We start from the raw sequence: 144179 nt of genomic DNA, 5'->3' as shown, positions 1-144179 counted from the left end.
TTGGGGGGGGGGGGGGAAATGCTTAAAAACTACACAGTGGGGTCTCTTTTTATACTTCAAGCAGAACAGTCCTTCGTTGTAGTGGAAAATAATTTTGTGTCTTTACACAGAATTATGTTTACAGAAGAGAAGGAATGATTTTTATCAGTAAGTGCATAGTGTGGGACAACCCAATCAGGTGGAGGCTGGTGGTAGGAACAGTAAAAGAATTCACCTAAGGCAGAACAAAGGAGATAGTTTATGGAAAACACTGCAAGAGAGTGGAGGCTAGGACAGCAAAGGAGAGACTGTCTGCCAGGAAGCAGTGCTGGGGCTGTAGTTAAGGGAGAAAGTGAAGAGGTATGGATGGGAATGTATGGAATTTTCCTTTTTTGGTACCTGTGTCTGGGTCAGCTAGGGCTTATGGATATTTTGAGGTAGGTCACCTAATGGGCCTGTTTGTATTCAGCCAGGGGGTCACTGTGGGCCTTTCTCCTTACTTGGGTTTCCATTGCTCGAGTTGGCTGCCTAAAAGTGGCCTCCACACATGGCAGTGCAATGGCAATAGTACAGGCTAACAGTCCTTCAATCTGCCTCCTTTGAAAAATATCCCACTGATCTGTAAACCATGGGGCATTGATGTCTCACCCCTTCTTGGTGTCCTGGTTTCTCAGCTGCAAAAATGCATGCAGTCTTACTAGGAAGCTCCACCCTCCACATTTCATCCAGCCCCATAAAGTCTATAGAAGTGAAGATTCCAGCAGTTACCCTTTCTAGTAATAGTGATAAGGAGGAGAACAAAGGCAAAAGAAATGTAAATAAAATTTTAAATTAAATTTTCTTACAACTTGCAGCCCATTGACAAATACTTGAGATAAGCAGAATATGACATTTCTCAGGAACTCACAACTGCCTTAATGCTAATGCTTTGCTAGAGGCAAAAAAACACTCTTAGCTGGACAATAGCCAGACCTCCAGGATACTGTAAGTCATCTTTTTTTTTTTTTTTTTTTTTTTTGAGAGAGGGAGAGAGAAACAGAGTATGAGCAGAGGAAGGGCTGAGGGAGAGAGAGAGACACAGAATCTGAAGAAGGCTCCAGGCTCTAAGCTGTCAGCAAAGGGCCCGATGCGGGGCTTGAACTCATGAACTGTGAGATCATGACCTGAGCAGAAGTCAGATGCTTAACCGACTGAGCCACCCAGGCACCCCTATAAATCATCTTTAATATATGAAAATCCCTTTAGAAACTTCCTTTATCTTTCCCCCACCCCAACTTAAAAGTATATAATCAATCTCTCCTCACAATCATAGTGCAACTCTTTCTGCCTATGGGTCCCGTCCCTGTGCTTTAATAAAAACACCTTTATGCACTGAAAAAAAAAAAGGGGGAGTAATTACATGAGGTAATGAGAGTGTTAACTAACCTTATTGTGGTAATCATTTTTCAATATATATGTGTATCAAATCATCAAAACATCACATATGTCTTAAACTTAATGTTATATGTCAATTATGTCTCAATAAAGCTGAAAAATATATACCTAAAAGAACCTGAGGCCATAGAAATCATCTGAGACTCAGTGATAGCCCAATTTATCCTGATAATCATCATCATCCTCATAGTATAACTTTCTCATCAGGTCTTCTCAAATTAGATTCTCAAAACTTACCAGGCCACATGTTTTTAACTTTTGTTTTTCAGACCACATGTTTTTAAAGATCCAGCACCTAATAAGGAAATCATGTCTAATAGTTGTTTACATGAAATGATTTTTGATAAATACTATTTATAATATGAGAATTGTTGGCAGTGTCTACTGAAAATTACCTAAGTTGTAACAGATATCCAAAAATTATGAAAATATATTAGTATTTCAATTATTCTTCACTTTCCATTTTTTCACAGCAATACTGAAGCAAGTAAAATGATATATAATTAATAAGCATGACATGCTGTCTTGAACTTGCAAGTTTCTTAATTAATACATATATTCCACAAACCAATACAATATTGAGACTTTCAAATATTTCAAAGAAACCAGAAGTTGTGTTTAGGTAAACTATGCGACAGATGGAAAATTAAGTAGAAGTCAGTTAGGGTAAAATATGCATTTTCTAAAAGACTGTTTTTTACCATATATTTAACTAAAACCAGACATTCTTCTGATAATAGTGTTCTAACAAGGAAAAAATAACATTGTTATTGCAGACAAGATTTAATCTCTGTAAACTATGAAGAATGAAATATATGTTTTCTCTCTGCAATGACATTATGACATAGCCAAATATAGGAAAAAAATTTAAACTTTTCAAAATAAATGCCAGACTTATGCTTTCACGGTTTTATTATTTCTAGTATTATGTTTATAGAAATTTTAATGAGTCACTAAGAGTATAACGAATTTGTGTGTCTATCCTTTCTGCAGCCATAGAGAAAGTGGATGAGACATCATGTACTATCTCTAAATCTGTCAAATCAGCAGTATTGAAAGCCAATGATAATATCCATTACAGGCTGCTAAATAGGTTCATAAAAGAGAGGAGCAAGGGAACCAGGGAACCCTAAAACCATTTTTACTTATAAAATCAACAAATATCAGTTATAAACTGAGTGAATTTCAATTGATAAGTGCTATTGAGAATATAAAAACTTCATGTGATACACAATCTCTGTACTCAATAACTTAATTTTTAACTTAGAGAAATTTTTTTAATGCATAAAAATGAGTAAGCAATATGAGTGAGCAATTCTATTAAATGTAAATATTGTGTTAGTGACTCTAAACTAAGGTCAACAAACAAAACAGACTACTTGAAGAGAATTATCTTAAGACTATATTTCAGTTTGGGAGTGTCTCAGTCGGTTCAATGTCCTACTCTTGGTTTTGGCTCAGGTCTGATCTCATGGTTCATGGGTTCAAGCTCCACATCAGGCTCCACACTGATAGGGATTCTCTCTCTCTCCCTATCTCTCTCTCTCTCTCTGCCCCTCCCCTTCTTGCACTCTCTCTCTCTCAAAATAAATAAATACACTTTTAAAAAAAAAGGACTACATTTCAGTTTTATGATGCACAAAAGATGAAAGAATTCTGAAACATAAAGAAGTATAAATCTGTGAGGAACAACTTCAACAGAAGATAGAATAAAGTCAGAGGACTTATTACTACCCACAGGTAGTAGCCAGTAAGAGATACAGAAGCATTTACTCTAAGCTGACTGAGTCCAGACTGCTAAGTATATCCAAGGACTTCCAACTTCAAGTACCACAAACGTAGTACTAAACACATGCAAATTAAAGTCTGTGGATGAAGGGAAATTTGTTTATCCTGTTAAAAACACTGTAAGAAATATTTCTCTCACTATTTAATTTTGTTATTTACCATGGCATTTTATATTTTTAAATAAAAGTAAAGATTAACCTATATAAAGCACTAGATGAATGAGACTACAATACCAACCACCCACTCAAGACAACATACTTTACTCAAGACAAACCTTAAAAACTTTAAATACTATGAACCAAATACTATGGGAATACTATGAACCAAAAAGCTAAAATGTAACCACATGTACTATAGACACAAAAATATTTGAGTATAGACATCAAATAAAAAAGCAGCTGACCTATATTTTATTTTTGTTGATGTTTATCACCACAATTTAATCCAACAGAGATTTATTGAGCACCCATTATGAACCAGCCACTGTGACAGATGCTGGGGATAGAGATGAATGAACTGATTAAATGGTGGTTCTGAATGTAGCATCGGTTTTCTCCCCACAATTTTAACACTCTCCTCTTCCCATTCATCTCATTCCCCCCCCACCAAGCTGAATTTTAAACCAATAAAAATTAATCTGATAAAAACTATTTGGAGACATTCATATCATTTTAGATGGGATCCGTATATTTTCCAATTTCAGTGAATAAGCAAAGTAACTCAATTATAAAAGTCAAACTAGACTTGCATAGTTTTACTTCCATTTTGCATTTTACAGGAATAGTCATCCTTTTCAAGGTTCTTTTAATCTCTTTCTCTCTCACACTTTCTCTCTCTCTGTCTCTCTCGGTCTCTCTCTCTCTCTGTCTCTCTCTCTCTCTCTCTCTCTCTCTCTCTCTCACACACACACACACACACACACACACACACACACACACACTTGCAACCCTAATCTACATTAAATCTTTTAGACATCAATCATTCTGAGCTAACTAGCTGGCTTCTTGAATGACTGCAATTTCAACATTTTCAATGGTCATGTATATTACTTAAAACCTAAAATCATAATACATAAAACAGAGCCATAGGAATCACTTGGGACAATCCATTTACTTTATAAGTAAAATAAGTCACACATATGCACACATTCAATAGCCAGCTGTCGTCAAAGTCAGTACTTGTACCCAATTCTTGTTATTCTTAATCCAATTTTGTTTCCATTACCTGTGATGCCTCTGTTTCTCCCTCAGTGTATTCTCATCATGAGTTCTTCATTCTTAGAATCATTTCTGAGTAGTAGTGGCACATTTTCTATAAGCCATCAAATATTAAGTAATGGTATAGCTTAAGATGTATTAGTAAGTCACACTACTGGTTAAGTTCTACAGCCAGAATTTTTGACACATTTTTTTAACGTTTATTTATTTTTGAGAGACTGAGAGGCAGAGCATGAGTGGGGGAGGGGCAGAGAGAGAGGAAGACAGAATCCCAAGCAGGCTCCAGGGTCTGATCCGCCAGCACAGAGCCGAACGTGGGGCTCGAACTCACGAGCCATGAGATCATGACCTGAGCTGAAGTCGGACAACCAACCGACTGAGCTACCCAGGTGTCCCTTGACACATATTTTTGTTTCCTTCTTTTGTGGGGGGAGAGGGGTCTATTAAAATATGCTGTCTCTCTATAACAGTATATGGAATGAAGGCTATTAAAATTTTTAAATCAACTCAAAATTTTGACACAAGGAATTAAATGATCCCAATTAGTTAGATCACTGAAATATTACAGAATAAGATTCATGGTGGAGATATAATAATTATTTCTAAAAATTAAATAGAGAAGTAATAGCTCTAAAGTGAGTCAAGCAAAATATAAAACCCATATTGGAAGTGAACTCATTTCTGCTGATTCACTGTGAGAAACAACATTATCAGAAGGTAGAGGAATTTAACCTGAGCAACCCTGAAACCCCACTTAGGAAACAAAAGGGGCACAGGTGGTGCTTCGTCTGCTTCTATTGAATGAAGATCATGATTTTGGAAATGAAAACTGAACAGCAGCTACCTAGATGTCATACAGGACTAGGGTTTGTTCATTCATAAGCCCTACTGTGCCAGTTTAGTGGAGAGCATTTAGATGAGGGAAAAAGAGAATAATGATATCATTACAGATCCCCTCAGAGAAGAAAGGACTGACTTCCCTCACAAAGGTTGTAAATCAAGCACAAAGGCAAGAGATCGTAGCACCAATTAATCCAGATATCTGCTAAAAGTCAAATTCTTCTTCACAAAAAAACACTCTGCTTCAGAAATATTCTCTCTCTCTCTCTCTCCTTCTCTCTCTCTCTCTCCCTTCTTGTCTCTCTGACAATATCCTCATGCACAAAACTGAAAAAATACTAATATCCTATTTTGGACTCATTTGGGATATAGATATGATAGAAACTGATATAGGGAATGGCCTCTTAATTTTGAAATAAATAATAGCAGAAGAAGGAAATATGGGAAATGGTCCAATATAGTCAAACTGCAGATATAAAATGTATTGACGAGAGAATAGTAGAGAAAAACATGATGATCTCAAAGTTTTAAACACAAATATCACAGAAGTGACATAAAGCCTTAAAATAGCCCTGGAAAGGTTTAAGCCCCAGGATGTGCTGAGATTGTGGGAAACATGAAAACAAGTGAATGTTTTCAACTAATTCCAGGGAAGCAATAATCAAGGAATGTCTATTTCCTGCTGGAGGTAGATAATGGAATGTTAATGAATAATAAAGGAAAGGCAGAAAGATCCATTAAGCAATTTCATTTTCATCTTCTCCAACGAGTACAATCTTTACCAATATGTTGCCTCTTAAGCTTGCCTGAGCTGTTAAGAGACCAACAGCAAATTCTAAACAAATTCTGGAAAGCCAATGAGGCAGGACTAAGTAACCCCTTCCAATGGGGGCAAATATCAGACATTTCATTTCACCCATAAATGTTTTAGAATATTGTCTACAAGAAAAGGATTCTTTTTTTAATTAAAAAAAATACCATTACCACTCTTCTTAAAATTAACAAGTTTTTAATATTATCAAATACCTAGTCAATGTTCAAATGTAATTGTTTCATCAACGCTTTATTTAGAGTTGATTTGATTCAATCAAGAACCAAACCATGCCCATATGTTGCATTTGGTTAACATGCTTCTTAAATACTTAATTTTCAATGTTTGTTTACTTTTGAGAGAAAGAGAGAGACCATGAGCAGGGGAGGGGCAGAGAGAGAGAGACAAAGAGAATCCCAAGCAGCCTATGCACTGTCAGTGCAAAGCCCGACATGGGGCTCAAACCCACAAACCATGAGATCATGACCTGAGCTGAAATCAGGAGTCAGAAGCTTAACAGACTGAGCCATCCAGGTGCCCTGGTTAACATGTTCTTAAATCTCTTTAGTTCACACATTTTGCCTTGAGATTTTTTTTTCTAAATTTAAGAAACAAGTCTGTTGTTCCTACAGAGTTTTCCACATTCTAGATTTTGCTGACACCCAGAGTGTCAACATATTATTCAGTCTCCTATGGATAATTAGATATAGAGGTCTGATCAGATTCAGTTTGATATTCTGTCCAGGGACACCCTGGTGGGTGTCAGTTAAGCGTCTGCCTGCATCTAAGGTCTTGATCTCGAAGTTCGTGGATTCGAGCCTAGTGACGGGCTCTGTGCTGACAGCCTGGAGCCTGCTTCAGATTCTGTGACTCCCTGTCTCTCTCTGCCACTCCCCCACTCATGCTCTTTCTCTCTCAAAAATATATAAACATTAAAAATTTTTTTTAAAGAGTAAGGCATAGTTGATGTTGTGTACTTCTACTAGGAAGTATGCAACATTCGATTGTCCCTCTTTTTGTGAGGGAGTTTTTTTTATGTTTATCTAGTTTTTTTGTTTGTTTGTTTGTTTGTTTGTTTGAGAGAGAGAGAGCTCAAACAGAGCTCAAACCCACAAACTGTGAGATTATGATCTGAGCCGAAGGTGGACACATAACCAACTGAGCTACCCTGATTTCCATTAAAATGTTTTTAGCAGCTATTATTGACCTTTGCCTAGGTCTATTACTTTTTAGAAATCAGAAAGTGGTAATGTTCTCATTATTTGATTTCTTCATTTATTAGCTGGAATGCTTCAATAAAGATCCCCTTATCACCTATATGGCTACCCTAAAGTTCTTCATACAAGAAAGACATATTTGATACATTCCCTTCTTTACCAGGATTCAGAATAATGAGTTGGTTCTGTAACCTTCAAAGGTAACCAATGAGGCTTTTTTTTAAGTTTTTATTTAAATTCCAGTTAGTAACAGTGTAATATTAGTTTCAAGTGTACAATATAGCGATTCAACACTTCCACACAACACTTGGTGCTCATCACAAGTGTCCTCCTTAATCCCCATCTCCTATTTCACCCATCCCCCCCCCCCCCACATCCCCCCTGGTAACCATCAGATTATTCTCTATGGTCAAAAGAGTCTGGTTCTTGGTTTTGCCCCTCTCTCTTATTTCCTCCTTTGCTAGTTTGTTTTATTTCTTAAATTCCACATGAATGAAATCATATGGTGTCTTTCTTTTTTTTTTTTTTAATTTTTTTTAACGTTTATTTTATTTTTGAGACAGAGAGAGACAGAGCATGAACGGGGGAGGGGCAGAGAGAGAGGGAGACACAGAATCGGAAGCAGGCTCCAGGCTCTGAGCCATCAGCCCAGAGCCCGACGCGGGGCTAGAACTCACAGACCGTGAGATCGTGACCTGAGCTGAAGTCGGAGGCTTAACCGACTGAGCCACCCAGGCGCCCCCGGTATTTGTCTTTCTATGACTTATTTCATGTAGAATAATACTCTGTAGCTCCATCCATGTCATTGCAAATGGCAGGATTTCATTCTTTTTTATGGCTGAGTAAATTCCATTCTACATATATACCACATCTTCTTTATCCATTTATTTGAGTATCATTATTAAGTCATGAAATTTATCTTATTTGATGTCCTGTATTCGAATACAGTCCTTAATCCTTATATGAGGAAGCCTTTTTAATTTGGCTCCTGTGCCATTTCTGTCATAACCCATAATAGTAGGTGGTAGCTTCCTCATTTTCTGGTATAACAGGATCTTTCTGACTCCTCTTGTATATCTTCTGCTCTGGACCTGGAAACACTTATTTTTGCAAAAACTCTGTTTTCTTTTTATGGAAAAAAAATTAAAGAATCAGCTTGGGTATTATAAAGTGTTGCCTCAGGACTTTTTTAGCAGACAGAGCTAGGAAACACCTTGTTTGAAGAGAAAATATATCATCATGAATTCGTATTAATATTTCCAATCCAAGTTTAGGTTAAGATGTTTTCAGTTAATTTTTTGTTTGTACTTTTATATGTCTCTTCTCTTATGCTAAAAATATTGGTTCCTAACAGCATTAACATAATTACTTATTAATTAGTTTTGAACAATATCATCACTGATTACTGAAAAAACAATTTAATATTTCTTTGCATATCTTTTTCTCCTTAGCCCATGTTCACTAGAGTCGTATAAACTACTATGTTTTAAAGTCACTTGAAGTATCTACTCTCTGTGTCATTACCCTACTAATTCAATTTGTTTCATTTTGCTCCCAATTTTTAGGAACTCCTTTTAATTTTAGATTAATTTATTATATAGTTATGTAAAACATACTCATGTTTCCAAAGTCAAATCTAAAAACTAAAATTAAAAAGATATATTCTGAGAACTCCAGCTTCCATTTCTACCCCTCCTCTCTGTCCCTTCCACAATCATTGCAGTTCCCAGAATAGTGCCCCCTAGGAACATTTAGCAATGTCTGGTTGCACAACTAAGTAGGTACATCTGTAGGTATAGGCCAGGGATGCTGTTAACCATCCTACAATGCAGGAGAGAGATAGTCCTACAACAAAGAATTATTCAGTTTAAACTTTCAATATTGTTGCTGTTGAGAAACGCTTCTCTATAAATAACACTTGTTCCTTTTGTTTGAGTTACTCTTTTTCTAATACACACCAAAGAAAAAATTACTTCCTTAGATAACAGTAGACATAATACCTAGTTTTCTCCTTGATTTTTTTAATGTAATGATGTACCCTGGAGCTCATTTCAAAGCAGTATATAGATGTATTCTTCATTCTTTTTCACAAGGGCATAGTACTTTATTATATGGATGCATAGTAGTTTATTCAACTATTTCTTATTCATAGATATTAGACTCGAGTATTTTTCTATTGAAAATAGCTCTGCAATGAATAGTGTTGTGCATATGTCCTTTTGTACTTTTGCAATGCCCATATATTTGGATGATCTTCTAGAAGTGAGGTCACTAGGTAAAAGAGAAAATGCAATTATAACTTTGCTAGCTATTGTCAATCCCCCTCCATACAGGTTTCTTCATTTCCATCAGCCAGTGGAATACTTTTTCAGATTCTTTATCACTGTTTTTACAAAGATTGAAAAATTATATGTCAGTGTAATTTTTAATTTGCATTTCTCATTATATGTGAGTTGAATATCTTTTCATTTCATTTAGGACCATTAGAATTTATTATTACTTTTATTAGTTAACTTCTGCCATTTTTTTGTCAGTGTTACTAGTCTCATTCTGCTATATCTTTAGGAGCTCTTTTTGTATTAGAGATAGTAACCCTCTGTAATATAATTCACAAATACTTTTCCCAGTTTATGTTTTTATATGTTAATTTTCTTATAGCTTTTTTCCATGCAAAACTTTTTTTTATTTTAGCACAGTCAAATGTATCTGTCATTACCCTATGTCTTCTAGATTTCTGAATTTTTATCAAGTTTTCCCACTTACAAATTATGAAGGGATTCCTGAATTTTTTTTTCTGGTAGTTGCATGACCTCTCTGATACATTTGGAATTCATCCTGGTAAATGGTTCAAGGAAGGATCAACTTTCATCATTTTCCATGTAGCTATTCAGTTATGCCACTATCATTTCTTAAAGTATTCATCTTTGGATATGCTATCTTTATCTTGTATCAATTTCTATACGCACTTGGGACTATTTCTGGATTTTTTTATTCTATTAGTCTAATTACATTAATTTGTCTATTACATTACTCTGCCGAATTAATGCATTAATTACATTTGTTAAAAACAGCATCCCAATCACTTTTCTTCCTTTTTTAGGATTTCCCTGGCTATTCTTGCTTGGCATTCTTTCACATAAAAATTTGAATAAACTAGTATATCTCCAGTTTTCATTTAAATAATGACAAATATATAAACTAACTCATGAAGAGTTGTCATCTTTATATCATTCAGTCTTTCCGGCTAAGAATATGGTGTCTCCTTCCATTTGTTCAAATCTAATTTTTGTGAATCCGAGGGAAGATGGCAGCGTAGGAGGACGCTGGGCTCACCGCACGTCCTGCTAATCACTTAGATTCCACCTACACCTGCCTAACTAACCCAGAAAACCGCCAGAGGATTAGCAGAACGGAGTCTCTGGAGCCAAGCGCAGACGAGAGGCCCACGGAAGAGGGTAGGAAGGGCAGCAAGGCGGTGCGCGCTCCACGGACTGGCGGGAGGGAGCCGGGGCAGAGGGGCAGCCTGCCGGCCAAGGAGAGCCCCCGAGTCTGGCTGGCAAAAGCGGAGGGGCCTGACGGACTGTGTTCCGACAGCAAGGGTGACTTAGCGTCTGGGAGGTCATAAGTTAACAGCTCTGCTCAGAAAGCGGGAAGGCTGGAGGACAAAGGGAGGGAGAGCTGCTGAGCCCACGGACGACAGTGCTCAGTTTGGTGGGGAACAAAGGCGCTCGCCAGCGCCATCTCCCTCACCCATCCCCCAGCCAAAATCCCAAAGGGAACCAGTTCCTGACAGGGAACTTGCTCGCTCCGCGCAAACACCCAACTCTGTGCTTCTGCGGAGCCAAACCTCCGGCAGCAGATCTGACTCCCTCCCGCTGCCACAGGGCCCCTCCTGAAGTGGATCACCTAAGGAGAAGCGAGCTAAGCCTGCCCCTCCTGCCCCCGTGCACCTTGCCTACCCACCCCAGCTAATACGCCAGATCCCCAGCAACACAAGCCTGGCAGTGTGCAAGTAGCCCAGACGGCCACGCCACCCCACAGTGAATCCCGCCCCTAGGAGAGGGGAAGAGAAGGCACACACCAGTCTGACTGTGGCCCCAGCGGTGGGCTGGGGGCAGACATCAGGACTGACTGCGGCCCCGCCCACCAACTCCAGTTATACACCACAGCACAGGGGAAGTGCCCTGCAGGTCCTCACCACGCCAGGGACTCTCCAAAATGACCAAACGGAAGAATTCCCCTCAGAAGAATCTCCAGGAAATAACAACAGCTAACGAACTGATCAAAAAGGATTTAAATAATATAACAGAAAGTGAATTTAGAATAATAGTCATAAAATTAATCGCTGGGCTTGAAAACAGTATAGAGGACAGCAGAGAATCTCTTGCTACAGAGATCAAGGGACTAAGAAACAGTCACGAGGAGCTGAAAAGCACTTTAAACGAAATGCAAAACAAAATGGAAACGACGACAGCTCAGATTGAAGAGGCAGAGGAGAGAATAGGTGAACTAGAAGATAAAGTTATGGAAAAAGAGGAAGCTGAGAGAAAGAGAGATAAAAAATCCAGGAGTATGAGGGGAAAATTAGAGAACTAAGTGATACACTAAAAAGAAATAATATACACATAATTGGTATCCCAGAGGAGGAAGAGAGAGGGAAAGGGGCTGAAGGGGTACTTGAAGAAATTATAGCTGAGAACTTCCCTGAACTGGGGAAGGAAAAAGGCATTGAAATCCAAGAGGCACAGAGAACCCCCTTCAGACGTAACTTGAATCGATGTTCTGCACGACATATCACAGTGAAACTGGCAAAATACAAGGATAAAGAGAAAATTCTGAAAGCAGCAAGGGATAAACGTGCCCTCACATAGAAAGGGAGACCTATAAGACTCGTGACTGATCTCTCTTTTGAAACTTGGCAGGCCAGAAAGGATTGGCATGATATCTTCAGTGTGCTAAACAGAAAAAATATGCAGCCGAGAATCCTTTATCCAGCAAGTCTGTCATTTAGAATAGAAGGAGAGATAAAGGTCTTCCCAAACAAACAAAAACTGAAGGAATTTGTCACCACTAAACCAGCCCTACAAGAGATCCTAAGGGGGATCCTGTGAGACAAAGTACCAGAGACATCACTACAAGCATAAAACATACAGACATCACAATGACTCTAAATCCATATCTTTCTATAATAACACTGAATGTAAATGGATTAAATGCGCCAACCAAAAGACATAGGGTATCAGAATGGATAAAAAATCTAATTTTTGTGCATTTTGGAGATGTCTCATAGTTTTCCTCATATAGGCTTGAATATTTCTTAAGTTCATGCCTAGATATTCTATTTCAGTTGATTTTCTATCATTAACAGGATCCTCTATTCCTATTGTATCCTAATATATTATTATGGGTTGATATGAATGCTATTGATTTTGTCTATTGATTACTTAACATACTATTTTACTAGACATCAGATGTATTTGAGTGGGTTTAGCATTCCCTTATAATAGCTGGAAGAGCCCCAAAGAAATACTGCTTTATTATGTTTGAGAGTTCCTATTTTTAGCGTAGGTTGATGTGGCCAAGGGAAACAGATTGCCATGAATCAGAAGAGTAAAACAAGTACCACTGAGAAAATAATGGAAGCCCCATCAGAAAAGAAGATAGTAAAAGAATACTTAGGGGAGGCAATTTTCGAAAATGATGGAAATGCTTCGTATCTTGATAGGTTTGTGTTTATACAAATGACATGTATCTGCCAAGATTCATGAAATTGTACAACTAAGATTTCTACATGTCACTACATAGAAATTTCACTTCAATAACCTGTAAATAAAAAGAGTACCTAGGGTTTTTTTTATTTCTTACTTTTCTAATCTAAATAAATACCCACTGAAAAGCATCAAACCAACAGCTATAGATGGTTAAAATTTTCCACCTCCTCCCCAAGCCTACTCTTCAGAGGAAATCACTGTTAACACTTCAGTGTCAATACTCCCAGACTTTCTATAACATATAAATTCTCTCTCCCTTCCTCCTTCCCTCCCTTCCTCTCTCCATCCATTTCCTCCCTCCCTCCTGTCTCCTCTCCCCTCCTCCTCCTCCTCATCCTTTTTCTTCTTTCTCCTTCCTCTCCCTCACCCTCTCTTTGTTCAAGCCAAAAACCCACACAATCCAAATTCAAGGAAGAAACAAATTTCAGCAACCAAAAGCTAGTATCAAGTTCTTTTATTTCTCAAATATATTGAACAGGACACATGCTTCATAGCAGTATTTCTTAAAATTCCCCCTTTCTCTTCCATCAACGTCTAGTACAAATGAAGGGGTTTCATCCAACTTCTGAGAACAATCCTCTGAAATATCTCTTCCCTCATTCCTAGATTGGACTGTTTCTCTATTTTACCTCATTCCTTTTCCCACTTCTGCATCACTATCGGGAAGTACCTGACAGCTTAGACCCCTGTTGGATTATTAGGGAGAAGAAAAAAATGTGAGAAAGCAGAAGCCACCAAAGGGTGGGAAGGAAGCTGAGAACAATATTTGTCATACTAAAATGATAAGCATATATATACACAAACACAAATTATAATCCTATGATACAAACATCCTGCAATATGATTTTCAATTTACTCAACTATAAACTCAAAGTACTTATCCATACCATGAACAGATAGATACTGTAATTATTTCAAGTCACTAGATAGGTCAAAAGACTCATAGGTGTGAACTGGATAAAATAGCTAGTAGGGTTACTGCTATTAAGAATAGTAACTAGATTGCTGATTAATAAGTATTGTTACGGAAACTGGTCTAGATCACCTGGCAGAAGAACCAAGTGGCACTCAGAGATCTGGAGATCTTGGAAGTCAGGAGGTTTATTTTACACCAGTAGGCTCAGAGAAGATCACTCTCCAGAGGTCTGACCCTGGAGCATAAGCAGAGGGAACAATTTATAATCTGTTACTTCCGCATTCCTCATGAGTAGTAACTTGGCAGAGACAAGCAGGGTGGGAAGAAGAACCCGGAAGGGGAGTCTTAGGTCAGGGACTGGAATTACCCTGTCAGTCCTGTTGGCCATCTTATAACAGATTTTTCCCTATCGATATCAACCTGGAGAGTGGTCTCTAGTGGCTTGCTATAGAACTCTATCCTTGCCTCTGCCCTGTTCAACATTCCTATTGGTAATTTAGATAATGACATAAAAATCATGCTTCTGAAAATTGTTTGACATAAGTGTAAGAGGAATGGCTAATGCAATAAGTGATGTAATCAGGATTCAAACTGTTCTTCTTAAGTCTTATTAAACTAAAATCCAACAAGAAAAAATGCAAAAGTAAAATATAAAGTTTGAAACATAGGAACATAACCACAATAACTTAAGTGTAAGATATAAAAGACTAATGGGGGCCTGGGTCACTCGGTCGATTAAGAATCCAACTACTGGTTTTGGCTCAGGTCATGATCTTGCTGTTTGTGAGTTCGAGCCCTACATTGGGTTCCATGCTATCAGCTGATAGCAAGGAGCCTGCTTGGGATTCTCTCTCTCCCTTTCTCTCTCTCCCCTTCCCTGCTTGTGCCCTCCCTCTCTCTTTCAAAGTAAAATAAACTTTAAAAATAAATAAATAAATACTAACAACAATTCCAGCAAAATAACCAAAAAAGTTTTACATGCCAAAAAGTACAATATTAAGTAATAATTACTCATGAAATCTAAAATAGACAATAGACTTCTTCATTTGCATTAACAGGAAGTTAACATCCAAATCAAAGGAGGTCATAGTACTCAATACCCACTGTAACCTGACAGTGGACAGCAACATTAATTGATTTAGTTCTGGGCACCATACCTTACAAAGGACATGGATAACACTGTGTTGAAAGGACAACAAAAACAATGAGGCATACACAGTCTACTTTACATGTGAACTAAATAACTAAAAGCAATTTACATATAGAGGCCATAATTAAATATCTGAAGTGCTGGCATGTGAAACAGAGGACAAATGCAATATGTATCATCCAAATGGAAAAAGTAAGATTGATGTATTGAAATTAGTGAAAATCTGTGCTTATTAGAAATAGCCATACACAAATTTTAACCGTATCAGCCTTGTATATAAAGAAAGAACAAAGAATAATGTACATTAATTTTAGGAAGAGCACATATTTTATTGAATATGTCTTTCTTGTTTTGTTATCTGAAAGGCAAAAGAAATATTTCTTATCTTTATTTAATATTGCCAAGATGTCTATTTTTGCAAACTCTGGTTGTGTGGAAACCCTCTATCCAACAAAAAATCTAACAAAGGTCCAGAATGAGTAAGGTTGGTGACATAGAAGAATTGTATCATTTAAACCAGTGTTTGGAGCCAGGAGTGATGATACCATACCACACTGGGAAGAATGTGACGATGTTCTGGTTGTCACAATAATTAACAATGCTATTGTTACAAGTGGGTGGGACCATGAATGATAAACATCCTGCAAAGCATGTGAGGCTATCCTTACCAAAAACAAACAAAAAAAATTTACTCTTCCCAAACTCCCAATAGTTGCCATGTTGAGAAACACATGTTTAGATCATAATTGTGCTCATGGTGCACTTTGAATACTAGAATTTTTGGCTACATATTTAAAGAAATGCAGTTGTATCTACGTAGTTGTATCTACGTATTATTACAGTGTTCTCTTGGATGACCTTCAGCATTATTTTAACTGTTCGAGTTGATATGTTTATTGCCTTGATTTTCATTCCATAAACTCACTAGGTAATTTGTTCCAGTAACCATCAACTTTTCCTTGGTGCCAACTTGGTGATATACAGCACCTCTTCTATGTTCCTTGTGGCAAGTTGCACCCCACTCCTCACATCTTATGATGCTCACAGCTGCAGGTTCAATCTGTTAGACATTGCTAAAATAGTTTCTATTCTCAATGAGCAAAATCCAGGACCACATTTTGGGAGAATTTATAGCGTGCATGGCACAGGAAACTAGCTGAGAATCAATGACATACAGACAATCAAATTTTGTTTTCACAAATTTGCAAGTAACTTCCCCAAGCTCTTTCTTTTCATATGCCATCCTTGCTTTCATATTTTTCACCAAAACAAATATAAAAGCTCATAAGTATGATAATTTATCAAGAGTCTTCAAATTAATGCTTCTTTTGTTATCTACATCCTTTTCTAAAGGAGGGGCAGTCTGCTAGCAATAGTGATACCCATCATTGGTTAGGGAAGCTTTCTTTCCCCATTCTCCTGTACGTCCAGAGCTATAAAGGCTTTATTGCCCTAGGGTGCTAATCAAACTCTGTTTCAATAACAGATGGTTCAACAGCTGTTAACATTTGATAAATCCTTTTGTTCTTATCCCAGAACATTTTGTGTATTCTCATTAAATGCAAAGGGAAGAAATGAAAGAAAACACAAGAGAGAGACTGTGGACAAAACTATTCCTTAGAGAACTTTCTAGTTTAACCTATGAGCCATGAAATTAGTGATATGCTAAATAAGCTGGAAATTTTATAATTTAAAAGACCTCACAATATAGAGTGGTCTGCTTGCTTGATCATGTATATAAAAAAATACATAAATTATGGACATAAACTACAATTTATGTAAACACGCAAAGAGACCTCCTAGGACAGGAGCTGGAAAACTGAGGCCCACAGGCCAAATCCAGCCTGGCACCCACTTTGGTATGGCTCAGAACTAAGAATGTTTTTACACTTTTGAATGGTTGAAAAAAAAAAAACAGAAGAGACATGACATTTTATGATATGTAAAAATTACCTAAAATTTAAGTCTTATTGTCGATATTTATTAAAACACCACCACACCATTCATTTATGAATTGCATATACCTGTGTTCACACTGCAATGACAGAATTGAGTCATTGCTACAGAGACCATATGTCCTGCAAAGCTTAAAATATTTTCTATATGGCCATGGCCTTTTAGAGAAAAAGCAAAGAATGAAGAGTGTCAGAAAAACTCTAATCATGCAGATGGACGCTAAGTAAATACTTTTTGAAAGGAGTGGTGATGGAACAGAAATACTGGAGCTGCATTCCACTTCTCAATGGCAAATAACTCAACCTTTTAAGTTTAGATAGTTCAACTGTGAAATGGAAATTAGAATATTTAACTCACCTTATTAAAAATAAACTAGGTAAGTGAAGTATACCGTACATAATACACAAACAACAAGGGTCAGCTCAATGAACATTCACAAAGTGAACACACATTTGCAACCTCCATGAATATCAAGAAATAGAATATTACCAGGACTGTCAAAATCCCCCTTCCAAATTACAATGCACCTCTTCCCAGAAAGAAACCATTCTTCCTGATTTATACCACTATTAATTTGTTTAGCCTATTTCTTATCTTTATTTAAAGTAGATCAAACGGTATATATTTTTTAGTGTCCAGCTTATTCTGCTCAGTATTGTATTTGTGAGTTTCACCCATGTCACTGTAAGTAGTAGTATTTAACTCATTTTCATTTCTGTATTTTAGGTCCTTGTATGAAAATACCATAATTTATTCATTTTAATGTTGATGAGCATTTGGTTATTTCCATGTTTGGGCCATTGCAAATAATGCTGCAATGAACATTTCATGAGTCTTTCATGCACATATGTGTGTATGTCTGTGTGGTATATACACAACTTTCTTTTTTGTATTTACTTATTTCCCAAACTGTTCCAAAAAGTATTAAAGACAGCTTTAACAATTGCTACAGTTAGGTTGAAAGCATTATTAATGGCTAGTGCTTAAACCCCACTTAAGGAAGAATGGTCTGTTAGGAATGAAAGGTGGACTCCGGAAGTATAAGTTGGAGAGAAAGAATGAAACCAGAAAAACAGTCAGCATTTTTTTTTAAATGAAGAAATGTATTGGCAAGAAAAAGTATAAAAGAGAGAAGAGGAAAGAATGTATGGAAAGAAAAGGATAAGACAACATGGCAGAAGGCTACAGCCTACAAAAATAACTGGTCTATGAGAAGTCACCAAAGAACTTTAAGGAAGAGGTATTTTAAACATTTAATATCAAGTTGCATGAACTGTGTCCTGTCAACCATCTCAATTTACCCCCACCTAAAAAATCAGCTGCCCACACAAATGCCTTTCTGAGTAAATTGGTCCAATTGTTGTTTCATGAACAGCAAAGAAAGAGGGAGCTACTATACATCTAGAGTAATACAGCACAGCAAATTTAGGAACATAGCTAGAATATAGCCCAGCAAAATTAAGAAATCAGCAAACATGTATTGAGTGTTCAAAATGATTACTGTGTCTCATTTGTTATGGGCCATGGAAGCAAACAAAGATAAATAAGACACAGTCCCACATTAAAGTCCTACATAATTGGCAATCCACAAAAATTAAGTTAATTACTTTTTGTAGGTTATATGGCTTTCTTTAAACAAACAAAAACAAACTCCCCTTTTCTAAACAAAACATTTACAACTGTGTTACCTAGAGCATGAAGAGTCCACCTTCCAGGTTCATAGAAAAACTATCTCATTAAATATTAATTCAGGGCTTTCAAATTTTAACACATAGATTAGGATAATCATTATGAAACTGCTAAACATTAAGTAGACCTCTTTTTTAACTTTTAATTTTGAAATGCTTGTAGATTCACAGGAAATTAACAAAATGTAGAAGAAGGTACCATGTGCCCTTCATCTAGATTCCCCCAAGTATAATATCTTTCATCTTTACAGTACAATACCAAAGCCAGGAAAATTACATCAGTACAATCTACAGAACTGACTCAGATTTCACTAGTTTTAGATGTACTCATAGGTATGTGCAGTTCTATGCAATTTTATCACCTGTGTAGATTTCTGTGACTACCACCACCAAGATACAGAACTGTTCTATCACCATTAAGATTAATTAAAATCAAAATTAAATTTTAAATTAAATTAAAATTAATTTAATTACTTTTTAATTAAAAAATTAAAACTTTTTTTTAATGTTTTCATTTTTTTTTTTTTTGAGACAGAGCGCATGCGTGTGCAAGTGGGGAGGGGCAGAGAGAGAAGGAGACACAGAATCTGAATCAGCACAGAGCCCAACATGGGGCTCTGGCCCACAAACTGTGAGATCATGACCTGAGCTGAAGTCAGACACCCAACCAACTGAGCCACCCAGGCACCACTCCCCCAGACCTCTTTATAGCACCTCCCAGTCCACTCCCACCTCCCATCCCTAACACCTGGGAGCCACCAATCTGTCTTCCACTCTTCCATTCTTATTTCAAGAATGTTATATGAATGGAATCAAATGGTATGTAGCCTATGAGACTGGCTTTTTTCCCCACTTAGCATTATTACCTTGAAACTCATCCAAATTATTGAATATGGTTCATTTTTATTGCTGACTAGTATTGAATGGCATAGAGATACCACAGTTTGTTTAACCATTCCCCTGTTGAAAAGACATTTGAGTTGCTTCCAGTTTTTGCCTACTACGAATAAAGCTGCTAAGAACATTCATGTACAAGATTTTGTGTGAACTTTTCTTTGATAAATGCCCAAAAGTGCAATTGCTGAGTTGTATTTTTTAAGAAACTGCTGAACTATTTTCCAGAGTGCCTATGCCGTTTACATTCCCAATGGCCATGCATGAATGATCCAATTTCCCTGCATCCTCACCAATATTTGGTGGTATCACTAGTTGTAATTCTAGCCATTCTGATAGGTGTATAGTGATGTCTTTTTGAGGCAGACAGCTTTTTAAAAAGTACCACTATCCCTGGTAGCTTAAACATTAAAAATGATAGTCTTTATAACTTTAATAATAAAAAATATTTTGTCAGCATTGATTTTCCTTGTCCTTCGAATTAGAAAATATGCACATATAAAACATTGTCCTCTTTTTCTAAAGGAGGAAATGTATATTAGGCACATGCTTTACATACAGTAATCACATGCTGAATTAATATGAGTTGTTAGCAGCAGTACAAAGTGCAGTAGTAGCAGGACAGAACTGTTAAACCTTGTATAATACAGAGGTTCTGCAGAATAAAAATAAGTAGTTTTTATAGAGGTTCTATGCATGCTGAAAAATAAATATATTCTTTATTCTAAGGAACAAAGCCCTATAATAAACCAAACCATGTCCTTTAACTCTTGTTTAGCCTTACTAATTTTTTTTTATTTAAGTATGAATTAATTCATCAGTTTCTCAAGCTTCCCTCAATGTTTAATTTCTGTATTGAAAGGCTATGTGGTCACCACTTACAAATAAATGATTAGTATATCATTTTTGTAACATTTCTTTTATAACCATATGGTACCTTACTTTAATACTTTCACCTTAAACTCTATTCCGTTGGATATTAATATTGTTCCACCATTCCCTGTTGGTCATTATTAGCTTGATATATCCTCTCCCCTCTCTCTACTATCAATCCTCCTGTGTCATTTTGTCAAATCAGTCATTTATAGGCAACATTTAGCTGTTTTTGCTTTGTATCCAAAGTGATAATCTTTTTTTATGAGTGAATTTTTTTTCCAGTAATTTTTTTATATATCAGACCTTATTTCTATTCTTGGTATGTTCTATCTCATTCTATTTTTCCTCTTTATCCCTGATTTCTGTTGGATTAATAAAATTTTTCTATACTCTCCCATCTCTCTCTCTCTCTCTCTCTCTCTCTCTCTCTCTCTCTCTCTCACACACACACACACACACACACACACACACACAGTATTTTCTTTCTGGTTTGGTAGTTACAGATTTCCTTTGCTGGTTGGAAACTAGTCATTAGTGATATCGAATTGGCAGAAATCTCAGACCACAGACACTACCTGGGTAAAGCAAATAGGGTTTAATAATCCAAAGTCAGCAAAAATAGCATTTGTAGAAAAAAGATCACTAACATTTTCTAGAAGAGACAACAGATCTAACTTGGAGACCCCAAAAGCTTCACCAGTGGGCAAACTTGTATGGGTAATAATCTCTTTTTAATTAAGGGGCATATCAGAAATTCAGTTGGTCCAAATGGCCTCCTGCTGGTCCAGACTTATGTCCTTAGGCCAGGCAGGATTTGTGCCAAGAACTACTTCACCTGGACTGGGTGCAATTCACCAATGTGGAGTTAGAAATATGCCATATGCCAGAGTAGGGCTGGCACAGTACATGATATGACCCTAGCCCTCACTTATCACCTTCGACCTCTCCAAAGCCTTGTCCAAGCACATTTCTGAATTCAGGCAGTAGAATTTTAAAAAGGATTTTTAGATGTCACAATAAAGGAGATTATTAGCTCATTTGTATGGCTTAAGTTACACATTCTTAACTCTGATTTTTTTTTAATCTAAAGTTATTAAGGATCTTCAGTCTCTTCCCAAAACAAAAATGTGAACATGTTTCAACTACGCTGTGAACACTATTTCTCCCTCATATCCCTTGTTACTTGCTAGAGTTTTGTCTTTTCTAAAAAATTCACCCTAAAAAACAAGTTCTTTTTTACTATCAGTAGTTAAATTTATCAGAATATTTACCACTTCCTAAATTTGTCACAATTTCTTCCATTCCATTTCTTCCCCCTCCAACACATGCTTTGGTAGTTTTCTCAATGAACATCTAAGTTCTCTTATTATTTCTATGTCTGCAAATGCCAATATATTCCACCCTCACTCTTGTAATAGGTTAGCTAAACATAAAAATCTAGATGACAGTTATTTTACCCCAGCATTTTGAAGATAATTAGTATCTTGCCTTCTGTCATATGCTAATTTGCTAAGTTGCTAATGGTCAATCGTCTTAGGTAATTTCTTTTCCTTTTATGGAGGCTTTAAAATTTTTTCTTTGTATTCTTAATGTTCCCCAATTTCACAAATCTGTGACTAGGTATGGAATTACTTTAATTATTCTACTTGCTCTTTGCTGTTCACTTTCAGTCTTGAGAATTTTCAAAATTCCTCAGTCACTTTCTCTTTGAACATTGCTTCTTATTTTCTCTATTCACTTTTCTGGAATTCCTGTTCGATTTAAGTGCAAATATTAGAGCCTCTCTAGCTTTCCTTCATTTCTTTTAATTAATCAAAATCGCTTTGTCTATCTGGGCTGAATTCTGAGCAAATTCATGAGTATTGCCTTGCAATTCATTAATTCTTTCTTTGATTTTGACCTGTCTAGGATGAATTCATCTTCCATTGACTGCTTTTGTTGGATGTGTTTCCTAAAATGAATTTTCCACATTTTGGAACTTGGATTTTTGGGGGTTTTTTCTGTACTTTCTGTACTTTTGGTTTTTTCTCTACTTTTCTCTACTTGAAGGTTCTTGTTGACTCTCTTTTTAATCTGCTCACCTCTCTTTCATCCAATATTTTGACAGTCCAGAACCGAATCTCCCATTGGTTGCTCCAAGTTCCCCCCCACCCGCAGTAAAAATTCAGCATACTGCAAAACAATTAGCTACACCAGAGGGAAGCTTGGCCTCAAGACCTGGTCAAACACTATATCCAGAAATCTACACAGACTCAAGCTTTGCATAGGCCACAACCCCAGGCAGTCATTGGTAGTAAACCTTCAGTCTCCTCTGCCTAATACAGAAATCCTGATGTAGCCCCTGGATTCAAACCAAACCTGGCTTGGGTTCTTTTTTTCTTCCCCTCACCCCATTACGTCACAGGAGCCAAATACCCAGCAGATCCTTGGCTTCAACTTTTCACCTCTTTATACTGCTGTACCATTTGTGGTTTATAGAAATTCTAACTTTATTTTAATTTTCTCCTCTTATGTATGTAGCGTTAACAGTAGGTTTGGACACAGAGAGTAGAGTGAGATAATGAAATACTCAAAAGAGTGAATTTATAAACCTGTTCTTTCTATTTTGTATTTATTAAATAATATTTCTGATAGAAAAGGGAACTATTTTCATTACTATATAAGAAAAAACCAATTTAATTAATTTAATTAACACATAAAGAAATAAAACAGTGGGGGCGCCTGGGTGGTATAGTTAAGCGTCTAACTCTTGATCTTGGCTCAAGTCATGATCACACAGTTCATGAGTTTGAGCCCTGCATCGGGCTCCGCATTGATGCACAGTGCCTGCTTGGGACTTCTCTCTCTGTCCTCTCTCCTTCTCTCTGCCCCTCCCATATTTGTGCACATGCTCGCTCTCTCTCTCTCTCTCAAAATATATAAATAAACTTAAAAATTGTCCTCAAAAGCACAACCCTTTTGGTTGAAAGACATAAAATCAAAAGCATGTAGATGATCATTTAACTTTTGTGATCTGGTGGTTAAAAACAACTCCTAAAATACAATAGCTTAGATAAAATAAAAATGATAAGCAAACATAATAAAGATTCAGAAAGATATATTTGATGGTCTGCATCAGAAAAAAAGCAGTAGTGGGGCGTCTGGGTGGCTTGGTCGGGTAAGCGTCTGACTTCAGCTCAGGTCATGATCTCACGGTCCGTGAGTTCAAGCCCCGCATCGGGCTCTGTGCTGACAGCTCAGAGCCTGGAGCCTGTTTCAGATTCTGTGTCTCCCCCTCTCTCTGCCCCTCCCCTGTTCATGCTCTGTCTCTCTCGGTCTCAAAAATAAATAAACGTTAAAAAAAATTAAAAAAAAAAAACTAGAGAGAAAAAAAGCAGTAGTGAAAGGAAATCTACTAAAACTACATTTGTATTTCAACACTCATCACTAAATACTACAAATTTTAGAGAGGTGAGTGAGTAAGTGAGTGTATGTGTCTGTATGTCTGTGTGGAGAGGAAAAATAGGTCTAAGGGAATGGAAATATAGTTGGAATTTCAAAGCTTTTGGTCGAAGCTATTACTAAATTAAGTAAAACAACAAACGCAAAAATAAAGCAAAATATTTTTATCTGTTTTGTTCAAAGATGCATCCTAAATTCCTAGTTCCTGACACAAAGATACCCTCAGTTACTAACTGGCCATCAATCACGAGTATATGGTTGACATACACTATCTCGATTTCATCAACATAATTAAGGTTTTTGTTATTTAAGGAACTATTAAAGAAATAAGACTGAATAACAAATAAAATTAGGTAAACTAATTAGTTCATGACCTTTCTCAATGTTCATTTATTAGTGAATTGAAGTCCTCTAAACTGAAATGAAAATAAAATAACAGTTTCAGACAATCTAATTCCAGGATAGACAGGAAGAAAGCCAACAACAGTCACCCATCTGGAAAAGCTGATATGATCCATCTAGTGGCACCTTCTCTAACAGGGAGTCATTACCTACATGAGTTGCCTTCTATTTTAACAACCTGCTCCCTAGATAATCCAGGGAAACCAGCCAAAATTCTATTTTCCCTTTCCCTTTTACTCCACTTGGACAGCTCCTCTGGGTGGTCTGGCAATCCAAATGGATTTCACTGATGAAAACCCAGAACTCAATGCCTCCAAAAGCAATGGGTTCACAGTAAGCCATGCCCAGAGGTATGGGCAGAGGAAGGGGAATTACATCCTTGTCTCTATCCTTCTCAACTCTCCCCATAAACCATGAAGTCATTCTGGCCAATTTTCTCTCTAGTATCAATCATGCTTGGTCAAATTACATAATCTGATCAAGGGACAGTTTGGTAAGATTGGTAAGACAAAGACTGGTAAGAATTATAATTTGGGTAAGCTAGAGATATTTTCATTTTATTTTACTATTTCTTCAATTAGCAAGCAAAGGAGACCAAGCACATTTGAAGATGCAAGCAAATTCTGCTTTGATGCTTCTCAGAGTCAAGACCAGATTTAGTGAAGGATCCATATCCTCCACATACCCATGGATCCCAAACTACTAATTTTCTGTTTTCATTCTCTTTTAGACAGGAAACATCAGTCTTCCATACTAGTTTTTGAAAGCAGGGTGAAGAGAACAACATTGGAAAGTAACTTGTTCTCTTTGGGAGTGTTTGAGGAATCTCTTACCTGTGGCTCATTTCACATAAGTAATGATTCCCCCCTGTTATTTGGTCATAAATGACTCCTGCCTCAGCCACTGATGCCCTGTGTTTCACTCTCTTTTGGGGTTCCCTTACTCCAAGAGGGTCTTTGAAAGAAGCCCCACTCAGGGAGGACCAATTAAGCTTCCTTTCAGTTGGTGTACATCTAGCCTATAGGAAATAACACAAGAATAGCCAGTTTAGGTTGATAATTTCTTTCTCTAAGTTTTCTTTTTATAAGTTGTTTTATTTTTATTAAAATAGCATGTGCACATATTTTACAAATCAAGTAGTGCTAAAAAGCTTAAAACAAAAATAGCAGGTTCCCCACCTTATGCCCTCTACCCTTTATCTACTACCCACTCCCACTCTTCCTTTGAAAGAAGCAACCACTTTCAAATCTCTTAGCTATGTAATGTGGGCACTGAACATGTCTCCAGTTAATAGATGCATACATGTCTACAAGATTAAATTGTTATCATTGGGTTATTTGTTTCAGTCTGAAGAAGCAAAAGTTGGCAGTAAGGGATTAGTTATTTTTTAGGAGTTCCTTGGGATTTGCTTCTACTTTCAGAACTCTCCAACAGCTGCTTATAAGATGACAAATTATCTCACAAAGAGATCTAATTACAAACCTAGTTAGAAAACACTAAAAAACCAGGGCACCTGGATGGCTTAGTCAGTAAAGCCTACTACTCTTGATTTCAGTTCAGGTCATGATCTCACGGTTCATGAGATCGAGCCCCACATCAGGCTCTTAATTAACAGCCTGCTTGTAATTCTCTCTCCCTCCCTCTCTCTCTGCCCCTCCCCCATTTCCGCGCGCGCGTGCACGCGCACTCTCTCTCTCTCAAAATAAATAATCTTAAAAAAAAAAAAGAAATTGAGAAACAGACAATTAAGAGTACATTCCAGCAAAAAGCTCAATGTTTTACTGTGGTAAGTGCTACTATCAGGTTTTCAAATAACCCCATTACATGATTATTCTGTGTATCAAGAATTTTCATGCCACTCTCATGCATACATTTGCAAAAATATTTGGAAATAACTTTCAAAAAATAAAGCAAACAGTCATGCTTACAATACTTAAGAGAAACATATGTAGCAATAAGGTTAAACCAGGGTGTTTTTCTGGTGAGCAGATCTTACATTTAACCGAAATCACTACATCCGCTTGTACTAAGATATATATATATTAAAGATTGTAAAAGTCAAAGAAGCAAAAACCAAATACATGGAAATCATAATCAAGACAATAATTCTTACCCACAATGCAAATGTAAAAGTATGTGCCCCACATGGTAATTTGTTCTGCTAATTACATATGCAATGCCCTTCATGGATCCTGGAATGAAATGATGTGGTTCTAGATATTACTGGTATACACATATTCCAAATATTACATTTTAGAGGCAGCTCTAGGCCTGAAAAAATTATGTTATTAGAGTCTATTTTAGTATAATATATCAATTAACATTTTCAAGAAGAGTTACTTCATGGGTATTTTCAGCTACTTCTCTTAGTACAAAACTAACTTCTCGGAGAACAGTCATTTTTCACAGTTATTAAAGTACCTGTTTTTCATTTCTTAAAATATTGTCAAGATGTTGAGCGCATGATAACTATCACCAATTGATATTTCAAAGGGATATACATCAAGTATTCAATAATTTAGCAAAGCAGAATGTAAGAAAATTGAGATACAGCCCTACTCTCAAAGAGCTTACAGCCTAGTTGGGAAGTCATATGACGCTCCAAGATGTAAATACTACATATGGTGCTACAGGAACACAGAGAACCAAATAGAGGCCTCTTAGAAAATGACATTTGAACTAATTCTGGGGAAAAAATAGCAGTTAGTCATAAAAGGAAGGGGAAGCTGAAATACATCAGTGGTATTAGTGATGCACAAGAAGGCAAGGATTCAAAAACACTTAAGAGAAAAAAACCTATAGGATCGCTGATTGGTTAGCTGTGGGCTGTGAGCAAGAGCAGGAGTTAAAACTAACTTCCAATTATTTTTCTTAAATAACTGGGTTGTTGTTGAATCTATTGAAAATTATAACAAAAGAGGCAGAGCTGAACATGAAACATATGTGACTAGTTTGGAAAATTTTGAGATTCCCTTGGGATATTCATGTGATATCCAGTAAAGAGTTAGATGTTCATGTCTAAGCTAAGGAGGAATTTTGAATTAGAGATATAGATTAAGAGTTAGCCTACAAACGGCAGCTAAAACAATGACAGGGGACAGAGAATAAAAAGAGCAGAGGACTGAATAAAACCACTGGGAATCATAACATCTATGAGTAAGTCAATGATGAGCTTACCAAGGAGATCAGAAAATGGTGGTCATGGAGTAAGAAGGGAATCAAGGAAGGGATGTATATTAGAATCTGAAGGAGCAGAGCTACACTTTCCAATATACTATCCACTAGTCCCACGTGGGTTGTTGAGGACTTGAAATGTGGCTAGTGGACCTGAGGAACTAAATGTTTAATTTTAATTCTAATTTAAAACCTTATAATTGATTCAGTTTGTGAAAAAATTTAAGTAAATTTGGGACAACTAGGCTATGTTAATCTATTTTTTCAATGGTAAATTGTATAACCTCTAAATAAGATCTGTATTTCTGATCGAAATTTACATCAAATTGAGACATGCTGCAAGTATAAAACATGTTCTGAATTTCGAGGATTTCATATGAAGAAAAGAACATACAACATCTCAATGATGGGAAGGGGAAGATGGTGGCAGAGTAGGAGGATGGTAGGCTCACCTCATCCCATGAATACAACTAGATAACCATCGGATCATCCTAAATGCCCCAGAAATCAATCTGAACACTGGAAGAACAAACTCCACAACTAAGAGAAGAGGCCACACTGAAGAAGGTAGGAAGTACAGAGATGTGGCTTGGGAGAGAAATGGATCAAGGCTGCTGCAGTGGGGAGGGAGCTGTGGTGGCAGAGAAGGGTGAGAGACAGACTAGCACACTGAGGAGTGCAAAGAGAAAATGAATTCCCATAGTAATTGGCTTGGAAAGCAAGATGCCTGAATTTCATGAGTTCTTGCAACCAGCAAGGCTTAAAACCTGGAGTTTCAAAGGTCAGCATGCTTAGCTCGGGGAGAGCTCAGAGGACATTGGGGCTGTTCTTAGAGAAAAGCAGGGTAAACAGCCCTCAGACATACAGCTTGGAGAAAACAATCTGAAAAACAACTGGGGCACACAATAGGGAGGCTATTCACTCATCTCAGAGTGGTCCCAGAGAGATAGCATTCATGGAAAGACCCTTCCAGGAACAAAGGAACTGGTTGGCCACATTTCCCTCTCCCAACTCCTAAGCATAAGCACAGGGCCACCTGTAGAAAAGTAGCACAATGCCAACACTCCCTACCTACCTTTTTTTATTTTCTTTCCTGAGACAATGTTTTATTAAACCTTCTCCTTACATCAAATTTAGCCTCTAGTCACCACCACAGGGATCAGTCTAGGTGCACGGTCTGACAGGACACGGAGGCCTGTTGTCACAAGACAAGAGGACACCTGAGGCTAGGCTGGAGCTCCAGAAGGTGACTCTCCACTTGGGATTTGTCCTCACACAGCACATCTGCACCCATGGTGACTTGCCACCCCCTTTTGCTGCAAAGGCAGAACCAGAATGTGGAGAACACAGCTATCACAAAGGCAGATACTGCAACAATCCTGACATTTTCCACCTTGACTTCTGATGTGTTACACGATTAAAGACCTTACTTTGAGCTGTTACAAGAGCAGTAATTTCATATTTTAATAAAATGCCCTAAAACCCCACGTTCCAGTGGAACCACCATTCCAGCACAGTAGGCCCCTCCCCTAGAAGTCTGGCCCAAATCCCTGCCAACAGTGCATCACCCTACCCAGGAGTTTTGCAAGGACTCAGTTTAGGTGGCTGCAGCAGCAGGTCTCATTTCATAAGCAGACCAGAGCACACCTAGTTAAAATGCACCACATTCAGGCCAGGCACCAACACTGCCCACAAAACACAAAGAGATGTTCTTCAGACAACCAGCCTAAAAGATAAAGAATCCAGGACACAACAGCTGGGTGCACACAGCACACACTGGAGACACTCCCAGAAGTGCCAGGTCCAGGGGAACAGAGGACACTATGCTATAGGGCACTACAGAACCTCTTCTTCATAAAGCCATTACCTTCAAAAACAGGAGACAACGTAACTTTCCTAACACATAGAAATAGACACAGAGACTCAGACAAAATGAGAAGACAGAGGGATTTGTCCCAAATGAAAGAACAGGACAAGGCAATGGCCAGAGATCTAAGTGAAACAGATATAAGTCACATGCCTGATGGAGAATTTAAAGCATGGATCATAAGGATATTTCCCTGGACTTGAGAAAAGAGTGGAGGACATCAGTGAGACCATCAACACAGAGATAAGGATAACATAACAGAGATAAAGAGTTCAATAAATGAAATGAGAAACATGCTTATTGAAATGAAGAGCAGGCTGGAAAAAGCAGAGGAACGAATTAATGACCTAGAAGACAGCGTAACAGAAAGTAATCAAGCTGAACAAGAGAGGAAAGAAAAAAGAATTATGCAAAATAAGAATAGATTTAGGGAACTCAAAGACTCTATCAAATGTAATAACATTTGTATTATAGGAGTCCTAGAAGAAAAAGAGAGAAAAAAGAGGGCAGGGAATTTATTTGAAGAAATAGTAGCTGAAAACTTCCCTAATCTGAGGGAGGAAAAAAATATCCAGATCCAGGAGGCACAGAGAACCCCCAATAAAATCAACAAAAACAGATCCAAATCAAGACATTGTAATTAAAATGGCAAAAAGTAGTGATAAAGAAAAATTTTAAAAACATCAAGACAAACAAGAGAGTTACATACAAAGGAAACCCTATAAGGCTATCAGTGGATTGTTCAGCAGAAACTCTCCAAACCAGAAGGCAGTGGCATGATAAAATTCAAACTGCTGAATGGGAAAAATCTGCAGCCAAGAATATTCTATCCATCAAGGCTGTCATTCAGAATAGAAGGAAAAATAATTTCTGAGACAGATAAAAACTAAAGGAATTCATGACCACTAAACCAGTCCTGCAAGAAATATTAAAGAGACTCTTTGACTAGAAAATAAAGACAAAATATGACAGTATGAAAATAAGAAACACAAAGGCAGTACAAATGAATATTTCTGCAAAAAATCAGTCAAGGAACTCACAAATTAAAAGGATATAAAATATAACAGCTTATACTTAAAATCTGGAAAGGAAAGGAGTAAAAATGGATTGAAATTTAAACTACCATCAACTTAATACAGAATTCTATATGCAGAAAAGCTTATATACAAATGTAATACTAACCACAAATCAAAAGCCACTAATATACAAAGAATAAAGAGAAAGAAACCCAAATATATCACTAAAGAAAATCAGCAAACCATGAAAGAGAGAAAGGCAAGAAAGGATCAGAGAAACTCTTCAGAAATGACCACAACACAAGTAATGAAATGGCAATAAGTATATATGTATCAATAATTACTTTGAATGTAAATGGAGTAAACACTCCAGTCAGGATATAGGGTGACAGAATGGATTAAAAAACAAGACTTATTTATATGCTTCCTACAAGAGACTCATTTTAGATGTAAAGACACCTGCAGATTGAAAGCAAGGGGATGGAGAAACATTTATCATGCAAATGGATATCAGAAGAAAGCTGGAGTAGCAATATTTATTTTAGACAAAACATACTTGAAAACAAAGACTATAACAAGAGACAAAGGAGGAAACTATTTAATACTAAAGGGGACAACCCAACAATAACAATTGTAAATATTTAAGCACCCAACAAAGAATAACCCAAATACCTGAAAGAGTTAACATACAGAAATTAATCGATAATAATACAATAATGGTAGAAGACTTTAACACCCCACTTACATCAATGTACAAATCATCTAAAGAAAAATCAAGACGGAAACAATGGCTTTGAACAACACACTGGAACAGATGGATTTAACCGATATATTCAGAACATTCCATCCTAAAGTAGCAGAACACACATTTTTTTCAAGTGCACATGGAACATTCTCCAGAACAGATCACATATTAGGTCACAAAACAAGCCTCAACGAATTCAAAAAGATTGAAGTCATGCAATGCATCTTTTCTGACGACAACGCTATGAAACTAGAAGTAAACTACATGAAAAAATTTGGAAATAACATATATATGGAGGTTAAACAGCATGCTATTAAAAATTAATGGGTAAACCAGGAAATAAAAGAAGAAATTAAAAATACATGGAAAAAATAAAAAAGAAACACAACAGTGTTTCATTCTTTGGGATGTAGTAAAAGCTGTTCTAAGAGGGAAGTTTATAGCAATAAAGGCCTACCTCAGATGCAAGAAAAATCGCAAATAAACAACCTAACCTTACACCAAAAAGAGCTAGAAAACAACAACAACAACAAATAAAACCTAAAACCAGCAGAAGGAAGGAAATAATAAAGATTAGAGCAGAAATCAATGCTATAAAAACTATAACAAAACAAAACAAAATACGTGCACACACAATAGAATATATCAATGAAAGCAAAAACTGGTTCTTTGAAAATAATAAATAAAATTGATAAATCTCTAGCCAGACTATCAGGAAAAAAAGAGAAAGGACCCAAATAAATAAAATCACTGAAGAGAGAGGATAAAAAACAACAAACACCACAGATATACAAGTATAAACACAAACAATTGTGAAAAACTATATGTCAACAAATTAGACAACTTAGAAGAAATGGATAAATTCCTAGAAACATAACCTTCCAAAACTGAAACAGGAAGAAACAGAAAATTTGAACAGACCAATTACCAGCATATAAACTGAATCAGTAATCAAAAACCTCCCAACAAACAAAAGTCCAGGACAAGATGGCTTCATAGGCAAATTCTACCAAACATTTAAGAAAAGTTAATACTGGGGTTCCTGGGTGGCTCAGTCAGTTAAGCATCCAAATTTGGCTCAGGTCATGATCTTGCATTTCATGAGTTCGAGCCCCACATCAGGCTCTGTGCTTCAGATTCTGTGTCTCCCTCTCTTCCCCTCCCCAGCTCACATTCTCTCTCTCAAAAATAAGCAAACATTTAAAATAATTTTAATAAAATAAAGAAGAGTAAATACCTAATTTTCTCTAGCTATTCCAAAAAATAGAAATGGAAGAAAACTTCAAAATTCATTCTATGAGGCCAGCATTACCCTGGTTCCAAAACCAGCTAAAGACACCACAAAAAAAGAGAACTATAGGCCAGTATCTCTGATGAACATAGATGCAAAAATCCTGAACAAAATACTAGCAAACCATATCTAACAATATTTTTAAAACTACACCAAAACAGTATTTTTAAATATTTTAAAACTCACCATGATCAAGTGGGATTTATTCCTGGGTTGCAAACCTGGTTCAATATTTGCAAATCAATCAATGTGATACATCACATCAGTAAGAGAAAGGATAAGAACCTTATGATCATTTCAATAGATGCAGAAAAATATTTGACAAAGTACAACATCCATTCGTGATAAAAACAAAGTAGGTTTAGAGGGAACATACCTCAACATAATAAAGGACATATGTAAAAAAAAAACTCATAGCTAAAATGATCCTCAATAAGTAAACCTGAGATCCTTTCCCCTATGGTCAGGAATAAGACAAAGATGTCTACTCTCACTACTTTTATTCAACACAGTAAGGGAAGTCCTAGGCTCAACAATCCTACACAAAAAGAAACAAAAGGCATCCAAATAGGTAAGGAAGAATTAAATTTTCACTATTTGCAGATGACATGATACTACACATAGGAAACCCAAAAGATTCCACCAAAAAACTGTTAGAACTGGTAAACAAATTCAGTAAAATTGTAGGATACAAAATCAATCTACAAAATTTGCTGCATTCCTATACACTAATGATGAAGCAGCAGAAAGAGAAATTTAAAAGACAAGCCCATTTACAGTTGTACCAAAAATAATAAGATACCTAGGAATAAACTGAACCAAAGAGATGAAAGACCTGTACTCTGAAAATTAAAAAACATTGATGAAAGAAATTGAAAACGACACAGAGAAATGGAAGGACATTCCATACTCATGGATTGGAAGAGCAAATATTGTTAGAATGGCTATGCTACCTAAAAACAATCTCCACATTTAATGCAATCCTTCTCAAAATACCTGTAGCATTTTTCACAGAACTAGAACAAACAATTCTAAAATTTATATGGAACCACAGAAGACCCCAAATAGCCAAAGCAATCTTGAAAAAGAAAAGCAAAGCTGGAAGCACCACAATTCTGGACTTCAAGTTATATTACAAAGGTGTAGTGATCAAGACAGTATGGCACTGGCACAAAAATAAACACATAGGTTAATAGAACCAAATAGAGAAACCAGAAATAAACCCACAATTATACGGTCAATTAATCTTTGACAAAGCAGGGAAGAATATCCAATGGGAAAAAGATAGTCTCAACAAATAATGTTGGGAAAACTGGACAGCAACATGCAAAAGAACGAAAGTGGACCACTTTCTTACACCATACACAAAAATAATTCAAAATGGATTAAATACCTAAATGTGAGAACTGAAACCATAAATATCCTAGAAGAGAGCAAAGCCAGTAATTTCTCTGACATTAGCCATAGCAACATTTTTCTAGATAGGTTCACTGAGGCAAGGGAAACAAAAGCAAAAATAAATTATTAGGACTACATCAAAATAAAAAAATTCTGAACAGAGAAGAAAACAATCAACAGAACTACAAGGCAACCTAACCATATTCGATAAATGGTTAGTATCTAAAATATAAGAATAACTTATAAAACTCAACACTCAGGCCAATCATCCAACTTTAAAATGGGAAGGAGACATGAACACACATTTCCCTAAAGAAGACATACAGATGACCAAGAGACATATGAAAACATGTTCAACATCACTTATCATCAGGGTAATGCAAAATCAAAGCTTCAATGAAATATTCCCTCACGCCTGTCAGAATGGCTAAAATTAAAAACACAAGAAACAAGTGTTGGTGAGGATATGGAGAAAAAGAAACCCTCATGTACTGTTGGTGGGAATGCAAACTGGTAAAGCCACTCTGGAAAACAGTATGGAGTTTCCTTAAAAAGTTAAAAATAGAACTACTCTAAGATCCAGCATTGGCACTACTGGGTATTTATTCAAAGAATACAAAAACGTTAATTCAAAAGGATATATCTACCTCTATGTTTATAACAGCATTATTAATAGCCAAATAATGGAAGAAGCCCAAGTGTCCATTGATTAATGAATGGATAAGGAAGATATGAATACACATATAATGGAATATTACTCAGCTATAAAATATAATGAAATCTTGCCATTTGCAACAACCTGGATGGAGCTAGAGAGTATAATGCTAAGTGAAATCAGTCAGTCAAAGACAAATACCATATGATTTCACTTATATATGGAATTTAAGAAACAAAACAAACAAGCATAGGGGAAAAAAAGAGAGAGGCAAACCAAGAAACAGACTCTTAGCTATAGAGAGAAAACTGGATGGTTACCAAAGGGGAGATGGGTGTGGAATATGTGAAATAGGTGATGGGGATTAAAGAGTATACTTGTGATGAGCACCAGGTGATTAAAATAAAACTTAAAAAATTGTTTTTAAATCTCAGTAATGTTTTTGTACACTGATTACATGTTGAAATCATAACTTTTAGATATACTTGGTTAAATAAGATGTTATTAAATTTAATTTCACTTGTTTCTTTTTATACTATTTTTTGAAGTTTATTTATTTTGAGAGAGAGAGAGAGAGAAAGACATCAGGGGAGGGGCAGAGACAGAGGGAGAGAGAGAATCCCAAGTAGGCTCCATGCTGTCAGCACAAAGCCCAATGTGGGGCTCAACCCCATGAACCATGAGATCATGACCTGGGTCGAAATCAAGAGTCAGACACTCAACCAACTGAGCCACACAGTGCCCTCTTTTTTTTTTTTTTTTTTTTTTTTTTTTTTTTTTTCAACGTTTTTTATTTATTTTTGGGACAGAGAGAGACAGAGCATGAACGGGGGAGGGGCAGAGAGAGAGGGAGACACAGAATCGGAAACAGGCTCCAGGCTCCGAGCCATCAGCCCAGAGCCTGACGCGGGGCTCGAACTCACGGACCGCGAGATCGTGACCTGGCTGAAGTCGGACGCTTAACCGACTGCGCCACCCAGGCGCCCCAGTGCCCTCTTTTTAAACTTCTTAAATGTGGCTATTAGGTATCATGGCTTGCATGATATATCAATTAAACATAGAGTATTTCTGGAAAGGAGAAATCATGACTGTTGGAAGACCATTCTCCATGGGTCTTATGATTCTGTAGGTCTTGTAAGTGAAGCACTGTATGCCATTTGTTCCAAGGATATTTGTATAAGGAACAGCCTTGAAAAATGAAGATAACATCTCACTATGGACCGATATCAATTGTCCATTGTAAAATATTTAGATCTCCTAAATCAGGGTTCACATTCTTGTAATTTAATCCACTGTGTACAGATGTCTCTTGACCTTCACTGAACCATCTTTTAAGATTTGGCGTTCAGAAAACCAGCACAAAAATTCTCATACTCTGGCTATCACTATGACAGTAATAAGTAATAAACTTTTCATTTTTATGAGTAACAAATTTTTCTTCATCCTTGACCTCGAAGTCTTGTATCTTCTACTAGCATCCATGAAACTATGGCAGGCTAATTTATTAGCTTACAAGAAGACTAAAATGTTAGACCCTTCACAGTTCTTGATAGTGACTATGTCAGTTATACATATCAGCGTATAAGAAATAGCCATAGTAGCTTAGAACAATAACAATTAAAGACAGACACGTACATAAATGGAATTGAATAGTCTAGAAAAAGACCCATGCAAATAAGATCAAACAAGCTTTTTCCAAAAAGCTACAAAGACAATTCAGTGGAGTGAAAATAATCTTTTCAATGAATGGTACTGTAACAAAAAACTATGCTTATGCCAAAAAATAAACATAGACCAATACCTTATACCTTATATAAAAATTAACTCAAAATAAGACCTGAGACATAATTTAAAATGTAAACCTATTAAACTTTTAGAATTAAGTATAAAATAAAATCTTTGTGACTCTGGGTTAGTCCAACAGTTCTTAAATATGACATCAAAGCACAATCTGTAAAAAAAATAATAATAAATTGGGCTTCATAAAAATTACAAACATTTTTTTATGTGAAAGACACTACTAAAACAAATCATAAACTGGGAGTATGTATATGTAAATATCTCATAAAGGACTTGTATCCAGAATAAGGAACTCTCAAGACTCCAAAATTAGAAAAAAAAAAAAAAAAAAGTGAGCAAAATATTTGAACAGATTGTGGTGCCTAGGTGGCTTAGTTGGTTGGTTATCCAACTTTGGTTCAGGTCATGATCTTGTAGTTCATGAGTTCAAGTCCCCACCTCAGGCTCTGTGCTGACAGCTCAGATTCTGTGTCTCCCTCTCTCTCTTCCCCTCCCCAGTTCATGCTCTGTCTCTCTCTCTCAGAAATAAATAGACATTTAAAAAAATTTTTTTTAGTATTTAAACAGATCAAAAATCCACATGAAAAAAATGAGCAAAGAAGCAAAGGATTTTTTAATCCAAATGGACAATTTAAAACATAAGATGTAAATATTACATAATAATTTATCATGATGTTGGATTATTTATTACTCTGTAGTGTTTGCAACTTCATTTTTTTCTGATAGTGTCTTTGTAACCCCTTAATATTCATATAGCTTCCATTTGGTTGACTGGTAATGTAAAATTAGATATACTGATGTAATGGACTAGTATTCAACATTAAATACAATGTGTCTTGCAAGATAATAAATAAATACATACATACATACATACATAAAATATTACATAATAATGAAAGGATGGCCAATCCTTTGGCAAGCAGGAAACTACAGATTAAAATAATATTTTTTCCCTATAAGATTTTTAAATATAGAAATATTGATAACATCATGGATTGGTGAAGGATAAGGAAGTAGACACTCACATACTCTTGGCTGTAGTACGATTGGTACAACTTCTTTGGAAAGTAATTTGGTAGTACTTGTTATAATTCAAAACAAGCATATTGTTTGGGTCAACATTTTGACTTCTAGCAATCCGCTCTATGAAAATAAAGGCATGCACATGGAATGGTGTATATAGATGGATTTTTGTATTATAAGCTATATTAAAACAGTGACAACCATTGAAATGCCCATATAAAGGAATGATTGAATAAACCACAATATAACCATATAATTGAATATTAGGCATCCAGTAAGAAAAAAAAGGGGAGGAAGGCAGATCTACATATTGATTTGTTAGCATAAAAAGCAAATTGCATATCAATAAGTACAGAATGATTCCATTCTTGAAAACATTAATGTGGTTACTTCTCTAAACAGATTTTTTGCACATATTTTAGAAAAGGTCAGAAAGGTTTTTGAGAAGATTTCGGCGTAGGAGGACTCTGGGCTCACCTCATCCTGCTGATCACTTAGATTCTACCCACACCTGCCTAAATAACCCAGAAAACCACCAGAAGAGGAGCAGAACAGACTCTCTGGAGCCAAGCATAGAGAAGAGGCCCACGGAAAAGCGTAGGAAGGGCCAAGAGGTGGTGCACGCAACATGGACTGGCGGGAGGGAGCCGGGGCAGTAGAGGGGCAGCCCACCTGGCAAGGCAGAGCCCCTGAGTCTGACTTGCAAAAGCAGAGTGGCCGGAAGGACTGAGTTCTGACAACCAGCAGGACTTAACATCTGGAATGTTATAAGTCAACAGCTCTGCTCTCGGAGAGCGGGGAGGGTGAGAGGATGCCAGGACAGAGAGTTGTTGAGCCCCAGGAGACAGATCTCAGCTCGGCGGGGAACAAAGGCGCTGGCCAGCGCCATCTCCCTCTCCCATCCCCCAGCCGAAACCCCAAAGGGAACCAGTTCACCGAACTTGCTTGCACCGGGCAAATACTCAACACTGTGTTTCTATGGATCCATCCCTCCTACAGGTCTGCTTCCCTCCCGGTGCTGCAGGGCCCCTCCCACAGGGGACCACCGACAGGCAAAGTGAGCTAAGCCTGCTCCTCCCGCTCCTGTGCACCTTGCGGATCCACCCCAGCTAATACACCAGATCCCATCAAAGCAGCACCACAAGCCTGGCAGTGTGCAAGTAACCCAGACAGAGGCCACACCACTCCACAGTGAGTCCTGACCCTGAGAGAGGGGAAGATAAGGTACACACCACTCTGACTGTGGCCCCAGCGGTGGGCTGGGGACAGACATCAGGTATGACTGTGGCCACGCCCACCAACATAAGTTACTCCAGACAGCACAGGGGAGGTGCCCTGCAGTTCCGCGCCACCCCAGGGACTATCCAAAATGACGAAACGGAAGAATTCTCCTCAAAGGAACTCCAGGAAGTAGAGACAGCAACGAATTGATCAAAAATGATTTAAGCAATATAACGGAAAATGAATTTAGAATAATAGTCATAAAATTAATCGCTGGGCTTGAAAAAAGTATAGAGGACAGCAGAGAATCTATTGCTACAGACATCAAGGGACTAAGAAATAGTCATGAGGAGCTAAAAAATGCTATAAATGAGGTGCAAAATAAAATGGAGGCGACCACAGCTCGGATTGAAGAGGCAGAGGAGAGAATAGGTGAATTAGAAGATAAAACTATGGAAAAAAAAAAAAAAAAAAAAAAGAAGATAAAACTATGGAAAAAGAGGAAGCTGACAATAAGAGAGATAAAAAAATCCAGGAGTATGAGGAGAGAATTAGAGACCTAAGTGATGCAATCAAACGGAACAATATCTGTACAATAGGAATTCCAGAAGAGGAAGACAGAGAGAAAGGGGCTGAAGGTATACTTGAACAAATCATAGCTGAGAACTTCCCTGATGTGGAGAAGGAAAAAGGCATTGAAATCCAAGAGGCAGAGAGAACTCCCTTCAGATGTAACTTGAATTGACCTTCTGCATGGCATACCATAGTGAAACTGGCAAAATACAAGGATAAAGAGAAAATTCTGAAAGCAGCTAGGGATAAACACGCTCTAACATATAAAGGGAGACCCATAAGCCTCGTGACCCATCTCTCTACTGAAACTTGGCAGGCCAGAAAGGAATGGCAGGAAATCTTCAATGTGATGAACAGAAAAAAAAATATGCAGCCAAGAATCCTTTATCCAGCAAGTCTGTCATTCAGAATAGAAGGAGAGATAAAGGTCTTCCCAAACAAACAAAAACTGAAGGAATTCGTCACCACTAAACCAGCCCTACAAGAGACTCTAAGGGGGATTCTGTGAGTGAAATGTTGCAAGGACCACAAAGGACCAGAGACATCACTACAAGCATGAAACCTACAGACATCACAATGATTCTAAACCCATATCTTTCAATAATAACACTGAATGTAAATGGACTAAATGCTCCAACCAAAAGACACAGGGTATCAGAATGGATAAAAAAACAAGACCCATCTATTTTCTGTCTAAAAGAGACTCATTTTAGACTTCAGGACACCTTCAGATTGAAAGTGAGGGGATAGAGAACTATCTATCATGCTAATGGAAGTCAAAAGAAAGCTGCAGTAGCCATACTTATATCAGACACACTAAACTTTAAAGGTTGTAACAAGAGATGAAGAAGGGCATTATATAATAATTACAGGGTCTATCCATCAGGAAGACCTAACAATTATAAATGTCTCTGCACAGAATACGGGAGCCCCCAATTATATAAAACAATTAATCACAAACATAAGCAAACTTATTCATAAGAATGTGGTAATTGCAGGAGACTTTAATACTCCACTTACAACAATGAATAGATCATCTAGACAGAGAATCAGTAAAGAAACAATGGCCCTGAATGATACATTGGTCCAGATGGATTTGACAGATATATTTAGAACTCTGTATCCCAAAGCAACAGAATATACTTTCTTCCCAAGTGCACATGGAACCTTCTCCAACATAGATCACATACTGGGTCACAAAACAGCCCTTCATAAGTATAAAAAAATTGAGATCATACCTTGCACACTTTCAGACCACAATGCTATGAAGCTTGAAATCAACCACAGGAAAAAGTCTGGAAAACCTCCAAAAGCATGGAGGTTAAAGAACACCCTACTAAAGAATGAATGGGTCAACCAGGCAATTAGAGAAGAAATTAAAAAATATATGGAAACAAATGAAAATGAAAATACAACAATCCAAACGCTCTGGGATGCAGCGAAGGCAGTCCTGAGAGGAAAATACATTGTAATCCAGGCCTATCTCAAGAAACAAGAAAAATCCCAAATACAAAATCTAACAGCACACCTAAAGGAAATAGAAGCAGAACAGCAGACACCCCAAACCCAGAAGAAGAAGAGAAATAATAACGATCAGAGCAGAAATAAACAATATAGAATCTAAAAAAACAGTAGAGCAGATCAATGAAACCAAGAGATGGTTTTTTTTTTTAATTTTTTTTTAACGTTTATTTATTTTTGAGACAGAGAGAGACAGAGCATGAATGGGGGAGGGTCAGAGAGGAGGGAGACACAGAATCTGAAACAGGGCCCGGGCTCTGAGCTGTCAGCACAGAGCCTGACACAGGGCTCGAACTCACAGACTATGAGATCATGACCCGAGCTGAAGTCGGACGCTCAACCGACTGAGCCACCCAGGCGCCCCAAGAGTTGGTTTTTTCAAAAAATAAATGAAATTGATAAACCTCTAGCCAGCCTTCTCAAAAAGAAAAGGGAGATGACCCAAACAGAAAAAAATCATGAATGAAATTGGAATTATTACAACCAATCCTTCAGAAAAGGTCAGAAAGAAACAACATAATCATCTTAAGGAAAATGAAATTTGATGGGTAATAAGGAACATTCACTTGACAACTCTAGATGTATTTTTTTTAGAATAGTGGACTTACAGATGATCCTTCTTTTTGTAATTTGATAGCATTTTTCTGAACTAGAGAATAATTGCTGAAGCAAAGTCCGGGAAGAGACTGAAGAGGAAACAGTCAGGGTGTACACAGAAGAATCCACCTTGGACATGACAAAACCTCATCCTCCAGAAGCGTGTGGAAATAGATGGTGGGGATATGGATCAATTGGAGCACAGTCTATAAGGGTAGGAGAACTCAGAGATGAGACATCTTGCCTGGTAGCCTGGTTTGTCAATAAGGATGAGGATGGGACCCAGGCATGAGGAGAGTGAGGAAGGTTTGGAATCATCACTGAGGGAAAGAAGAAGGTTGATCACCAAGGACAAGGGAGGAAGTTTTTATTACCTAGGCCTAAAAGTAGCAGCATTAACTGTAAGGCTTGCTGTCTGTCCAGAAAGAAGAGAATGGATTCCGGTGGACTGCCATATCCGTCTCGTCTCTGCAGCACTGTGACTACCTGAGATATCTTCTGCAACCTGGATCACTTTTCCTGTCCCCTCACTCATTCCATATTCTGTTGGACACCCATCCAAACTCAATTTTAACAAGTTCCTCTTTTTTACAAAGATGTCATAGATTTATTGAAGCTGATGGAAATCTTAGAAATTCTCTTAGCCAATTTCCTCATTTTGTAGATGAGAAAAATGGTAAATCATAAAGGTAAATGATTTTCTGGTATTGTAGCATAGCTTATAAAGAGTGGAGTTGGACTGACGCAGGTCAGTGCTGTTTCCATGATGCCACAGAAATCCTGTGTAACCATGATTAAAATGAAAAGGATACTATGTCTGTGATCATTACAAATACTTACATAGCAAAATTAAAGGTAAGACTCCTGTTTTGGAAATTAAAGTACTCCTGTTGAAGGGAATGGCATGATGTAAATATATACTGTAATTAATTGTATATGAAATGCATAAAATAAATGAGGACAGGAGAATAATTTGAATTGATGCATATTTCTAATATCACAAGCTTCTCTGAATCCTAAAATTTGCACCACACTCTAGAACTACAAAACACTATTCAAGGCTATGCCATGCTTTAGAAGGATTACAGTGCCCTCTGCAGCTTCAGCAGAAATAAACACAGTTTGGGGGGCAAAACAGTAACTTAAGTATCAACATGGAACTGTGTGCAATTAACAGGCCTCAAAAATGTACTTTACCTTCTTAAACTGAATGCAAATATTTATGTAAAGATCACACTTTAAGCAAAGTGCACTACAGCATGTACAGCAAGTATTTTTGTAAAAAGATATACAATGTAGGAAAAAATACATATGTACATATGTATAGATTAATTTGGGAGAACACTCAGGAAATGCCAAAATTGCCCTTGGGATGACAATGGCACCCTGGGGATCAGATGTAGCAAGGTTTATTTTTCACTGTGATTTTTCATGTACTACTTAAACGTTTTCATCACGTGCATGTGTTAACTTTCCAGGTAAGAAAAAAATTAATCAATAAACCTTTTAAGTACCTTTCAGAGAAAGGATATGCATCCAAATCTGAAGCCTGTCTCTCCAGAAGTTCCATAATTTCAGACAAGTTGTTTAATCTGTTAAAAAAGAAAAAAAAAAAAGGCCCAAAATAAAGTCATTTATGTCAAGCCTCACATAACCAAACTGAGACTTAATTACTGTTTCAGCTCTCCCAGAAATGGAATCTTAAACCAATCAATCAGGAATCACCTAATGTGGTACTGATTAGGTAATTTGCCTGATAAACCCCTTCCATCCTCTGAAGGAAAGTAACTTTTCAATAACTACCCTGCTTTTTTTTTTTTTTTGCCTAGTATGACTTCTTTGTTCCCCTTCCTTCTGCCTATCAGTCTCATTTTGTATAGCTTCTTGGGGCTCCTTTCTATCTGCTAGATTGGATGCCTGGTTTTAATCAATTTTTGCTCAAATAAACTGTCAAAATTTTTAATATGTCTCAGTTTAACTTTTAACAAATCTCTTTGCCTTTCCTGACCAATTTAAAACATAGCTTTTCCTTAACTCTTTTTTATCTTATTTGATACAGCCTAGCATCTTCATAATTTAAAGTAGTCTATACTAGTTAAAACCAATCCTGAATGAGTAGACTATTTTACATACAGTTTTTATCTACTAGCTAATTTCTTAAAGTGAAAGAAATAATATTCATTAATTAAGATATTAATAATTATGAAATAGTATACAATGAAATGTATACTTTCTAACAGGCCTCTGCTCCAAAGGAGATTAGTTGTCCTCTGTGCAGCTTTCCCAGAAATTGTTAATAAGTACTTATAAAGTGATTGAATAAACAAGTTTTTAATTGAATGTTTACTATACTCTAATTCTCTCTTTTTTTTATTTATTTATTTTTTACAGAGAGTACGCAGCCATGTGTGCACGCATGAGCAGGGGTGGGGCAGAAAGAGAGGGAGATGGAGAATCCCAAGCAGGCTAGGTGTTGTCAGCCTGGAGCCCCATGTGGGGCTGGAACCCACTAACCTTGAGATCATGTCCTGAGTCAAAATCAAGAGTCAGACACTTAACCCACTGAGCCACCTGGGCACCCTTCTAAGTCTCTTTCTAGATGCACAGGTAAAGTATAAACAAAAATGTTGCTAACCACTAGTTAGAGCTGACACTCTAGTGAGAGGAAACAAATAATACATACATAAATCAATACTTATATTATTTCTGAAAGTTTTAAGTAACCTTTTAAAAGAAGAACAAAGAAAGAGAAGTAGCAGACAAGAGAGATGTTATTTTATACAGAGTTCTGAGAAGGTGACATCTGAGCAGATACCAAATCTAAATGAAGAAGGAAAACATAGATATCTAGGGTAAGAGCCTACCAGGCAGAGAACAGCCAGTGCAAAGGCCTTCAGAGAGAGGGAGCCTGGCTACTATTCAAGAAACTGTCAAGAGACCAGTGTGCCTGGAGTGGAAACAGCAAAAAAGAGAGTGGTAGGGGGTAAGGCCAGAGGGGTAGCAAGGGGCAGTATCATGTCAGGGAGATAGCTGAGACTGTAATCTCATTCTGAGAAAAATTGGGGTTGGGGGTGGCCCTGAGGGTCTTAAGAGAGAATTAATATGACCTAACTTATATTTGTAAAAGATCACTCAAATTGCTTTGTTGTGAATAGGCTGGTAGTGGGGGTGGGCAAAGCTAGAAACATGGAGATGAGTTCAGTAAGAGGTGATGGTATTTTGGACCAGATGGATAGCAGGAGTTGTAGTAAATGGCCATATTCTGGAATATTCTCAAAGTAGCCCCAACAGAATTTTCAGGAACACCAAATGTAGACTCTGAGAGAAAAGAAGTTGAGCATGGTAACTCCATAGTTTGTGGTCTGGGTAACCACAAAGGGTGGAGTTGCCATTAACTGAGTTGTGGAAAACTGCAGATTCACCAGGTTTTGAGGGGAAGATCATGAATTTGGTATTAGACATTTTAATTGTGCTGTCCAAGCAAAATTTTAATTTTGCTGTCCAATATTAGATGTCCAAGATGGGAGAAACTAAAGCAAATGTTTGCTAAAGACCAATTTATTAGAGAAGGGAAAATGACAACATCAGACAGAGAGAAATTAAGCCAGAAGGGGCAGGATCTAGAGGAAACATGGAGAGATTTTCAGAGTGGAAGACAGAGGATGTTCACATAGTTACAATCTGGAGGATGAGGTAAATGGCACAGACAAGCAGGTGGGTAACCAGGTTGGCAGGAGTCAACGCAAAGTGTCTTCTAGCTGCTTCTATTTTCATAGTGAAATAGAAAAAAAAAAATCTTGTTTGAATAAATTAGGGAATCCCTTTTTATTCCCTTCCTTAAAACCTTCCATTAGATTCCCCTCACCATTGGAATAAGAGCCTAACATTTTATCATGGCCCACAAGACTTCACAGGACCTGGCCCCACATACCTCTCTCCATTGCCCAAAATGTTTCAGCCACAGGGGCCTTCTTTTTATGCCTCAGACATGTACAAGACAAACTTGTACAAGCCTTGAGTTCTTTGACTCACTTGTCCCTCTATCTGAGACAAATAAAAGAGGTATCCTTACCCTCCCATGCATGGCTAATTCTTTTCATATAAGTCTCACCTCAAAAGTCCCCTCCCTAGGCCTTTCTTGAGCATCCCATCTAAAGTGACACCTCCTTGGGGCACCTGGGTAGCTCAGTGGGCTAAACGTCCCACTCTTGATTTTGGCTCAGGTCATGATCTCATGGTCTTGAGATCAAGCCCCGATGGGCATGGAGCCTTCTTAAGATTCTCTCTCTTCCTCTGCCCATCTCTCTTGAGCATGAGTGCTCTTTCGAGCATGAGTGCTCTTTCAAAAAAAAAGTGGCACCTCCTCTTATCATAAGATCCTAGAACTACATCTGACACATAGTAGATGTTCAATAAGTATTTCTTTATGAACATATTTGGAAAATTAAATGGAAAACTGCATGCAGAGCATACACCAGAGCACCTGACACATAGTAAATCTCATTAAATGTTAGCTGCTGTGATGATGGCAGCAAAGACTAGCGTGGCCACAATCACAAGCACAACTCTGAAAGGCAAATCCTCCTCTGTGCTCTTGAACCACCCCACTTTGTGTTGTCAGAGATTTTCTCTCATTAATTGCATGTCCCTTCTTCATCTTTATAGGCTCCTTCCCTTCAGCTAAATATGTGCAATATTTCACCACCATTTTTTAAAAGGCAATTAAAATATATTTTTCTTAACTCTGTCTTATTAGGTGCAGCCAAGTATCATCAGGGTTTAGCCCTTAAAAAAGAGTAATCTAGGGGCACCTGGGTGGCTCAGTCAGTTAAGTGTCCAAGTTCAGCTCAGGTCATGATCTCATGGTCCATGGGTTCGAGCCCCATGTCAGGTTCTGTGCTGACAGCTCAGAGCCTGGAGTCTGTTTCAGATTCTGTGTGTGTGTGTGTGTGTGTGTGTGTGCGCGCGCATCTGCCCCTCCCCCACTCACTCTCTCTCAAAAATAAACATTAAAAAAAAGATTTAAAAAAAATAAAAAATAAAAAAAAGAGTAACCTATACTAGCTCACAGCTGAATGTTCAAACTCATTCTTATTTACTGTTTTTTTCCATTAACTAGTTTTTCCAAGTTTAACAACTAGATATTTGCATGGTTAAAATATTATTAATTATAAAATATTATACAGTGGAAGGTAGATCTACTATCTAACTCATCCTCCCTCTCTAAGGAAATTAGGTATATTCTGTGTATCTTTCCAGAAATTATGTATGCATATCTAGACACATAAATATCCTTTGAAAATATCATAGAGGATCATATTGTGTACACAATTCCACACCTTGGGTTTCTATCAGTTAATGAAACACCTTGAACAGCTTTCTAAAGTACATATTAAGAGCTATATCATTCTTTTTACCAGCTACATAGCATTTCATTTTATTGATAATATTCCATCCATTTAACTAGTCTCAGATTTATTATTTATTGGCACTTAATGTGTTTTCAGCCATTTGCTATTGTAAGCAATCCTGCAACCCATATACATATATCCTTGCACAGTCCTTCAAATACATGTATAAATTAATTCTTAAAAGCAGAATTGCCTGTAAAAAGGGCATGAATATCTTCCACTTTTTATTGATATTGCCAAATTTACTCCCAAAACAGTTTTATTACATCACTAGAATTTTCTACTCCTCTAAATAATAAATTACTAGTAACTGCCGGTCATATTTTTGGTGAGGGAAAGGGAATAATTCCTGAAGCTCCTTAAACCAACCAAAGGGAATGAAATCACTCTTAAAGAAAATGTTAACACTTTACTATGATACATATTTTTTAAAAAGAAAATAGCACTATTTCCAGGAAAGAATTATTTAGAATTACTTTCCCACTCTTGCTAATAAATGTTCACCGTATTACTCAAAGAGTTTTTCCAGTGTTCAATAATTCTCTTTCCAAAACAGCTCCTCTTAGGAACTCACAGCCATTGGAAATAGGATTTTAAAGAAAAAGGAAAATGTAAAATGTAAAACTCAGAGTTTCTAAAGAGCACAATAAGATTCTTACGTTTCGGGGCAGCGAAGTAACTTTCAATTCTTGTCTTTTAAGGTATTTTTAATTTTAAAAAGCTGTTAGGGGATTCTTAATTCTGTTGGTGGATTTAAAGGTCTTAACTCTGTGAAAAAAAAAAATTATCTGCCTTATTTTCCTACACACGGCAAACTCTTTAGGGGTGAGGTTTGTAAACAGCTGCCTGCATTTCAGTGACTTTTAGCAGATAATAGTTCTCTCCGCTGCAGCCAAAACAGACGCTCGCCGCCTGCTTCCTGCATCTCCTCTCTGTGACTCCCTACCCTACTCTCTTCCAGATCCTTTATTCCCCCCTCCACCTTTTACCCGTGGACGCGCCGCCGGCCTCGCGCCCCCCGCGCCGAGCGCAGTGGAACAACCCATGACGTCACGAGGCCGCGGCTCAATCAGACGCGGAGTTTGGGAAATTTTAAACTCAAAGGCGGGGCGGCCGGTGCTCTCAGAAGAAGGGACGCTGAACAACTTTGCCAGTTCCCTGGGATCTAGCCTGGCAGGATGGCGGAGGAAGGGGCTGTCGCGGTGTGTGTGCGGGTCCGGCCGCTCAACAGCAGGTAGGTGGGCCAGACCGAGACCGGGTCCCAGCTGCGGCCTCTGGCGCGGGCCTGAGCCCCAGAGTGAGTCCTCGCTGCTCCTTCCTGCTGCCTGGTATCTCGGCCTCTTACCCGCTTTGTGCCACGGTGTCCTTATCTGGTAGTGACCAAGAGGAAGGATCGGAAGATCTATAAGACAATTTCCAGCTGTAGGAGTCTTTTAGATGTTAACTCAGGCTCGCCAACGTTAAAGACCTCAACGCCAGCCCTGCACTGCCTCTCCCCGTATGCTCTTCCCCACCCCACCCCACCCCACCCCACTCCTTAAAGGAAGTCGTATCGGAAAGGTTTTTATTTGTACTCATCTGTCATTTTGCACTTAACTGCCTCTCCCTTATTACTGTGTACTTCTTGAGAGCAAGGACTAGTCTGTCTTGTTGCATTGTATTCAAAGGCACTCAAGACTTCAGTCAATGACTGAATTCAACATTCAGAACGTTGAATGGCTGATATTTATCAATACTGATTTTTTTTTTTTTTTTTAGTACAGTGTACTCTACTACACAGACACTACCATCCTTGCCCCTGTGGATCTACATTCTAGTGGGCAGACAGAAAATAAAGTAAAAAATACAGAATGTTAAGTTGACATAATGTTACAGGAGTCATGCTACAGAGAAAAAAAGAAGGGGGGGAAATGAAGTCTTTGCTTCTCTCTGATCTGTGGCCCTCACTCCAGAATACTAACATATTTTGTGTTTGAGAAATATTTGTTAAATATCACTAGGTGTTAATAAATGAGGAATTTACTATTTTTAAATATCTCATTACTTAGTGCATTAGAAGACCATTATGTTACAATCAAAATATTTAATCTCTTATTTTTGAAAGGGACTGATATGCAGTCAGAACTGATATGCAGTTAGGCATGTATAGGAACTTAGAGCAAGATGACGTTGAAGAGAGAAATAAACATGTTCCAGATCTAGTATGCCATGTTAAGAATTTCAGATGTTTTTTAAAAGTTGTGAGCAAGAGTGACATAATCAGAGTTGCATTTTGAATGTATCTTTTCAGCAACCAGTACTAGGTAGGAGGGTAGAAATGAAGAACTTCACCAGGAAACTCCCATGAGAAGGCAGGAGTTAAAAGTCTTGGCCCACTTAAAAGTCTTGGCCCCTCAAAGGCAGATTTTCCATGTTTCTCATATATAGTATAAGTCAATACTACTATTTTTTTTTTAAGTTTACTTATTTTGAAAAAGAGAGAGAGAGCAGGAGGAGCAGAGACAGAGGGAAAGAGAAAGAATCCCAGGCAGGCTCCATATCAACAGCCCAGAGCCTAACATGGGGCTCAAACTCACAAAACATGAGATCATGGCCTGAGCCGAAACCAAGAGTCCGACACTTAACTGACTGAGCCACCCAGGTTCCCCAATACTATCTTTTAAAATATTCTTCAGAAGAGGCACCTGGGTGGCTCAGTCAGATAAGCGTCGGACTCCAGATCAGGTCATGATCTTACAGTTGGTGAGTTTGGGGCTCACGTCAAGCTTTGTGACAGCTCAGAGCCTGGAGCCTGCTTGGGATTCTGTCTCCTTCTCTCTCCACCCGTCCCCTGCTTACACTCTTGTCTCTCCCTCTCAAAAATAAACATTTAAAAATAAATAAATTTATTTATTAACTAAAATAAAATATTTTTCAGAAGACAGAATCTTTTAAATTATCTGTCATATGACATGAATTCCATGACCAGTTTTACTAAAATGCAGTGTTTTTATTCTTTCAGAGAAGAAGCTCTTGGAGGAGATACCCAAATTTACTGGAAAACTGACAATAATGCTATTTATCAAGTTGATGGCAGTAAATCCTTCAATTTTGGTAAGCTTATAATAGCATCAAAAGTTAATATATTATCCTTTTCCTATTAGGACTACAAAAGGCTTATCCATAATACTGGATTTGTCATTAAAGATCAGACGAGGCCTTGTGTAAACTGCGTTAGTAAAAACTCAAAAATTGTTCATCTATCATGAATGATAAATAAGATAATAAATTGTTATTTAAAATGCAGTTATGTGTGGAACCTGAGAAACTTAACAGAAGACCATGGGGGAACAGAAGCTGAAAAAAATAGTTACAGAGAAGGAGGGAGGCAAACCATAAGAGACTCTTAAATACAGAGAACAAACTGGGGTTGATGGGGGAAGGGAAAATGGGTGATGGGCATTGAGGAGGGCACTTGTTGGGATGAGCACTGGGTGTTGTATGTAAGCAGTGAACCACGGGAATCTACCCCAAAACCAAGAGCACACTATATGTTAGGCAATTTGACAATAAATTATATTTTTAAAAATGCAGTTATAGTCATAGTGCCTTAAGGTTGAAACTAACATTTTTTCCTCTTATTCATTAGTGTATTTGTGGCCTAAAACCCCATAAGCCTAAAATATGTTGCTTGATATCAAGTCATCTTTAAGATCGTTGATTTTAGTATATACTTTCCACAATTATTTTTAAGAAAATTCTTTAAAGAATAAGTAGTGAAGATATTCCTTCTTTGTCTGCTAAAATACAGCAAAGACCTACCCCTGCTTTTGTGGAACTTCTCATATGATGAGAGAGAGACTTTAAACAAGTAATTACATTTGTGACAGCATAAGCTTTGTGAGATTTATAGTGGGACATAACTAGTCTAGGTTTCTAAAATGGTACCACCAACACTGGGGCAGAGGGTCATGGAGGCCCTGAACGTTGACTCAGCTGATTTGTATATTGATTTAATATGGGTCTACTGCTGACACTGTGCCAGATACAGTTTTGAGCATGTCATATTTATTAACTCATTTAATCCTCATAACAAGCTTATGTGGTAGGTACTATACAGTAGGTGCCTTTCCATTTCAGAGTAACTGAAATAAGCCTAGAGTCCCACAGCTAGCAAATGGAAGAGTCAGACTCACTAGCATGCTGTCATTTAGGCACCTCAGAGCAACACTGAGGCCCTCTCAACAACTCTGGGAGTAAGAATGGTTAGGATGTTGAACTAGCATTAAGCTAGAAAGCCATCATAAAAGGTTTTGGAGCAAAGATGTAAAGAAGAGAAAACAATTTCTGGTAAAGGACTTGTTTTAGAGTATTCACATAATTTTTAAAAAGGTAGTACAATAAATGCCGGAGATTATAAAACCAAGAGAGAGGGATGCACAAGCATTCAGACTCATGATCTATGGGTTCTCTGTAGCCATGTATGCCCATCGTGGATTTGGACTTATCCACTTATCTAAAGCAAATGGCATTAAGATTTGAATTATCCTGCCATCTGTCCTTGCTCTGATATCATAACCCCTAAGCAGCCTTCAGATGGCACTTTGATTTTCCATAGAGCTCTGCCAACAGGGCAAATGTGTTGTCGTGATGCAAACCATGTGATCACTGAATTTCTCATTGCACGTGGATGCATTTCCCTCCTGATTTAGAAATGCATTTCTTGTGAGCTTTTTAATATGAGGCTACCATTGAAAGAGTAGTCCATTTTTAATGTGCTAATTATGCTAACAAAATTAGCAGAGAACCACATCCTAGACTAGTGAATTCATCAGTACAAATGTACTCTAAACCCAGCCTCCTTTAGCAGCCAGCCAACTGGTCATTCCTTGTAACATTTCAGCTTTGTTAGGTCTCTTCTTCCATATGTGTGCATTTCTTATTTTAGTTTGAGCTAGGTCTTCTTGCTAAATATGTTATAAACCTTAAAATTTCTCAGTAGTAATAGTTCATATTTCCTAAGTATTGACTATAGGTTCACAATAATTCTATGAGGAAGAGAATTCATATCCATTTTACAGATTGGGTAATTGAGGCACAAAGGCATCAACCGCCTTGCCCGAAGTCACGCAGCTTATAAATGGTGGAACCAGATTTGCAGAGTCTGATTCGATAACCCTGTATTCAGCCACTGTGCCCTGCTGACTCTCAAAAGCACATAGAATAGCTGAGAAGTCTGACTTGTATTTTTTCTGTGTGAGGTTCTGTGTGGTTTGTTTGATTTAACTTCTGTGTATCTGTTTTTTTCTTTTTAGATCGCGTCTTTCATAGTAATGAAACTACTAAAAATGTGTATGAAGAAATAGCAGTACCAATCATAGATTCTGCCATACAAGGCTACAATGGTTTGTATTCATTGTAGAAATATTTTGGTATTGGTTCTTTGTTCAAGTATTGATAGTTTCACATCTTACAGATTCATTTTTAATCTTTGCATGTGTGTGTGTGTTTTGTTTTTACAGGTACCATATTTGCCTATGGGCAGACTGCTTCAGGAAAAACATATACCATGATGGGTTCAGAGGATTATTTGGGAGTAATACCCAGGGCAATTCATGACATTTTCCAAAAAATTAAAAAGGTAAATAACTTAGGTAAATTTCTGGTACATAAAGGGAAAAGTAGTAATAATAGGATGAAAACCTTAATATATTTTCTTATAGTGATGAAAGGAAGTAGATTTACAGTTATCTCTTAATTAGCCATGGGTAAAGAAGGCATAACAGATTCATTTTTTTCCCCACAAACTTACTATGTAGAGCTTAAAGTTCTTTCATTCTTTTCCTTGAATCCTGAAACAGTAATAATCACACCAAAAAGTGGGTGTTGAGAAACAGGAAAATCTTACCAGAATGGTTAGCTCCTCGTTGTCTTTGTTTAACTACCAGTGATTTTTTTTTTTAATGTTTATTTATTTATTTTGAGACAGGGAATGAATGTGCGCAAGTGAGGGTAGGAGCAAAGAAAGAGAGAGAATCCCAAGCAGGCTCCACACTGTTAGGACAGAGCCTGACAAGGGGCTCGATCTCATGAACTGTGAGCCAAAATCAAGAGTCAGATGCCCACCGACTGAGCCACCCAGGCTCCCTGCTACCAGTGCTTATAAAGGAACAGAGAGGGGTGCCTGGGTGGCTCAGTCAGTTAAGCGTCCAAGTTTGCCTCAGGTCATGATCTCATGGTTGGTGGGTTCTACCCCTGCATCTGGCTATGTGCTGACAGCTCAGAGCCTGGAGCCTGCTTCATATTCTGTCTTCCTCTCACTCTCTGCCCCTCCCCTGCTCATGCTTTCTCTCAAAAATAAATAGACGTTAAAGAAAAAATTTTTTAATAAAAAAAAAAAAAACAAAACAGAAAAGTAGATGTAGAAAAAAGACAAGGAAAGCAGAAGGCCAGAATAAGCAACTTAGTTAATTAAGAGCTGGTTTTAGGTTTGTTTTTTCATTACTATTTTAATAATTTTTAATGTTCTTATTTGAACATCCATTGGTAGGTTTTATTTTGAGTTCAGAGAGTTGGACCAGGCACTCTCCTCTTCTAATTCTTTGATACTATACTTTTCATTATTACTGAAACATATTTTTATATTTTTGTGTTTATTGTGGATATGAAACGACATGAGGTTTTGTTTGTTGTTTGCTTTACAAAGATAATTTCTCAGAATGTTTTAATATTTAATATTAGCACATAAGTATTCAGTATTAGGTTTTCATAAATGGATGACCTCTGATGTTTTACATATTTTTTTCTGCTAGTTTCCTGACAGAGAATTTCTCTTACGCGTGTCTTACATGGAGATATACAATGAAACCATTACAGACTTACTCTGTGACACTCAAAAAATGAAGCCTTTAATAATTCGGGAAGACTTCAACGTGAGTAACAGAGTTAGTGTGGTTCTAAAAATAGTCTTGCTTATTGGGATTCATGTTCTTGAACATTTACCTTTAGTTTCTGTATTTTTTAAACTGTCTCCTATTTGTATGGTTTATTTTTTTGTTTCTTAAGTGTTTATAGAGATAGCATATGAGCAACATGTATTGTTTTTAAACACTGACAGCCGTGATATTTTGGTGTAAGTGCCCCCTAAAAAAGAGCAAAATGGAAGTATCAGGTTAGAATTTGGTACAGAAATAAATTGTACATATCATAGTTTACTTGTTATTTTCATCCATTTTCCATTTGTAACTTCTGCATGTGAATTCTATACTAGCTCACACCTTCTTGTGAGATGCAACTTTTTAGTGACTTCTCTATTCTTAACCTTGTTTCAGAGGAATGTATATGTGGCTGATCTCACAGAGGAAGTTGTTTATACATCAGAAATGGCTTTGAAGTGGATCACAAAAGGAGAGAGTAAGACTTTATACTGTATTTTTCCAAAACACTTGTAAAAACTATTCAGTTGAATAGGCTTTAAATCACACTTTTCACTCTAAAAGAAGTCAGTATTTTTCTTTGATTTTAATATACACACCTGAAACATGACTCCCGTTTTACAGAGAACAGACATTATGGAATTACGAAAATGAATCAAAGAAGCAGTCGTTCTCATACCATTTTTAGGATGGTAGGTAACTCTCTGTTTGGCCTTTCCAATTAGAAATGCACTGATTTTTTACAAGTTGTCTTTTCTGTCTAGATTTTGGAAAGTAGAGAGAAAGGGGAACCTTCCAATTGTGACGGATCCGTCAAGGTGTCCCATTTGGTGAGTATTGATGGACCATGATACCGTACCACATGGGCCAAACCATAATTTAGTTTGGCTGCTGGATGTTTGGTTTTATAAGAACTGTTAACTGAACTAAACAGGCAAAAACATCTATAAATTGGTAGTTTAGTCTCATCTATAAACATAAGATTACAAGCTGAAACATCGGACGAATTCAGAGGGCCTTTCTTCCTGTTATGTTATTGCTGTTGTCTCCTAAAATTTAGAGCAAAGCACTTTTCCTAACCAGAGTTCTTGGGGAAGAGTTTTTCCGTACACATTTAAGAGTATATTCTTGCAACGGGGGTGGGGGCGATTTGGTATTGTTGTTGCTGTTGTTTTGTCTCAGCCAAAAGAATTGAGACTCGTGAGATCAACAAAAACCTAACTGGGATAGTTAAAAAGTAAATCACATTATTCAAGTTCATTCTTAAATAAAATAAGGAAATGGTTTTTTTTTTTTATTTTTTTATTTTTTAAACGTTTATTTATTTTTGAGACAGAGCATGAACGGGGGAGGGTCAGAGAGAGAGGGAGACACAGAATCTGAAACAGGCTCCAGGCTCCGAGCTGTCAGCACAGAGCCCGACGCGGGGCTCGAACTCACAGACTGAGAGATCATGACCTGAGCCGAAGTCGGCCGCTTAACTGACTGAGCCACCCAGGCGCCCCAGAAAGTGTTTTATATTATAAACATTGTGTTTACGACTGTAAATCCCTTGAAGGGAAGAAAGACATTTATTCATCTTGATAGCCCCAACACAGTATACGTAGTTTATGTTGAGTACTTGTTTGCTGAATAGTGAATATAAGCATGATGTAAACATTTCTTTTTTCTACATAAGTAAGCCACCATTTCCTTCTTGTTGCACTGAAGAAGTTCTCTTTTTTTTGTGCTTGCTTCCTGTTCCTTGCCAATATTGCTTTATTTCTGTCTTCAGGGTCTAAATTTCTTAGCTTCATATAGGATATGATTTAAGATTATTCTTGAAAACTTCAGGGAAAAAAAAATAAAAAATCTCTATTCACTTACAGATTTGAAAAATCAGAGTCTTAATAAATTCTAATTCTTATTCACCTCAGTTATTTTACCGTACCAATATAAAATTTATTCTGGTAGATGGTTTTGCTTTAATTTAACAACAAAACACAAAACCTAACTTCTGTTTTGTTTTCTAAACCCAATCTGTGATATTTCACTACAATTTTAACCTTTAATAATTTCTTTAATACTCTTGACATGTTCAGTAATCAATTTGATGACTTTTTTGTATAATTTGACACTCTATCATCTAGGGAATATAGATACCATCTGGGGTGCCTGGGTGGCTCAGTCGGTTAAGTGGCCGACTTTCAGCTCAGGTCATGATCTCTCAGTCCGTGAGTTCGAGCCCCGTGTCAGGCTTTGTGCTGACAGTTCAGAGCCTGGAGCCTGTCTCAGATTCTGTGTCTCCCTCTCTCTGACCCTCCCCTGTTCATGCTCTGTATCTCACTGTCTCAAAAATAAATAAAATGTTAAAAAATATATATAGATACCATCTGGTCCAACCCTTCAGCCTTTCTACTTATTGTAAGTATCTTCTTGGAAAGAAGTCTTCCTCAAAAGATCATTTTCTGGCTCTGTTTTGTTTTGTTCTGTTTTGTTTTTTTAGCGTCTTCTGATCTTTCTGGTTCATAATATCCAGGTCCTTTTGGCTCTGCTTCTTCTCTGTTCCCTTTGTGGGAATTCTTTCTCCTGTCTAAATTCTTTCTACTGTCTAAAACATAGGAGTGTTCTGCTGTCACCTTTCTTGCTTCCTGCATCTGCCCTCAGACATTCTGTTATCGTTTCTGTGTTGATGACAGTCAAGTATTTTATCTAGAGTCTCTGAGCTCTAATTCATGTCTTTATAAAGATGATTATAATTATGTGTCTCACTGTTACTTCAAACTTCAGTGTGTCTAAAACAAAATTAATTTCTTTCTATCATAGTGAATATTCCTTTTTTCCAGTAGTACCAACATTATCCTAGTCACCTAGATTAGACCCGAATCAGTTCCGACTCATCTTTTTCAGCCTTCCCCTTTTTGTGTCCATTCATCAGCATTTCTTATTCAACATTCCCACGGGCATCACATTCATTTAGGTCCTCATCTCCTGACCTGGCCTCTATGACTCTGGTCTTCCTTTCTGTGGTCTGCTGGCAGATTTCTAATGTTACTAAGTACTGCTTTTGTTATGTTGCATCCTTTGGCAAATTCTGGCCACTCTCAACCAACCTAATTTGATTTCCCTCTACTCCACGTGAGCCCTCTCTCAGATAGATTGGTGCCTCTTGGTGTCTTTGAACACCGATATTTGTTCCCATTTTTATTCCTCAATTCATGCTGCCTTCATCACTACTTTGCCCCTTTATTATTTATCTAGGTCTTCTGTAATAGATGCTACACCAGAAAGGTTAGACTGAGTATTTTAGAGAAAGTAGTGTCTGAGATAGGACATAATTAAAGCAGGAGTGCATAATTACTGCCCATCCGTGAAAGTCTCTGACTTTGTTTTAATGCATTGAGAATATTTGCTGAGACTGCATCATGTTCTGAGCATAGTACCAGGCTCTGAGATTAGAAGAATAAGGAACACATCCTTCCATCACTTACTGTTTCCCATGCTACCTTACTAGTCCAAGCCGCCATTCACCTCTTGCTCAGATTCCTACAGGAGCCTAATGGGCTCCCTGCTGCCACTCTTGCCTCTCTCCAGTCCTTCCCCACCCACCCTTTTCACCCTTCTCTGCCAAAATGTCTGTCACTGTCTTGCTTAAACCGTTTCCCATCACATTTAGAAAATCCACAGTTCTTGCTCTTGCTTACCATGCCCCATTCCATCTGACCCCTACCCACTTCTCTGACCCAGTCTTGTCCCAACTCCACTTCACCAACTCTGTTGTCCTTCCTATTTTTTGAACACACCAAACTCATTTCTGCTTTGTGACTGGGTATACTAGCTGTTCTTTCTATCTGGAGTATGGCTCCCTTAGGCTTTGCATGGCTGGGCCCCTCTTCTTTGTCTTTCCAGATTCTAGCTTAATGGGAGGACTTCCCTGCCATCAAGTCCAAAGAACCTATTCTGTACCTTCCTCTTTCCCCTTCCAGCACTCTATTTAAATTATCTCTAATGAGGCACCTGGGTGGCTCAGTCCCTTGAGCATCCAACTCTTGATCTCAACTCAGGTCATAATCTCACAGTTCGTGGGTTCAAGCCCTACTTCGGGCTCTGTACTGACAGCACAGAGCCTGCTTGGGATCCTCTCTCTGTCCCTCTCTCGCTCTCTCTCAAAATAAATAAATAAAACAACAAAAAATTATCTGCCATGATGCATTTCTTATCTTTTTCTTGCTTCTCACCAACTTTCTCCTCTCCCCAGCCTGCCCCATGTAGAATAAAAGCTCAATGAGAGCAGAGAACTTACATGTCTGATTCACTGCCATATCCCTAGTACCTAACAAACTGCCTGGAGCATGACAGGCAGTCACTTGTTGTCAACAATATTTGTGAAATGAAGGAGAGGCCCATGCTTTTAAAGATGCTACAGTGTAGGCAGAAACACAAATGACTAGCTCAACACAGTAAGTGCTGAAGAGTAAGTTGTATCTTTGAAGACCCTTGGGTACACAATTGAAAGAGCAGATCAAGGTGTGGGAGAGGAAGGATAAAGATGGCAAAGTTTCCCTAAGAAGGTAACAGTTGTCTTTGGTCCTGAGTAAAGAATAGGGACAGTCTAGAAAATTAGAACTAACTAAACAATGGGAATGGCAAAAGATAGCTCTTGGAAGCATAGAAGTACATGAAGCATTTAGGGCATAGTGAGTAGGTCAGCTAGAATTCAGAGTGAGTAATGTGTGGATTTAAAGCTGGAGGAACACAAGTGCCAGATTGTAAAGAATTATATTCACCATGGTAAGGTTTTGAACTTTGTGTAGTAAATAGAGAAACTATTCTGACAACATTATGGAGGCTATATTATAAGGCCGGAACAAAGTATGCACATCAGTTTGACCCAAAAATGGGAAGGCCCTAACCGGTGGAGCGAGAGACCAGCATACGGATGGGGTATGCTGATAAACCATGTGTTAAAATTGTTCCTTCAGTCATTGGGATTTTATTTCAAGTTACCCTTCCTAAAGTTTCATTTTCATCTATCTTACAGAATTTGGTTGATCTTGCAGGCAGTGAAAGAGCTGCTCAAACAGGCGCTGAAGGTAATGGAAACTCGTAAATGTTTTGGCCTAAGTGTTATCTTGTTCTTTTACAGAATAAAGAAGTGCTACCTTGCATTTTAGAAACTAATCAAGATAGTAAGTTTGTGACAAGACTCTTTAATGTAAAAAGCAGCTTCCATATCTAGCAAATTATCTATTTGGGGCTACTATAGCATCAATTAAAAAGCTAAAACTATGCAGTTGGTAGGATTGTATAGCTACAAAGCTGAAAGTACCGTGAAAACCATCTAAATTTTCATAATTAGTAAGGAAATTCAGGAAGGTAGTCAGGTACAAAATTAATATACGATATTAATAACTCCTAATACAAACAACAACCAGTTAGAATATTTAGTGTACAAAAAGACTCCATTTACAATAATGACTTAAAAGATCTAATATCTAGGAAAAAAACTCAACGCAAATTACACAAGGCCAAAATAAAGAAAACTTTAAAACAGACCTAAAGGATGTAATCAAATACTTAAACAAATGGAAAAGCATACTTAGATAGGAAGTTTCAAGATCACGAAGATGTCAAACCTTTCTATGTTTATTTCCTACAGCCTGACACAGAGACACTCCTCTGAGCATGGTCTCTATTCACCAAACCAGTGGATCCTCCAATCTGTAAACAAGAAATAAATGCTTGTTGTTTTAGCTGGCTTGTTACAGCAATAGCTGAAAAATGCATCTGTAAAATAACAGCTGTTCAAAACTATTTGTTGTAGTACCTTTTATATATGTGGTATATTGAAAACGTACATGACCCTCAACAGGGTGCTGAGGAAATAAATTTCGATACGTCCATATAATGGAATTTTATGCTATAAAAGGATAAAAACACCAGTGTTTACTGATATGATATATTGCCAAGTGAAAAAAAAACAAAGTGCAAATTAGCATATATAGCGTGCTACTCTTTGTGTAAAAAAGAAGTAAACATATATGAACTTGAATTTCTAAAAATCTCTACAAGAGTCAACTAAGAAAAGTGATTTTCTGGTAGGGGGACAGGAACTGGTTGAATGGAGCATAGGAGAAAGAAAGAGCTTTTTCAGTGTACTTTTTTGGGGGGGTATATGACTCATGAGAGCATATTAGTTTAAAAGTAAGAACTTTGTTGTGCACCTAATAGGAATTAATTTGGTTGTAAGTCTATAGTTGCCTATATTTGGAGGTTTGGAAAAAATAGATTTGAACTGAGGAATTAGGCTCTTGGGGGAAATGAACTTTACTTCCCTCTGATTTTTTTTTCTTAGCCATCATTTTCTTTTTGCTCTTTCTCTGAGGTGATGACCTTTCTGATTCACTTACTAGGTAGGAGGAACAGGGAAAGAGCTCAACCAGTGGTATTAAAGGTGGACTCAGATCTAATCCAAAGCACAGACTTTATCATCTAACCCTTTAATTTCTAGTTTCTCTTATAATTTATTGATAAATGAGTTAATCATCTAATACAGAGGTTAGTTTTCATTTTTATGTTTGCTTAATAAATGCAGGTGTGCGACTCAAGGAAGGCTGTAATATAAATCGCAGTTTATTTATTTTGGGACAAGTGATCAAGAAACTTAGCGATGGACAAGTTGGGTAAGTTTATTCCATTGTACATTTACCTATTAATGCTTACATTTTTCATTAGGTTGAGAATTTTAATAATTCAGTGACACTCCAACGTACTGATTTCTTCAATATGTTCAAAAGCTTTTGCGATTCTGTGAGCATGCTTAGCTTCTTAAATATATGACTACAACTTCCTAAATTTGCTTTCTATTTTAAATATTTTTTACTGAGTAGTTTTGACCTGCCTTATGTAACCTATAAAGAATTAATTTTTAAATTGTAGCTAATTTAAGGTTCTGCATTAAAAACCAACCACTTTTGTTAAATAAAAATTCTTACTGTTTTTTTTTTTTTTCCCCCAAACTCCTTTCTCACTAAGTGGTTTCATAAATTACCGAGACAGTAAATTAACACGAATTCTCCAGAATTCTTTGGGAGGAAATGCAAAAACACGTATTATCTGCACAATTACTCCCGTGTCTTTTGATGAAACCCTTACTACTCTACAGGTAAATTTGATTTTTATTTCAATATTCAGGCCGGGGTGGGGCGGGGGGGAGTGTGGGAGTGGAGAATCATCTTTAAGAAGAAAAAATTACCCACTAACATTAGGGTTTTTTTTTTTTTTTAATGACACACTATATCTATTATGATAAAATTGGTATACTGTCTACTAAATAGTATTCCTTAATTTTCTCAAATTTCAATTATTCATATCCCACCGTCACAGTTTTGCTGTATCCAACACTATTATACTGATACATTTCTCTTTAAGAAAGTCACTTTTTCTACTTTATTTATTGTAGAAGGAAACTTTATCTCAATCCCATGAATGAAAAACTAGTATCACTTTCAACAAATAGGTACCCCCAAAAAACACATATCTGTATGTGTGTTTATAATAAAATAACTCTTAAATTCCTACTAGTTCATTGTTGATTGCCTTTGCTCTGAGCCTAAGGCTTACATTTTCTGTTAAAAAAAAAAAGGAAAAATGAGAAATGTCAATAGAATAGCCATCTCAGTCAAGGGTTCAGTGTTATTTAATGGTCACCTTCATGGACCCACTTAAAGTTACTTCTGATACACTCTAAGAAACATTGTTTTAAATAGCTATTGAGCACTGGCTCAAGGTACTATGAAAGAAACAAAGATAGAAAGTACAGTCCCTGACTTCACAATTTATAGTCATATAGGGAAGGGGCACCTGGGTGGCTCAGCCAGTTGTGTCTGACTTTGGCTCAGGTCATAATCTCACAGCTCGTGAGTTCGAGCCATGCATCGGACTCTGTGCTGACAGCTCAGAGCCTGGAGCCTGCTTTGGATTCTGTGTCTCCATGTCTCTCTGCGCCTCCCTTGCTCGTGCTCTGTCTCCCTCTCTTTCCAAAATAAGTAAACATTAAAAAAAAAAATCTTAAAGTACTATAAGGAAGATAAGACCTGTCTTCCAACGTGATTGGCTTGGATTAATTAACTGTTAATAAATGGAATAGAGTTCAGAGGAAGGAGAGGTACTTTCCACTGGAAGCAATGCTTCAGAGTAGAGGGAGCATTTGCTCTTGACTTTGAGAGGTGGGTGGGATTCTAGTAAGCCAGTATTTGTAGGTTATCTGTTGGCATATGTCTTCAAGATGTTTCCCTGACTCTTCTGAAGACTAGCAGCCAGGGTAAGTTACAAGGATAGAGAATACTCTCTGTGTTCAAAAGTATTAAGCCACCTGGGAAGAGGATTGATCTTTCTTTATAAAACGTAATTACAAGAAACCTAAATATTATTAATTAATTTTTTTGATGTTGAACACTTAACACTCTTGTATTTTTCCCAGTTTGCCAGCACTGCCAAATATATGAAGAATACTCCTTATGTTAATGAGGTATCAAGTGATGAAGCTCTCCTGAAAAGATACAGAAAAGAAATAATGGATCTTAAAAAACAGTTAGAGGAGGTATGTGTGAACCGACAGATTTAGGGGCGCCTGGGTGGCTCAGTCGGTTGAGCGTCCAACTCTTGATTTCAGCTCAGGTCATAATCTCACAATTCATGGAATCGAGCCCTGTGTCGGGCTCCATGCTGGCAGCACAGAGCCTGCTTGGGATTCTCTCTCTCTCCCTCTCTCTGTCCCTCCCCTGCTCCTGTACTCTCTCTCTCAAAAGAAATAAATAAAAATTAAAAGAAAAAAAAAGAATAGGGGCAGATTTAGAACTAAGAGCGGCCCAAATACCCAGAGATTCTTAACTCCTCAATAGCTGAGGTCTACAACCTAATTTTTTTTTTGGGGGGGGGGGGGGGGGTGCTGTGTCATAAGTTTTATGGTGCTAAAATAGAAACATAAAATTTTACCATTTTTTAAGTGTAAAATTCAGTGGTATTAGGTACATTAACAGTGTACTGATATAATCACTGCCACTATTACCCAAACTTCTTCATTGTCCCAAACAGAAACTCTGTACCCATTAAATAATTACTTCCTATTTCTCCCCCGTCCCTCCAGCCCCTGGTAACCTCTACTCTCATTTATGTCACTATGAATTTACCTATTCTAGATACCTCTTGGAAGTGGAATCATGCAGTATTTGCCCTTTTGTGTCTAGCTTATTTCACTTAGCAAAAGGCTTTCAAAGTTAATCCAAGTCATACTGTGTATTAGAACTTCAGTCTTTTTTTATCCATTGTCTGTATATAACACATTTTGTTCATCCATTCACCTGTTCATGGACAAGTGTGTTGATTCTACCTTTTGGCTATTATAAATAATGCTGCTGTGAACACTGGTGTACAAGTATCTATTTCAGTACCTCTTGTCAGTTCTTTTGCACACATACCTAGTCATAGAATTGCTGCGTCAGATGGTAATTCTATGTTTAACATTTTGAGGAACAATCATACTTTTCCACAAAGCTGTACCATTTTGCACAACCAACACATTGCATGAGGTTTCAAATTTCTCCACACTTTCACCAATATTTGTTATTTATTTTACTTTTTTTATATAATAGCCATCCTAGTGAGTATAAAATGATAAGTGTGTTTAGTTTTATAAGAAACTGGGGGCGCCTGGGTGGCTCAGTCGGTTAAGCATTCGACTTCGACTCAGGTCACGATCTCACCACTCTCTAGTTCCAGCCCCACGTCTGGCTCTGTGCTGACAGCTCAGAGCCTAGAGCCTGCTTCAGATTCTGTCTGTCTCTCTCTCTCTCTGCCCCTCCCCCACTCACATTCTCTCTCTCTCTCTCTCTCTCTCCCTCCCTCCCTCCCTCCTTCCTTCCCTCCCTTCTTCCCTCCCTCTCTCTTAAAAATAAATAAACGTTAAAATTTTTTTTTACAAATAAGAAACTGCCAAACTGTCTTCCAAAGTGGATGCATTCCCACCAACAATAAATAAGAGTTCCTGTTGCTCCACATTGTTCAGCATCTGGTATTATCAGTGTTTTGGATGTTAGCCATTCTAATAGGTGTGTAGTGGGTATCTCGTTGTTGTTTTAATTTGCAATTCCCTAGTGACCTATGACATTGTCTTTTCATGTGTTTATTTACCATCTATGTGTCATCTATGGTGAGATGTCTGTTCACATCTGTTGCCCATTTTTAAATTGCATTATTTTCTTATTGTTGGGTTTAAAAGTTCTTAGTGTTTTTTGGATACTAATCTCTTACCAAATATGTGTTTTGCAAATATTGTCTCCCAGTCTATGGCTTGTTTCTTCATTTTCTGAACAGTGACTTTCACAGTGTGGGGGTTTTTTGTTTTGTTTTGTTTTGTTTTTTTATACAAACATGATTCAACTTTATTTTTTTTTACAGGAGACTCTTTCTTTTTGGATTTTTAATTTTAGTTGAATCCAAGTTAGTTAACATATAGTGTAATAATGGTTTCAGGAGTAGAATGTAGTGATTCATCACTTACATATATCACACAGTGCTCAACAAGAGCCCTCCTTAATGCCCATTACCCAGTAGCCCCCTCCCACAACCACTCCATAAACCCTCAGTTTGTTCTCTGTATTTAAGAGTCTCTTATGGCTTGCCTTCATCTCTGTTTTTATCTTACTTTCCCTTCCCTCCCTTATGTTCATCTGTTTTGTTTCTTAAATTTAAGAAAAAGACGTATATGCTGCTGTAAACATTGGGGTGCATGTGCCCGTTCGAAATAGCACACTTGTATCCTTTGAATAAATTCCTAGTAGTGCAACTGCTGGGCCGTAGTGTAGCTGTATTTTTAATTTTTTGAGGAACCTCCATATTATTTTCCGTAATGGCTACACTAGTTTGCATTCCCATCAGCAGTGCATCCCCTTTCTCTACATCCTCACCAACATCTGTTGTTTCCTGAGTTAATTTTAGCCATTCTGACAGGTGTGAGGTGATCTCTGATTGTAGTTTTGATTTGTATTTCCTTGATGATGAGTGATGTTGAGCATCTTTTCATGTGTCTCTTAGCCATCTGAATGTCTTCTTTGGAAAAGTGTCTGTTCATGATTTTTGCCCATTTCTTCACTGGATTATTTGGTTTTTGGGTATTGAGTTTGTTAAGTTCTTTATACCTTTTACAAGCTAAATTTAAAACAGCTTTCAAGTAAGAAGAAATCAACTCATAAAAATTTTTCAATTTAATATAAACTGAAAAATTTGATTTCTTGAAATTATTTTAGATTGTTTTTCATTTCCAAAAAGCAAAATTTGAGATGTTCAGATGGGCCAAGTAGAGATAGTCTTTCTAAATTGTCACGAATGCATAGGGAGTTAGGTTAAAAAAAGAGAGACCATGTATAATTACTTAAAAGTGTCTTTTGTATGTTCACATTATCTTGAATTCTTCTTCTGACTGTAAGATAACAATCTAATAAGATAGCATAATCATTTGTCATTGTAACTTGTTTATTTTAACCATTGTGGTCCCATATTTTGTAAAAATTTTATATTTTAGTTATCTTTTTAATAATGAGCTAAAATATCAAATGGAAGTCTTATGAGAACATCTGTTCCCTTGCTGTAGGTATTCAAGTCTCTGCTGTTATAACTTCTCTGCCTAATTTTTAGGCAATTAATAGGATTGCTTTAACAGCCTTGTTATAATCTATATGGCATAGAATAGTCACATGGGAAGAAATGTTTATTTTACTTTATTATAAGTTAGAAAAATTACTCTTTGTGGCAACTGAGTATTAGTATTCTATAGGTAAGATATATTTTATTTCGGTAAAATGTAAATTCTCATAGTTCAAATACAAATTTAATATTCTGTTCTTTCAAGCTACTTTCAAGCCTTGAAAATCTAGCTATGTTTATTATTAATATAACTTAATATTATACTCTATAGGTTTCTTTAGAGACTCGAGCCCAGGCAATGGAAAAAGACCAATTGGCCCAACTTTTGGAAGAAAAAGATTTGCTTCAAAAAGTACAGATTGAGAAAATTCAGAACTTAACACGGATGCTGGTGACTTCTTCTTCCCTCACATCACAACAGGAATTAAAGGTAAAATTTAAAGGAATGACAACTCAGACTTAGTATATAGAGACTAGGATGGGTATTCCTATAGGTTTATAATATAGTTATGCATTTCTTATCCTTTGTTACAGTGTATTCAGGAAACCCAGAACATTTTGTGTGTTTGCCTATGTGTCAGCAAAACCTAAAAGGTTCATTAAAAATACTGATCTCTGATCCTACATGTAGAGATCCTAATTTGAGAAATCTAGAATAGGGGCACCTGGGTGGCTCAGTTGATCATCCAACTCTTGATTTCAGCCTAGGTCATGATCCCAAGGTCATGGGATTGAGCCCCATGTCAGGCTCCATACTGAGTATGAATGATTATGATTTTCTCTCTTTCTTCCTCTGCCCCTCTTCCCCCATCACGCTTGCTCTCTCTGTAAAATTAAAAAAAAAAAAATGCACAAGAAGTCTGGAATATTGACAAGGAATCTATATTCAATATGCTTCTTAAGAAATTCTGATGAAGTTGATCAAGTGATTGGGAACCACAGGTGTCTAGGGTATATGGGAATATTTTCTCTTTAAAGAAAAAGAATATCAATCTCAGGATAATTGATCTAGAATACAAATCAACATAGTGATCAAAATTCTGGTTTCCAGTATGTGTACTTTTTGTTTTTGGTAGAGTTAGGGTTTTTTTTTGGTCAAGTAAGTATGTTTTGGCTATATTGGTATCATGGTTAAAAGGATGGCCTCTGGAGCTTGACTGCCTGGATTTGAATCCTGATGCTGTCAGTTCCTAACTCTTTACCTTGGGCAATTTCTTAAATACATTTTGTTGCATTTTCTTATTTGTGAGATATCTAGATCTCCACCTCATAGGAATGCTGTGAGAATTAAGTTAAATAATACATAGACTGTGCCTAACACTACACTTTCTACAGGGCAAATCCTCAATATATGTATGCTCTTAATTAAGGTAATTATTAATAGACATCATGCTCAAGTCACCACAGTTCGTATAAAGAAGACATTCGAAGAGCTATTTGTTGACAGACTGACGAGAAGAAAATAGTCCAATGGAAGGTATAAGGGAGAATATTTTAGGAAGAGATCTACATGTACAAAAGCTCGGAGTTGTGAAAACAACATAATATATTTCTTGGGCTTAGAATGTTTTGGTGGCAAGGGAATTTTAAACCATAGTGAAGGATTTGAACATTGCGTTATGCTAAGGACAAGGAAAAGCCTTGTATGTGACACAGAACTGTATTTTAGAAAGGTGTGTCTGCTTGTGTGCATCAGATTGGTTGGGACTGTACAAGGACTGTGACTCTGGAGATGCCAAAGATGTGGATAAATTGGAGAGCTGTGTGAAAGGTAGACTCAACAGGACTCTATGATTGTTTAGATGTCAGGGACAGGGATAGGGAGGCATCCGGAATAATTTGCAAACATTGCTAGGCTTGCTGGGTAACTGGTAGCAGTATTCGTTGTTAAAGAACACTGGATGAAGCTTAGTGCAGCTGCTCAGTGTTTTATTTGGGCCATCTCCAGTTTAAGGTGTCACGCAGTTGAAAATCCGAATATATGAAATTCAAGTGAAATTTGTGAGGTGGAGATACCAATGTGGCCATTAGATACTGCAGATCCAAAGTAAAGTCATGGGAACGGATAGTCTTATTCTGGGAGCATGTTGAAAATGAAAAGAATAGAGAGCCAAAGACCCCAAGGACAACTTTTCAATAAAGGCAAAAGAATCCCAAAGGGAGCCCAGGATTAGCTGTAGAGTTAAGTAAACCTGGTGAATGTGGTCTCTAAGAGAAGAAAACATTTCAGAGAGGTAGTGATTAGCAATGTCACATTCTGCTAAGAACTTAATTAAGATAAATATAGACATGGGGTGCCTGGGTGGCTTAGTCGGTTAGGAGTCCGACTTCAGCTCAGGTCATGGTCTCGCAGTTCATGAGTTCGAGCCCCACATTGCTCACTGTGCTGACATCTCAGAGCCTGGAGCCTGCTTTGGATTCTGTCTCTCTCTCTCTCTCTGTCTCTCTCTCTCTCTCTGTCTCTCTCTCTCTCTCTCTCTGTCTCTCTCTCTGCTCCTCCCTTGCTCATGCTCTCTCTCACTCTCAAAAATAAATAAACATTAAAATAACTAAAAAATAAATAAAGGATAAATTTAGACAAAAACTTTTTGGATTTGGATATAAGAAGCTCATTTACAAAACAGTTTGAGTTATGTGGTAGGAGTGAAAGCCACTTTACAGAGGGTTAAGATGGCCCCAAGGGATTGGATCATGAACACAGTAGAGAGGACTGGCTTCAGAAGAAAGGATCATTTATAGATCTATAAAAAGGATCTATAAATCCTAGTAATAGGATTGTAGAGAGGATCAAATAAGACAATACTTGGACCTAGCAGAGGGACCACAGAAAAATGGTAACTGTGAAATATGGAAAAACACAAGCAGAGGAGGAGAAACCAGCAAAGCAGAGTGAGAGGTGAGGACAGCTAGCTGGGAGACAGAGGTATTCCTGGAAGGAGTAGATGGATGATGAGGAAGAGTACAATGGTAGATAGAGAGAAGTAAGGACTGAAGAGTTTGTTTTAAAAAAAATCAAAAGCAAATAGGGCACATGGATGGCTCAGTCGGTTGAGTGTTCGATTCTTGATTTTGACTCAGGTCGTGATCACAGAGTAGTGGGATCGAGCCCTGGGTCAGACTCCCTGCTAAGTGTGGAGCCTGCTTAAGAATCTCATTCTCTCTCTCTCAAAAAAAAAGATATTAAAATAAAATAAAAGTAAACAAAGAGGCTTGAGCATTTATCAGGCGAATAGGAGGGAACTGGTAAAGATGACATGAACAGATAACCCAGGGAGCAAGGTCTCAAGGGAGAAAGGAACAATGAGGTCAGGAGTGCTGGTGGAGGCATTAGCTTTTCTGAATTGGAAGAGAACTGGCATTGTGAAGGCCACGTGTGTGAGATTCATTCACTGCAGGAAATTCAAATGGACTGTCTGTCCCTTGTCGGTTAAAGCTGGAGACTCAGACGTGCTTTTGGTAGCTATGGTGTGGCAACAGCAACTTCCTTTCTAGAGAACACTGGATTACTTACTTAAAGGGTTGTGAGTCTGCCAAGTCCTTTCAATTAAGTCCCAGAAAAGTTTGTAAATAAACCTTCAAGTAAAACATGACATTTGTTTCATCAAAATTTTTTATGGGTTAAACACTGATTTTAAAAGTTTGTGTTCTCACAGGATGTCCTAAGCCCAGTATGATATTACATAGGCTTAATAAGAATTCTACCAAGTTAGTGCTTTCCAAAAATGAAAACTAATTCCCTTGTTTTATGATGTTTGAGCCCAGATCTGTGTGAGGTAATTTTTATTTCTTTCTCCTTAGGCTAAAAGAAAACGAAGAGTCACTTGGTGTCTTGGCAAAATTAACAAAATGAAGGACTCAAATTATTTAAATGAATTTAATATGTCAGCAAATATAACAAAAACACATAAGGCAGCTGTAACTATGATAGGAGAAATTGATGAATGTGAGTACTTTTTCAGCTGCTTTTAATTATAAAGACATCCTTGTAGGGGCACCTGGGTGACTCAGTTGGTTGACTTGATTTCGGCCCAGGTCATGATCCCAGGGTTGTGAGATCGAGTCCCATGTCAGGCTCCACAATCAGCATGGAGCTTGCTTAGGATTCTCTATCTCACTCCCTCTGTCCTCTCCCCAACTTGCACTCCCTCTCTCTAAAGTAAAAAAAAAAAAAAAAAAATCAAAAACTCAAAATCAAAACAAAAAATTATCCCTGTAAAGAAAGACTTCTTTATAATTCAGTTAATGTGGTAAACACATTTAATAAAATGTATGAATTTTAGGTATGATTACAGATGGAGATAATGATAAAAAATTAGTAATTTTAAGACAATGAACATTCTCTATTTTTTTCAAGACTCTTAAGAATAATGCACTGGTGGGGCGCCTGGGTGGCTCAGTCGGTTGAGCGTCCGACTTCAGCTCAGGTCACGATCTCACGGTTCGTGAGTTCGAGCCCCGCGTCGGGCTCTGGGCTGATGGCTCAGAGCCTGGAGCCTGCTTCCGATTCTATGTCTCCCTCTCTCTCTGCTCCTCCCCCGTTCATGCTCTGTCTCTCTCTGTCTCAAAAATAAATAAACGTTAAAAAAAAAAAACATTTAAAAAAAAAAAAATAATGCACTGTCGTTGAAACACATGAGACATGATTTTATTGTTTGGTTTTTGTTCTAATCATTATCCAATTAAATTAGTATCCATATAACATCTGCCTTAAACTTTGTTTAATCTTGGAAGGGGGACATTACACAGACATGTTTCAAAATAACGTCTCCAACATTATCAGTATTTTTAAAGGGCATTTTAAAACCTACTTACAATGATCAAATCTTAAATTCAGATTTTGTCCCTATAATGTAGGTAACTATATTTTATTAAGGATCTATATTATATTACTAATTCCAACCAGGGATCTTAATTCATACAATACTATAAATGATCATATCTGTTGTTAATATATTCTTGGCATTCATATTGTGAGCACATGTTACCTAATTGGATCTTATTATTACCTCTGATCAGATTTTCTTCTAGTCTTTGACTTTTGAGAAATTTTATTAACACATTTATGGATAAATTGCTTTTTCTCCTTATTATAGCTATCTCTTCAGAATCTGATATTTTCAGTAACACTCTTGATCCATTAACAGAGGTAGAGTGGAATCCAGCAACAAAGCTACTAAGTCAGGTAATTTAAGTGTACTTCATAGACATACTCTCTTTTTAAAATTCATTTTTATTGGTGTTCACTATTGTTGCTGCACATTATAAGCTCTGACTTAATTTCGGTAACAGTTTTGGTTCTAATTACTTGCAACACTGCTAGTTGCTAACTGGCACGCGGAGGAGGCGAAAAATTTCATAATGCAGGTGTATCGTATTAGGTGACCTTTGCTTCTGGTTCTTTACCAGCAGATCTTGGTATTCGTGATTTTTTGTTTGTTTGTTGTTGTTGTTTTTGGTTTTTGTTTTTACTTAGACCCCTAAGGGTAAAAAGGCTGATTTTTAAAGTGTCAAAATTCTCAAGCATATAGTAGAAAAATGACACATCAGGGGTAGGGGGTAATATTGCCAAATAAGACTGAAAAATAAAAGTAAATATATTATATATGACCTTGTCAAAACTGTAAACAAGGAATACTATAGTAAATACTTCAGTGGGTAGAGAGTCCATGTTTACTTTCTAGGCTACTAATGTCCAAAGAAATACAGTATAGTCTTATAAATGTATTTGTTAAGGAAATTTCATTTTAGTTTTAGAGTGAAATTGCCGTGATGCTTGGGAATTATTACCATTAGTTAACCATCATATTAGTTATAATTAGGTGAGTATTAGAGGTAAAGTGCTTTTATGTCCCTGAAACATCCTCTAGAAGTGTGTTATTGTTGAAAAATTCCTGGTGTTTATTTTTGTTTCTATAACTTACAGTTTATCTCTTTCTCATAATAGTATACAAAACAGGAACAGGCCTCTTTTGAGTACGGTAAAACATGGCACTAGAGGTCAATAAAGAATATTTCTGTTTCCCTTCCTAAATTCAGACCTGTCTGAGAAATAAAACAGGCATCAGATAGGTAGAGAATTAAATTATCAGCTTTATTACTAAGGAGCTTAAAAAACTGTGGTCAAATGGGGCACCTGGGTGGCTCAGTCGGTTAAGCAGCCGACTTCTGCTCAGGTCATGATCTTGTCTGTGAGTTCGAGCCCCGCATCGGCTCTGTGCTGATAGCTCAAAGCCTGGAGCCTGCTTTGGATCCTGTGTCTCCCTCTCTCTCTGACCCTCGCGCACTCATGCTCTGTATCACTCTGTCTCTCAAAAATAAATAAATGTTAAAAAAATTTAAAAAAAACAAACTGTGGTCAAATGGACTTCCCAGTATACACCCTACCTCCCCAAATTCCTCCTCCCGACAACTTTTCCAGTTAAATATTGGCAGAGCATTGTTTATAAGATGTTTTTTTCATACTCCTTTCAAAATTGCCTGCTCTTCTAAATTAGCTAGTTTACCAAAATTCACACCCTTTATTTTACCTGGGATCAAACTAGACCATTAGATATTGAAGAGGAATCTACTCCTGAAGCCAAGACTACACTGTATGCTAACTAACTTGAGAATAAATAAAGTAAAATAAAAAAGAAAGATATTGAAGAAGAGAATGAGCTAAGTTGCTACATGATATAAGGTTAAATTATTTGAGTAATCTAAAAGAAACAAAGAATATATGATTTGAATTCTGTCTGTCTTGAAAATCTGGTTTTGTTGCCAATAGGAAAACTTAGAAAGTGAGCTGAATTCACTTCGTGCCAACTATGATAATCTGATATTGGACTATGAACAACTGAGACGAGAAAATGAAGAAATGGAATTGAAATTAAAAGAAAAGAATGATTTGGATGAATTTGAGGCTCTAGAAAGAAAAGCGGAAAAAGATCAGGAGGTAAGAGATATGGAAACATGAAACTAAAACCACACTTTTCAAAGAAGTATCATTCTCTTAAAGATATTTCTAAGATTGATATAGGAAGAATCCATCCATTTTCCATATGTAGACACAATTTAAAGAATTTGAGAAATAATTCATTTGTGTCACTTTTAAAATATTTAAAGCATATTTGTTTCACTTGTGCTCACGCACAAAAAGAAGGAAAAATTACAAATGTCTTTGGGATGGTTTGGTGCATCTGCCTATTGATGGATTTGTCTTGAATAAGTTATTTCATTGTAACTTGTATATTATCAGTTAATTGGTTGAGCACACATAAATTCTGTCTATAGTATAACCATTTCCTACTGAGCCCAATATGAATTTTACTATCTGTTTTATGCATGGATACTACATATCCATGGACCCATGGATTTCATTTTCTTTAAAAAGTATATTCCTAAATATTTAGAACATTATTAGAATAGACGGGGAAGCTGATTATGCTCATGTCTTTTTCCATATGAGAGTTATTGTGAAAATTAGTGTAACTAAATACTAAATACTTGTAATGCAGTTTTTAGAAATGAAACAGATCACTTAAATTTTCTAAATATATATTACGCTATATGTTAAGAGAACCTAATTCAGAAACCCTCAAACTTCAGGTACTTAGAAATTGTCCAAGAGATTTAAGATTTCTTAGAGCACACAGTCCTTAACTTAGAGTTCACAGACAGTATAAAATTATTTTGCAGAATTTTTGAAGGATATTCATTTTTCTGGAACAAGAATCCATAGCTGTTGTCAGACTATGAATCTGTCCCTACCCCACTCCCCTCTCCTGCCCTGCCAAATAAGAGCCAGTACTGGTGTAGTTAAATGATGACTTAATTTATAGCTACTTCTAAGATTTCTGTGTGGATAGCCCAAAGGAACACAATGCTCTTTCCTCAGTATCATTGTTTCATTTCTCACCCTCTTTTTTTTTTTTTAATAAGGAAAAAAGAAATCTGTGCCAAAACTATTATTTCCATTCTATATACAAATTAAAGTTAATCCTACATTTATGGGTATATATCCTAAGAGGAAGTCTATATGTTCTCCACAGGGTTTCATTTAACTTGGTTTAAAATTTACATTTTAACAAAATACAAAATGTCATATATTGGCCCATGAATTTCAGTCTATAAAACACAGTTTTATAAGGAAGGGTGTGGTGTAGTGTCATGGTTAAGACCATGGTCTCTGGAGACAAACTGCTCAGATGCAAGGCTAACTGAGCATAAGTATAGCAATCATTTCTAAGTTTTTTACATGATTTCTATATCCAATCAATAAAAACTGAAGCTCACTAAATTGTCTCACACACAGAAAGATTACAAAATAGTATATGACTTGACTGTCACATCCCAATTTTTTTTTTCTTTTAACCAAGTCAAGGGGAGAAATAATCCTATTCTCTTCATCTTTACTTGGACACAATTAAAATTCTAGGTTCAATAAGGTAACCTAAAAGATTAAGTAATAAAAACTTAAATCTACTCAAAGCTCTTTTTGCAACGTCCATTCCATTTTAAACTAAGAATGTAAGTCTGAATATACAGTAAAATGTGTTCCCAAACCTCCATTTTGGGGAAAAGCTTAATGAAAAAGGAATGAAAAGTCAAATAATGGCCTTAAGACATGTGGGTATTGCCCTGGTTTGCCGATGGTCTTATAAATCACCAAGGCTATGGATAATTTTCAAATGGGAATATAGAAATACAGAATGTTTAGTGATTTTAGAAGGAGTAAGTATTATGCTCAGGGAACAAAGTAAATTCCAACCCCTACATGTTTTAACTTGATTAATTTTAGAATTTTAACAAGTTAGAGGTTTTTGTCTTAAGTTAAATATTTTATTTCAAATTACAGTTGCAAATTACAGTTGAAATCTATTTTTTTTTTTTTATGTAGCAACCACTTGACTTTTGATCGTATCATATATACTTTCTCTTTATGCTCAGCATCTTAATACATCTTTGGGAAGTTACACTCAGAGCTTTACAAAAGTTACTCCATCTTTTTTCTGTTAATGAGAACCAATAGTTAAAGTGGTATTTCAAATGAAAGTGGGACAATTTTTCTTTCCAAATGTTTATTTTCTAAAATGAAGGTAAATTTAGTTCTTCTTTGTTGGTAAATGTGATTTTCTTGCACAAAATTTAGAAACAGGAAAGAAAAGATAAAAGATGGAGCCAATTTAAGTTATAACCAATATAATGTCTAAAATTTTGCTGAACACTTGGTAGCCACTTAGCACATGTGGTGATTTTGAGCATTTGAAATGGGGCCAGTCTGAATTAAGTATGAAAAAAAAAGAATGTAAACTATTTCTTTAATTTTTTATATTGATTACATGAACAAATGATAGTATTTTGAATATTTTAGGTTAAAATACATTATCAAAATTAGTTCTACCTGTTTCTTTCTTTAATGCAGCCAGTAGAAAATTTTAAATTACAAATTTGGCTCACATAATATTGTGGAGGCAATGTTGGAGGACATTGACCTAAAATAAGAACATCAACACGAGCACTAGTCTGAGTCTAAATCTAGTTAGGACTGAATTAAACATTCATAAAATATTAAACAAGATGCTGTTTTCCTAAGTCCCTTACATTCTACTTGAATTTGCCTTTACTTTTAAAGGATTCATCGAATTATGAAGATTAAATAATTCTAAGGGAAAAAAACGTTTATCTGTGGTAAATTGTCATTTACTTGCTTTGACACAAGAATACCTGAAACTCAAATATTTAATGCTCCAGATATTTTGTGAAAAGGAAACTTTAATAGAAATACTTGTATCTTTAAGTATTCTTTGTACTTCTAGACAGTTAAAAAATGTAAACCAGTAACATCATCTTTTTAGTATTTTCTGTAGACTGAATTGACAAGGTAATAATTCATAATCCCATACCTATCTCTGTAGCTTGGTGAACAGTAATATTATTATAAAAACACCACATGAAGCTACCTTAATCTAAACCTAAATTCTAAACCACAAAGCCTTAAAAAGTATGCCAGTATAAAATCTAAATGGATAATTTACAGGAAGAAAAAAAATCTTATAGAATAAACACATGTCTGTACTTAACTTCCCCAAAACAAAAATCTATTAAAAATGTATTTTAAAAAAAAATGTATTTAAAAAAATTTTTTTTAATGTTTATTTATTTTTGAGAGAGAGAGAGAGAGAGAGAGTGAGCGTGAGTGAGGTAGGGGCAGAGAGAGGGAGACAGAATCTGAAGCAGGCTCCAAACTGTCAGCACAGAGCCTGATGTGAGGCTTGAACCCACAAGCTGTGAGATCACGACCTGAGCCAAAGTCAGACACTTAACCGACTGAGCCACCCAGGTGCCCCTAAAAGTGTATCTTTTAAAAGTTTATTTCCTCCAAGGAATGCATACTAATTTGCTTTTAACTTTATTATAGCATTATTAACAGATGACATAACTATTAGTTGGGCCATGCTGAGGTTTTTTTCTTGTTGGCTTGTTTTGTGGGGATTGGGAATTTTCTGTTGAGTTTGTCTCTGTTTAATGAGGTGCTCTGTACCAGTAGCTTGAACAATTGATTTCTCAGTCCCTTCTTACTGTTTGGTGATTCTGAAGTGGTGGATGAATGAATGCTATCTTTTGGGGTTGTTGGTTTTGTTTTTTTGGTTTTTTGGTGTTTTTTTTTTTTTTTTTGCTTTATTAACTATTGGTTTGCTCTGTTGCCTGTTCACATGCTCTTACAGATGCAACTAATTCATGAAATTTCCAACTTAAAGAATTTAGTTAAGCATGCAGAAGTATATAATCAGGATCTTGAGGTGAGCATTTATGTTGGTATTTCCACTGATAAAGAACTAGGCCTAAAATGTACATCATACATAATTGAACATGATTTCAGAAAATACAAGAATATATTTATTTTTTTCAATGTCAACTTTTTATATTTTACTAACAGTGTAAACTGTTCAATATAAGTTCTTTTTAACCCCCTAAAATATAAATCCAATTAAATATGTTTCTCTTTTTTGTTTCACACTTCTTTTAGAATGAGCTAAGTTCAAAAGTAGAGCTGCTTAGAGAAAAGGAAGAACAGATTAAGAAGCTACAGAAATACATAGACTGTCAGAAGTCAGAAGATACAAAAATGGACTTGTCATACTCATCGGTAAAAATCAGGTTTATTTTGTTGCGTTCTCATGTAGACATTTATAGCACATCATCATCATCGTTGTTATAGCAAATGCTTATATTGAGCCTGCTGTGTGCCAGGCACTGTTGTAGCTGTTTTACATATAGTATTTTATTTAATATTGTCAACCCTATGAAACTGGGACTACTGGTATCATTGCCATTTTATGGATAAAGAATCATTCATAGAGAGTTGAAGATACCATTCTTTGAGTGAATATAGGTAAGTTAGGGATGAGCTTCCATTAAAAATCAATAATTTAAGAATTATTTTATTTTTTTAATTATTGTATGCACATGTATGTAGAACTGTATAGTTAGTATCTTCACGTGAGCACTTATGTTGGTATTGATACATACCTGGAGCTATACGTATCACAAGTAATTGAGCATGGTTTTATAAATTTCATCAATTTGATTAATATTAATGCTTGCTCATCATAATTTAAATAAGTATTTTATCAGTTTGTTATTTTTCAGAAACTGTAGCTCTAGATGATTTTAGTTGGTAGAAGATATGGCATTAAATAACATTGAATTTCGTAGTGAAATTGTTAATTTTCACTGTTTGCTTTCTATTCTCCTTGCTTTCAGTCCTCCTGATTACTTCAAGAAAGTATCAGTTTGATTCTAGTTTTTAACACCGTTTTTAAGAAAGCGGCAGTTTCTAGCTGGAACTTTGGTTTCCATTGTTCTTTTGTTTCCATTTGAGTTTTTCAGAGTACTTTTTATTACCTTCTATTAGTACTCTTCTGTTACCTGTTACTAATGACAAATGATTTTTTATAAAAGTGATCTTACTGTTCTGAGGCCCTGGGAAGAAAGGCAGGTTTCATATAATCCTGGAGTGTCTGTTGATAGAGTATCAAGTAGAATTGGCCACTTTTTAATAATTATTATTTCTTTCTCTTTTTTCATCCAATTCATTCATTCATTCATTCATTCATGCATTAATATTCTGCCAAGACATGTGGTTGAATTTATGTAGGCTAAAGTCATGTTAAAATGCCACTTCTCTCTAAAAATGAGACCGTAGATCTTTTCATGTATTTATCATTCATTTGCATTTTCTCTTCTGGGAGTTGCCTGTTCATCTTTTCAGTTTTTCCATTGGATTTTTTTGTCTTTTTCTTTTCAATTTGTAATTTCATATCCTTAATTTTAACTACGAACTACTTTCATGTTTTAGAATAACTTAAAAATACATAGGAGATTTTAACAAGCTAGCTGAACAACAATTGTGTTAGCCTTTTTTAAACAATAACAATTTTTTTTTTAATGTTTATTTATTTTTGAGAGAGAGATAGAGAGACAGAGTGTGAGTGGGAAAGGGACAGAGAGAGAGGGAGACACAGAATCTGAAGGAGGCTCCAGGCTCTGAGCTGTCAGCCCAGTGCTGGATGGCGGGGCTCAAACCCATGAATCGTGAGTTCATGACCTGAGCCAAAGTAGACGCATAACTGACTGAGCCACCCAGGCGCCCAACAATAACAAATTCTTAAATCTATACAATGCTTCTGTAATTTAGAAAAAGAGATCCAGAATTTTAAAAATATTTTTATTATGGAAAATATTATTTTTTTCATCTTTCCTAAATACACATTTGGTAATTATCATATTTCCACCATTTTTTATCAATTCAGAATAACATCTATGTACATGTTCTCTAAAGTGCTTTCCAACTCTCACAAAGCTAGATTTCACTAAATTTTTTTGTCGTGTGTATAGGAAAGCACTGAAGACCTAAAACAAATGAAACAGACTCTGCTTGATGCTGAAGGTGTAGCTCTTGATGCCAAGAGAGAATCCGCCTTTCTCAGAAGTGAAAATCTAGAGCTGAAAGAGAAAATGGTAAGTGACTCCTATAATATTTATTTAAAAAGTTATTACGATCAATACGTTTGTGTGAATTTACAATGTTTCTCTCAATAGAAAGAACTTGCAAATGCATATAAGCAAATGGAAAATGATATTCAGTTATATCAAAGCCAGTTGGAGGCAAAAAAGAAAATGCAAGTTGATCTGGAGAAAGAATTACAATCTTCTTTTAATGAAATAACAAAACTCACCTCCCTTATAGATGGCAAAGTTCCAAAAGGTATTTTATAATTTCAGACTACCTCTTTTTAGATCTGACTTTCTCTAGAAACCTACCTAAAGAATTTTGTGGCTACATTCCAGTGATTAAAAATCTATTATTCTCTGCTCTGATTTTTTTAATAACCTAATAAGTTTCGGTGTCATTTGGTATCAATATTTATAAATGCTTCCCTGGACTTCATTCAGATTCATAAGGGTTTAGGAGTTATTTTTCAAATAAATTGGACCTAATTTTTAAGGAGTAATTGAAGAACTATTAACAATTAGATTACCTGTTAACCAACATTGGCTCTTTCTTTAATAAATTTTATATAGTCTGGTCCAATAATCTCATTTTGCGTGTAATTTAGGTTGTCCCAATAACTGTAAGCTGCTTTATTTAATTTACCCAAAATATCCTAGATTTGCTCTGTAATTTGGAACTGGAAAGAAAGATTACTGATCTGCAGAAAGAACTGAATAAAGAAGTTGAAGAAAATGAAGCTTTACGTAAAGAAGTTAATTTGCTCTCAGCATTGAAACCTTTACCCTCAGAATTAGAAATATTAAGGAAAGAGGTAAATACATTTTTAAGCAAATAACTCTTCTTCTGGAATAAAAACCTTTGTAATAGCACTTTAAATATTATGCCACAGTTTATTTTAAAGTAGCAGGCAAGAGACCATAAACGTTTAACTAACTTGTTAGGAACAGAAATGAATGTAGTTCCTCCTCTAATTTTTTTTATATTACTAGATGTAAAAATACATTTTCAGAGCATATTTAACAGTATACTTAGTATCATGAGCCATGTACAGCCATTTCTACAGCCCTCAAGTGTTGCATTTAAACAGAGTTCTGTGGGGGCACCTGGCTGGCTCAGTCGGTAGAGTGTGCAATTCTTGATCTCATGGGGGTTGTGAGTTCGATCCCTATGTAGGGTGTAGAGATTACTTAAAAATAAAATCTTTTAAACAGAGTTCTGTGGCCCCCCCCTTTTTCTAAATCTTTTTTTTTTCTTTTTTTTCTTTCTTTTTTTTTTTTTTACTAGTCACTATGTTGAATAAAAGAAAGTAATGAGATACAAGGGAGGGCTCTGATACAGTTGAGATCAGTGTAAATCTTGCAGGCTAGTGAACAATCCTATAAACTATCTTCCAGCCTTTCTTTTCTCTCTGCCTTTCTAAAAGAAATAAAAAGTGACAAGTGTTTGAACACTATATGGCAGACATCATGCTAAAAAGCTCTAGCAACATTATTTTATTCAGTCATCCTAAAAACTCTTTAAAGTAGGTGCTGGTTCTTAGCTCAAAAATAGTTATGGCACCAATAGTTGAGCTACATAGATGTGCCTCCTATCCTTAGTCTGTGATTGAAACAACTCTGCTGTGTTACCCCCATCCTTGGTCTCCAATTTAGCTCACCTCTCTTCTTCCCACCACTTCTACCTTACCTTTCACAGTGATTTTACTATTTATAAATTGGATATGGTTTATTTAAATAATAGTTCAAATAAAGCTTGATTATTTATTCTTGGATTACGTTTTTAGAAATAAGAGTTGCATTCAAAGGCTTTAGATGAAAATATGTCAAATTCTTAGAAAAACCATAAAATGTCTGCTACACCAAGAAGTTAGAAAATACTTTAGAATGATAGATGATGAAATAAAGGCATGTTCTAAAATAAAGTGTTTCTATTGAGTGTGCTCCAAACAATCCTTACTAGAGCCCAAAGAGATTAAAAAACAAAACTTTGAAGGTAAACAGGATAATACATTATTAAAGGAATGGTGACAATAAAAATGTTGCATTTCCTCAGTCAAATCTTTGCTTAATTTCAATGTCTTTTTTTTTTTTTTTTTTTGCATAGGAATTTTTTTCCTTGAAACTGCTTCAGTAGATCATACATTGCTAACATAACTAAATTTTATTTCCTCTCCGTAGATACATGATAAATCTGAAGAGCTCTATATAATAATATTGGAAAGAGACAAATTGTTTTCTGAAGTAGTTCAAAAGGAGAATAGAATTCAAGATTTACTTGAAGAAATAGAGAAAACTAAAAATGACCTAGCAACTACCCAGATGAATTATAAAAGCACTGATCAAGAAGTCCAAGATTTAAAAAATCATCTTGAATTTGAGCAAAAGTATAAGATGGTCCTTGAGGAGAATGCAAGAATGAATCAGGAAATAGGAAATCTCTCTAAACAAGCTCAAAAACTTGGTTTAAGTTCTGATGCTTTGAGCACAGAGGTTGGTACAAGACACCCTCTAGGGAAGCAATCTTTAGTATTCTGGGGTCTGGCCTCCATATATGTCCCATAGACTGTTCTGCTTTTCACATTTTATTTTTCTTATTTTAAAGCTTTGTCCGAAAACCAAAGAACTTCAGCAGAAAGCAACCGAGAGTCAAGAAGTGTTAAATGAAATGGAAGAGCTAAAGGAACAATTAGAAAGTAGAGATTCTAGGCTGCAAACTGTAGAAAAGGAAAAAGCACTGATTGCTGAGCAACTTCAGCAAACCTTGGTGGAAATAAGAACCTTAACCCAAGAAAGGGATGACCTAAAACAACTCCAGGAGAGCCTGCAAATTGAGAGGGACCAACTCAAAAGTGACATTCAGGATACTGTAAACATGGTGAGACTTTGACTGATTAGATGCTGAAAACCGAGAGCCTCTGTGAAAACATAGGAGCTGTCACTTACTATTCATGATCAAGTAGTTCCTGCAAAATCACTTCCATCGTTTCTTATTATTCTAACAGAAATTGTTCTCTGTTTCTCTGACAAAGAATATAGACACCCAGGAACAATTACGAAATGCTCTTGAGTCTTTGAAACAACACCAAGAAACAATCAACACACTAAAAATGAGAATTTCTGAGGAAACTTCCAGGAATTTGCATACGGAGGAAAACTTAGGAGAAACTAAAGATGAATTCCAGGAAAAGGTAAATGATATTTCTGTCCAAAGTTTTCATACTTGTGTAGAAGAGCTTTCTCTTTAACCTCAAACACATAAATACATAATGATAATCTCAATCTTGTCTATTCACAGAGCTAATAACTAACGATAATTTACAAGCATAACCCTAATGTGTTTGAAATAACTTCAGATATAACTGCTTACAGTCAATTTGGAAAAAAAAGGCAAAAATTAGTTCAGACTTTGAGGTGATATTTCCTGAGCCTTGATGTATTTTAAAATCTTTAAAAACCCCTCTGAATTCTAAGAATGTAAGAAAGATTGCTTATTATTATTATTATGTCTAAAATACTTGTTTTATGTCAGATTTTGTATATTAAACTTGCTTAGAGTTCTATAAAATCAATGTTTATGTTGTAGTTTTGCCCGTTTCTAGGGCTTGTGCTATAATTGTACTATTAGGTGCTTAAATCTCACCTTGATTTATTCTAGGTAGTATGGTTCATTTTGTCCTGATACCTTAGGAGTTAACTGGTTATTTAATTATATACAAGAAGGGCTAGGAGATGCTAATGATAATTTTTTTTTAAGGGGAGGTATATTAGTCTACTAGACTGCCACCACAGAATAGCATAGACTGGGTGGCTAAAACTTTTAACAGAAATTTACTTTCTCCCATTTGTGGAGGCTAAAAGTCCAAGACTAAGGTGCTAGAAACTTTGGTTTGTGGTAAGTCTTCTCTTCTCTGTATGCAGATGGCACCTTCCTTCTGTGTCTTCTCATGGCCTTTCTCCTATTCTTGAGCTGAGAAAGAGAGCACTAGTGTTTCTTTCTCTTCTTAAAAGGACACCAGTTCTATGGGATTAGGGCCTCAGTTGTTTGTTTGTTTTTTGTGTTTATTTATTTTGAGAGAGGGAGAGACAGAGCATGAGCAGGGGAGGGGCAGACAGAGAAGGAGACACAGAATCCAAAGCAGGCTCCAGGCTCTGAGCTGTTAGCACAGAGCCCTATGTGGGACTTGAACCCATGAGCTATGAGATCATGACCTGAGCTGAAGTTAGATGCTTAACTGACTGAGCCACCCAGGCGCCCCAGGGCCTAAGTTTTATAACCTCATTTAACCTTAATAAACCTCCTTAAAGGCTTTATCTTCATATACAGTCACATTGGAGGTTAGGGCTTCAACATAGGAATTTGGGGACAACACATTTGAATCCGTAACAGGGGATTGCTTATAGTTTTATACAATGGATTCATTTACTATACATTTCTACTCTCAGAAATGCCTTTGATATATATTATCAACAGAATTTTTTATACTGTCTTTCATTCTTATTGCACTACTATTTAAACCAGACTATTTACAACTAGGAATTGAAAACATTCATCAATAAGAGACTGGTGAAATAATCTTTCATACATTGATAGCTCAGAATAGTATACACATATATATGTACATATATACATAAAACTGGGTTTCGTACAGTTATATAATTTTTTAAACTACATTTTATATGCAAGAAAAATCACCAGATTGGACATATTACTAAATAAAAAAAAAATACCACTTCAGAATAATTCAGTAAGCCCCAACTTATGTAAATAAATCTTTGTATAGATTTATATACTATTACCCTATATAATGAGCTTTTTTTCCCATTTACCCCAGGGTACAGTATTCTTGCCTTGGAAAAGCTTTCCCACTCACTCTGTGTGCTTCAGTTCTTCTCTCCTAGGAAAGCAATTTTGTTTGTTTTGTATCTTATGTTCTCAGCTTCTCTATAGTTTGGATTAACCAAATGGGCCAAAGGCATTTGACCTTGATTTGAAATTTATAACTTTTATTTTCATTAGGGGAAGACTTTTTTGAAAAGATTTTTAAAAATAAGATAAAACAATCAATACCTGCTTTTAGACAAATGCAAATCTTTAATCATGTGGCCCCATGAGAAGGGGCAATAGCAGAGGAGTGAGGGAAAGGGAGAGTTGTATTTACTGGAGAGTTATATTTAGCTGCTCTGTGTTCCTAAGTTTATGCTGGAATCATCTATGTTGATAAAAAGGTCTGACTGGGGCTCTTTTGTTTCTTGGGGTTTCACAAATATGGGATGGAAGGCTAAGATAAGCTTCTTCTGTTATCGTGTTCATGTTAGAATCCCATGTGGACCCCTCTGTTCATCTGGACCCCAGAGGGCTGTATTAGTAGGTCTATAATGAATCCCCTTAGAGTGCCCACTTTCAATCTTGCTTCATATTTCTCTCTCTAGAAATGCAGCTTCTCTCATGTGTTCCAACAGAAATTTAAAACAATGATTAGTAAGCTTATCTCAAAGCACACAACTCTTTTTCTTTATTTAATAATAAGATCTGTGGTAGCTGAAATACTTGCTAGGTTGAATTCCATTCTGAAATGTACCTTGGGTATTATTACATAGTTTGTCTCAGCCTGCTCTGTTTTTGTGTACATTCCTATACTTAGGGTGTACAGATGCAAGATTCTGAATTAGGGTACCTGACAAGCTAGTCCCAATGACTATGTATTCCTTACCTTAATTTCTCATGTAGTTAGCTCTGTGGTTACCGTTGTCAGAAACTCATGCATGTTACCAACAATAAAAAAAATAGTTAAGTAAAATAGGTTCTGTCCATACCCACTCTAGAATATTGAGCAACTACTAAAAGTTATAGTTTGAAGATTGTGTGACAGCATGGGAAAAATGCCTGTGATCTAAGTGGGGAAAAGCAAAAGTAAAAATGAACAATTCTGTATGTGTGTGTGTGTGTATAGATGTGTGTGCATGTGTATATATATATATATATATATATATATATATATCATAATTACTATATTCAAATATATTTTTTCATGGACAAACTCTGAAAGGAAATATTCTAGAATTTTTTTTTTTGGACATATTCTGGAAATCTAGTAGTGGGTTCTGTGAAGCTGGTGACATGGGTAATTTTTTTCTCTTCATTTTTCAATTTTTTGTTAATTGTAGATTATTATAAAACTTTTTAAAACATATGTGGCCAATATGGAGCTGTATTTATTTCCTGGTCATATAAGGTTATATAGTGATACCCTCATTTCATACCAGTGATTGTAATGTCAGTCTTTGTCTCCCTTTATCAAGGGGTACACATATTAAGTTACGTTTGCTTAAGATCTATTTATGGATAAATGAATGTGTATAACATGCTTTTCTTAACCAATATATGAAAGTATATATTTTGAAAAGGTGGTTTATACTATTAGAATATGAAATCTGTTTCTTGCAAGATTAATTTGTCCTCTCATTTGATGAAACTCCAGCCTTTTGGGAGTATGACTGCTTCCAAAAATTATCATTTGTTGGGAGTGGAAGATATGGACTCATTTCCAGATTTTGATGGAAAGAAAGTGGTAGAGTTCAAGATGGCTTACTCTTTCATAAAATTAAGTTAACCTATCATCATACATGAAGATAATTATTAATTATCCATAACTGTCCAGGTAGTTCTTAGCCATGAACAAGAGTATGTACAAGGACACAGAGTCTGAAGCCAGACCTCTTAGATTCAAAACCTGAGTGACCTTGGGCAAGTGATCTGTCATCCTCTCTGGAACTCAAGTTTCTTGTCTGTCAAATGAAAATAATACCAGTACCTACCTTATAAGGTTATAGTTAAGATTAAATGTGTCAAAATACAAAAATAGTGCCTGGTAAGTAATAAGTAATACTAGCTTTGGCAATTTTTATTATTATTCAAATAGTTATTAACTGAGAAATTCTTCTTTAATCTATTCATATTTTAGTTGGCTGACACAGATAAAAAACAGAATTTGAAAGCCAAAAATACTCAAGCACTGATTGCAAATGTTGAAGATAATGAGCTAACTGAGCAACAGAGAAAGATATTTTCTTTAATACAGGAGAAAAATGAACTGCAACAAATGTTAGAGAGTATTACAGCAGAAAAGGAACAATTGAAGACTGACCTAAGGGAAAATATTGAAATGGTAAGATGTAGCACTGTACATTTAACAATATGTTTTTGTCTTTGCATGTTTTCGGTTTTTATAATTGTACTGAGGCATAATTTACATGCAGTAAATGTGTCTGATACAAGCGCACAGTCTGATGACTTTTGACAAATGTCTCTACCTATATACCCTCCACCCCAGTCAAGGTACAAGGTGTTTCCCTTACCCTGCAAGGTTCTGTCACATCTCATCCCAGTCAGTCCTACTCTTACTCTCTACCGCATATAGTCACCATCCTGATGTTTTTTCACCTCAGATCACTTTTTCTCTTCTAGAACTTCATACAAATAGAATCATATAGCATGTACTCTTTTGTGCCTTTTTTACACTCCTTTTTCAGTGCTGGATAATGTTCCATGTATGAATAGGCCACACAATTTGTTTAGCCTTTCTCCTATTGATGGAAATTTGAGTTATCTCTACTATTTAGCTATTGTGAGTGAAGCTGTTATAAACATTCTTACATAAATCTTTTTATGATCATTTTTTTTAATTTCTCTAGGGTAAGTATCTAAATGGAATAGCTGAGTCATAGGGAAGTATATATTTAACTTAATGAGAATTCACTAGACTGATTTCCAAAGTAGTGGTACCATTTCACATTCCCATCAGCGAATTGAGAGAAGTCTGATGGCTCCACATCTTCATCAGTGGTTCACATTATTGGTGTTTTTAATTTTAGCCATTCAATTGGCTATGTACTTCATTGTTTTAATTTGCCTTTCCCTAATGACTAAGAACATTGATCATCTTTTCATTTGCTTGTTGGCCATTGCATATCTTTCTATAAATTATGTTCTCTCAGTGATGTTATAGGTTTTAGTATACATGTCTTGTCCATATTTTGTTAAATCTTTTACCTAAATGTTTCTCTTTTATTAATTTTGTCTTAATTTTTAAACTTCATTTTTAATTATTTGTTAATGTTTGCTGTATTGTCGTATCTACTTTAGTTTTGTTTCTTCATTTAGGGGCAATATAATATATATGGATTGAAATTAACATTTTTAGAAGTTTGCTGTGGGTTGTAGGAGAACCTGAACTTTTGTGTAATTTTCCATATTTCTTGGGATTGTCTGGTCAAAAGAGCTGAGTATAAATAAGAATGCAGATAAAAATCATGGTCTCAAGCTTGTAATGTTTTTGTGGCCATGATACTTGAGAATGCCACGTTTAAGCTTATAACTAGGATTAGCCCAAGTCATGCTAGCAAAGGATGGCTGCCATTTTGAACTTGGCTGTTAACTGGTGCACCAAACCAAAGCCATTCATTCTAGCATTTGAAAAGCCTGTAACTGTAGTCTCAGAATCAGTCCATGAAAGCTTAGAAACAGTCTCCTTTGGTTTAAGGCTAGAAAATGAGCCAACCTCTCAAGATAGAATAATAAATCTAGTTCTAATTCTCATGATAAGAATATAAGTAGAGCAATAAAGAAAACGTGTAAAGGGTGCCTAACTGGCTGAGTCAGTGGAACCCAGATCCCAGGGTTGTGATTTCAACCCCCACTTTGGCATGGAGCCTACTTGAAAGAAAGAAAGAAAGAAAGAAAGAAAGAAAGAAAAGAAAAGAAAAAGAAACAGCATAAAAAAGCATATGCTTGACATCCTATATGATTAAATTAAAGACTGACTTTCTTTGTAAGATAGTTTTTTCCAATAGAGTTTGCATAATTTCTTCATTTTTAGGCTGAGGTAAATGCTGATTTTTACTTGATTTGATTTTATAAAAATAAGCTAATATTGTTTATTTTAATCTCAACTTTAAAAAAAAAAATCTAGATGATTGAAAATCAAGAAGAATTAAGAATTCTTGGAGGTGAACTTAAAAGGCAACAAGAGATAATTACACAAGAAAAGAACCATACCATGAAGAAAGAGGAAGAGCTTTCTAGGACCTGTGAGAAATTAGCAGAAGTTGAAGAAAAGCTAAAGGAAAAGGTGAATCTTTAAAGTTACCTTCCTGGCCATATTAGATTTCCGATTGAACTTTTTTTTTTTTAAGTTTATTTTTTTATTTTGAGAGACAGCACACAAGCAGAGAAGGGGCAGAAAGAGAGGGGAGAGAGAGAATCCCAAGAAGGCTCAGCACTGAATTCGATGCAGGGACTTGAACCCACAAACCGTGAGATCATGACCTGAGCTGAAATCAAGAGTAAGACCTTCAACCAGCTGAGCCACCCAGCCACCCCTAAACTTCTTCTTTTTTTTTTTTTTTTTAATAAATTTTGATGGCAGTAGAGCTGAATTCTAGAAATAACATGTATCTCCCAAATGAGCAGATTTTAATGCTAATATCGTGGACAGTTTCAACTCACACCTAGATCTTAACCAACATCCTTTGTGAGGATATATTATCCTGGAGTCTTCAGATGAGAGAGAAAGCCTTAATTCATCTAAACTAATCATGGAATATATTCATTCATAAGAAACTTATTGGGAAGTACCATAGGCCAGGTGTTGTTCTGGGTGCTTGAGATAAATTAATCAATAACACAAAGATTCTGCCTTTATAAAAATATGGTAGTCATTCTCTAAAATGTAAGATATGTGACTGTTACCATCTCTTAGATGTTTACAATTTCCTGAGTCACTTCTTTTATAGAAGTAAGGTGCTGTTGTACTATTTGTATAAGAGATGAGAATCTAATAATAATTCTACTGCCCAAGTAATTCTAAAATTCACCCACTGAGATCTTTCTGTTTTTCTAAGGCCTATGCCACATACATTATAAATAATATATTGTGATTTCCATTGTATTTTTGTGGAGTGTTTTTTTTTTCTATGTATTCTCTTAATTCTCCTCCTTTTCACAATAACCCAATTAATTTGCTAGAACCTGTTGTCTGTTTCATACTCACCCTAAAGAAGTGAAATTTATAGGCTTATGTAAAAGTTAATGCCTCAGTGTCTTTATGGGCCACCTGTAAGGACCTTTTTCGAAATAAAAATAGATGATCCAAAAAGGTTTTAAGGGATGAGGAATTATAGTTATTTGGCAGGTATACCTGCATATTTAATTAGTCTCTTTTCAAGTTTTTCTTATTTTCACTTTACCTCTTTGATTAACCTCGTGACAATATATTAGTTTCCTAGAACTTCTGTATCAAATTACCATAAACTTGGTGGCTAAAAAACAACAGAAATTTCTTGTCACATTTCTGGATCCTAGAAGTCCAAAATCAAGTTGCTGGTAATACCATGCTCCTCCTGAAGGCTCTAGGGAAGAATCTTTTCCTTCCTCTAACTATCCTTAGCTCCCAGCTGCCTTGGTGTCCAAGGCTTATAGCTGTATCAGTCTTATCTCTGCCTCCATCTTCACAGGAGTTTCTCTGTGTCTCTGTGTGTCCTTTTTTGCCTCTTATAAGGACACTGTCATTGCATTTAGGGCCCACCCTAATCCAGTAGAATTTCTTTTCATACTTTAATTATATCTGCAAAAACCGTATTTCCAAATAAGGTCATATTCTGAAGTTCTGAATATACTTGAATTTTGGGTAGGACACTATTCAACCCACTATAGACACTGTGCCTAGAAGGTTACTCTACTTTCAAAGCTGTTTACTATAATAATCATTTTGGTTTGGCAAAATATATTTTACATAAGAATTTTAAGGGAACATAAGCAAAATGATAATTAAAAATTTTATTTCTCAAGAGCCAACAACTACAAGAAAAACAGCTAAAGCTTCTTAGTGTACAAGAAGAGATGAGTGAGATGCAGAAAAAGATGAGTGAAATGGAGAATGTAAAGAATGGATTAAGAAGCCAAGAATTAACATTGGAACATATGGAAATGGAGAGGCTAGAGTTGGCTCAGAAGCTCCACGAAAATTATGAGGAACTGAAATCCATAACCAAGGAAAGAAATGATCTAAAAGAATTACAGGAATCATTTGACCTAGAGAGAGAGAAACTTCAAGATTACATAAGAGAACTCGAAGTTACGGTAAGTTATACCCTTTTCTTTCATCTAGTAAATGTTTCTTTAAAACCGAGCCAGTTGGAGAAGGGAGAGGCAATGTTGATGTTGTTATAATATTCTTTAAATTCCACTTGCTAATTAAGGGTCTAGAAACAAAAGAAGAACTAAAAATTGCTCACGTGCATCTCAAAGAACAACAAGAAACTATTGATGAACTAAGAAGAAACATTTCTGAGAAGACAGCTCAAATGATAAATATTCAGAATGACTTAGAAAAATCCAATACTGAATTACAAGAAAAGGTTTGTCTCTTCTTCTTTCTCTCTTTTGTCCCTTCTTTTTTGTTTTTTTTGGGGGGAGGGGTTGTTTTGTTTTGGTTTTTGGTTTTTTGGTTTCGTTTTTTTTTTTTTTTTTTTTTTGAAGGAAAAATGAGCAGTTAAGTAGTGACTGTTACAGCTCATTTATTGGGTAGTATTTGTTGAGTGTCTAATGTGTCAGGCAAGGTCTTGGGTTATAGAAATAAAATGGGAACAAGCTGAACAAAATTTCTGTGACCATAGAGCTTATTTTGTAGTGGAAAGAGTTAATTGGTAAATAAACAAACAAATGAAAAAGATAATTTGAGATAATGGCAAATGCTATAGAGAAAATGAAACCCTGGGATAACTGAACCAACATATGTTAAAGTCCACTATGTACCAGCCATTGAAACTGTGGATATGAATAAGACACTCTTCTCTCCCCCTAATTTGGGGATATACAATAATCCTTCAATTCCAGCAGGACAAATGCAGAAATATGATATGCAAAGTTAATGGAACCACTAATGACCATAGGAAATGGTCTGTACATATAAAAGAATATGAGAAGTGGCATGGGAGGTCATCTGAGAATTAAGGACCATTCATTTATTGAGATAAAATCTCAATAAAAACAATGTTTTTTCTCCTATAGCCTTTGAGAACTAGTATAAAAATGAAGACATGTGCAACTGGCTGAATTAACGGTGTTAGTTAGGTATAAGAATTGATTCACTTTGGATGTAAGCTGGAAACAAAGAAAGTTATGGCAGAATGTGACTAGCAGAAAGGCCATGGATAGCTTTAGTAGGAATCAAGAGAAAATGAATAAATTGTGAGTTTGTGATCCACGATAGGTCATGGGATCAAGATAACTTTTATTTCTAGGGACAGTATTCTCATCTTTAAAAAATTTGAAAAATTATGATAATGCTCTCCAGATAGTAACTTTGGTATTCCATGCATATTACAAGATCCCAGTGCTTCATGAGGAACAGGAACTACTGCCTAATGTGAAAGAAGTCAGTAGTACTCAGGAAACAGGGGATGAACTGGAACTATTAAGGAAACAATCTAAAACCAAGGATTCAATGACCCCTGCATGCATAGAAATGGAAAAGCTTGGGTTGACTGAAAAACTTCCAGAAAGTCATGATGAAATAAAATCTCTAACTGATGAAAGAGACAACCTTAGAATGAGAAAAGAAGCAGTTCGGGCTGGACAAGACCAGTTGAAAGAAGACATTAGAGAAACTTTGGCTAAAGTAAGTTTCATCCTTTCCTTCCATTGAACAAGTGTTTTGTAAGAATCAAGTCTTTGGGAAAGGAAGCACTTGTGTTATAGTTAAAATGTTACTACAGTGTTTTCTTTAAATGTCTCAATTATGAAGTGGTTAGAAACAGAACTAAAAATTGCTCATAAATACTAAAAAAGACTATTGAAATTGAGAGAAGATGTTTTAGAGAAGACAGCTGTCTTCTTAAATATTTAAAATGATTTAGAAAAAGCAATGCTAAATTGTAAGAAAGGATAAAGCCAGAAAAACTATTTTCTTTCCTTCTTTAAATCTATTCCTGTAGCATCTCATAAAGCACTTCCTCAATACCTGAGACAGAAATCTGAGAATCACCCTTCCCAATATCCTTTCCTCACACTCACCTTATAATCCAAGCACCAAACCTTGTTGATTTTAAGGTGTGTGTGTGTGTGTGTGTGTGTGTGTGTGTATGAGAGAGAGAGAAAGAAAGGGAGAGAGAAATCTTCCCTCTTTCTCTCATTGCCAACACTAATCCAAGCCACCATTATTTCTGTCCCTGGCTTTCTGTAGTAGCCTCTTACTGGTCTCCCAGTATTCATTTCTATACTTCTCTAATTCATTCCTCATTCTGAGCCCAAGCAATCCTTTGTTCTTAAAATCTTTTAATAGGGGCACCTGGATGGCACAGTCATTTAAGCATCCGACTCTTGATCTCAGCTCAGGTCATGATCTCACAGTTTGTGAGTTCAAGCCCTGCATCGGGCTCTGCACTGAGGGAGCAGAGCCTGCTTGGGATTCTGTCTCTCCTTCTCTCTGACCCAGCTCTCTCTCTCACTCTCTCTCTTTCAAAATAAATAAATAAAATAAAATAAAAATAAAATAATAAACTTTTAATAACCTATCTCTACTCTTGAACCAAAGACCAGAATCCTTCACGTGGCCCATGAGGCCTTGGATCCCAGACCTTGCTGGTCTCCAGCCTTATTTCTGCTCATCTTACCCCTGTTCATCATGCTCCAGCATTGTGCTTCCTCATCTCATGGCTTTTGGGTGTTCTGGTCTCCCTGCCTGCAGCATTTCCCTACTGCCTTGCCCACCTACTGCTGTCATCCTTCATGTCTCAACCAAAGCTTTCCATCCCCCAGGAAGCCCTTCCTAACCACTCAGGGTTGGTTAGGTTGCCACATAACCCTGCAAGAACCCAGCACCCCTGTTTGGTAAGATTTGGCATAATGTCTATCTTTCCCTCTGAAGTGTAAATCTCAAAAAGGCAAGGATCATATAAGTCTCATTTACCAATTTATCTCTAACCTCTGGTAGGATACTGACAGCACACTGAGCCCTCAGGAAAGAAGTGTTCAGTACCTGAGTAATGACAAGTAGGAGAGTGGAAAGAATGCTCTGTAATGAGCCACTGAGTCCTGACTTACTTGTTTTAGAAACTGTCCTGATTTCTTTTCTCTGAAAGTAAAATAAAGTATCTTTGGATGTCAATTCTCTTGTTGTTTTATTCTTTTAAGATCCGAGAGGCTCAAGACAAACAAGAACGGTCCTTCAATATGGAAGAAGAAGACGGCGCACCTGAGAAAATGATGAGCGAGATGGAGCAACTGAAGGAGCAGCTCAAAGCCACAGAGTCAGCCCTGCAAAGAATGGACGTGGAAAAGCTCGAGATGTCCGAGAGGCTTCAGGAAAGTCGTGATGAACTGAAATGTATAACTAAGGAGAGAGACAACATACAAAGGCTACAAGAAGTTCTTCAGTCCGAAAGCAACCAGCTCAAAGAAAACATGAGGGAAATCATAGCTAAGGTAAGTTTCATCCATCCCCCATGTGCTTTTTTTTTTTTTTTTACTTTTGTAAGCAGATATTTTTGTAAAAACTAAACCTTTGGAAAAAAGAGAGTATAATGGTTATAATGTTTCTGTAAATTTCTTAACATCTCCTCTAATAATGAAGCACCTGGAAACTGAAGAGGAACTGAAAGTTGCTCATCGTCACATGAAAGAACAGGAGGAAACTATTGAGAAGCTAAGAGTGAATCTTTCTGAGACGGAAAATGAGCTGTCCAGCCTTCAAAAAGAATTAGAAATAACTCATGATGAATTACAGAAAAAGGTAAATTGGGGGTGAAGGAAGTGTAGGAAAAAAACCTGAGGGAGCTAGCTAACTGAATTACAGAAACTGTTTTTGCATACTAAATTGTTATGGAGAACATTGTGAGTTCTTTTCATTCAAAAACTAAAACGTATTATATGTGTACACACACACACATATATAAGCATGATTTGTGTGTATGTATATTTTAGCTATTAACTTATTATTATTTTAAGATCCAAGAGCTTCATGCGAAACAGGAACAATTTATTACCACCAAAGAAATCAATGAGACTCCGGAGAAAATGAGTGCACTGGAGCAATTAAAGGAACAACTCAAAGTCAAAGATTCATCACTACAAAGTATAGAAAGCGAGAGGCTCCAGTTGACCGAGAAACTCAAGGAAAGTCAAGATAAAATAAAAATTATAATTAAGGAAAGAGATGAACTGAAAAGGATGCAGGAGGCCCTTCAAATGGAGAGAGACCAACTCAAAAAAAACATTAAAGAAATTGTAACTGAAGTAAGTTTCCTTATTCTAATGATTTTTTAGGTATGAAATAGTGGTAAAGTGGTTAACAGTGATATTCACTATTGCTTTATTAATTTCTATCCAATCATAAAGGGACTGAAAATCAAACAGGAACTAAAAAACTACTTATATTCTTTTGAAGGAGTACCAGGAAACCATTAGTACAAGGACTTTTTCAAAGAAGACAGATCAAGAAGCAAATATTCAGAAAGATTTAGAAAATTCAGATGCTGTATCACAAGAAAAGGTAGGTCTTATTAAGTTGGAAACTGACATCTGATTATTGTGTTCCTCATATCCCTGTGGAAGAAAATATTACATACATTAGATAAAATGTAAAGATGATTCACTTGACTCAGAAACAATTCCTCCCTTTCCTAAAAATTTCTGCCTATGTCCTAACTTGTTTTGTTGTTTTCTCAGATGCAAGAACTTCAGCAAAAAGAACATCAGCTTCTTAAGATGAAGCCTGTCAATGAGACTCAGGAAAAAATGTGTGAAATAGAATACTTGAAGAACCAATTTGAGGCCCAAAAGTCAACTCTGGAAAATATAGAAAAGGAGAATGTAAGGTTAACTCAGAGACTTCACGAAAACCTTGAAGAAATGAGATCTGTTACAAAAGAAAGAGATGATCTTAGGAGTGTAGAGGAGACTCTCAAAGTAGAGAGAGACCAGCTCCAGGAAAACCTGAGAGAAACCGTAATTAGAGTGAGTTACTATTTTTCTCCCATCCAGTAAATATGACACTGTGTCCTAAAAGAACCACGGGCGATAGGATTGGTATGAGTGTAAAATTGGTCCAACCTTATGCAAGGTTGGAGGAGGGGATATTTGATAATATCTTCCAAATATTTCAATACGTTTATTCATTGACTCAGAAAGCCCAGTTGTAGCCACTTATCCTGCACACAGTAATGCAATTGTGCAAAGATATCTGTAGAAGAATATTCATTGCAGAAAGTTGTAAGAACAAATCAAAGCAAACCACAAAAACCAGGGAAAATACCAACTGTCCATTAGCAGGAGACTGGTTAATGAGTGCAGCAAACTCAGACCATAGAGTACTAAGCCATGGATAAAGAATGAGGCAGTGCCATGGTGGTGATTTGGAAGTATCCTCTTAAGGAAAGGAGTAAGTTATGGATTAATGTATCTAACATGTATTGATGTTTAAGAGTAACTAGAGGATGAGGCCTAAGGGGGTGGGAGGCATATTTACCTCTTACCCTCTATCTTTCCACACATTGTTTGAACTTTGTCACTCTAAAAAATCATTTTCCTTTCTCTAATGACAAAGGACCTGGAAAAACAAGAGGAACTAAGAATTGCTCACATGCATGTGAAAGAGCACCAGGAGACTATTGATAAACTCCGGGACATTATTTCTGAGAAAACAGATGAAATATCAAATATGCAAACGGATTTAGAAAACACAGATACTGCCTTAAAAGTACAGGTATGGTTTTTATTTGAGAGTTTACATTAGGTCTTTTTTGTAATGAAACAGGATATGAATTAGCCTAAAATCATAGACAAAGATTTGCCTGCTTAATTTAGAAAGTATTATTTATCGGGTGCCTGGGTGGCTCAGTCGGTTAAGCATCCGACTTCAGTTCAGGTCATGATCTCACAGTTTGTGGGTTCAAGCCCTGCATCAGGCTCTGTGCTGACAGCCCAAAAGCCTGGAGCCTGCTTCAAATTCTATGTCTCCCTCTCTTTCTGCCCCTCCCTGCTTGCACTGGCTCTCTCTCTCTCTCTCAAAAATAAATAAACATTAAAAATTTTTAAAAAAAAGAAAGTATTATTTATTAATATCAATCTATATCTTAACTTATTATATGATTATCTTAAGATCCAAGAACTTCAGGAGAAAGAACGTCAACTTCTTAAGGTAAAAAATGATCTCAGAGAAAATATGTATCAAGCAGAGCAATTGAAGAAGCAATTAGAGACCCAGAATTCAACCCTGGAAAGTGTCGAAACTGAGAAGTTAAGGCTGAGTCAGAAACTTCATGAAAACCTTGAAGAAATAAAATGTGTTACTGAGGAGAGAGATGGCCTAAGAAGAGCAGAGGGAACCCTTAGGATGGAGCGAGACCAGCTCAGAGAAAGCCTCAGGGAAAAAGAGGCTAAAGTAAGTTACTCTTCCTCTGCTAGTGAGTAAATGTGTGTTTTTCTGACAGCAGGGAACCGTGCTTTGATGTGAGTGGCACTGTTGATGTGAGTGAACTGATGGAACCTTTTACAAAGGCGGGTAATTTGGTATTGTTCTTCAAAATTTTTAATTCTGTTAGCAGTATTTTCTTTGTGGACTTCATCCTACATGTATATTTATGTACATACACAAACACACACACACCACAAGGTGTCCATTGTAGCAATTTGTAATAAAAATTGGGAAACAATCTAAATATCCATCAGAAGGAAACTGGGTAAATATGAACAGTATGTCAGAATACTGTGCAACATAATTAAAAAAAAAAAAAATGAGATAGGTTTGGATGTTCTAATTTGGAAGCCCAAATAACTTAGAGGGAAAAGCAAGCTGTAGAATAGTATATGTATCATGTATTTGCCTCTGGAAAGTAGGAGTAGATTGTGGGGAGGTGAGGACAGGGAAAGGGATGAAGGGAAAGCTTGTAACTTTCTAACATCTAAGATGTAGCTTAAGAAGTAATAGTTTTATTATTTTTACTAAGAAAATATCACTTTTATAAAAAAAAAATACTAGTTAATGTTAAGCTATGTCACCATTCTTAAAATTTCTCTAATGACAAAGGACCTAGAAAAACAAGAGGAACTAAGAATTGCTCACATGCATGTGAAAGAGCACCAGGAGACTATTGATAAACTCCGGGGCATTGTTTCTGAGAAGACAGATGAAATAGCAAATATGCAAATGGATTTAGAAAATTCAAACGCTAAATTACAAGAAAAGGTATGAAGAAGGTGCTTGTTTGGGTATTTGATTTAATTTATATATTTTTTAACGTTTATTTATTTTTGAGAGAGAGAGAGAGACCGAGAACAAGCATGGGAGGGGCAGAGAAAGGGAGACACAGAACCCGAAGCAGGCTCCAGGCTCTGAGCTGTCAGCACAGAGCCCAATGCGGGGCTCGAACCCACGAACCGTGAGATCATGACCTGAGCCGAAGTTGGACACTTAACCGACTGAGCCACCCAGGTGCCCCTGGGTATTTGATTTATTCGTGCCTAAACTCATATGGGGATGTAAAATGGTTTAACCACATTGAAAACATCCTGACAGTTTTTACTAATGCTGAACATACACCTGCCTATGGCTCAGTATTTCTATTTCTTGGATATGTACCTGAGAGAAAAGAGTGCATACTTTCACATAAAGCTGTGTACAAGAATGTTCATAACAGTTCTAATCATAACAGCAAAAAATGGAAAACAAGTGAAATGCCTGTCAACAGGAAAATGGATAAATACATTGTGATTTTTTTTTAAAGACAGTTCTTTTTCTTAATTTTTTTTTTAACGTTTATTTATTTTTGAGACAGAGACAGAGCATGAATGGGGGAGGGTCAGAGAGAGGGAGACACAGAATCTGAAACAGGCTCCAGGCTCTGAGCGGTCAGCCCAGAGCCTGATGCGGGGCTCAAACTCACGGACCGCGAGATCATGGACTATGAGATTATGACCTGAGCCAAAGTCGGACGCTTAACCGACTGAGCCAACCAGGCGCCCCGTGATTTTTAACTTCAAAAGCAGGCAAAACTCATCTAGGATGAAAACAGTTCAGAATAGTGGTTAACTCTAGGAGGGGGCACACAGAACCTTAAGGGGTGCTAGAAATGTTTGATATTTTAATCTGGGTTGTAATTATATAGATGTATACATATGTGGAGAATAATTTAGCAATACACTTAAGATTAGTGTATTTATGTATATTATACTTCAAAAGAAAATAAGTTTTGTGTGGAATTATGCAAAATATTAATGAGTGACATGGGAAAACTGTCTTAATTTCGAAACTATTTTTTATCCTTCCCTTAAAAACTGTCTGTATCCTAACATGTTATATTATGCTTATCTTAAGATTCAGCAACTTAAGGCAAATGAACATCAACTTTTTAAGTTAAAGGAAGATGTCAGTGAGACACAGAAAAAAATGTCTGAAATAGAGCGATTAAAGAAACAATTCAAGGACCAAAGTTTAACTCTGGATAAAATAGAAATGGAGAACTTAAATTTGGCCCAGCAGCTTCATGAAAACCTGGAAGAAATGAAATCTATAGTGAAAGAAAGAGATAATCTGAAATTGGAGAGAGACCAGCTCAAGGAAGACCTACAGAAAACCATAGCTAGAGTGAGTTGGACTCTTTTTACCTGTCCAATAAACATGTTTTTAGTATAAGAAGCTTCCTTCTTTGGAAATAAATAATAACTGTTGGTGAAACTGTAAATGTTATAAACTTTCAGGGAGACAGTTTGACAATGCCTTATTAAAGATTTATCAGCGTATATATCTGCTACTGCGATTCCACTTTGTAGGAATTTATCCTACCAATATATTCACACATTTGGGCAGAAATACAACAGCGCTCACTGCAACGTTGTCTGTGCTGACAAGTCTGGAAGCAATCCAAGTGTCCACTAATAAGGCACTGGCTAAGTGGGGTTCATCTGTATGATGGAGTACTTAGCATGAGAAGAGGGCCCTCTTTCTGTGATAGTGATGTAGAATGATGTCCAAGTGGTATGAGAGAAAGGAGAGCAGTTGGCAGAGTTCACCAGGAAACCCAGCTACGATGGGTGAGGCTGGGGACAGGGACTTGACTTTATAGCCTTCTGTACTGCTCTCATTTGGGGGTGCTGTGCTGCTTGTTTTTAACTGGGAGCATGCATTTTTTAAGATTTTGTCTAACTAGTTCATCATTAAGAAAAGGTAATGTGCCTTTACATCATAATATTTCTTCATTTCTTCTAATAATGAAGGATCTAGAAACACAACAAGAACTAAAAGTTGCCCATATGCATTTGAAAGAATACCAAGAAACTATTGATAAATTCAGGCAGAGAGTTTCAGAAAAGACAACTCAGATTTCAAATATTCAAAAGAGTTTAAATAAATCTAAAGATGAATTACAGAAGAAGGTACATGTCATTTTGTTCTTTGGGGAGTAATTGTGTCCAAAATCACTTGGGGAATGAGAAAGAATATAAATACAGATATTTAGAGATAGAAATAGATGTACATATATAACAAATAGACACAGGAATTCTTTTTGCATTCTAACTTGTTTTATAATTATCTCAAGATACAAGAACTTCAGAAAAAAGAGCTTCAACTTCTTAAAATGAAAGAAGATGTCAATAAAACCCATAAAAATATAAACAGAATGGAACGATTGAAGCAGCAGTTTGAGGCCCAAACTTTATCTATGCAAAGTGTGGAAGCGGATAACTTACACTTGACTAAGAAACTTCATAAAAGACTTGAAGAACTCAGAATTGTAGCTGAGGAAAGAGATGAGCTAAGGAGGATAAAAGAGTCTCTGAAAATGGAAAGAGACCAATTCAGAGAAACGTTAAGAGAAATGATAGCTAGAGTGAGTTCAGAATCTTCCTTATCTAGCAACTGTAAGAATCAAGCTTTCTTGACAAGGGGAACAATTTGGGTTTTTTGTTGTGGGGCTTGGGGATTTGTTTTTTGTTGTTTTGGGTTTGTTTTTTTTTTTTTCTTTTCTTTTTGGAAACTTCTACATACAGGGAAGGATAATGGGAAAACTATTACTATAATTTTTCACACAAAAGAAAATACAGTTTTAAAAGAAGCCAAAATATTTTTCAGAAAATACCATTTTATTTATTTTTTTTATTTTAAATAGTTTTTTTTTAATTTTTTCTTTAATCTTTATTTATTTTTGAGAGAGAGAGAGACAGTGTGTGAGCAGGGGAGGAGTAGAGAGAGAGGGAGACACAGAATCTGAAACAGGTTCCAGGCTCTGAACAGTCAGAACAGAGCCTGACGCGGGAGAGACAGTGTGTGAGCAGGGGAGGAGTAGAGAGAGAGGAAGACACAGAATCTGAAGCAGGTTCCAGGCTCTGAACAGTCAGAACAGAGCCTGACGCGGGGCTTGAACTCACGAACAGTGAGATCATGACCTGAGCCAAAGTCGGACACTTAACCGACTGAGCCACCCAGGTGCCCCCCATTTTATTTATTTTTAAGAAAAGATTTGTTACATAAAGCAGACTATTTTCTTTAATGTAATTTTTAAAAGGGCTTTTTCACCAGGAAATGGCATTACCCTTAAGGAAGAAATATTTGAAGGACTAGATCTGTAGAAGAGTAAGTGCGCCATTTCTCTGCCTCTACGTGACAGAGTTTTAGGCATAGGCTCGTCTCGTCCCTCAGTTAGAGAAGTGGCCAGATACACAGAGGAAAGAAGTTCATCCAGTAGGACTGTAGGTATTTAGAATCACATGTCTTAAAAAGCCCAATTGAACCCTCAAGAAAATAACATAAAATTCAGACAAATAAGAAATCATATGAAATCTGTAAGAAATCTTTTTTATTCTCATAATTCAACAACAGAGCAGAAGATCATGTCATCTGCAACATTAATAGAAACATGAGACCCTTGGGAATCATTGTTTTGTAGGCCCTTTATAAAAAGATTTAATTCATTAAACAAATATTTATTAAACAATCATTCTTCTAAGTACTGTAGTAAATAAGTGGGAGAAAAGGTTTTAGGTCGTACTTCGAATCAGAAGTCCAAGATGTAACAGGATATGCATTTTCTATTCCAAGGAGTTGGGAAGAGTGAACAGAGATATTTCAGGTGGTTTTGGTAGCGTATTATTTGGCAGCAATTCAGAGACTAACTCTAATTCAGAGACTTGGAATAGTAGGAACCAGATATAAACCTAAAGTGTAACTTGCAGTTGTGATGGTTATGGGGATAAATCCTATCTCCAAAAAATATGTGGTTTTTCCACATTTTTTCTTAGTGAGTCAAGGCCACTTACTACTTAGTGGTACTGTTACTCATTTTCTGACCATTTTTCACTTTGTTTTTGAGTTACAAGTTTATAATTCCATTATTGAAATGATGTGAAAAAATGTAAGTGGAAAAGTATATAGACATTAAATGTGAATGTAGTTATAGTTGACGCCTTGTTTATTTCTTTGTATCAAAACAGGACCAACAGAACCATAAAGAGGTAGTAAAATATGAAAAAAAGTTACCATGTAATGGGAAACACCACCTCACAGAAAGCCTGAGAGACAAGTGCTCTAGGATAAAAGTAAGTGTCCCATGTTAAAATTACAAATAAATATTGGTACCCTTCCAGAGGCCTAGAATGGAGCCTCTGGGGAATGAGTAGATAGTGCTCAAAGTTTTTTTCAACTTTCTAATCTAGTATAGGTGTGCAAGTATGTGCATATGTATGTACATAAACACACAAAATGGGGGGAGGGGGTGATTTTAAGGCCCCACTGGAAAGATGATATTTGAGCAAATACCCGAAAGAGATAAAGGATTGAGCTACATAGCTATCTGGGGGAAGAACGGGATAAGAAGAGAAAATAGCAAGTAAAAGCTCCTGAGGCAAAAGCCTGCCTGGTGGGTTCCAGGAACATCCAACAAGGGAGAAAGCTAATAAGAAATGAGGTCCGAGAGTTCATGAGGAAGATGCAGGCTGTGTAGCCTTGAAAGATCTTTGGATTTTAGTCTGAGTGAGATGGAGATTTATTGACAAGTTCTGACCACGAGAGAGACATTATCTGACTTACATTTTAGAGGGATGACTCTGATTGTTGTGTTGGAAACAGAGTGGAAGCAGGAAGAGCATCTGAGAGAAAAATTTCAATAAGCCAGGCAAAGTTGATTGCGGCTCAGCCCAGGGAAGAATCAGTGGAGTAGTGAGAAATGTTTGGATTCTAAATGTATATTGAGGGGAAAAGCCAACAGGATTTACCGTCTCGTTCCAACTAGAATGCAAGATCCCTAAAGATGTTGTGTGTTTTCTGCGGCTATATCACTTAGCACATTCCTAATGGAACATGTATTTATTAAAAGTACAAATGAATGATTACACAGTGCTGCTTCATACTGTAACATGATTCATACTAGGACCAAAGGCAGGAAATGAATGTACAGCTAGCTTTTCCTTAAGTTATTAAAAAGGAAGCTCATTATTGTCAGAAGCCCCTTGTTTTATTATTTAGCACCCTGAATTAAACATGTTATTTGTTACATGACTGTAGCAATACGTACTACTGTGTTCTTCAACCTGCGCTTTGACCAGTGTGTCCCCTGCTTGGCCTCTAATCATTTGAACTTACAGACCAGGCTTGTTGGGTGTCTACCATATGCTAGGCACTATATCAGTTCTTTATCTCATGAGATACTTTTTATTGCTCCAATTACAAAGACACTGAGGCTTGGAGAGGAAGTTTAGTCGTTGCTCAAGGTCATATAGCTAGTAGGTTGGTAGAATCAGGACATGAAATCAAGTGTAAGTTTAGAATTTGAGTTTAGAAACATTTTTACAAATATAATTTTATTTCCCTTAAGCTATAATGTCTGTGTATATTTCATAGATTACATAGATATGGATATCATATTTACTTTCCCCTAGAAAAGTTTGTGGGACTCATTATAGTCTTTATTTTGTTTTTGGGAAAATGGCTCAATGATATCTGTATTCAGGAAGTAGCAGAGATAGAACCTGAACTCTAACTGATAAAAGGTTCGAAAACTCAGATTCTAGGCAGAGAAATAGAAATGTGTAGAGAGGCTGCACCAAGCTGACAAATAGTTCGATTTTTCGTCACTTGTTTTACCTGGAAACTCACACTGCCTGCTGTGAACATGAGCCAGCATTCAGTCTTAAACTATAATATAGACTAGATTGAATTCACTCAAATTTATCTTTAGACTTTGAGATGGTCATTTAAATCATGAATGCATAAAGAACTAAAAGAAAATGTATCAAAATGTTAATAGGGATTGTTTCTGGTTTTCTGTGTTATATTTAAAATTTTTAAATTTTCAAAATAATTAAATAGTATTTCTGTAATCCAGAATCAATAAGAGATCCTTCCCCCCCTTTTTTTTAACACAAACATCTTAATTTGTTTCTGCATTACAGAAAATATTAAGCATAAGTTTTGTTAAAATTCTAGGGCAAGGACTATTTTTGTTACATTAGAATGAATTGTTAAATGAATTCTAATTTTCCTTAGGAGCTTCTGAAGAGATACTCAGAGATGTATAATCATTATGAGTGCTTAGATAGACTATCCCTTGACTTGGAGAAGGAAGTTGAAACCCAAAAAGAGCTTTCAATTAGAGTGAGAGCAAACCTCTCACTTCCGTATCCACAAATCAAACAAATTCAAAAACTTCTTACTGCAAACCAGAGATGTTCAATGGAATTCCACAGAGTCATGAAGAAACTTCAGGTACCACATTTCTTAGTAATATCTTTGTAAATACTGCTATAATTGGTTTTAACATCAGTATATCTAAGTCCTACTTTGGGAGTTGGCATATTTGCTATTTAGTGTATTTACTACCAAATTAAGGGTTATATGGGTCTCAGCATAGTATGTGCAAAATCCAGTATGCATCTAGGACCTGTTCATTCAACAAAACTTGAGCTCTCCCTGTGAATCTGGATACTGCCAAGGTGCTCGGGAGACAGGTAGGAATAACATCTCAGTTATCTCCTGGTCTAGTGCATGAAGCAGATGTATAAGCAGGTAGTCTAAGTGTGGTGATAGAGGTACGTGCAGATTGTTGACATACCAGATAAAGAGTCACAGAAGGTGAGACTGCAGTAGAAGCTGGACTGAGCAACAGTGATTGCAGTCCATTTTGCAGATGATGGAGAGCCACTGGACAGTTATTTTAAGTAGTGGCAGTAGCACGATCATACCGTTTTAGCTACTTCACCATAGAAAAACAATGAGTTTGTGGCAGAGAGAAGAGACAAAAAGCAGTTACAGTGGTCAGATGAGATACTATAGGTGACTCTTTTACCAGAAAAAGATTCACAGGGATGGGGAGGACAAAAGAAATTAAAGAAGTATTCAGCAGCTTGGGATGCCTGTGTGGCTTAGTTGGTTAAGCGTCTGACTCTAGATTTTGGCTCAGTTCATGAGCTCACGGTTCATGAGATCGAGCCCCACTTTGGGCTCTGTGCTGATGGCATAGAGCCTGCTTGGGATTCTTTGTCTCCCTCTCTTTCTGCCCCTCCCCCACTCACGTGTGCTTGCTCACTCTCAAAATAAACTTAAAAAAAAAAAAAAAAAGTTTGGAATTCATCAGCTTATAGTTGCTAGATAATATAACATATGTGAGTAAGGTCACCCAGAAACCATAATAGAAGAATAAGAGCCATGGGATAAGAAGAGAGATCTAGAAAAGATAAATTTTCCAGTCAGTAGCAGTAAAGACAGCAACATGTGGGTTTGAGGCTGGAAACGTCAAAGGAACAGAAAAAAATCAAGCAAAAGTGCTGTTGCTCAAGTCAGTAGAGGACAACATGTCAAAGATAAAGTGGTCAAGAGTGTCAGATACTTCATGCAGCCAGAATATGAACTGAACAGATGCCCTCAAGTTGTTGATTGATAATGGAGCTCATTGGTGACTTTCTCAGAGCAGTTTTAGTTGAGTGCTTAGGAAGGGCCAGATTATAAGAGGTTACGAAGTAGTAGAAGACTGAGGAAGGAGGGAGGGAGTTGGTATTTGTCTTTCCTAGATAGTTTGCTTCTCAGGCCCTGATATTCCTTTTTTTTTTTTTTTTTTAAGTTTATTTATTTTGAAAGAGGCAGTGTGTGCATGCAGAGAAAGGGCAGAGAAAGAGAGGGAGAGAGAGAAAACCAAGCAGGCTCCACACTGTTAGCGCAAAGCCTGACACAGGGCTTGATCCCACTAACCATGAGAGCATGACCTGAGCCAAGATCAAGAGCTGGGTGCTCAACCAACAGAGCTACCCAGGTGCCCCAGGCCCTGAAATTTTTCCACAAATCCAGGCAATCAGATATCCAGAATTTATCCAAGAGGTCCATGGAACACATGGCATTCAGATTATTGTTACCTTGATGCCAAACATCTAACTACATGTAGAAAGTACATCTTGAGGCTGGCATACCCATTTTGGTTACCCAATCAAGGTATGCAGGACAGGATGTTGAAAATGAATCTCAAGCTTCTAGCTGGGAAACATGGGGGATTGGTAGAGAAAGGTGAGTTTCTAGGGAAAGAGATTATGTTACATTTTAACATTGAATGTAAGGTAATTGTTGAACATCTATGAGATGTATCCAGTAGGGAGTCCAAAGTAAGGAACTTGAAGTCTGGAAGTTCTTCTCCCAAGATACTGAGAGGAGAAAACTGGGGATAGAGAGAGAGGCTCTTTCCTTCTTCCTCACTTACCAGAGGATATAGATAAAGAAGAGATGCCATCCCACCTCTTAGTCTTGAGGGTCTAAAACTTCCTCTAAATGTGATAAAAAGTTCATTTCCCAATTTGTTTAATGTTTTTCTGTAAGTATGTGTTAAGCCATGTTACAAAGATAAAGGAAGAACACCATGAATCCATCAATAAATTTGAAGTGTTTTTTATTGACGAAGTGGAAAAGCAAAATGAACTGCTAATTAAAATACAACACCTTCAACAAGATTATGATGTGCCATCCAGAGAATTAACAGACCTTAAATTGAGCCAGAATATGGATCTACATATTGAGGTATCATTTATTTAAATGGTTTCATTAGATTTTAGGCCTTTATGTCACATAGAGAAGGTACCTTTCCATGTGCTTAGAGCCATTTTTCATTTTCCAGAAATTAAAACTAGGTTGCAGGGTGACAGGTGGCTAGATGTAAAGAGTGTCACATAATGGACTAATCTCCTTTTTCAGGACTCCACAGATACAGGAAATAGATTTAGTACCAACAAGTGGGAATTCATAGAACCCCAGAATAAGTTTGCAAATGCTTTCTAAACCTAGATCTGTGGCTGGGAGTCAGGAACATTTTTATTGCAGTAACTCCATATGGAGTGCCTTGCTCTCACCCAGCAGTGTGAGGCTGGCATCCAACTCCCAACACGTATGTGAGACCTGAGTGCACAGGAAAGCTACATGCAGAAGCACTTCGTATATTGTGATTATTGGTCACAGACAGTTTTGACAGTTAATTCTAACAGGCAGAATTCACAGACATTCCTCTTAGATGGCCTATACTGCCAAAAATTTATTATTCAAATCACTAGAATAAAGTTTTAAATTAGAATTACATTTCTAAGGGCGCCTGGGTGGCGCAGTCGGTTAAGCGTCCGACTTCAGCCAGGTCACGATCTCACGGTCCATGAGTTCGAGCCCCGCGTCAGGCTCTGGGCTGATGGCTCAGAGCCTGGAGCCTGTTTCTGATTCTGTGTCTCCCTCTCTCTCTGCCCCTCCCCCGTTCATGCTATGTCTCTCTCTGTCCCAAAAATAAATAAAAAAAAAAAAAAAAAAAAAAAAAAAGAATTACATTTCTAATGTAATTAGAATAAATTAGAATTATATTTATTTTAAAATATTAAGAATGAAAGTTCAGTAAGATATTTTCCCCTCTTTGATATCTATATGATATTTAGGTGAAAACTTTCCTAATGTCCAGGTGATTAAATACTTATTTTTCACACAGGAAATTCTCAAAGATCTTTCAGAAAATGACTTCCACTGCATAAAGGCTGAATTTCAACAAGTGCTAAGTAATAGGAAAGAAATGACCCAGTTTTTGGAAGAATGGTTGAATACTCATTTTGATACAGAAAAGCTTAAAAATGGCATCCAGAAAGAAAATGATAGGATTTGTCAAGTGAATAACTTCTATAATAACAAGATAATTGTAAGTAATGATTTTCTTTTGTGCTACCTCATTCTTTTTTGTTGTTTGCTCTGATTTTTCCACCTCTTTCTTAAAGACTTAGAACAACTTAATCTTAGGTATGCTTTCTGTAATTTACTTGTATATACTTCATTTTTTTTATTTGGAAAAAATTATGTAAAACATGTTCTTCCTCTTATATGTTATGTATGCTTCTTTAAGATAATTAAAGATAATCAACTGACACTTGTAAGGAAGATAAAATTAGGAGGCTTGGGAGACTTCGTTGGTTAAATATCCAACTCTTGGTTTCACTCAGGTCATGATCTCATGGTTTGTGAGTTCGAGTCCCACCTCGGACTCTGCACTGACAGCACGGAGCCTGCTTGGGAATCTGCACCCCACACCCCTGCCCTCCCCCCCACCCCCTCTGTTCCTTACCTGCTTGTGCTTGCTCTCCCTCTCAAAATAAACTTAAAAAAAAAAAGGATAAAATCTTGGGGTGTAATAATCAATTTCCACTTATGAAATCTTGAATCCTCTTTCCTTTCTCAGTTCTCACTGCTTCTGTAGGAATTGAGCCTTTTCCCCCCAGTAGCCTCAGACAGGGTAAGACATGAGCCTGATTCAGGGCTGCAGGCAGCACCTGTGGTCATGCCATAGACAAGCCTGGCCAACTCCTTGGCGGAGGCCTCATTTGCTTTTCATGTTGGTGGTATCACTACCATATGCACTGATCCTTCAACTCTGAGGTTCAGAGATATGGTTTATACCTCTGTTCCCGAGGTGACTGGCTCCAGTGTATAGATTCACAAGAACCAACATTGCTGAAGATCATTTTTGTTAATTTGTTGTACTTTCCATTGATGAGGATATCATTCTGCTTTCTTTTTTTTTTTTTTTTTTTTTTTAATTTTTGTAATGTTTATTTATTTTTGAGACAGAGCATGAACGGGGGAGGGTCAGAGAGAGAGGGAGACACAGAATCTGAAACAGGCTCCAGGCTCTGAGCTGTCAGCACGGAGCCCGACGCGGGGCTTGAACTCACAGACCATGAGATCATGACCTGAGCCGAAGTTGGCTCAACCGACTGAGCCACCCAGACGCCCCTCATTCTGCTTTCTGAAGTAATCCCTATCTCTATACCTGGTAAAATACACAGTAATCAGAAAGTTGCTTGTGTACATGGAACTGGAGCAAGGGGAGCTAGATTAACATCACAGCTTCTAAGATTAATTTCATATTTCATATGTTTGGGCAGTTCTTTTTTGACACTTTAATTTCATCTGGAAACTATACTTAAATCACACTGAAGTATAGGTAATATTTTCAAAAGCTGTTTTCCTATGGAGAGTCATTCCCATATGTTAAATACCTCAAGCTAGCAGAATAGTATGAGCTATTTCAGGGCGGGGGCGGGGGAAGAGTCCACAATCAACAGGGAAAAATATAAAACCAATATTTGGCTAAGATAATCCCCATATAATTCAGTGTTTTTCTTGTAATATTGAGGGCCTAGTTGGGAGTAGAAAGTAGGGATTCCTACTGTGTGGATGAGCATAGATATGTGGCTTCTTCCAGCACCCTGAGAATAGGAAATGATAACTTCGTATGGTGTGAGGCCAGTAGTCTAGAACCCAGGAAAGTCCAGGATGCCAGCCAAGAACACAACTAAGTTAGCATCCAAGTCTGATAGAAGTGCCTTAAAGCCACAAAGTTATAGATAAAACCAATAAGGCATTCATGATGAGAGCAAAAATACATCCCATAACAATTAGGAAGTAAAAAGATATGAGTAATTTCAGAGTTAGCGAAGGTATTGATTGACTATTATTTCCTGCACAGAAATATAAGATTTTCAGATTACCAAAAGTCAGTGAACTATTTTCCCTATAAACATTGAGATTTGAAATGAAACAGGAAAATAGGTTGCTGTTAAGTTTATTGAATATGCTCTGCTATTACATGTCAGTTAATGTTTATATAGGACATTATAAATATCATAATACAGGAGCACAGTCGGTTAAGCATCTGACTTTGGCTTAGGGTATGATCTCCCGGTTCATGAGTTTGAGCCCCTCATCAGGCTCTGTGCTGACAGATCCTTTGTCCCCCTTGCCCCTCTCGTGCATACATGCTTGCATACACTCTCTCTCTAGGATAAATAAACATTAAAAAAATTGAATAACAAATGTCATAATACATAATAACTTTAACCTGTACAGTTTTGCAGATTCTTCTCCATAATGTTAGCACTGATTTAATAAAGTGAGGTTTATCATCTTGCAAATCAATATGAATCCTCTCCAGTCCTTATTTTTTATTCTCATCAATATCCAGCATCTTCTGTAGTTTTAGAAACTGATGCAAACCACAAAGAATGTTCACATTCTTTGAAAGTACTGTTCTAGAGTGTTCTAAATAATGAATTTCAGCATATGCCTTGTTCTAGAATTCTAGTAGTTTTCATAGTATTTTTATATGTAATTCATTTTAGAGTTATAATAGTGTTTTACTATTCAATAGGCTATAATGAATGAATCTACAGAGTTTGAAGAAAGAAATGCTACCATAACTAAAGAATGGGAACATGACCTGAAATCAGTGAAAGAGAAAAATGAACAACTATTTAAAAACTACCAAACTTTGAAGATCTCCCTGACATCTGGTGTCCTTGTTAATGCTGTTACAGAAGACAATAAGAATCTTCATGTTACATCAAGAGCCACACAACTAACCACAGAGGTATGTGATTTCTTATGAGACATTTTTCAGTTTGCAGATTGATTAGAGTTAAAGATGCATTTTATGTAACACTTCAGAGCAAAATTATAGTATCAAATGTATTAGGGAATGTGGGCCATGTTTGTGTGTGATGGGCTTGTTTTTATTTATTTTTTTAATGTTTTATTTATTTTTGAGAGAGAGAATGAGCAGGGAAAGGGCAAAGAGAGGGGGAGAGAGGATCGGAAGCAGGCTCTGCACTGACAGCAGTGAGCCTGATGTGGGGCTCAAACTGACAAACCGTGAGATCATGACCTGAACTGAAGTCACATGCTCAACTTACTGAGCCACCCAGGTGCCCCAATGGGCTTGTTGTTTAAATATAGTCCTATTGTGGCTATCACTCAAATAACTACAGAACTATATATTACATGAGATCTTCCCTTTGAATTATAAAGCAGAAGTAACTCATAGCTTAATTTGATTAAAGATACATATACCTTCTCAGGTGCTATTACTATACATTATAAATTTCTTCAATTGTGTAATTTGTTTTTAAGTTTATTTATCTTGAGACAGAAAGAGAGAGGCATGAGCAGAGGAGGGACAGAGAAAAAGGAAGGGGGGAGGCAGAGAGAATCCCAAGCAGCTTCACACTGCCAGCACAGAGCCTGATGCAGGGCTCGAACTCACAAAATGCAAGATCATGACCTGAGCCAAAACCAAGAGTCAGCTGTTTAACCAACTGAGCCACCCTGGCACCCCACAATTGTGTAACTTTTTATTAAACTATAATCTGTGTCTGTATATAGTACTAGCTTAGAGGGTTAGTGCAATTCAGCTTTTCTCTAATTATCATTAGTCTTTAATACTGGTTTGTGTTATATCAAAATTAAAATGGAAAAGCCTAAAAAAATATAACAGATGTCTTATATAGATTAACCTGTATCCAAGAATCAATACATTACTTGAATGATTCAGTTATAGGGGTACATTGGGTGGCTCAGTCGGTTAGGCATGTGACTTCAGCTCGGGTCATGATTTCACAGCTTGTGGGTTCGAGCCCCATGTCGGGCTCTGTACCAACAGCTCAGAGCCTGGAGCCTGCTTGGGATTCTGTGTCTCCTTCTCTCTATACCCCTCCCCCACTCATGCTCTGTCTCTCTCTCAAAAATAAAGAATTAGTAAAAAAAAATTTTTTTGAATGATTCAGTTATTTTGTTACCTAGCCTTACTTGGGAATCTGCGAAGCAGGCATACTATTTTATGTTGTTAGCACACAAAATGACTTCGTGAAGAACCTAAGAGGAAATTATAATTTATCATCTTGAGCAAAATAAATACTCAGAATAAAACGTCAGCCACTAATTTAATAATCAGTTACCAGTGGAAACTAGAAGACCACTGGTACAGTTTATCGAATTGCTAATTACTACAGACCTCAGTCAGTTGGTGGAGACAAAAATAGCCGAAATATTAAGCCTATCTACCAAAGTAATAAAGAAACAGAAGAAATATCCATCTTCAGTGACCCCAGGAAATACCCTATCCGATAGTAAATGATATACTATTAATTTGGTAATCATGCCAAATTAGAGTAGCATAGAGTAGTTTGGTACGATATGGAAATAGACACATCAAGCAGTGGAACAGAGTAGAGTTCAGCAGTACACCCAAGTAAGGATGAGAATTCAGTGTTTGATAATGGTAACCACCAACTCGGTGGGGAAAAGATGGTTTACTGCATGTTTGATTCCAGACTACCAGCTAGCCACCTGGAAAAAAATAAATCTGGATTCCTACCTCACTCATTTAAACAAAAATAAATTCTAGATGGGCCAAAAACAAACATTTTCTAGGAAATCCTGCATGTGTGTGTAGGTGAATAATCTTACAAATATGAACAAACTCAGGTATTTAAATTCAGGTATTTTTGTATTTGAAAAAAACTGGAAATAACCTAGATGTTCACTAGTGGTTGATGGGTTAGCTAATTTACAATACCTCTATAAGACAAGATGTATGTATCCATGAAAACAAAAATGTGGAGAGATCTCTATGTGTTGTTAATGGAAATATCTGGAAAGTATATTATCAAGTTAAAAAGAAACAGAACTGGGGCACTGGGATGACTCAGTCATTAAATGTCTGACTTTTGATTTGGGCTCAGGTCATGCATGATCTCTCGGTTCATGGGACCGAGCCCTGAATTGGGCTCTCTCGCTGACAGCAAGGAGCCTGATTGAGACTCGCTCTTTCTCTCTCTCTCTCTGCCCCTCCCCCACTTGTGCACTTGCTGTCTCTCTCTCAAAAATAAATATTTTTTAAAAAACAACTATATATTCAGTATGTTCCTACTCTGTGTATGACTGACTCTTTTGTAACTGTGTACTCACAAGCACTTAAATAGGCATGGAAAATTTCTAGAAGGATACACTTGAAAGAGTTTAGTAGTCATTGTTACCAGGTCAGCTTGGGTTCTGAGATGGGGAAACTTCCCCTTCATTATATGCCTTTGAATTTTTCCACATGCTTGTATTTTTTAATTTTAAAATTAGGTAATAAAAATAAAGGGAAAGCTATGTTATATGCATTACTTAAAGAGTCAGTTAACAGGTGTACTTTCTTTAAGTGCTGTTAATTTAAAATGTGAGTGCCTTTTTAATATGCTTAGCACTGTACTAACCAGTAAATAAGATAGACACTAAACCTTGTAATATAAAATTTGGGCCTTTTTTAATCCAAAAATCATCAACTTCTAAATAAAGGAAATAATACATGTGTAAATTGAGTGACATTTGGTTTCTCTTCTATCTTTTCTTAATGCAATCTGAAAAATTAATACCTATGTATATGATCGTCTTTGTCTTAAACTTATATTCTGTGATTCTGCCTTCATGGCATACCTTATTTATGTGTGCTTTTTCTCACAGAAAATTCAGGAGTTGGAAACTTCACTGCGTGAAGCTAAAGAAAGTGCTATGCACAAGGAAAGCAAGATTATAAAGCTGCAGAAAGAACTTGAGATGACTAATGACCTAGTAGCAAAACTTCAAGCACAAGTTAATGAATCAAATAAATGCCTTGAAAAGACTAAAGAAATGATCCAAGTACTTCAGGTAACTTAACAAACTCATTTTACAATAAAAGGGGTTTTTTTTCTTCTACTGTTGAATTTGACGGTTTATTTGGGACTCTAATCTTTTACTTGAACTTCCTGCTACCTATGTATGTATGAAGTTCAATACTCAAGCTTTAAGAGAGCAGGTGAAGGGGCCCCCGGGTGGCTCAATCGGTTAAGCATCCGACTTCGGCTCAGGTCATGATTTCACAGTTCTTGAGTTCAAGCCCCGCATCGGGCTTTCTGCTGTCAGTATGGAGCCTGCTTTGGATCCTCTGTCCCCCTCTCTCTCTGCCTCTCTCAAAGATAAATAAATAAATAAATAAATAAATAAATAAATAAATAAATAAGCAAGCAAGCAAGCGGAAACTTAGAAATGAAATATAGGAATATATTTTCATGCAAAATAATGATTATTTTTGTATTCCTAGAAAAATTACTTTTAAAAGGCATATAAATACTATTCTAAAAGTCCTGGCTCATTCAATAAGACATGAAACAGAGGCAATAAAAAACAATCTCATTATAGTTTAATGTAAAACTAAAAACCAAGAAAATCAATTGTAAATCCTTAGAACTTTTTAGAATAATTATTTAATATTTCAAATCACATTTTTATTCAATCAAGAAATATTTGTTGAGTCTTCTATATGTTGGTCATTGCTCTAGATGTCATGTATACAGCAGTGGAAAGAAAAGTACCTCCCTTCTTTCTAGTTGCTTATATTCTTGTTCAAGAAGACAGAAAATAGCCAAGTATATATGTGTGTCAAATGGTGAAAAGTGCAATGGGAAAAAATTAAGCTAGACAAGGGGTGTATGGGTGCTGGGTGAAAGTGAGGGTGGGAAGGAAACCTCTTATCTTACAAAGCGTTGCTGAGCAGAGCCACACCATTAAGAGGACTTGAAGGGATGAGTGAGCTCTGTGGTAGCGGAAGGGCCTTCTAGGCAAAGGAAATCTCAGATAGCCTAGACATGTTTAAGAAACAAGCCGGTGTCTCCTGTGCAGAATGAGCAAGGGGACAGAGGTGGGAAAGAAGGTAAGAAGTAGCGGAAAGTCAACTCGTAAAGGGTCTCACAGGTTATCGTAAGAACTTTGGTTTTTATTTTAAGTGAGCTGAGAAGTCGTCGGGATTTTGGCAAAAGGATGTAATGATCTGACTTAATTTTAAAGGCTGCCCTTTGAAAATCAAATCCAAGAGGGTGTGTTTGTTGTAGCTGCTCCAACAAAGGGAAGCAGACTGTAACAACTCAAACAAGAGAGAATCTTGTTTCTCTATCTCATATAAAAGTATGAGTTCCAGGTTGGCAGGAGGGTCCATACTGCATGACCATTCAGAGGCTCACTTGTCTCCCATCCTGTTTCTCCGCCACCCCTCTGGTGCTGTTTTCATCTGTATGGTTAAAGCCAGGTTGTAAGCAGTTCATGCTCCGGCTCATAGGAAAGGGACAGATGGAGAAGCCAAAATTCATCTTAAAATCTCTATTCTTAAAGAAGGCTCTGGCCCAGACGTGGCACACATGCCTTCCTTTCATATTTCTTGGAGTTAAGACATGCCAGAGTTTTTGGCCCGGACAACTGGAAGGTTATAAACATATTCTATAAAATGCAACGTGTATTTAACTCAACATAAGAAAAAACTTTTAACCTATTCCCCACTATTTGAAAACATCTTGGATATAGCTGTCCAATATAATGTGGGGTTTATTAATTGAATAGAGAAGAAAGTAATTTGAACAAATGAATCATTAAAATTTTGTTTCAATCTTGATACATTTCCTCCCTTGTATCATTACAAATTGTTTATATCGAGTAGCAGTGAATTTATTAAAAATTTAAGTTACATTAAAACTTTAGGGGGGCGCCTGGGTGGCGCAGTCGGTTAAGCGTCCGACTTCAGCCAGGTCACGATCTCGCGGTCCGTGAGTTCGAGCCCCACGTCAGGCTCTGGGCTGATGGCTCGGAGCCTGGAGCCTGTTTCCGATTCTGTGTCTCCCTCTCTCTCTGCCCCTCCCCCGTTCATGCTCTGTCTCTCTCTGTCCCAAAAATAAATTAAAAACGTTGAAAAAAAAAAAATTAAAAAAAAAAAAAAAACAACTTTAGGGACATCCTGCATGATGGGAAAAAAAAGATTTTTTTTTTTAATGTTTATTTATTTTTGATAGAGAGACAGAACACAAGTGGGGAAGAGGCAGAGAGAGACACACACACACACACAGAATCTGAAGCAGGCTCTCAGCTGTCAGCACAGAGTGGGGCTCAGACTCACAATCATGACCTGAGCCACCCAGGCACCCCAGAAGAAAAAAGATCTTATTTATGATGGTCACAAAATCAAAAATAAAATGCTTGAATGACTAACCTTAACAAAAAATGAGGAAAACATATATGAAAAGAGCAAGAGAACTTAAAAAAGAAATACAGAGCGGTGGTTTATAAGAAACACACCATTTCCTAGGTTGGAACTTCAATACTGTACAAGCCTAAGTTGTTCCCAAGTTAATTCCTAACTTTCGTGTAATTCAAATCAGAATTTCAAAGGAATTCTTTCTCAGGTAGAGCCAGGAAACTTTCTTAACTGAATCCATCTAAAATGCAGCTGATAAATAGGTGATATTAACAAATTTATGTTTGCAGTCTTCTCAGTTTATTAGTGAAACTATTTAAGACTCAGTATTTCTTGAGTGCAGCATTGGTCGCATGCCATATGTTTGAAATATGGAATTCTGTTGTCTTTCATTTCTAATTCGGTATTTTCAATTTTGATTTCTCTTACATAAGAATGTTTTAAATAATGTTATATGTGACTAATTTATTTCATTATACCATGGCAAAAAAAACTGTAATCTCTGCATTTTCTTTTTAGTGTCATAAGTGGATACCTTTTTTTTTTAAAGTTCTTTGAACTTTTAAAACAGTATATAGACAAGTAGATCAGTGGAAGAGAATAGAAGGCTTAGAAGTAGACCCACACAAATGCAGTCAGCTGATCCTAGACAGAACAAAGGCAGTTGAGTAGACTCAACTTAGCAACTAGTGATGCTGGAGCATCTGGACTTCCATAGGCCAAAAAACAAATCTTGACAGAGACCCTCTATCTGCCACAAAAAGTAACTCAGTTGATCAAAAATCTAAATGTAAAACACAAAACTAGAAAACCCCCAGAAGAGAAGATAGAAGATCTAGGTGGCCATGGGCTTGGGAGTGACTTTATCTTAGATACAACACCAAAAGCACGATCCAGGAAAGAAAAAACTGGTAAGTTGAAATGAAAATATTTAAATGAAAAATATCTGCTCTGCGAAGGACAGTTAAGAAAATTAAAAGACAAGTCACAGATCGGAAGAAAAATTTTTGCAAAACACGTATCTGATAAAGAACTGTTGTCCAAAATAAACAAAGAATTCTTAAAAGTCCATGATAAAAACAACCTGATTAAGAAATGGGCAACAGATCTAAACAGACACCCAACCTAAGAAGATACTCATGGGACAAATAAGCAAATGAAAAGATTCTCAGCTTCATGTCATTAGAGTATTGCAAATTAAAACAAAATACACTACACTATAACACCTATGGTATCTCAAAATGCCATGCTCGCCAAAATCCAAAACATCACACTAAATGCTGGTGACGAGCTGGAGGAATAGGAACTTTCATTCATTGCTTGAAGGACTGCAAATGGGACAGCCAGTTTGAAAGAGAGTTTGGCAACTTCTTACAAAACTGACAACACTTCAGTCAGCCACATTCTCAGGGAGTCCCTGATATGAGCATCTGAATCAGAAGGTGGGGTATTGAACGGGTGCTGTGACTGAGCAAACAGTGGGCTTCTCCAAGAATGGGCTTATCTTACCCTGTCATCAGCCTCCTTAAGCTGAGCATCTATCATTTTGCATCTTTTTAGTCTTTGCTAGCCATGGTGTGCATGTGAATGTTTCTATGGGGTTTGGGGTGAGAAAGCCTAGAGGAATAAAGAGAGCTCTCTAGATCCCTATTTAGATGGGTTTTATTTTTTATTCAATATCTAATTCTCCATTGTATGGCTGTGGTACAATGATAAAAAGTGATTTATTCAGCAATAATAAGAAATGAGCTAACAAGCCACAAAAAGATGTGGACGAACCTTAAATACACACCACTAATTAAAAGAAGCCAATCTGAGGTGCCTGTGTGGCTCAGTTGGTTAAGTGTCTATCTTTGGCTCAGGTCATGATTTCATGGCTCATGAGTTCAAGACCTGCGCCGGGCTCTGTGCTGACAGCTCAGAGCCTGGAGACTGTTTTGGATTCTGTGTCTCCCTCTCTCTCTGCTCCTCCCTGGCTTGTGCTCAGTCCCTCCTTCCCTCCCTCCCTCCCTCTATCTCTCTCTCTCTCTCTCAAAAATAAATAAAACGCATTAAAAAAAAAAATTCAGAAGAAGCCAATCTGAAAAGACTACATACCCTATGATTCCAACTATATGACATTCTGGAAAAGGCAAAACCAGGGAGACAGTAAAAAAATCAATGGTTGCCAATGGTCCGGAAGGGGTTAGGGAGGGAAAGATGAATAGGTGAAACACAGGGGATTTTTAGGGCAGTGAAGCTATTCTGTATGATACAGTAATGATAGATATGTGCCATTTTACATCTGTCAAAATCCATAGAATGTACAGTACAAATAAAAAACCCTAATGCAACCTAAAATATATCAATATTGGCTCATAATTTGTAACAAATATACCACACTAATATGTGATGTTAATAATGGGGGAAATGGGCAGGGGTGGGGAGGGAGATGGAGTGCGACAAGGGTATATGGGAACTCTGTGTACTCTCTGCTCAGTTTTTCTATCAACCTAAAATTTCTCTAAAATATAAAAATCTGTTTATTAAAAAAAGATTTAAATATATACAAGTATGTATTTATGTATGGTTTTTTTTTTTCTGTGATGGGAAGTAGATACATTGACAGCACTGGATTGAACCATCCTTGAGTACACAATGTCCCAACAACACTTTATACTGTTTTGTGCCTTGGTTCAGTTCTAGTTTGCTGTTTGTATTGCCATTCTGGCATCTTTTTGTTTCATTTTACCCTCCCTGTCTCCCCCCCTCCCACCCCCCCATTATTCTCAACATTTGTTGTATTTTGTCTTAAGTATTTCATTTTTAATTGGAAAAAAATTTGTTTTAAGAAATGAAAGTCATATGTTCTTAATTACATATTAGCTTCCAGTAGTTTCAAATATACTTCACATCAAATATCTGCTTGTTCATTTTAGGATTAAATTTTGGGCCTTTTCCTGCTTTTCATATATTTGAAGTTTGCTGTTTTAAAATGTTCCTACCAAATCAAGGTAGTTAACAACTCTTTAAAACTGCTCTGAAATTATTTTATTTTTCTCTTCTCTAAAAAATTTAGGACAAAGTTGCTTTAGGAGCTAAGCCCTACAAAGAAGAAATTGAAGATCTCAAAACAAAGCTGGTAAAAATAGACCTAGAGAAGATGAAAACTGCCAAAGAGTTTGAAAAAGAGTACGTCTTTGCCTTAATTGAACATGACTTTAATAGCTCAAGTTTGCCTTCTAAATTATATAAATTTCTTTGCATTGGTTAACTTTTTAAAATATATGGAAATATTGTTATTGCTTTTTAAAATATCCACATCCACAGATTTTAAACTTGTTAAATTCTCATTACATATCCAAAGTTTTTTAAAAATGTGCATAGTTCTGGCCAATTACTAATACAATGTTTCTTTTGATGCTTCTTGCTCAGTCATATATAAACAGCTTAAAAACGGCCTTTTTATGCTTGAAAATGAATGTTAAGAACCTGTATGTGTGTGTTTGTGTCTAGCAGTTTGACCAAGGTTTCTGTTGGTTCTCTTCATTTAATTTGTTCCTCCTGCTGTGTTTTTGTGTAAAGGTTGTATTTCCTTTTAAATTATGGTACCTAGTACCCAAATGCATAACCTCTTTTTATTTGTTTATGTATAACGCCTAAAATTCTTTATGATATGGCGTAATGAAAAAACATGAAACAGAGTCAGAGACAGTGAATTAGAAATATAATATTGCCACATTATTATATCACCTTGCATAGGCTGTTTAATCTCTTCTGGGCGTTATGTTCATATTCAATAAATAAAACAATAAGTTTGCATTAGACGATTTCTTAAGATTCCTTCTGGCTCCTAATGCTTTTTGTTCTTCCTATAAATATTTAACAAGGATACCTAATTTGCCCAAAAAGTAGCATTCTGAAGCTTTTGCATCTGGACTAGCCTTCCATTGATAAGAGTATTGGTTTTAGTGAAACTTAAACCTATCAAGTTCTTCACTATAAAAAAAGCAATTTTACTTAGAGAATAGGATCTGCAGGTAACTTTCAGAGTCTCTAAAGGCAGAAAGTCTCATGATTTATCACTGCTGATTAATGCTTAAGCCAGGAGTTCATAAAATATCACTTTCTACTGGGAGACAGTGAGCAGAATTTGTTTGACCTTTGACTATCACACTGGACTGGACTGCAGCCGGGGTTTACTTCCCTGACAATGTAGACATAGGTAGAAGTTTTTTCTCACTTTCATGCTCTGGTAATTGTTGTATCCAATTAATAGCTATTGGGCTTCCAGATATTTAAAAAGAATTGTTTAAAAAAAAGTACTCCTGCAACCAAACAGAATGCTTCTGATTTGATGGTGTTGTACCTATAAAACACTTGGTACCAGGAGGGTATCTGCTACTACTTATGGGTTTCATGTCAATGTGATATATCTTATTAGAAAATTCTTGACAGCAGTTCTGTTTATTCTTCCATTAAAAATTAGTTGCTAGGCTTTTACATATTTCCATTGTTCTTTTTAGAATTACTTCTACAAAAGCCACTGTAGAATATCAAAAAGAAGTTATAAGGGTATTGAGAGAAAATCTTAGAAGAAATCAACAAGCTCAAGATACCTCACGTAAGTAGAAAATGCTGATATTTCCATAACTTTCCATTTTACTTCTCAATACACTTAGACATTTTGAATACTATTATATATGTGACAGTCAAGAATAAACATGTTAATCACTAATTTAGAAAGAACTGTTTTTGAAATGAACTTACTGGGATCATATTTATCCTGTACCCAATTTAGTTTGGTTTCCTATAATTTTAACTGTCCATTGGAGATTCTTAAAAAATACAGATTTTACCTTTGCATTATCAGATCATCAGATCTTTACATAGTAGTGAAGACATTCACATCTTAATAGATTTTAACCATAGGCACAGTAAAAATACAATCAGTACACAGTAGAAATAAGGAAATAAAATCCTATTTGTTCTTAGTACTGAAAATACAGAGTTGATGCTTATTTGCAAACTCTTTGAAATCGTGCAATCTTTTTGAAATTGATTTTAGACACAGTTGTCAAATCTAATGATCAAATTTTTCATATGATTTCCTCAACCTATATCTTTTTCCATATTTTTATCTCATGTTTCATTTGAAAAGAGAGGATGCTGAACAGTACTTGGGACAGCTTTGTGTAGTAAACACTGAACTAAGGACAGGTCACTCGCACTTCATGGCCCTATGAAATCATGGGGACAATAATACCTGACCTTCTAGCTTATATATATACTTATTGTAAGGATCAAACTGAAAGCTGTGTGTGAAAGCACACTGAAAGTTCTAAATGTCAAGCAAACATAAGGTAATACTTGTGTGTATTATTATCCACTCATTTAAAAAAAAAAAAATGAGAAAGTGTTAAAGATGTTGTCTAGTACATATGTAGACTGAACTTCTCTAGTGGCTATTGTGGGATAATTGCACCCCTACCTGGAAAACTTTAAGGGATAAAAATAGAAATGAGCAAGCTTTGTTGTTACAGAAGGGTCAGGATAATTAACTCTTGATTTGTGACTTTCAGTACATATTGTATCTGAATCCAAAGTAATTCAAAAGAAAATGGACATTAAGTGTCTTCCCCATACACACCTTACCACCCTTTTGTAAATTGTTGGTTACACAGTGGATTATTCTACGTAGAAGCACCTCACATTTTAATGCAGTTTTACCTGAAATTTAAAAAACAACTCCTTACATTACTTTTATAGTGCAGAATACTTAATAATATATGCTTTAGTATCTTTCTGAGGTTTATTCAGTTAACAAGTATGTGTTGAGAACTTACAGTGCACTGAGTAACTGGCAGTGGACCCCACACACACACATTCTGTATTGTAAGAAGCCCTCTGGGTGTTTCCACTGATGGAGAGGAGAGAGAGTGAAGGACCACACTCACTGGGGAGATTACTACTGCTGCCGTCATTGTGCAAGATTTCAGGGAGCACTGTTGTGGGAGTGGACTTGGTGGGTTGGAGAGAAGCAGGAGGACTCTAGAGATAATTAGAAGTGTTGATCACATAGGCACAGGAAGTGAGGTAGAAGGAGGAAGGCAAGGATGGCTTCTAGGGAGATGATTGAGATGGTCTGGTTTTTACAGTGACTTATTGCGCTCAGTAACATTCCCTTTATTTTGAACTTTGGAGATAATTAAAATTATCACTTTTGTGTGTATTTGCCCTCCTCACAGTTGTATCAGAATGTACGGACTCTCAGCCTTCGAATAAACCCTTAACCTGTGGAGGTGGCAGTGGCATCGTACAAAGCACAAAAGCTCTTATTTTTAAAAGTGAATATATACGGCTAGAAAAAGAAATCTCTAAGTTAAAGCAGCAAAATGAACAGCTAATAAAGCAAAAAAATGAACTATTAAGGTAAGATCTGCTTACACGATATTGAAATTATGCTTCTGGCTATTACATGTGGGGAGCATGGCATATACATATGCATATATATTTTTTGCAATTGGCAAGCCTTCACACGTATGGGGAAAGTCATTTTTAGAGTATATGTAATAAATTTTTTTTTAATTTTATTTAAATCCAAGCTAGTTAACATACAGTGTAATAATGATTTCAGGAGTAGAATTTAGTGATTCATCACTTACATACATTACCCAGTGCTCATCCCTACAAGTGTCCTCCCTACTGCCCATCACCCATTTAGCCCATGCCCCGACCCAACACCCCTCCAGCAACCCTCAGTTTGTTCTCTGTATTTAAGAGTCTCTTATGGTTTGCCTCCCTCTCTGTTTTTATCTTATTTTTCCTTCCCTCCCCCTATGTTCATCTGTTGCGTTTCTTAAATTCCACATGCATGAAATTATGATATTTATCCTCCTCTGACTGACTTACTTCGCTTAGCAGAATACATTCTAGTTATTTTTTTTTTTAACGTTTATTTATTTTTGAGACAGAGAGAGACAGAGCATGAACAGGGGAGGGGCAGAGAGAGAGGGAGACACAGAATCTGAAACGGACTCCAGGCTCTGAGCTGTCAGCACAGAGCCTGACGCGGGGCTCGAACTCACGGACCGTGAGATCATGACCTGAGCTGAAGTCGGACGCTTAACCGACTGAGCCACCCAGGCGCCCCAGAATACATTCTAGTTATATCCATGTTGTTGTAAATGGCAAGATTTCATTCTTTTTGATTGCTGAGCAATATTCTATATGTATATATACACACACATACCACATCTTCTTTAGCCATTCACTAGTCGATGGACATTTGGGCTCTTTCCATAATTTGGCTATTGCTGATAGTGCTGCTATAAACATTGGGGTGCGTGTGCCCCTTCGAATCAGCATTTTTGTAATAAATGTCTTTTAAGAGGACTAAGACTATGGGATACCATTCCAGATGTTTGCTATCTATCAATTGATCTATTTTTAACAAAGCCCAGAAGCAGGAAGTAAACAGATCTTTGAGGGGCAGCTCAAATATACCACAAGTCTGTATACCCAAGTCAAAGGAGAACTTAAGTCCATTATTGTAGCGTATTTCCTTTTACTTCATAAACAGTTCTAACAGATTTAATTATTTGGCTTCTATCAAGGATTAGAATCTTGTGCCAAGCACTTTACTAATGATACAATAGAAGAAAAATAGGCATTAAACAAATAGCTAAGCAACTAATTTTTGCAGTGAGTGCTATTAAACAGCAACAGAAAAAAACACATTATCTAGTTGTGGGGAGGGGTGATGGCGAAGAAACTGATAGAAGAGCAGTTATAGAAAAGGGTAGAGGTTAGGCCAGATGAAAGGAGAGACATATAAGCCTTCTAGGCAGGGGCCAGCATGTGCACAGTCTTCAATCAGAAAGAATAACCTGTTGGTGGAACTGAAAGACACCCAGTGTGACGGGGGTGTAGAGAATGAAACATTAAGGTACAAGAAGAGATGCCAGAGGTCACTGGTCTAGGTTACTTACACAGGCCTTTTTGGGTCACTCTGAGGAGGCATGGGTGATAATCTGCAATATAATGAGAAAGTGACCTCCAGTGGAGGGTTTTAAGCCAGGGCCTAATGAGATCAGATAGCATCTCTGGCTCTAGAGCAAATAGGGAAACCCAGTTTGGGAATCTATTTGCTATAGTCCAGGCAAAAGATAATTTTGGCATGGACTAGAATGGAGCCAATTGGGATAAATATAAGGAGATAAATTTGAAAGATTAAGTGTGAGGTTGGGTCCACAGACCTGGATGACCAAATAAAGGAGAGCAAGGCCTCTGGGATTGGTCCCCAGGCTTCTCTCTGCAGGAACTGGATAAATGCTGGTGACATTTCCTGCAACAAGCAAGACTATAACTAGTTCAGAAGCATGGTGTAGTATTTCTTTTAAAATAACAAAGGTACATTAAAGATTAGTCTATCCAGAAGATTAATTTGTCAAGTTATTGCTGCAAGGTATCAATAGGTAAACCACTCTGGATGATCTCACTGATTCATTTGAAAATCTGTCACACTCTAAGCTTTCTTTTCAGGACTCCATGATTACAATTGTTCAATTAATGCGACCTCATTTCATTTTCTGAACTGTGAAAATAATCGAAGCAGGAAGCATTAGGTGGGAATATAAGTATGATAAAATGGTAAATTATAACAAACAGGCAAAGGCGGGGGGGGAGAGAAAGAGAGTTGGGGTGCCTGGGTGGCTCAGTCGGTTAGGTGTCTGACTTCAGCTCAGGTCATGATCTCATGGTCCATGAGTTCGAGCCCCACATCGAACTCTGTGCTGACAGCTCAGAGCCTGGAGCCTGCTTCAGATTCTGTGTCCCCTCCTCTTTCTCTGCCCCTGCGCCACTCGTGCTCTGTCTCACTCTATCTCTCAAAAATAAATGTAAAAAAAAGAGAGAGAGACAGAGACAAACCAAGAAGCTGACTCTTAACCATAGAGAACAAACTGATGGTTACCAGAAGGAAGGGGGTAATGGGATGGGTGAAATAGGTGATGGGGACTTAAGAGTACACTTGTTGTGAAGAGCACTGGGTATTGTATGCAAGTGTCGAAACACTATTTTGTACACCTGAAACTAATATAACACTATATGTTAACTGTACTAGAACTAAAATTTAAGATTAAAAACAAGACAAAGTGGTAAATTATATGTTGTATATATTTTACCAGAGTTTTAAAAATTTTTAATGTAAGTGTGAATAAATTTCAGGAATTGAGCAGACTTACAGTCTCTTTTTTTTCCCCCCCTACTACATTCAAGCAATAATCATCATCTTTCCAGTGAGGTCAAAACGTGGAAGGAAAGAATCCTTAAAAGAGAGGCACACAAAGAAGTTACTTGTGAGAATTCTCCACAGTCTCCTAAAATGACTAGAACAGCTTCCAAAAAGAGGCCACATACACCTTCTCAATGCAAGGAACGGAATTTACAAGATCCTGTGCCAAGGGAATCACCAAAATCTTCATTTTTCGATAGCCGATCAAAGTCTTTACCAACACCTCAACCAGTTCGCTATTTTGATAACTCGGGTTTAGGCCTTTGCCCAGGTAAGTAAATATCCTGGTTCCTTAGAAATCAGGGGATATCTGTCAGAATTTATCTTTAATTTGTGGTCCCAAAGAGCAAGTTTAGACAAGATGTAATTGAGCAAACTATGGTACTCAACTTGATTTGGCATTTCTGGGGTGAGAAAGTTTCTCCAAAGCATGGCACTAATGTGTATTGTTTTTTATCCCAAGCTAAGTCTTTATTCTGCCTCTTAAACCTTCAGCTTTTCCCTAAGAGAAATAAGCAACTCTGTTAAAAACATGAAGACACTACCCTATAAACAAAACTGTTACCGAAGAAGCCCTTCTTATCAATTCAGTTGGCCAGTATTTCCAATAGCATTATATTCATTTTACACAAGCCAGATCATAGACTTATTCCACTTATTAATTCAATCAGTCAGCAAAAAATTTTGATCTCCGACTATGTGTCAGATACATTGATAAGCAAAACCAGACATGGTCCCTTACCCTACTGGAGCTTATAGTCCAATAGGAGATATAGTAATCAAGTAGTCAAAAATAAACAGGTAAAATTCTAGAGTATAAAAGGCTATGAAGCATATTAATAGGTTTTTGCTGCAGGAATATTAAGGAAGTCTTCCTTGAAGAAGGAAACTGAGATCTAAGGTTAATGTGAGTTTCCTTAACAAAGAGGGGAGGGAAAAGTATTTCCGGCAGATACAACAGTGACAGCCCAAGGTAGGAGGGACCATAACCAGGGGAAGCATTAGAAGAAAGATGGTATGGCCACAGCACAGTTAACACAAGCTGCTGTGGTTGGAGGCCCTGAAGGCAAAGAGGAGAAGAGCCAGGTGTGTGGGAATTTGTAGATTGTATAGAAGTCTTTGAGAGATTTTAAACAATATAATGGCAGGGGATCATAATGAGTTATAAATTTTGAACACATCACCTTAGTTATATGGTAACCAACAAATAATAGGAGCAAGAGTTTATGACATTTGTCTAAGCAAGAGGACATACTAGCGTGGACCTGAGCAGGTTCAGTAGAGCTAGAGAGAAGTGGACGGACAGGAGAGATAGGGGAGTCAAAGCAGTCATAGGTGCCTGGCTAGATGGTGGGAGAGGTGCCAGACACAGAGGTGTAGAGCATTGCAGAAGAAAGTCTGTAATACTGTGTTTCTTGTCCATCTCACCACACAGCATTGATTGTGTGTGTGGCCAGAGCCTTTGTGGCTGCATATCTGCCTGTCAGAAATCCCATTACACAGTTGTAGAAATCTGCAGCAACAAAATTGTACACCTAAGGAAAGCAGTTGCCAAATCATTTTTGGCCCCAAGTGAAGGTTGTGGATTTGTGAGGAACTCTACTGTGTGACTTTAAAAGAAATCTGTCCATTCTCATCAACTTTAAAATCAATATTAGATAAGTCCTCAGTCTTAAAGTGCTCTTTGGGATATAGGAAGACATCAATTTGAAAAAATGTTTAAACTATTCATTTTATGGAATAGTATTTAACAAACATTTAAGGACCTGCCATTAGCTAACACTTACATGGAACTTTTGCTGTATATGCATACATGCTATTTTCGAAGAGTCTTCTGAAAAACCAGGAAACTCTTAATCACCTCTTGATTTTATCTGATAATGCCAGAGACACATGCATGATATGAAACCACAACTAGAAATGCTTAAGTCTTTTTATCAATATATGGATCACTCTGGTACTATTTTTAAGTAAAATAATAAAAGAGTAGGCTGGAGGGACACCTGGGTGTCTCAGTGGCTGACTCAGTTAAGTGTCTGACTCTTGATTTTGGCTCAGGTCCTTGTCTCATGGTTTGTGAGATCAAGTCCCACCGGGGCTCTGCACTGACAGTGTGGCACCTGCTTGGGATTCTCTCTCCCTCTCTCTCTGCCCCTCCCCTGCTTATATATGCTCTCTCCCTCTCTCAAATAAATAAACTTAAAAAAAAAAAAAGAGTAGACTGGAATAATATATAAGTCAAAAAACTGACCAATTCAGCCTTAAAGGACATAGTCCCAGCCTGAATTAGTAAAATACCATTCTAAGAAAATTTTAATGCTTTTATTTTGAATTAAAAAGATAATTTAAAATTTCTCAACAACTTGAGATAATTGCAAAGACCAGGTATGAGAGATTTACTTATATGAATATAATCATTTGAAAATTAATATTGTTTATAAACAAATGCAACTGAAGTGCTTTTTAAAGGCTCAAAGTTTTCCAAGGATGGCTAAATAGTCTCCAAAATTAATAGTATTTGTTTAGTATAGCATTTTTTTTTCCCCTAAAATTCAGGCAAAAGAAAATCAGACTCACTCTGTGTTTTATTTCACTTTGAATCTCAAACTGATGAATTTCAAATGAGACTTTATTGCTTCTTGGTTTTATGTTCAAAATGGTTTTTCTAACAATTGATTTTGTGAGAAAATGGGGAATAAACTTCTCCAACTCTGATGAAGTGAAATATACCTTTATAATGACCAAACATGAGGTTAATGACCATATTGTCATTTTTCATTCTTCTTATCTCTGCTGTCTTAGCATTGTTTACATTTCCAATTCAATTAGAATTTCGTGTAGTTTTTTTAATAAAATATGGTTACTTTTGGGTTTTTTTTTCTTTTTGTTTTTTCTCAGAAGAACAAACTGCTGGAGCAGAGAGAGTGGGTCCTCAGCCAAGTCTTTGGCACACCTCCTCAAGAAAAGATATGCCTGAATGCAAGACCCAGTAGGCTCCTCTACTGTCACTTTCCTGGGGGCCCAGCGTTTCCTGCTGAGAAATGACTGTGCTTTTACGTTATGTGCCTATCCCTGGCAATGTTACCACAGTCCAACATAATTTCAGTTCAGTTTTCACTTTGCCACTAGAATTGGAAGATGAAGGAACAGGAGATTAATGCATTCCAATAATTTGGAATGACTGATAGCAAAACCTCCTTGAATGTGGTAATACTTTAGAAATTGAATTGTTTTATTTATTTATATATTTTATACAGAATAAAATTATTGAAGGAAATTTCCAGTCTTTCCATGCATATACAAAATGTATTCCTCTTTATTAATGTAATGTTTTACACATGACTTAAGTAATTCTAAGGCCTAATACATAAAGTGTCATTTAATTAACATTATGAACTACTTTTTAAGTGCCTTGAACATTGAATAAATGTTTAATTAGTGGTTCTGAATCACAACTTTATGTAATATTGATGGTTTCTTGGTGGGGTATTCAGGGTATATTTGGCTGTACTCGTTTGGTGACTTGCAGAATTTTGCTACAAGAATATATACATGCTTCCTGGATTTAAGTTGCTAAGGCACAGCAAAGTGCTCTGACCTCTTCATTTTCTAGCCTGATCTTTGTTTTGCTATAATAAATACAAAAATTCTCTTTGTTTTTCTGTACCCACCCACTCCCTATACAAGAACTCTAAATTGGTTGATTTGTTATTAGACTTTGTACTGTGCTGCATTTTACTCCCAGCGGTAAGAACTTCATACCATTTATCCTACCCTTTTATTTCAGACATGAGGAAACAACACCTGAGTTTCTATCAAAGTAGAAAATCTTAGAAACCCAGAGTCCCCACACATACATAAGGCATCTGTGGATGGGCTTCATGCAGTCTGTAAGACCTCTGAAATTCTATGTTAATTTGTATGTAAACTCATTTTTCTAGGATACTTGGGTCCATACTTCTATCATATTCTTAAAGGGATGTGTCATCCTATAGGAGGTTAAGAACTATGGTTTTAGAGAGCATCTGTTACTACTTTTAAATCATAAGACTTTGAAAAATCACATGAAACAGCAAGTTGCATAAGGTTTAGAACAGTTAGTGATTTCAGTGCATTCTTGGCTCTTTGATAAAATTCATTCAAAGGAAGAGATTGTGAATTACATCATAGCCATCATTTTACAATCTATGGATGGATATTTTCCCTTAATATACTATCATAGGCATTCACTAGGGCTAAGGGAAGGTGTCCCTTCCAATAACTGTCTCCCCCGAGCCAGTCCCTTCTTCGGAGTTGTTTCTCCTTTCCACTCTTACCCCAATAAGACACTATAGCAGAGCTGCAGATTTGTTTCTTGACAATGTCTACTCCTCCACTGAATAACAGTAACTCAAGGTAGTAGGTTCACCTGGATAATAAAACTAAGTCCATTACACGTAATCAGTCATCAGGTATCCAGTCTAGTAGAATATTGCTCAATTCTAGAATTTGGATGTCCATTTCCTTAGATTTGGGAAGTTTGGGGCCATTATTTCTTAATAAATTTTTTGACCCTCTCTCTGTTCTGGAAGCCCCATAATGCATATATTGGTCCACTTGCTGATGTCCCATGAGAACCTTAGGCTTTCTTCACGTTTCTTTATTCCTTTTTCTTTGATTCTTTCTGCTCCTGGATCAAGTCTTGCTATTGAACCCCTCTAGTAAATTTTTTAATTCAGTCATTGTATTCTTCACGTCCAGAATTTCTGTATGGTTCTTTTTTTATAGTTTCTATTTCTTTGTTAATATTGTCATTTTGTTCATGCATTGTTTTTCTAATTTCATGTAGTTGCCTATCTGCATTGTCTTGTAGATCACTGAGCATCTTTAAAACTATTATTTTGAATTCTTTGGTAATTCATAGATCACTTTTTCTTTGGCGTTGGTTTCTGGAGACTTATTTTGTTCCTTCGGGTCATGCTTCTCTTTGTGTGTACATGTGCTTTCTGGTTTTTTGCTGAGTTTAATGTATTTGAAAAAGCAGCCACCTCTTCTAGTATACAGATTGCTTCACACAGGGGAATGCTTACACCAGTCAGACTGGTCATAGATGCCAGAGGTCTCTGAAAACTTTTATGGGGATATGACTTCTCTGGGCTATGTGTATAATTTGCCAATTTCTTTTCCGAGAGCTGGATCTCTTGCTCCCTCTGGTGTCTGTCTGCAGTACAGCATGTTCTTTAATGCAGTAAGAAGCCACCAGCTCTCCTTTGTTCTCATTAGCCCCCAGGCGTCCAAAGCATCTCAGCCCCCCATTAGCACCCCAGGTAGATAAGACAAATGTCAGTCTTGGACATCCTTCTGAAAAGTTGGAACACCAAGCACATACTCTACTCTTCCTCCTCTCTCCCAAGTGTGCTGAACCATTCCGGTCTCCTTCTGGGGCACTGCAGGCCGTCTAGTGCCAACTATGCCAGTTCCGTCAGCACTCCCAAGTCAGGCAAGATAGAAACCAGTCCCTTGGGCTGCCATATGGAAAGAATTTTGGATGAATTTTCCACTCTTTTCTTTCCCCCTACTCCCCTGGGGAAACCAGGAGCCAGAGGCTGAACTGTGCTAGCTTGGGAAAGGGGTGGGGTGGGATGGGTGGAGCCACAGGTGAGGTGAAATGGCTCTTGCCCATTTCAATGCAGCTGTTCTCAGCTTTCTCCTTACCAAGGGTACTGCAACTTCTTAACTGGCTTAGTTAGGTTAAGAAGGTATTTTGGTTCATTTAGTGTTTTAAATCAGTGTCTCGGGGGAAAAGAGAGGTGGGACTCCCTTTTCCTCCATGTTGTCGACATCTCCCTCAGAATGTTGTTAAACTCTTGAGATCTGAGTTTCAATATCATGATGAATGGCTGTGAAAGGATAATGACAAAAGTCAACAATGAAACATGCAAGAATGTTAAAAAGCAGTAATATGGTCAGAAAACACTAAACTGGCCTGAAAATAAAGCCAAGACTGAAGACAAATAGATTATTGTTCATAGGAAATATTTTCTTGAGAGCCTGGCAGATTTATATTCAAGAAAACTGAGAGCCTGCCATTCATACTAGGCAAATATTTAATGGTCGTTTACTGTGTGCCAGTCGCTGGTCTGGGCGCCAAAAAATACTGTCTTGGTGAAATTTATGTTTAGTTGGAAAACAAATTACTGTATGCTGATTGCTATAATATAAGGGTGAAAAAGATATGGTCCCTAGTCTTGAAGAAATTTAGTCCATGGAAAATACAGATGTGTAAGCAAATTTTTACAACACCATGTTACTTAGGCTATCACAGAGTAGGCATTATTGTTGAAAATCTGGGGACAAAGGGGTCAGAAGAAAGTTGCACCAAGAAAGTGTTAGAGTTGGCCTTGATTAGAGAATTCTCATGTCCATATAAAATCCGTTCTAAAATCCTCAAAAGTTAAAGGAAAGACATTGAGGCAAGGAGCACAGCTGGGCATGATTAGAGATTATTAGACTCCATTAGAAGCTACCGTAGGCAATGAGGGACAGTTTTACCAAAAACTGTATGTGGATGTATGCAGAAATTAGATCAGGGATTTTTTAAAATCAAATTTTGCCATCTACTATAATTGAATTTTAATAATCATTAATGTTTATTAAGTAAAAATGTAACAAATGCGCTGGTATCTGTACGTGCCTCTAGTCCCTCCTCACATGCCTGAGGTAGGTGCTATGGTTACCTTCATTAACAGATGAGAAAACTGGGGTTTGGAGAGTTGTTACTTAGCTAGTGAAAAGATGTGGGGCTTACCTTGGTCTTTCTGACTCCGCAGTCTTTGTTCTTAACCATCATGACTGTTATGAGGATACTTGGTTCCAAAGACAAAAAAACCTGGAGAAAAACATAATCTAATGAAGTTAACCTTTTCTCATATAAGGAGCACAGAGGAGTTAGTCTAGGGCTGCAGCACTGAGGCTGTCTTCAAGCCATCAGGTTCCTTCCCTTACCGGGCTCTGTCCTTAATGTGTGCCTCTGACCTCATACCAAGTCACAAAATGGCTGCCATGTCCCAAGTTATATTCGCATTCCAGGGAAAAGCAAGGAAAGGGCAAAAATGGAAAGCGTTTCAGAGTGGCCTTGCCTTTCTATCCAAGAAGGAAGTCCTCCTCAGCTTGTGTTTCCTTGGTCAGCACTAGCAGCAAAAGAGGCTGGAATTTGAGAGTTTTGTTTTCCGACCTTTATAAAATAAAAGGCAGAGGAAAGTGAGGTGAGTGCATGTTGAGTAAACCAACTTAAATAGTACATGCAGAAAATAACCTACACAATCACCCTGCTCAATTACACACCTGATAAGTATGAATGACTAAGCCTAGCACACATGACCTCATCCTTTCTTTTCAATCTCTAATATCTGTTCTCTTCAGCCGAGCTTGATTTTTTTTTGCACCTACCCAACATGTCCTTCCCTTTCAAGCCTCCACACCTCCTCCACACTGTGAAGCTTGAAGTGTTGCCTGGACCCTGCCTCCTCAGGGTAGTCAGGATGCCTGCACTCTGCCACTAAATATGTACTAGTGTTAGAGTAGACTGTGACGAAACAACTGTAACTATGCCTTAAAATGAGAGAATTTTTATTTCTCTCCCTCAAAACAATCTTGGTGAAGGGCCAGGAAGGAAGCCTCCACTATCTTAAATGATCTAGGGCCCTTCGATTTTATTGCCCTGCTCTCTTTCATGTGAAATTTCTTACTCGTTAAAATTTAAATATCCTAGAAGAGCGCATAATAGACCCCAACAAACAACAAAGACCCGTTAAAGTGAAGCAAATCATTTCCACATCCTAAGTAAGCTGTAAGCGGGCTTTTCCAGTTTTCACCTTCTCCTTGGAGTTAGCAGTTCTAGATGAGCTCCACTAGATGGCAGCACACACACGTATATAGTACGCAAACGTGAGACTCCTTAAAACTGAACGAAACTACAAATCCCAACATGCATCTTTAAGCGCCTGACTTGCTCCTGCACAAAGGTCTCAAGTTTGTTGCTCGCACGGGGATCTGGAGGACGGCGTCCACTTGCTGCTCTAAAGTAAGATTTCCTAATATTTTTTAAATGAAATTTTAGCCTGGGAAAAGAAGAGGTTTAGATTTTTGCTTTCTTCTGCAAGTTACCTATTTCAACATTAATCTTAGCAGTTAGGTCAGTTAGGTCAGGGTAAGGGTGTGTTTTTAACAAGTTTGAAACTCTGGTATATTAGTTTTTCAATGTGCTTTTCACGTTGGATTTTACCATTTAAGGCCACGTTTGCACTCATTTTCCCAAATAAATCCATTTATATTTAATAATGTAGTTTATTCTAACAGGTTTTAGCCCCAAAATCTGGTCCCAGAAAGCCAAGGCTAGCTAGGGGAGATATCGGAGTGAGCAAAGTGGCTAGCTACTCTGTGCTCCAGCAATTGCTCAATAGTAAGTGCTTCTTTCCCCTGGTGTCAGAGATTCCTAGGGACACCTTTGGTGTGTGCCTTCAGTGTCATGTTCCTGAAGCCAGCAATTGACAGAGGTGTAAAATAATCGCTTTTTAATACACCACGCCCAGGATTCGGGGGAGGGGGCGGGGGGGTGGGTGGAGATGATTGGATTCTCTTACTTTCTATACTATATATGGTTATATCTCTCAACTTTTTACATGTTTAAAGTGAAAACGTATCACTCGTGTAAGAATAAAGACAAAATAAGTAGCGAAAATCCATGGCATCAGAGTAGGTCAGGCAGTGTAAAAGCTCAGTTTCTCTGGCGCATGACAAACGCAGATTTAATCCGAGAGTATCAGTGAGACTCTAAGCAGGTCCCTGGAGCGGGTTGTTCGTCTGGCCCTCGGAGAAGGAAAACTCCAAGACAGAGGTAAACGTGCAGGAGAGTTATAAGGGGAAATGCTGGTGTGAGAGAAAACGAGAGGGAACTGGCCGTCAGACCACGAGGGAGCCCCTCCTCCCTCCCCAGGCAGGAAGGCAGTGCAGTGACTGGAGGGTCCGCAAGGCCCCGGAAAGAGCCCCGTGTCCCCCAGAAAAGAGTCAGCCTTGGTGGTGGTGCGCACTCGCGCCCAGGTCTCACAGCGTGCGGGTGGGCGTGCGGAGACCGCGAGAACCACGCGAACCACGAGGTCCTCTCCTGGACCCGCAATCCGCAGGCCTAATTCGCGGCCGCGAGGCAGGGCGCAGACCACATGATCTCTCCGAAGATAGGGCACTGGTGACCAGGCCTTGTGTCACGTCTCAAATGCTTCTCTCATCCAGCCCCCCCTCCCATCCCTGCTATTTCACGCTCGGCCCTTCAGGCCCCCGCAGCACCCTCCCAAGGAAACCACCCACTCCCCAAGGTCTGCTCCAGTGATCTTTCCAAAATACATGTCTTCTTGTGTTGCACTCATTTCATCAGTCCTTCAGTGCCCATTATCCACAGGAGTAACTGGCCGCTCAGCATTCCGAGCTTAGATAAAGTGTGAAGGCTTGATTACAGCAAAATGCCAAGGTTGGCAGAAGACAGCAGAGATATATTCACAAAGATAGCACTAGATCATGTGAGCCCTTTAGGCAAGACTAGCTAGTTACCTGTATTTTTTTAGGCAGGTAATTGAGCAGTGAGCGTGTAGGTTATTTGTACATGTACTATTTAAGTAAGTTCACTGGGTACCCACCCAATTACGCACCCCTTCCCCCAGCTTTTCTCTTAATAGAGGCCAGAAAACAAAACTCTCAAATTCCTAGCCTTTGCTGCTAGAGCTGGCGAGTGAAATGTAGGCTGAAATGTTTGGCAAGGGCTTCCTTATTGGCTAGAAAGTGAGGACTCTCTGAAAGACTTTTTTGGCTTTTATTTCCCACCACCACCCCACCTTTTTTTTTTTTTTTTTTTTTTTTTTTTTTTTTTTTGCCTGAATGCTGATGAGATGCCTTGGGACAAAGTAGCCATTTTGTGACTTGGTGTGAGATCAGAGGCAGCCATAAAGTACAGCAGGGTGAGAAAAGACGCCCAGGTCCTTGAAGACAGCCTCAGTTGATCATCATCTGACTCTTAACAACCCCCAATCTCGTCATGAGCCATTCCTCTTATCCCAGAATCTACAATCCAAGCACCAGATATCTTATGCGTATCTTATTTTCCCGATGTCAGAATTTCTCAGTCTCCAGTTTGAAAATTACTGATGGTATCTGATAAAGTGTCCCTACTTTAAGAGAGGATCAGCGGCATTGTGGAGTGGAATTTCACATAGCAAAGGAGTCAGGAGGATTGAGCTTAGTTCTGGTTCTGTCATTAACTGGCTCTGTGACCTTGAGCAAGTCAGATCAGTTTTCCCCTCTACAAAATGGGAGTGTTGGACATGATTTTATTTTTCCAGTTCTTTTGTTCAATGACTCTCTGAGGCCAACCACTAAATCTTTCCAAGGGAGAAGGAAAAGCCATGGACAATTGATAGTGCAAACCCCAACAAAAATTTATAGCAGAGAAATTGGGAAGCAGCCCCAAGTAGTAAGGACACATACAATGCCAAAAAAAGTGTGTATAGAGAGAGTGGGGAGGATGGTGGTGGTAGTGAGGGGAAGGACTCCTCCCCTGCTATATCAGTATCAGTATCAAGTAGTGAAGAAACCAAATGGTAGGTTGAAGTCCCGTGTCTGTCTGTTGCCGGTTATCACTTCAATGGGTTATGCTAAATGTTTTTGATTTACAAAGCTATGTATCTAGAGTCAGCATTCTTGGAGAATTCAGTTGATGGACTATCTGTACAGAAATGCTGCCTTTAAGTTCATTCTAGGTGTCACTGCACAGGACCACATGCTGCAGTGTAAGCCATTAAATACACATGTCTCTAGATTGAACCACAGGTTCCATGATGGGTCGACTTGATGGGAAGATCATCGTCCTGACCGCTGCTGCTCAGGGGATTGGGAGGGCAGCTGCCATGGTAAGTTATTATTTCTTGTTAGCTTACTAACTTTTGAGGTATTAAATTATGTGGACACAGCCCGTGGTTATTTAATTCTGCTCTCGTTTTTGGTTGTTTTTGGCTTTGATTTTGTTTTGTTTTACTTTTGTGCTTCTGTTGTTTGAAGTTACAAAAAGAAAACTCACTAGCCTTGACCCAGGGCAAGTGAAGGAATGAATACCTCACATGTTTATTATGCAACATCAATGATAACCTTGGACTCTGAGAAACTTAATTCTCTGCCTCAGTTTCTCTGCACGATGATATATTTACTGCAGGGGACCTACAGGAATGTATTGCTTTCTGTAATTGTCAATTCAGATGTAGGACTCTAGAGATACAAGACTATCAGGTTACTTTCACCTTCTAATTTATATCAACTTCTTGTGCATTATAACCCACACCTGAACTCATTAATGCACTTACAGTATAATAGGGTATGGTTTGACATTTATGAAAACAGTAATATAGTCTTAGGAGAAAAAGTATGAAAATAATGCATTTTCTCTTATTATTTGGGATATAGTAAAAATTGGAAAATAATAAGAACTAGCTCAGAAATGAAATACAGACTATCACATCACAGAATAGTATTTTGAGAGGTGTCAGTAACAGAGTCCTAGTTTTTAAAAACACTCTTTTATTTGATAATGCTTACAGGCATAAAGTCAGATGACAAGCACAATGTATGTCATGTTGTTCTAATTAATGGTAAAAATTTTAACAATGGGAAGGGTGAAATGAGAGTAGAGAGCTTAAAATTCCACCTATTTTATAAGTAAAACAATGAAAATAAGATAAGGGGGGAAAGGCTAAATGACTTTCCACTCATGAGAATGGAATCAAATCGAATAAACAAAGGATTTATTTGTACATTGTGTCTACCAGGCTTTTGCAAGAGAAGGTGCCAAAGTCATAGCCACAGATATCAATGAGTCCAAACTTCAGGAACTGGAAAAGTACCCTGGTAAGCAACTCAGCACTTTGAACTTGGGATTCACAATCTACAAGGTGTTATAAAGCAATATTGTTCACGTGTTGAAAGAAAATTCCTTAGCTGCTCGGTTCTGCTGGCCTTTTTTAGAGCCTTTTTCTCTGCTATGACGCCTATATTCTGTGTGGGGCTCCTGGGCAGCTCAGTCAGTTAAGCATCTGACTCTCGATTTCAGCTCAGGTCATGATCTCATGATCTGTGATACCGAGCCCTATGTTGGGCTCTATGCTGACAGCACAGAACCTGCTTGGGATTCCCTCTCCCTTTTTCTCTGCCCCTCTTCCTCTTGCATTCTCCCTCTCTCTATTTTTCTCTCTCTCAAAATAAATAAACATTTTTTAAAAATCTGTATTCTGTGAACCTACAGACAAAAATCTATACATTTAAATGTATAAACAAAATTTTAAGATGTATGCTTAAATTTTTTTTATTTAGCCAAAATGTTGAAGGATTCAGTACTCAATTACAAAATTACATGTGAAAATTTAATAGTTGTTAACTTTTTTTTTAATTTTTTTTTTTAACATTTATTTATTTTTGAGACAGAGAGAGACAAAGCATGAATGGGGGAGGGGCAGAGAGAGAGAGGGAGACACAGAATCGGAAGCAGGCTCCGAGCCATCAGCCCAGAGCCTGACGCGGGGCTCGAACTCACGGACCACGAGATCGTGACCTGAGCTGAAGTCTGACGCTCAACCGACTGAGCCACCCAGGCGCCCCTAACTTTTTTTTTTAAGTAAGCTTTCGTCAATGGTGAGCTTGAACTCACAACCTAAGGTCAAGAGTCACATGCTCCACCGACTGAGCCAGCCAGGTGCCCCTGTTACGTTAACTTTTGATGATGACTTTCCACTTCTCTGCCTCCCTCTGGGGAAGACGCTGTCCAATAGAAACATGACATGAGCCATATGTGCAAGTGTAAATTTTCTTAGTGGCTACATTTAAAAAGTAAAAAGATACAGGTGAAATTAATTTTAATAATGTATTTTAATTAATTCAATGTATCCAAAATATTATAATTTTAACATATGCAATTGTAAAACATTACAATAGAAAATTTTACATTTTTTACACTAAATCTCTGAAATCCATGTGTATTTTACATTTACAGCACATTTCAGTTCAGACTAGCTGCATTTCCCATCCATGCTTAGTAGCCAGCCACATGTGGCTAGTGGCCACCATATTGGAGACAGCTCAGCCTTAAAATCACATGTCATGATCAGAAACTATAAGAGATTAACTTGTTCAAGTGCATATTGCCCCTTACTGTACCACACCGAACCTAACTCCGATGTCAAAGGGTTTTAATTGGCATTACTCAGAAAGAAATCAGAACGTAGAACTCATTTCAAAGTTAACTGTTTCAGCGAAATAGAATAGGTTGCATGATCAAACATAATTTAGTTCATTGAATTAGTTAACTGAATTAGACTGAGTTATCATTTCAACAAAATCTAAGGGAAGCTGCTGTCGTAGAAAAGCACAGAGGAAAGGAAAGTCCTTCTGAAACTCCATTCTAGTCCTCCCTTTATTTATAATCTTTCTTTTCTATATCCAAAAGGGAAGAATAGAATAATAAACCATATATTTTTTAAATCATAAAAATTATGACTGCTGCTTAATGAAAGCATTAGAGCATATTTTTTTAGTAGCTAGTACAGTGTTTCTGCTTCAGACCCCATGCCAACTCTCTCATGGCTAGTGTTTTCATCCCTTCTTGTGGCCTGTCATTTCTTCTTGGAATTTGGTCCAGAAATAAGTGATGGTACCTGTGATCTGCAAAGTCATTTCTAGTCGATAATACAATTGACATAAAGGTAAAATGCACAAATAGAAACCATCTCTTATCCCACTGCTCCTGCCCTTCCCCCTCAGACAGAATTCAGCATCACTGTAGCAGTGATTCAACCTCTGGGTTGAAAGACGGGACTAGAATGAGCCCACTTGCAGGTATTGCTGCTGGTTTGCTGAGAAGCATCTACTATAGAGGTCAAGGTGGAGCACCTGGCTGGCTCAGTCTGTAGAGCCTCCAACTGTTGATGTCAGGTCGGAAGTTCAAGTCCCATGCTGGCTGTGGAGCCTACTTAAAAAAAAAAAAAAAAAGATGGGGAGGACTTCAAGATTTTTACTAATGAGATTCTTAAGACTGGTAAGACCCTACTAATGGCCGACAATCCTGTGAAGTCTAACTGGACAAATACTACAGTCTTCACACTTCAGAACAGCTAAATCTTCAAGGCTAAACATTTCTATGAGTAAAGATAAATTGTGTACTTTGTTTTGTTTTTCAGGTATTCAGATTCGGGCCCTTGATGTCACAAAGAAGAAACAAATTGATCAGTTTGCCAATGAAGTTGAGAGACTTGATGTTCTCTTTAATGTTGCTGGGTAATTCATACTTTTTCATTTCACTGTCCTTACAGAAAGTTTTATATGACTTTTATTTAAAAAGTTTTGGTAAGGGGCACTTGGGTGGCTCAGTCAGTTAAGCATCCAAGTCTTGATTTTGGGTCAGGTCATGATTTCACGGTTCGTGAGATCAAACCCTGCATCAGACTCTGCACTGACATTGTGGAGCCTGCTTGAGATTCTCTGTCTCCCTCTCTCTCTGCCTTTCTCTGGCTCGTGCTCTGTCTCACTCTCTCAAAATGAATAAATGAACTTTTAAAAAATTTTTGATAATAAGGCATAATTGTTCATCATTAACCGTAATATATTTCTTAGGAAATATAGTTAGGTTTTAGACAAATTTTATTCCAAGTAAGATTCAGCAAATAAGACAGCCATAGAAGTGAACATGGGCTTCAGGCTCTGCACTGATAGTGTGGAGCCCACTTGAGATCCCCTCTCTCTCTCCCACTTCTCTCTCAGTCGCTTCCCTGCTTGCATGCACATGCACTCTCTCTCACTCTGTCTCAAACTAAATAAATAAACTTAAGGAAAAAAAAAAAGTGGACATGGACTTGAGTCCTAAGGAAAATGACGGTCTACTCAAGAGAACTGGTATTAATCCAAACCTGTTAATCGTAAGGCTGGTCATAGGCTCACAACAATGGACTGGCTGTGGACGCTCCACTAAGACTTATAAAATAAAATGAAAAACCATTTTCCAGTAGGTGTCTTTATTTTTTTTTAATGTTTTTATTTATTTTTGAGACAGAGAGAAACAGAGCATGAGCAGGGGAGGGGCAGAGAGGAAGACACAGAATCTGAAGCAGGCTCCGGGCTCTCAGCTGTCAGCACAGAGCCTGATGCGGGGCTTGAACCACGAACTGTGAGATCATGACCTGAGTCAAAGTCGGACACTTAACCAACTGAGCCACCCAGGCGCCCCTCCAGTAGGTGTCTTTAAAGCAAAATATATTTACCAGAAACCAAGTACTCAGCTTATTGAAATGCAGGTGTTCCCAATTTTTTGGCATGGCATTCTAGCAACTCCTTTACACATCCCAAGCTCAGTGTTTCTTACTGGGACAATGAATTCCACCCAGCAAAAGAAGTTTCCGTGTTGCATCTCTGTATAGAGCACAAAGAGAATGGCTTAATTGAACTTACGCAGATGATACCAAACGTGCTGAACTGTGTATGAATGAGGAGAGGCTGGAACTGGAGCAGCTCGTGCTGGGACTTTCCCTGCTCAGGTGAGACAGTAGAGATGAGGACAGCCGAGGTTTACACAGGAACTAAGTGACATTCCACTTTTCTTATGTTCTGTTGTATTTGTACTGCCGCATTGATGGAAAAATTCCAGAGCCTTCTAATACATTTTTGTTCTTCCTAATCATTATGTTTCTGCACCAAAAAAATGTGTGTGGGGGCGCCTGGGTGGCTCAGTTGGTTAAGCGTCTGACTTCAGCTCAGGTCACGATCTCACGGTCCGCGAGTTCAAGCCCCACGTCGGGCTCTGGGCTGATGGCTCAGAGCCTGGGTCCTGCTTCCGATTCTGTGTCTCCCTCTCTCTCTCTCTCTCTCTCTGCCCCTCCTCCATTCATGCTCTGTCTCTCTCTGTCTCAAAAATAAATAAACTTAAAAAAAAAAAATGTGTGTGTGTGTGTGTGTGTATGTATATATATATATATATATATATATATATATATAGTTTGTCATAGGTTACACTGTGTGGATATTAAACCAACAATTTATGACAATCTGCTACATAAATAAACTGCTCATCCCTTATATGAGAATATACTCAGAGCCATGACAAAAAAATCAGTTAGCAGAACTGGTTTTTGAATATCTATGTATTAAATTCTCAGCAAGGTAAGGGATATAGAAATAGAGCGTGGGTTCCTGCTGTCATACGAAGGATGAGAAGGTTATTTAAGAGTGTGACTTGAGGGGCACCTGGCTGGCTCAGTCGGTTAAGCGTCCAACTTCAGCTCAGGTCAGGATCTCACAGCTCGTGAGTTTGAGCCCCGCATCGAGCTATGTGCTGACAGCTCAGAGCCTGGAGCCTCCTTCAGATTCTCGGTCTCCCTCTCTTTGTCCCTCCTCTGTTTGCACTCTCTGTCAAAAACAAATAAACACTAAAAAATATTTTTTTAAAAAGAAGAGTGTGACTGGAAAAGAAGTGAAAGTTGCTTTAAGAGTTTTGTTTTGTTCTGCTTTGTTTACTCAATATGTTAGAACTGTATGATAGCGATATTACTTTGCTACCCTGAGATGTTGAGACAATGGTTTTCCCTTGCAATTTGATTTCCCTTTGAAAATGTTAAATCTATGCCACCTGAGGGCACTGTTGCTTATGAAATAGGAGTCGGGGCGAGTATCATATTCTCATTTGTTTGTGATATTGTTTTTGCTATTTCCTGTGCACTTGCCATAGAGCTTCTTATGTTTGGTGGCCCCAAGCCTTTGCCTTTCTTTCAAAAGAAGGATGTTGTTTTCCAATAAATTTATTTAGCTTAAGCTGTTGGATACTTACTAACTTAATGTACTAAGTGTTACTATGAATTGCTAAAATCTTCATAAGGTCTAAGTCAATAAATGACAATATAAAATGATAAGGAAGTACAATAGAAATCCTAAATGATCATTTTTCCCCACTGATTAATCCCTCTTCCAGTTTTGTCCATCATGGAACCATCCTGGACTGTGAGGAGAAGGACTGGGACTTCTCAATGAATCTCAATGTCCGCAGCATGTACCTGATGATCAAGGCATTTCTTCCTAAAGTAAGGACCACCATCACTATGATAAGTAGGTCTCCACACTTGGCATCCAGAAAGGGTCCTTACCTTTCTGTTCTGAAGAGTGACAGTAGCTACCACAATGACTAACCCATACTGAACATTTATATCAAGACACTTAATACAAACTCACTTAACCTTCCAGTTAAGAAATATTCAAGAAGTATTAAGAACTTTCTTTATGCAAGTCTCCATTCTGGGTGCAGAAGACTCATCAGAAAAACAAGTCCTTTCTATGAGAGAGATCTCACTTTTGGGGAGTGAGACAGGATAACATAATTAAATAAACATATAACTCCGGGAGTGGTTAGAAGTACTATGAAGAAGGAGCACCTGGGTGGCTTAGTAGGTTGAGTGTCTAAATCTTGATTTCAGCTCAGGTCGTGATCTCATGGTTCATGAGTTTGAGCCCCACTTCGGGCTCTGCACTGACAGCGTGGGGCCTGCTGGGAATTCTCTGTCTCCCTCTCTCTCTGCCCCTTCCCTGCTCCTGCTTGCTCACTCTCTCTCAAAAATAAATACACTTAAAAAAAAAAGTGCTAGGAAGAAAAAGAAGCTAGGATATCAATAAAGTCCAGGGTGCCTCACTGATAAGCTGAAATTTTCATGGAGGTCCAAGTGAAATGAGGGAGCTAACCATTGAGGTATACGAGGAAGAGGGTCCCAGAGAAAGGGATAGCAAGGAGGTACATGGGACCAGAAGAATGGGATAAGGTAGGTACTACTTTATCACATCCACTGTACAGAGGATAAAACTGGGAGGTGAGGTAACTTGCCCAAGGTCACATAACTAGCAAGTGGTTAGAGCCGGGATTTGAACCCTGGAGGTTAGGCCCCTTCTTGAATTTCATTGTCTAGGCACATGCTGTCAGATGGATGTACCTCATTGCTTTTCTGTTCCTTGAGTATTCTTCTTGCACTCCTGTTTTTAACTGAGCCACAGAGGTACCAGAGAGGTGAGAGACAGTATGTGCTAAAGAGAGAGCATTCTTCCTGAATCTGCTACCCTGGAATTCCACAGCTTTTCCACAACTCATTAATACTTTTCATTTTGTTTTACAAACAAGCATTACATGCCTTTTGATGAAAAGCACAAGCTAGGCGTTCTCGGAGAAGGAGTGTAAATATGGAAAAGATTGAGTTCAAATGAACTTGTAAGCCGATAATGAGCACAGGCTCAGACAATGAAAGGGATTGACTGTGTACAGAACCGGCTCAGTCCAAGGCTGCAAACTGAACCCTAGTGAAATGCAGAGGAGCCGTTCTTCTCTTCCATCCCGGCTGGATTAGATGGCAGACGTATTGAATGCTGCCAACCCAGTGCAGGAGAAGAGCTTTTTAAAGGCAAGGCAGGGCTGATGCTTTGCTCTGAACATTCAACATAATGTCAAAAAGGATCCCAGGTCACTTAGGTGGCTCAGTAGGTTAAGCATCCGACTTCAGCTCCGATCATGATTTCACCGTTCGTGGGTTCAAGCCCCATGTCAGGCTCTGTGCTGACAGCTCAGGGCCTGGAGCCTGCTTTGGATTCTGTGTCTCCCTCTCTCCCTCTTTTTCTACCTGTCTCTCTCTCTCTCTCTCAAAAATAAGTAATAAACATTAAAAAAAGAAAAAAAGAAGAAGGATCCAGGTGAATGTTGAAAGGAAAACTAGAAAAACTGACTTCATAACAAAGGAATTTGTTTCAATCTACTTGTTTAGTGCTTAGAAAGGATCTCTTAGTGGTTCCATGGGATATGGGACTAGCAAATTGTTTTTTTAAATGTTTATTTATTTTTGAGAGAGAGAGGGGTGGAGAGGGGCAGAGAGAGGGAGACAGGGGATCTGAAGCCGTCTCTCTGCTGATAGCAGAGAGCCTGACATGGGGCTCCAACCCACGAACTATGAGATCACCACACAAGCCGAAGTCAGATGTTTGACTGAGCCACACAGGTGCCCCTAGCAAATTTATTTTTAATGTAAATTTCATTTTTTTGTTTATTCGGAGTTCATGAGAATCTGTTATTTGGAACCCTGATTATTTTTTTGAAGCCTGATCCTTAACCTATGATTGGGAGAGAAGCCAAGGCTGTGGTAAAAGGAGAAAACTTAGATCATAGTGGGTAAGATTATCACATGTGCAAAAACAGCCTACTTCATGTCTGCAATGCTTGACAAATAATGAGTGAAGGGAGCAGGCATGGGGTATGGTCCAGCGGCACTGAAATTCAAACTTGTCAGTAAATGTTAACTTTTGAAATATCAAACACTAACTTTCAAATTAGTGAGTTTTCCTATAATTTAAAGCATCTTAACAATAATCCATATGAGCCACTAAACTCATTTGTAAAAAATCCCAAGAGATATTATTGACTGGGATGGGCAATGAGAAGAAGTCAGTGCCACTTATTAAAGTGACAGTAACCAACCTGACCCTGGATTTCAAACTCTGGCATCACAGCCTGAACTCTGCCCCTACTTCACCATGTGCCGTGGGAAATGGCACTTGTACTCTGTTCTATTTAAAATGAGGATGAGATTGGGTACCTGGGTGGCTCAGTCAGTTAGGTGTTTAACACTTGGTTTCATCTCAGGTCATGATCTGATGGTTTACAAGATTGAGCCTCACATCAGGCTCCACGCTGACATCGTGGAGCCTGCTTAGGATGCTCTCTCTCCCTCTGTCCGCCCCTCCTCTGCTTGCTCACTCTCTTTTTCTGAAAATAAATAAGCTAACTTTAAAAAAATAAAATGAGTGGGGCACCTGGGTGGCTCAGTCGGTTGAGCGTCCAACTTCGGCTCAGGTCATGATCTCACAGTTCGTGGGTCCAAGCCCCACATCAGGCTCTGTGCTGACCTCTTGCTCAGAGCCTGGAGCCTGCTTCAGATTCTGTGTCTCCCTCTCTCTGCCCCTCCCCCGCTCATGCTTTGTCTCACTCTGTTTCTCAAAAATAAATAAATGTTAAAAAATAAAATGAGAGGGGCGCCTGGGTGGCTCAGTCGGTTAAGCGTCCGACTTCGGCTCAGGTCGTGATCTCACGGTCCATGAGTTCGAGCCCCGCGTCGGGCTCTGTGCTGACAGCTCAGAGCCCGGAGCCTGTTTCAGATTCTGTGTCTCCCTCTCTCTGACCCTCCCCCGTTCATGCTCTGTCTCT

The 144179-nt window shown here is 37.2% G+C and overlaps 2 protein-coding genes across 7 annotated transcripts in view; both read left to right on the top strand.

The window, feature by feature from the left end:
• Positions 1–47783: 47783 nt before the first annotated feature.
• CENPE (centromere protein E) lies at positions 47784–127356 on the top strand. 5 transcript variants are annotated; one of them, XM_060654518.3, is made up of 51 exons: positions 47784–47906; positions 49674–49765; positions 51967–52056; positions 52174–52292; positions 53464–53583; positions 53983–54064; positions 54211–54278; positions 54351–54416; positions 58607–58658; positions 60161–60248; positions 60601–60730; positions 62048–62167; positions 65540–65698; positions 69067–69211; positions 70362–70450; positions 72035–72202; positions 75975–76049; positions 76277–76396; positions 78148–78270; positions 78352–78517; positions 78922–79076; positions 80443–80754; positions 80867–81139; positions 81294–81452; positions 85227–85430; positions 87234–87392; positions 89111–89401; positions 89521–89679; positions 90651–90941; positions 92456–92746; positions 92895–93053; positions 93269–93556; positions 93708–93812; positions 93989–94276; positions 94866–95024; positions 95421–95702; positions 96348–96506; positions 97635–97904; positions 98534–98692; positions 98857–99147; positions 100748–100852; positions 102798–103016; positions 105111–105308; positions 106252–106455; positions 108961–109179; positions 112092–112277; positions 117686–117798; positions 119133–119230; positions 120855–121038; positions 123886–124172; positions 126803–127356. In XM_060654518.3, exons 1-51 carry the CDS (start codon positions 47851–47853, stop codon positions 126892–126894), a joined length of 8487 nt encoding a protein of 2828 aa, XP_060510501.2. In that variant the 5' UTR covers positions 47784–47850; the 3' UTR covers positions 126895–127356. The 5 variants fall into 5 exon arrangements, with proteins under 5 accessions (XP_060510501.2, XP_060510500.2, XP_060510502.2 ...); XM_060654517.3 differs by having other exon boundaries at positions 126800–127356; XM_060654519.3 differs by lacking the exon at positions 75975–76049 and having other exon boundaries at positions 126800–127356.
• A 4475-nt stretch (positions 127357–131831) lies between these two features.
• The window catches only part of BDH2 (3-hydroxybutyrate dehydrogenase 2), a 29210-nt gene continuing 16862 nt past the window's right edge, over positions 131832–144179 (top strand). Inside the window, exons 1-5 of one of the 2 annotated variants that reach the window (XM_078445840.2) lie at positions 131832–131963; positions 134744–134835; positions 135745–135823; positions 138145–138241; positions 140922–141030. In XM_078445840.2, the coding sequence (XP_078301966.1) occupies positions 134761–134835; positions 135745–135823; positions 138145–138241; positions 140922–141030 (360 nt within the window). In that variant the 5' untranslated portion in view covers positions 131832–131963; positions 134744–134760. Of the gene's footprint in view, positions 131964–134733; positions 134836–135744; positions 135824–138144; positions 138242–140921; positions 141031–144179 lie in introns of those variants that run through there. The other variant, XM_078445839.2, reaches the window with a different exon arrangement.

The sequence above is a fragment of the Panthera onca genome, chromosome B1 (genome assembly GCF_046562875.1).
Source record: "Panthera onca isolate mPanOnc1 chromosome B1, mPanOnc1 haplotype 2, whole genome shotgun sequence".
Classification (NCBI taxonomy): Eukaryota; Metazoa; Chordata; class Mammalia; order Carnivora; family Felidae; genus Panthera; species Panthera onca.
This window is presented reverse-complemented; position numbering and strand designations above follow the sequence as displayed.

Excerpts from the sequence above, each read along its gene's own strand:
- CENPE (XM_060654517.3), top strand. The coding sequence starts at position 47,851 with ATGGCGGAGGAAGGGGCTGTCGCGGTGTGTGTGCGGGTCCGGCCGCTC. Across the intron at positions 78,271-78,351 it reads TAGAGCTGAAAGAGAAAATG|AAAGAACTTGCAAATGCATA; the intron begins GTAAGTGACTCC and ends TTCTCTCAATAG. Across the intron at positions 79,077-80,442 it reads TAGAAATATTAAGGAAAGAG|ATACATGATAAATCTGAAGA; the intron begins GTAAATACATTT and ends TCCTCTCCGTAG.